Source organism: Ixodes scapularis, unplaced genomic scaffold (genome assembly GCF_016920785.2).
Source record: "Ixodes scapularis isolate PalLabHiFi unplaced genomic scaffold, ASM1692078v2 PGA_scaffold5__190_contigs__length_132052651, whole genome shotgun sequence".
NCBI classification, from domain to species: domain Eukaryota; kingdom Metazoa; phylum Arthropoda; class Arachnida; order Ixodida; family Ixodidae; genus Ixodes; species Ixodes scapularis.
In genome coordinates, this window is record NW_024609880.1 from 76,724,935 (window position 1) to 76,869,113 (window position 144,179).

The 144,179-nt window shown below is 44.4% G+C and overlaps 5 protein-coding genes and 1 long non-coding RNA gene across 6 annotated transcripts in view; 3 read left to right on the forward strand and 3 right to left on the reverse strand.

The window, feature by feature from the left end:
• Positions 1 to 428: 428 nt before the first annotated feature.
• LOC8025958 (solute carrier family 22 member 7) lies at positions 429 to 44,968 on the forward strand. Its single transcript, XM_040205725.3, has 10 exons — positions 429 to 1,399; positions 7,573 to 7,676; positions 8,815 to 8,969; positions 15,081 to 15,249; positions 18,993 to 19,122; positions 34,149 to 34,264; positions 34,985 to 35,199; positions 37,747 to 37,928; positions 41,922 to 42,115; positions 44,904 to 44,968. The coding sequence occupies exons 1-10, from the start codon at positions 1,049 to 1,051 to the stop codon at positions 44,965 to 44,967; spliced, it is 1,680 nt and encodes a 559-aa protein (XP_040061659.1). The 5' UTR covers positions 429 to 1,048; the 3' UTR covers position 44,968.
• On the reverse strand, positions 24,437 to 27,301 carry LOC120836702. The gene is made up of 4 exons (XR_005714723.3): positions 27,263 to 27,301; positions 27,073 to 27,127; positions 26,361 to 26,456; positions 24,437 to 24,613 (listed from the first exon to the last, which is right to left on the reverse strand). It is a non-coding gene; the product is annotated as an uncharacterized LOC120836702 (long non-coding RNA).
• An 8,802-nt stretch (positions 44,969 to 53,770) lies between the features above and the next one.
• On the reverse strand, positions 53,771 to 56,497 carry LOC8041699 (acetylcholinesterase-1). The gene is made up of 2 exons (XM_029966818.4): positions 54,984 to 56,497; positions 53,771 to 53,936 (listed from the first exon to the last, which is right to left on the reverse strand). The coding sequence occupies exons 1-2, from the start codon at positions 56,495 to 56,497 to the stop codon at positions 53,771 to 53,773; spliced, it is 1,680 nt and encodes a 559-aa protein (XP_029822678.4).
• Positions 56,498 to 65,994: 9,497 nt separating this feature from the next.
• Positions 65,995 to 85,311, forward strand: LOC115308756 (solute carrier family 22 member 7). Its single transcript, XM_040205723.2, has 10 exons — positions 65,995 to 66,333; positions 67,971 to 68,074; positions 68,871 to 69,025; positions 70,153 to 70,321; positions 71,496 to 71,631; positions 74,144 to 74,162; positions 81,031 to 81,136; positions 82,255 to 82,469; positions 83,806 to 83,987; positions 84,961 to 85,311. Exons 1-10 carry the CDS (start codon positions 65,995 to 65,997, stop codon positions 85,309 to 85,311), a joined length of 1,776 nt encoding a protein of 591 aa, XP_040061657.1.
• A 5,873-nt stretch (positions 85,312 to 91,184) lies between these two features.
• LOC8036968 (solute carrier family 22 member 8) lies at positions 91,185 to 131,945 on the forward strand. Its single transcript, XM_042293881.1, has 11 exons — positions 91,185 to 91,238; positions 107,604 to 107,968; positions 112,002 to 112,105; positions 115,739 to 115,893; positions 122,849 to 123,017; positions 123,762 to 123,897; positions 123,932 to 123,985; positions 124,907 to 124,983; positions 127,748 to 127,962; positions 130,229 to 130,410; positions 131,592 to 131,945. The coding sequence occupies exons 2-11, from the start codon at positions 107,630 to 107,632 to the stop codon at positions 131,871 to 131,873; spliced, it is 1,713 nt and encodes a 570-aa protein (XP_042149815.1). The 5' UTR covers positions 91,185 to 91,238; positions 107,604 to 107,629; the 3' UTR covers positions 131,874 to 131,945.
• A 6,250-nt stretch (positions 131,946 to 138,195) lies between these two features.
• Positions 138,196 to 144,179, reverse strand: part of LOC115333094 — an 8,564-nt gene continuing 2,580 nt past the window's right edge. The window contains exons 2-4 of the mRNA XM_029995641.4: positions 142,590 to 142,954; positions 140,711 to 140,838; positions 138,196 to 140,363 (exon numbers count right to left, since the gene is read on the reverse strand). Coding sequence (XP_029851501.2) covers positions 138,824 to 140,363; positions 140,711 to 140,838; positions 142,590 to 142,954 — 2,033 coding nt within the window. The 3' untranslated portion in view covers positions 138,196 to 138,823. The remainder of the gene's footprint in view (positions 140,364 to 140,710; positions 140,839 to 142,589; positions 142,955 to 144,179) is intronic.

The window sequence follows — 144,179 nt, forward strand, 5'->3', positions numbered from 1 at the left end:
AAAACATTGAGACGTTTTGTGCTTGTCCCCTTTTTCATCCTACGTCTCCGGTTTTTTCAAATTTGCGTAGCATCAACCAGCTTGCCTGTTTACTTACCCTTCCTTAAGATCTGTTCGAGTAGCGCAAAAAGTATATGAATTCGATGCTAACCGTCAAATCGTATGGAGTAAACACAATGACGAGACCAGTAGTTGCCTCCTCTTGCACCTTACTGCTTCTGCAGCATCTGAGCTTACCCAGGGCGAGGTTACCAATCGAACAACCAGTAGAAGACCTAAATAAATGAGAATGGAAACAAATACCATATGGATCAACGACATGGAGACAATTGTAAAATATTTCTTAAGTGCCACGTCTCCTTGCGCCGACAAACTCTCAGCGAAACAGATAAGCTGAAAGGCTACTTCACCAGGGTATTAACACAGACGGTGACCAGAAACTTGGTGCCCATCATTCGCTCCAGGAGCCATCCTCGATGGCAGTGGCGACGGCAATCACGGCGGGTTCACTCTTCTCCTATTTTTGTTGCTTTTGTTCTTTTGTTTCACAAGTCTGATAAGCCGTGCGTGGAAGATAAGCGACGCTGCAGTCCTACATTTACGACCTCCAGAGTCTGGCGGCCAGGCCGGAAGAGCAGGGGTCAAAACTCCGCAGATACGTGGGAGCTCTCAGCCACTGCGCATCGCCTCCCGCCTTGATGCTGAATCACCTGTCCTATCGGCGGCCCTGCAACCTGTCTCCTCGCTCATCCGGGCCCCCCAAGCATCGGAAACAACTGCTACTTTCTTTAAAGCTAAGCCTTTTCCCTCGATAGACGGTTTAATTCGCTGTATTATTTAAGACAAAGTTTCCGAGCTCTCAAAAGTCTAAGAAACCTCAGGGGTAAACCAGGCCACCAGGAGTTGAGCATCGACTGCTGAATCTTGGGTGGAAGACTTTAACCTAGACGATTTAGACTTACGGAATCGGTCGAGTTCAGAAGAAGAAAGTCTAGCCTGGTTTCAAGTTGCTCTCAGACTTCGTTTTGCAAAACCAGTTCAAACAAAGATGGATTTCGACGGTGCCTTGAACAAGAGCGGAGGCTTTGGGCGCTTCCAGAAGATTCTGGCGCTCGTCTTTCTGACGACAGCCACCGCGCACTTTACTTGCAACCACATGGCTCAGGTGTTCTTGCTCATAGTACCCGAGCACTACTGGTGCCCACTTGTGGTCTCTAATGGGAACGGGAGCTTCGAAGATTCATCCGGTGTCGGGAGCGACGCTCCAGTCTTCGTGAGACAGAGCTGTCTCCTTGAGTTCGGATCCGGAACCAGCGATAGAAACGGCACCACAACTGATTACTGTGAGGGAGGATGGTACTACGAATACAACGACCTGTATCCGACCATGTCCACAGAGGTGCGTTCGAATATATATATATATATATCTATATATATATATATATATATATATATATATATATTTTTTTTTTTTTTTTAATTTACCTTACAATCACGGTATCACCATTGTCACCGAAAACTTAAGAAACGCAGGGCGTAGCGAATTCTGAGAGTTGTTTTATTGCTTTTCCGATAATGCAGCCATTGAGATTGCGGCCTTATATGATAAGAACGTTGAACAACGAAAAACGAAGGAAGAAATACGAGCATTATAAGCAATCCCTTGGGTTTCTTAAACTGCCAGTGACGATAGTATTTGATATTGATTGAGCATTCGTGCAGAGAATTTCCATCGATATTCACTTAACCACAGGATTCTTAACTTCTCGTACAGTGATCTTTGTCTTGCACTCGGAGACATCTTTCTTCCGTGGCAAGGACAGCATGTAATGCAATCTAACGTGCACGGACGGTATACAACAAATATCTGCGATAGCTGTCAAAATAAAAATATATTTTTTAATGTTTTATTTAGTACGATTATTGAACGGTAAGTTTATAAAACATACATTGCTGGCTTTTTACTCAATGGGGCTCGCCATGCAAAGTAACAATACTTGCCTATTGCGCGCCATTGCTGGTGTTTCTTGTATAGTCCCTAATAGCAAGCTTTATCACAATTTCTTATCATCCGGAAAAATAAATTTGTTGTGTCGACCTCAGTTACTATTTCAACGCCTATATGGCTAAGCAAAACACATCAAACATCCAAGATGTAAGGAGTTCGAGTGACGGTATCGCGATAAGTCTTCCTTCCAGACCTTTGATTGCGTGGTGCGTAAAACGCGCAGACGCTGGGTCAGGATCAGAAACCGCGCGATTGGAGACTCAAATATGCGCATAAACTTTTCCCATGGTGGAAAAGTTCCCGAGTCTTGCATGTTGCCATTCTCGAAATACAACGCACCGCAGTCGGCTTCATAGATTTTTTCACTTCCATGAAATGTTCACTCTTTCTGCACAGGAATTAGCGCTCAGGGGCAATCAGTCCCGGTTGACCTCTGAGTTTCGTTTTTCTATTATGGCTTTATTTTCTAGCTTTTTATTTTTATGCAACAGAATTCCCTCTTCTTCCGCTTTTTCCTATCATCCTTCTGACTCTCCTTCTTATATCTTTCCTCTAAGGCTTCTCTCTGTTAACGCTCATTGCTTACAGCAACCTTCTTATTCTTTGCTCTTACGTAGAGAGCCACGTTTTCTTTTTCTCGTCTCTGAAACCATTTGTTGCGCGATCGTAATCCGGTGATGAGTTCGACAGAGGGGAGAATATACCAATCACATGATTGTCTCTGCGCAGATAATAAAATGAAGGGTACATATCCCGATCCTTATCAGTGTCTATGTCGTTACATGGCAGTCAGTAATTGGAAATGCGTCAGTTTCATCTTTCACCCTATATCAGAGATAGTGTCTGTAACACCTTTTTGACCAGACAGTGAAATGCACGCTGATATTCTTTTTAATATATCGAGACGAGGTACTACCTTTACACGCTATGTAGAGATCTGCGTCGCCAAAAAGACAACCAAAAACACTACTGAACTTTGCGATTTGTATACCGTCCTCATATATTTTTCACCGATTATACCGCCCCTTGTTTTACATCTTATATAAAAACATAATACAAATCTTCTTTTAAGGCATTCTGCTCAGAATATTAATTTCCGCATCTGTGTTTATATACACTAATGCAGAAGCAAATACTGTAAAGGACTTAATTTTCGCGAGGACCTAATTTTCGCGAATTTCGCGAATAGCCTACAATTCCCGAAAAATAGGTCCCGCGAACAATTCCGGTAAAATGTAAACACACTACCGCGTCGCGAAAATTAGAACCCGCGAATTATTAAAAAAACTTCAGCTTTGACCAAAATTGCAAGATATTGAGCCCGCGAAAAATATGTCGTTTACAGTATATGTTTGTTTTTACGTGTCTGCTTGTATGTATAACGTAGACATCTTTGCTGAAGAAAGACTCTTGCATGTTTCTGTCCAAATATATATCCGTCTCTAAACTAGCAAATATATCATACATACAAACCTGAACCAGCGCATTCTTTATACTGGGTTGGACCTAGGAAAAAAAATCCTATTTTTCGAACTGCAAAAATAAACTACCCATTTCAGAAAGAAGAAGCTCCGTATAAGCGTGACGCTAGCGGCGATGATAGAACGTGAAAGTTTAAGAGCATGACATTATCTAGGTCAAAAGTTAAAGGAGATAAAAATAAATCTTTTCTATAAGAAGAAGTCCACTTCGGCCTAATATTTATCAAATCAAGAAATAACATTGTTTCACTTATTTCAGTAAAATATCATTGTCAGAAAGAGATAAAACAAGATTGCCTCTCTTGCCGACAAGTTTCTACAACTGGAATACATCCCAGAAGCGCTTACAAGGGCATTTCATGATTTGGCGATATTATGCCTGGATGAAGGTTGGCTCATAAAAGCTATAGTTTTTCTGTTTCACATTTTGATCCAGGTAATATTATGTTCTCAAACTTTCACACGCCATCCCCACCGCAGGCGCCGTCATTCACGCGGAATTCTAGCTTACTGCGACGCGCAGTTAATTTAGGCGAGCCGAAAAAGAGGATTTTATTTTCTCGATACATGCCTGTCTTGATTATCGCGTGTGTTGTATACATGCTGGCATAGGCGTAGACTACCGGGGGGGGGGGGGGGGGGGGGGGGCGGGGGAGGGGGCATCGGGGCTCGTGCCCCTCCACCCCCCTTCCCCCGGGCCATGATCCTTACCGAGACGCTGTTTACGTGCCATGTAACGTCCTTCTAGTAGTGGTATGTAAACAAAATAACGCACACAGTGACTGACACATGGCGATATACATACACTGTAAAACCCGGGAAAATGCAAAGTCTACGGCGCTGCATGCAGGCATTCATGGAACAGGATGCCTGCTCAAGACACGGGCATGTCTAAAACAAACAGTGGCTGATAACATGCAGGCCACAGCAGGCCTCCCAGTGCAGATATAAATGAAAACACAAATACTAGACGGTTTGGCCGTGCACCAGGTATTCTTATAACTCTTGTTGCTAGGCCACGTCGATCTCCAGATTGGGAAGCTCTCGTGATCTGTCGCCACCGATGTGGATGCCCGAAGGGCTGTAATTGCGTAGAACGGGCCACTCCCACACATGATTACGAACAAAGCAATATTAAATAGTGCGTTCTGTACTTAATGTATATATGTCATGTCTCGAAGTTCCTTCACTAACAGTATTAGTTGTGTATTGGATTCACTAACAGTATCACTAACAGTATTAGCAGTATTGGATTAAACCAATACTAACAGTATTAGCTTACATCTTTTAGGTGGAAGTTTTGAGACACTTGTAGAAACATGAGCGCGTCTTCAGAACTTCCAATTTTAGCTGACCAGCAAAAGCGCTGTAGTCCAACATCGCTAGGTGGAACTTTTGCTATGCCGTCATACTGTTGAATAGACTACTTCCATAAAGTCCTGCATGCAACACGGCGCGCTTTGCACCCTGGTAACTGGTTGGCCAGGGAGGAGGATGGCATGGTTTCGGTTTCAATCGACACGTCGACAAGAGATTATACACAGAGCGTTGACTATTAACGGCCGTTATCTCATGTTTCCTGGTCCCGAGAGCGTCGTTTGTGGTCTCTAAACTAACCTAAAGGGCCAGACCTCGAAGCTTTAGCACAAGCCTGAGACGTATAGCTTGTCTTAACACATGCTTGCTGTATTTTGTACTTGAGCCTTCCTGTTAGCGTTCCAATCGAGGTATGTGGACGAGCCAGTGCTGGGAATCTCGACGCTGCGAAGCTCGGGGATCTTGCTTGTGTACGAATCAACAAGCTGTAGCAACCAATAAATATGCATACATCGAGCTCGCACCTTTACATTAGTATTGTTGATCAGGCAGTTTGTTTGTTTCGTGCGTCCATAGATGAAATATTACTTTTTGCGATTACTGTTTTTCTTAATATGCCTGAGTATGCGAGGTAAAACTAGGAGGCGCCAATGAAAAGCTCAATTTTAACACACTTCTTATCTCTTATCTGTACTGACCCGCAGCACTGCACGAAGCGAAGTCCCCACCCGCTTGCATTCCACTAATATTCAACATCGCGTACGCGCATAAAGTTATCCTGCAATCATATAGGCAAATTCGCACATACAGATCGTTTTAAGAAAGCAAAAGTCGAACACTTGCGTGAAGAATGTCGCACCGTTCGCCGGAAGTGCGACGGACAGGTGCGCCAAACGAACGAATTCAAAGCGCGTTTGAATTGCTAATGGCCATAATATTTGTTGTGTGTTTGCTTTCTTCCTACCTGAGTATGCCGAGATAATTTCAGACACACCGTTCAGGCACAGATCTTGGGCGTCAGTAAAAGCTCGTCCAAAAAGGCTCCGTCGTAGCTAGCCGATCTCAGCGTTTGCGAAAAGTTATTCTATCAGCATAAAATTTGATTGGGAGATATATGATGACACGGGGAAGACATCATGGTAACTTCTGTGCAGTAGTGAGGTCGAATTTATTACGTTTCCTTAAAAGTTCATGCGTAAACGCTGGGTTCAACTTTGATACCCTGTGAGGATGCGGCTTGCTTTTCGCCCAATGAAGTAACAAGAAGCGGACGTTTGGCAAACAAAATACGTGTAAGGCTCCAGATGAACAAATTTCAGTTTTAGTTCGCTGGTACTAAACGGGATTATTGAAATTGAGCTCAAACGCGCACTCGTGGGGTGAGGTGACTAAGTCACGATACGTTTGCATACGCATGCACAATATCCGGTGTTTCGGGAACCAAGGAAAGATCCCCGGTCTTCGTTTTGAATCGCTCGAGAATGAGTGTATTGTATGTTCGTGAAAAGTCAGATAATCGAAAACGCAAGCAGCGAGTTCGGTCACGGCGTGATAGCATGAGATGAAGCTGCTCAGTCGAAACCAAAACTGAGTGGCCAACTAGTTCCCAGAGTGCACTGCGTGGTATTTCGCCGCGATGGGGCGCGTCGGTTTTGGAAGAAGTCCATTAGATTGTGGCACGCCAAGGCTGTTGCTTGGATAAATATCTACTAAATGTATACGTGGGCACCATATCGGAACATACAATATATATATATATATATATATATATATATATATATATATATATATATATATATATATATATATATATATATATTTTTTTTTTTATAATTTTTTTTTTGCTGAACAGGGAAGTAGTCACGCCGAACGCTAGAATCTGAGCTAATGACGAAGCTGAAAATACGATTACATAAAAAAATGCGGTTTGCACAGGGAGAAAGGTTGCGTTTACGGGGTGGGACCATAGTGCGTCGAATCGAAATTGGACTGTTTTGATTGGGTGTAAATGGATAGAAGAGAGACGAGTAGGGAAACAGGGCGCGTGTGAATAGTCCCTTCTCGATTCGATACGTTACGACTGCATTTATATGCTTCATGTTTCACCTGCTCATTGTCCTTGTGCACATTTGACTCTTTAATATTTAATCGTACTATGAAGTTCCTTACTCGCTGGGATTCTTCTATTGTTCACTGTGATTGGCTGTCTTCGTGTGCCCCAGAAAAGTGAAGTTACATACTTTTTTATGGTTGATATAAATAAATAAATATATATATATATTATGCGAGTACGTCGAGAGACATGTGCAAATTGCAAATTTCCTCTTCTAATCTTTGCACCAATAAATCGTTCAAGCGTCTTTTAATTATTAAAATATCCGCTGCTTAAATGCGTCACATATACCCGTGAGAACTTCACGCATATAGATGCTTCCGAGGGAGCGCAAGAAATGAATCAACTAAAGTCCCTGACAGCCTAAAAAACGCAAGGCGTGACGTAATATGTGCCCGTTTCTTGTCACGTGATTTGTCCTTCGGCGTTCTGATTGGCTAAAACAGCAATCTCATTGATTGCGGTGCTATAATAAGACGTTCAGGACGAGCCGCGCCCTGACTTTCTGAAGCTATCAATGATTCTAAAAATCATTGTTTTTTTTTTCTTTTTAAATTGAAGCAAAGTTAGACGAAAAAAAAAAAAAGAAAAAAGAAGAGACGCAGCATATAAAGTGAGTGACCCAATAACCTCGGGATGTGCCCTTTTTCCAGAACAACTGGGTCTGCGGAGACGCCTGGAAGCAGTACGTATTGCACACGACATTCTGGATTGGCTCCATGTCCGGATATGTCACTTCGGGATTCCTCGCCGACAAGTGAGTACGAGAAGATAAAAAAAAAAGGAACACGCGGACAATTACGGTTATATAGGAACGTCAAATTTTTGCTTCACGTATGCAGCACATACGTGAAGCTTCACGTATGCAGCATACGCTTCACGTATGCAGCATCTACGTACTGCATATGTGCCGCAGTACTGCGGCACATATGCAGTACGTCGAGTGAATGGTCTTGCTAAAAGAAACATGGCTTGCATTGGCGTTACATAAGTTGTCATTGTATGAATCTTGATACTAAGGGTGTACTTTCTGCAGTATAATGCCTCGCCTTATCGATTTTTTTTTCGGCAACAATAAGTAAGAATGACTTCCAGCATGGTGACAACCACGTTACGTTCAAGCCGCGTATAGGAACAGGCATCGCACTATCAAATCAAATCAAATCAGTTTATTTTCTGCCACAAAAATACATTCGTGACAAAGGCGCTGGAAAAAAAAAGCTGCACGTTAGCAGCTTGGCGAGTCCCAGCGCCTTAATACAAGGCAGGGCGCTGGGACTTGCCAAGCATCATCCGGTCATGTAATTAGTCTGTTGACTACGTGGTGCGTTAACTATTCCAAGTTAGCAGTTCATACTGCATTGGCAAAAGTGCTTATATATAGGGGAAGCACAATGACGCCGTTTTAAGGAATTTGCCCGGTGTTTAAATCCCCACGTACAACTGGTATCACTCTTGACTACCACCGGTTTCGTAATGGGCCGGCAATGTGCAGAAGTGAATCACATGTTCGTGACGTCCCTACTGCATGATGCACGTTTAAGACCTTACAGGTTAGCTACACTGGCAGAATCGTCCATCTGAAGCAGACGCACGAGTCGCCTCAGTTTATTGCAGATTAAAGTCCCATTCACAAAGGAGCGTTTTCTGACGTCTTCTTGTCGAGAATCTTTGATACAGCCATGCTTAGTACGTCCCGTCCACAGCTATACTCCTTGAATTGGTTGCCACGCTTCATACAGAGCACCGATGTCCTGGTGACTCTCTACGGAAGCAGACGTAAACCCTCGTAACATAACGCAAGTTAGCAAGCGGTATGCTATGTGAACGGTCCTTAACTTCTTCCTGCCAAAATACCGACTCTACAACCCCTCCGTTCTGCGTCGCTCGTACAGGTTCGGCCGCAAGGTGGCCATCTGCGTGCTGGCCACCATCAGCGCTCTGGCCAACCTCATTCCTCTGTTCATCAACCAGCACCTGGGCCTCGCCATCGCGAGACTGGTGGCGGGAATGGGCGCAGAGAGTGTCTGCTCCACCATCTTTGTACTGGGTGAGTGAGCGGTTCCAACCAGGTGATTGGATGAAACAGTGGCTGGGGTTTTCTGCCTGCGAAGGAGCGACATCGACTGAACCCGTTCACTCGTCGACCTGTTTCTCTTGTTTTATCTAACCGTTTATGTGTACAGGGTGCTTGATTTTAATTCATATATATTTTTGAAAACAAATAGGTGAGAGTTACATGGGTGCCGCCTTTACTATACATTTACTAAGCTCTGCAGGCATTAAACGAGGAACTAATCAACGCTCTAAGCAAGAAAATTAACTAACATTTGTTAATTAACTTTGTAAATATTGATTTCCTGACGTTACATTGTCACGTGATTTCATGCTGTCACCTGACGTCACAGCGTCGTGTGACGTCAATGTGCCACTGGCCGTACTTCACATGGTGACACCTTGCAAAGAGATACGTGTGAGCACGGACACCAAAATCCCAAGAGCTGGCCCTGTATAAGTGCCACGTATATAAAGGGGTATTCACACGAGGGAGAAATCCCGGGGATTTCTCCCCGGCACGCTCGCATCACGAGATGAAAACGCGAGGCTTTTGCACATCGCAAAGCCTGACGTTTTCGTCGTGGGATGCGCGTGTCAGGGAGAAATCCCCGGGATTTCTCCCTCGTGTGAATACCCCTTATAGAACAAAAGTATATATGAGAGACACATACTTGGCATCCAACGTGTTTCATAATTTTACCAAGTGCTTCAGAACATGCGCAAACTAGGCACACGAAAAAAAGAAGAAAAAAAGAAAAAAGTATTGTCGAGTCGTTTACGGCAAGGCCATAATTCCCTTGGAGCGACTCGAGCGAGAACAAAACATGACCACGAGACCGCTCTGTGACTGGAGTCGATTCCAATTAGGCTCTCTTCCAGAAAAGGAGGAAAAAAAGATAACGACTCCCAGCGTGTAAAAACGATTTCATACGACTTGTCGGAAGGCGTATTGTGTTGCGGCATACAGATCGGCTCCTTGGTCGGAATGTTGAATTTCAGCTTCTGTGTTTTTCTGGAGTTTTTTTTTTTTCTGTTTTGTTTTGTTTGTTACAGCTGGCCTTGATAATTAGGTATCTTGTAAAAGGAGTGCGTTTCCGTCGCGTCCTGTGTGATGGAACGCGGAGGCAACATTGTGACAATGAGAAGTTTATTCAAAGTGTCATACCATCATTGATATCGACGATGTCGCCCTCGATGCTCAGCTTTCTTCTCGATATATTTTTAAAAGAAGAAATAAAGGTAACTGAGACGTTTATTCAGAAGAGGATCAGTTAGCTTCCAGATATGACGTACTACGTTCATTCTAGTGCGTAGAGAAATGCAGTTTTGTCGGTGCGGTATACGACTGCAGCCTGAGATGTTTGTACTCGGGGACAACTTTATCTGGCAATGCAGTCGCATGTACTGCAACGTGCGGCCTTGTACGAGAATGCAGGATTCAATGATCAATTGATTGGCGGCGCAATAAAGTGTCTTTTTGGCACATAACTTCACCTAAATCTCCAAAAGTATGCATTCTGTTTCGGAATATGAATCGTAAAATTTGAACCGAACTTCCACTTCAGTGCATATTTAAAGCAGCCGTGAAATCTCGTTTGTATGAGGAAAGACAACAACCGAACAGTGTCTTTCGTCTTGTAACGTCTTCCGAACTACGCCTTTTTTTTCACTCGTTATATACTACACGCATCTGCCACACATCAAACGCGTGTATACGTGACGTTGACGCAACTCCCTAACAGAATCCGCTTTGCTATTGGTTTCTACAAATTTTGTTTCTTTCAACGCACGAAGGACGTTTTTGGCACAGGCTCGGAAGGCTGAACGCGACCTTGCATAACAGTATTCGGCGTTGGAAGAGCGGCGCGTTGACGTCGAATGCATTCGTCGTGGGCGCGCTTCTTTTTTCCGCGAATTATTTCGAAGGACGTGAAGCGGCTTCGCGCCGCAACTTAGCAATATATTTTTTTTTAAATTTTTTGTTATAGCGGTTTTTCTTTTTTTTTTTTTTTTTCTATTCAATCGCATATTCAGGTCTCTGACGGTGTCGAAGCTGTTGTGTCATACCGGCGTAACAGTAAGTTTAAGCCGAGCCTCCCTCCTGGAATTCGACGACGCGTTCCTTCGGAGCTCTTCGCGCACGTCTAGAGAATTGCAATGTACCATTGTCTGCACTGCGTTCGTGCCTAAGCTGAGAGTACGGTGGAAGCTACGTGCCTCGTCGGACCAGTCGGACGTCTACGTTGCAGCACGTGTTCGCGCTCCGGCCCGTACCCACGCGCAAGACAGCGGGATCAGATGGCGAAGGAAAGGCCGTTGATTGGTCCGACGAGTTCGTAGCTCCCAACTCGAATTGTCAATCTATACAAATGAATTTTTTTTTGAAGTGTCCACTGGGTTGCTTGAGGATACTTCGGTTGAAATCTGGATGACATAACTTTTTTATTGCGTGTCGGAAGCCGGTGTAACTGTAATGCACGCCGTGCTGGATTTCTTACATTTGTCGCTTTTGACGAGGCACGTAGTGCAATGTGGCTTTTGCTTCTTTTTTTTTTTTAACTACGCGTTAAGAGTACTTATTTTTTATATATATATTCTTAGTGGCCTTGGTGTTTTTATTCAACTACAATCACTCTTTCTACAGTGAATGAGACTCCGGTGTTAGCAATATCAACCGCAAACAAAAAAGGAACCAAAAAGCGAGAACGCTCGTGAGACAAATTCACGCCCTGCGTTTCTTAAACTATCAATAACTATAAACTTTTAATGGAGTCGTGTCTCTTTTAAACTTTCGTAAAGGCGTCAGAATGTTTCGTTTTACGCGTGAGCTTGAATAATAATTATAATGTCTATTCGAACTCCAGTGTAACCCTTATGAATGTGAACTCAAACAAGTGACAGTGCCAATGTAGCTTTGCCAGTTATTCGATGTCCTTGTTCTATTTTCACGACCTTTCATACACTTGAAAATGCATGCTAGTTTATTCCGCAGGGTTGTCTTCACCCGCCCATGGTTAATATTGACGAAAGCGTCGTGCACACATGCCACTAAAAAAAGAGATGAATTAACGACAATTAACTGTGTGGAACATACAAAAAAAAATCTAATTTGCATCTAAGCATACATCTTTTATTCTTATTGGTGCCAGTGTGCTAGGGCTAAAATAAAAGAGGCTTTGGAACTTTTCGGGAGAGGGGAACAGGGGGGGAAAGGGGGGGGGGGGGGCGACGATTTTTGTATAGGGGGGGAGCGATTTTCCGCCCCCCCCCCCTATACAATATATTGTTTACAATATATTTTTGAAATGTCTGGAATAAAAAGCGATCCTCTCCCCCCCCCCCCCCCCCCCCCCCCCCATTGCTTTTTATTTTGACGCCACTGTAAAATTACATGAAAGCTCATGAATGCAGTGAACAGGGACATCTTTTTATTTTCGGCCGATTCTACTGAATCTAATAAATTGCGTTACGTCATACCATATAAGGTAGCCTGTCATTCTTAAATTGTGTTAAAAACGCCGTGTTACCCCAGATGGCACAGTGGTACCCTGGCAATTTTCCGTCAAAGGTTTAGATTTGGCACCAAAATATCACCTCGAGTACGGCTAGGCAGGACGATTGATAACATCCTGTATGCGAGTAGGGGATGATAAATTTTTATACGTTCGGACACAATAAGTTGCGGTCCCCGGAGCGAATCAGCTATGCTATTGTCTCACCTGCATTCACCAGGAACAGGAGAATACATATTTAATATTGCGTGTCGACTTTTTATAAAGGGAATATTTTGATTGGTAAGTGGCTTCGGTTTTTCTAAGTCTCGAAACATAGTTCTCTCTTTTCATGCCTCAGCCGTTTACGTTCACTGCATCGCTTTCGCTGTCCCTCTACTTTTTTTTTTTACATTTATCTTTTGATATTGACTGCTGCTGATGCCACCGCTCACAGCTCACCGCCCTCACCAAAGACTCGTGTTCATAACTGTTCGGTGCGTGCGTGAACACATTAAATATCATGGTCGCTTCAGTCAGTAGCAAAGCCAGGGAACTGCTCTGTCTCCTCTCTTGTCCTGCCTTTGTTTCTTTTTTTCTTCTTTTTGTCGCTGGCTCTATCCCTGCATCTACTCGGCATTTATCGCCTGATAACTTGGAAAGGGGCCATCTTTCAACATGTCCGCTTAGGTCTTGAATAAAAATAAAAAAAACACACGTTCATTTGTGAAAAAAAAAGAAGAAAAGAAAAGGCGGTCGCACTATGGCGTTGCCTGACAAGAAAATAAAGATTAAGATGTTTTACTGAGACCGATTTTCTCCAGATTGGAGACTACGGATCTCAGCAGTTAAAGTCTTCTCTCGGAATCGCCTGTAGGCTTTATCATTGCTTTCATATCTTTCGGCTTATCTTGGGTGCTTAGAGTTGCTACTGTTCCATCTCCTTTTTTTTTCTCCGTGGTGTTTACATTCTCCCATAGATGGTGGTCAATGTTGAGTGGCGTCCTTTTTCTGCAGAAGGTAATACTGGTGGTTTTGGCATAAATTCTATATCTTGCATCTTTTTCTTTCCTCTTATTTTTTGAGGGTTGGACGCTGCCAGTCCTTATTCCTCCCGGGGGAACTGTTTGACATCTCCTGAGTTTAGGGGAAATTAAGTCTTGTTCTCCGGGATGTCTGTTTTGTAGTTGCTCATTTAGAGGCCTCTTTGCCTTGTTTGTGGTGGGTTTTGGGCCGCATTCATAACTCCAATTGTATGATTCAATGAGGTATGGGTGATCCTGTTGAGATTGACTCGCGTTGTCGGAAAAGATGAAACGACTACACTCTGTCGGAAAAGATGAAACGACTACACTCTTTGGCGACTTTGTTAGCAAACTCATTTTCCCATATTCCCGCGTGTCCTGGGATACTACGCAGGAGTTATAACGCCAGAGTTACAACACAGGAATGGCTGCGTGTGTTGTCCTCTGTCCCCGTAAGTGTATCCTCATTCGTGCTGTCTATAGTTCATGTCCAACGCGCTCCCTTACACATCATTACAGGAGTATTGTCGTGTTATCGTTCTTGATTATTGCCATCCTCAGTATTTTTTTTTTGTTTTGTTATGCTTGCCACTTGGTTTACCTTACATGCTGTGATGACTCCTTGCGAGTCTGTACAAATTATTTTTTCTTTTTGTGTGAATTTATGCGGCGTGTTCTAATGTAGCTAGAACGGCTTTCGCTTTAGCTTCCTCCGGATTGTCTGCTAATGTTGGGTACATCCACGTGCCTTTGTTTAGCTGATGGAATGCGATTGGCTCGTGGTTGTTTTCCACTGCACCACTGGGGTAGTATAGCGCTGCCTCGGGGTCGTTATTACGAGCTCGATTTCTTCGCTGTGTTTTCCGGTCTTCTTTTCTGATGCACAGGGCCCATGTTCTGGAAAATGGGTGTAGATGGACCTATCGTTATTTGTTCACATGGCGGCACCTGTTCTGAAAAACCTTCTAGTCCGTGCGTGTCTTGGTCTAGAAAATTCATTATTTGTAGCCCTGGTTTAGTGTTCATCATCTTGATTTTGCGTACTCTACCTGTGTATTTCGTAGTTTCTCGAAGCTGGGGAAAGGGACGAATTTCTGTATTTTTTTTTTAAATCTTTACGTAAGGTGGTAGATCTGTGATACACCTTCACGCGTCGTTTAGTAAACTGCATGTTTTTTCTTTTCTGATTATCAATGTTGTAAAATCTTAGCCCGTCTAGGGTGGATGGAAAAAACGTCTATTCAAATCACATTAGTGGGGGTGGTTGCGCTATTGCATAGTCTTTTTAAGGGACGGGTGTAGTTAGACTGCTTTGCTAATACCAGTCTTCACCAAAAAGGACAATACAGATTTCAGCATAGTCAGACGTCAGATTTTATTCTCCGTCACCTTTCGGCAGGCTTCAAGGTTCTAACCCTTCGTCTAATAATGTAAATGCTTCACATCTTTCTTCTTTGAAGAGGTCTCGAAGGTGATTTTCTTGTAGATGTTACTCCTGCCGACAGATATGGAACCACCCACCACCCTTGAGAACGCGACTCCAAGAGAACATATATCTTACGATGCTGGCTTGAAATGTGTGTCCAGTGATGGAGTTCACCATTCCTGAACGGCGTACCCTGATCGGCTTCGTGTGGGCCTTCAGCTGGACCCTGATGGCGTCGGCGTACCCCTGGTACGCGGACCTGATCCAGAGCTGGAGGGGTCTCGTCATCACAAACTCCGCACTTAGCGCCGTCATCCTAGTGCTCCTCTGGTAAGTGTAATCTTGCGCAAGCCTGGCAACCACGTGCTAAAAGATGGTTAAGCTAGGTGGCGCCAGCTGCCGCCCGTTACAAAAGGTATAGCCAATACCATTCATCCATCCATCCATCCATCCACGATTGTGGGACACAAGCTATATGTGGCTTGCACTATGGTGCCTGGAGCGCGTCTTGGACTGGTTTGTTTAGAGTCCTATCTCCCGCCCATACATCAAAAGTTGTACCGAAGTGGCAACAAATAACGTCACAGAAGCCAGCGTCTTCTGCTGGCGGATCTCGCGATCCTGGCGGTTGGTCGTAGAAATGCTGGCGGAAATCACGAGCAAACGCGAGTGTCGCTGTCGTCGCGGCGTTCCAAGGTCTGGCTGCGGAAGCTTCCGTGAACTGCCACACAGGAAGAGCGACCTGCAGCAGGGCAGGCGTCTGCCACATACACTTCCGCTGTTGGGACACCGCCAGGATCGCGACCATCGACAGCATGACACTTCCTTAACGTCATCGGACGGAATTCGAGTGACCACTTTTTTGGGCGATGTAAACAAACCCGTCGGAGCCGCTTTCCAGGCACCATACTTGCACTGACGTCAAATTGGCAGCCATTCTGGTGGCGTTACCACTGGGCGCGTATTTTCGGCAGCATTGATTTCGCATTATGGAACCAGTTCTTTTCTTTTTTTTTGGCAAAAATAAGTAGCAAGTAGGTGACGTCACGCGCAGACCATGTGATCTGCTACAACACAAGAAGTGCAGGAGAGGCCTCATTCACGGGAGATGCAGCGAACCTTTGTTGAAGCTCGAGGTTCGACTCGTTTGGCGAACATTCAAACTTTTGGCGAAATTTGAAAAAAAAAAATATTGACTTTTGAAGAGGGTTGCCTGACTTCCGATACGAGTCCCTAATATGAAAAAATATAATTTTTACAGTTGCTGGTTGTAACTTTTTTTTTTTTTTATAAAATTATTAACAATGTTTGCAGAATGTAAGAGCTGGGCCAACTCTTAAACGTTAGCTTGTAACGTGAAACAGTATACCCCATAAATATTGCACACCTCCTCCGTCAGGTGACGTGGGGTCGTTTTTTATTTTTGCGCTTGCGCAAAATCGCGAAACTCTAGTCGCACTTGTGCCAAATTTTGCACTAAATGCTAAAAAAAAAAAAAAAAAAACTACTTGAATTTGGTTGAAGTTGAACCTCGGCAGGTTCGCGACATCCCTGCCGTCTCAAAAACGTTTTTCTCAATGCCCACTGGACCTGGCGCATTGAAACATTGTTTAAACTAATTTTTATTCAGTTTTGGCTACAACAGAAGCGTCGAAAGAGCTCAATGGCGTGCCTCTCTCTATTACTACGAAGCAGGCGAAACCGCCGTATGCAAGGTGACCCATCTCTCCTGAGCGAAAGAAGATATCTCCTTCCCTTTATCGTTTAAACGTATTACGAAAATGCATCACATATTTACCTCCCACACATGTTGATCTCAAGGGGCAGTGAGGGTACACAGGAAAGCGCCCTTGTCAGCCACAATATTTGCCTTCGAGCGCACGTGATTTGCCGGTACGGCGATGACATCGTCATACACGTCGTGGATGAGAAAGCCTCCCTACACGAAACTTGCAGATTCGTTAGTTCCGCAAGTGTCCACGTGTGTTTGCGCGGGCTTGTGTTTATCTTTGGATGGCGTCATCTTTCCATTGTATGTTGATCAGTGGCCGGTTCGGAGGGGTTTCAGTGCTGCGCGTCGTCTATATGTACAATACCATTGACGGTTGCTTCCGTGGCGATTGCCGCAATCGCACGGAGAAAAATAAAATTGCCGCAGTTGTGCTTGCATTAGCACCGTGGTCAGAGGCCAACAAAATGCTTACAGGCAACCCTGCGTTTGCCCACACTTAAGGTGCAGGGCACTAAACATCTGCGCGTGCGCCTTGTCGACTGCAGCGCCACCGCAGCATCGTGATGCCAAAGCCGTATAGGTTACCACTATGACCCACATACTGTAGAGGATTTCATTTGCTTCTGTGAGGGTAAATAAACAAAAATACAAACAAAAAACTCAGCTCATGTCATCAGCAGCCACTGTTCTTGTTTCACTGCAAATCGGTGCGTTAGAAAAAAAAGAAAAAAAAAAAAGACGGCGGTACAAAGTAAATGTTTTTCATGACAGGAACCTTGTGGATTGCATCGCAGATATATGTTTCTTTTACCAGATTCTTTGTTGAGGAAGATGTAACAATGCAGCTCTTAAAAACTAAAAAAAAAGAGGAAAAAACAAGGTAGATAGATGTTTGTGCCGACTCCATAGAGATGGTGACGTATCGAAAGTATAAAGCAGATTCGACAACGCGAGAAATGCTTCAGTTGAATTGAAGCTTTGTCCGCGATTTTGACTATTTTAATTAGTTTGTACGTGCAAGTTTGCATCTCCTGTTCTGCTGATTCGCTCAATGAGGCTACATAATAGCATAAATTATTGCATTATAAGTGAAACTAAGTGAACCCTGCTTTCTGCTTGAAGCTAGGAGCTGACTCTTCGAAGTCGACAGCGTATAGATGAAAAACGGCACGCGGAAACTTCGCGACAAATGGTCTGTAGACGCCGATACGGTGTTAGGAATTGACGGAACGCAAGGAGGAATTCCTCAAGCGTTTCACGTTCCCTGAAGTCCAAACGTGGTGGAATGTAACGCCCTTCTCCCGTTACAAGTTTCTGAAACCCTGCGATGGTTGTCCTCTAAACGGGTATCACATCTGCTACTACTCTCACGTACGGTAGTACACACCGACCGTGCAATTCAAGTGACAGTACTAACGCAAGTACGCACATTCATAACGTACATCTAATGATACATTTGTACGTTTCAGAACATTGATATGCCACCTGAACGCGCATGAAAAGGGATGGAGAAAAAAAAATTAGGTGACTCTTATAAATTGTATACTTTCCTCGTAGTAAAATCTCGCACTGCGATTGAGATTTCGTCTTATTTTTTTAAGTTGATACATGAAATAGCAATTAGAATTTGAGGTTCATTGTGCTAAACTATCGAAAGACGCTATCTTTGGTCAAAGAAAGCCAGGAATTGCGGCTGTACTCAATCGCTAAACGAACGACATCACACGGTTTCTTTCTCGTTTTCTTGGTAAAGCAGAAGCGGGGGGAGGGGGTGAGGGGGGTAAACATTTTTTTCTTTTTAAGCGGAAAAGTGAAACATCCTCTGTCACTGTTTTTTTAAATCTTTTATGGATACTAAAAACGTGATTTTAGCACAGCTTATGTGAAGACGACCAAGACAGGGCCAGCCTAAATTCAGTGGTGAAAGCCATAATCATATGAAGACCACAGTACCAATTGTTTTAGTGGGGTAAAGCTTACCTAACGCAAATGAATTACCTTTTTATGCAGAAACTGTATCCAAAATTGGGTGTCAATTAAAAAAATAACTATTATCACAAGATTGATGGTAAACACACACAGACACGAACACACACACACACGCACGCACGCACACACACATATATACACACACAACAACCTTGTCGTTTTCAGCCTTGTCTTCTGCAGTTCAGCGCGATTAAGAGAACTTGACAGGCACCTTTTAAATTTTATAGAATAGAAAACCGGAAAAGAAGCCTTTTTTTTTCTAGGCAAAAACATAAGCCAAATTGGCGGGAAATGAAACGGTGTGACAGACGTGTAGTTTATATTTTTAGAAAAATGGCTCTCTTTGTTCAAGGTTTGTTCCCGAGTCTCCCAGCTGGCACCTGACGGCAGGTAGACGGGACAAGGCCGTCGCCATCTTGACGAAGATCGCGAGGGTCAACGGGCTCCGGGACATCAGCGAGGACGACTTCAAGGCGCTTCAGGTGGGGCTCGGAGAAGAGCAGAAACATTTGGCATAGACTTCACCAACGCCTCTTAGATACGTAACAAGGCTACTGTGCTTGGCTGTACACGTCACCTACCGCAGGCCATCGCGGGTACTGATTTGATACGAGCGGTGCGTCAGCTTTCGGTTGGGGCTCGCGCTCTCGCTGATTGGACACGAGTCCGAGCCGAACGGTGGCGCAGCACTCGTGTCCAATGAGTGCACTGCGCCGGCCTCCGATAGGTGACGCCACTGACGTAGACAATCCAGTCCTTCAGCCTGATCGCCTAGAAGCTGTAGGCCTTACTCGCCGAGTTCCGGAATGAGGGAGTAAAAAAGGCAGAAGCTTCTGTGCTTTCTTCACGTCTGAAGGTTGGGTTCATGACTTTGGTTCGCGTACTTTATTACTCGTCATATTTCTCACCTGAAGTATATAAAAGAATAGGGGAACCACTGTCGCGTTTGACGGATTTGGTGCGTTTGAGAGTTTTGGTAGATAACATTCACGCTTTGATAACAATCCCATATAGATATGCTGTATGAGTCCCAGCACGCATGAGCAATGGTCTCGGATGTTTCAGGAGTATTGCTGTCCGATATGCGGATGTTTATCAGGATTTGGCTAACAGCAGATTGCATTTTGCGTGCTTGCATTCATGCAATCATTTTATTTTCTTCTTAAAGATCACTGCTTCGCAGCAGTATTATTTGACATAAGACATTGCTTTCTTTTTGACATAGCCTTTTGAAATTTATGTTAGTTTGCACCCCACATTAGGTTGGGTTCTCAAGATGCCACTACCAGGCATATCTTATCGATCCCGGTAGTGGCGTGCCGATCGTTACGCCACTCCCGGCATCGATATGATCCACTAAACGTGCATTCCGATAGCGTTACCATATCAGAACCGTGTATCCTTACCGGGGTGCAAACACAATCTACCAAAACTTCTAGTGTAGATACGAGAGCTGGCGGAAATAATTTTCGAAATTTGACATAACTAACCTAAAAAAAAAAAAAAAAAAAAAAAAATCTTTGAAAGTTGTAGTGTGAATAAAAAGAGATGATTTTACCTTCTGGTGTATAAGCCAAAAATAGCCAACATCATTACCCAGAGATGAAGCAAAGCCTCTCGGGACAAACAACCAAAGGTTTGTCTCAGTTTCAAATTCATGATTCGCGATGCCTTCCAACTCACGGATCATTGCATCAATGGAAGTAGTGCAGCTCATACCGTATGCAAAACCCTAATTGATGTAATCTTCATCGTGCACGGATATACAGTAACGGTATCTGTGTATTTTAGCGTGTCCAAGAAATGAAATTCGATATGGCTGCGGTTTGCGCTCCGTGTTGCTACTCACGGCACGAAAATTAAGACAGCGCTTTCGACGGAACGCTTGTTTACAAGGGCAGAGTTACGTACATAATCAATTAGATTGCTTTTATGATCTCCCCAACGTTCCCAAACCGACAGTTTTATACGATGTCATAAAACGAGAATTTTGCGTCGATTTGAGTCTAGCAGGTGTCTATACTCGTTTGTTTGTGTGTCGCACTGTTTTGAATATATATTTAAAATGTCCGGAAATTCCTTTAATTTTCAATTGGGGTTTGCAGCAGCAACAGATACCAAACTCAGCGCGCGGCCGCAGCAAAGTTTCGTCTGCAGCCCCTGGCATGCGCACGCTTTCCGCAAAGGAAACAGAACTATTCTTACAATTCATTTCCGCCTTCCTTCAATGAAACAGAAAAGGTGTACAACAAACCAACAAGGAAACAAATATTCGATTCGCTCCCTTTACCCTTTGAACATTTTTTTTTTTTCTTATCTAATATTAGCTTCTGGAGAAACCTCTCGATACCGAGAGCTGAGGCAAAACATTTTCCCGCTTGACTCAAGAAAATAAAAGAGAAAGAAAGAGCCGAACTCCCTTCCCGATAACGCGACCGTCTTTGACGCACCGACTGAATGACGCACCTCTATGACGCGGGGCGTGGGATCCCTGTGGCTTTTCTGCCTCTTGCACGCTCGGAATTCGCGAGAAAAAAAAAAAAAAAAAGAGCGTTAACGTTTTTCTTGTGTTGTGCCATCTTTTTTCTTTTTATATATATATACTTTTCTTCTTCAAGCATTCGTTCTAAACCGGTGTAGCTAATGTTGCCCCTTGAAGCGGCCACACCGCGACAAGTTATGCGCTCAAGTAAATTAGTTCTCGGGATCGTTCATTCGTCGGTGGTGCCCTCTTGGGGCATTCCCCGGGACTGTTCCACTCTCTTTCGCTAGTCTCGTTCTCGCTCGATTACATCCGACGCCAGGGCATACTGTCCGCGCAATGGAACGTCATTGCAGGTGTAAACACAAAACCTTAAAAGATAAAATTTTTTTTTTAAATTATTATTATAAAGTACATTGGGATTTAGCTGCCTTAGCATTCTTTTTCTTTTTATTGTTTCTGATTTGTTTTTATTTCTGTCACTTTCTAAGTAAAAAAAATCTGTTTTCTAAAAAAATGATTCTGCATGACTGCAACGCTTCATCACTCAGTGACGTTGAGTGCAACGATGTGTTTGAGCCTTTGTTTCCTTTTGCGGAAGAATGACCGCTGATTTATACCAACCACCCCCCGAACGTCCCCACAAAAGTTCTCCGCAGCGGTTTTACCCTGCGGAGAACTTTTCGCAAAGCATAATTTTAATCGATAAGTACCTGCCAATTGTATAACGCAGTGGTGTCTGCGGAGTACAATACTTTGCACACCGCCTTCGCGGTGGATATGAGAGCCAATTCATAACCAAGAACGAGTGCCATCATCACGTGCACATGTCGCACTTCAGTCCGTTTGATATTGCCTTTGTGCGTCCGCTTGCGGTCCTAAGAATTCGTTTTGAAAGCAAACGTTTCCCGTTAGTCACTGCGAAATACCAAAGTTTAAGATTAACAGAACAGAGCAGCCTCCGACTAAAGGGTTGAGCATGTACAGTATAACTGCATATGCTCAACCATTCAGTTAGTCAACCGATAGCCGACAACAGGGCGGCAGCGCGCTCCTCGCAGCGTGGACATAGGCGGTATCACCACCCACGAATGAAAGCCGGGAAAGAAGCGAGCGCGGGCGTCCACTCCGGGCGTTCAGTCGCGCAAAACAATTAAATGCACCACCCCTCCAATATTTAGTCCTCTTTCTCGGCTCGTTTTCTTAGCTGCGCTGTCGATGGGTTGTTAAGCGTCTAGGTCTAGTTCTGCGCTTCATTCACAAAACAGTAGTCCCGGTTCTGCAACTTTCCCGAGCAAAAATAGGGCCCCTGAAACCAGACGAGGCGTCAGGCTCTACGTTAAGCTATTAACTTTTCTTTCGTGGGTGTATGTATGTCAAGACAGAGCGATGGAAGCGCGTTATAAACGTACGCGGGAACTACTCTGATAAACCGAGTTATGGTCGGATTCGGACACACGGGACGACCAGACGGGGCTAAACACGATAGGCTCCGTATCATCCGCAGCAATTAAGATTAAGCGGCACTTAGAACCATGACCTGGAAATGGGGCTGATGTTACGGCGCCGTCGCTCTACTCTAGTCAGCTAAGACGATCTTTAACGCGTGGTTCTTCAATGTATCTATAGCATATCACGCTGTAAAAGCGCTCGCAATGTCGTCTTGCAGTGTCGAATTCGCTACGGGAATTCTCGTTTGCCACATACATCAAGAAGCGCAGACTTTTTATTAATGCGTTTGCATCAGAACGCTCGTTCTGACGCAAACCCGGCGGTGTCTTTCATTTGCCAGCGCCGGAGAGGGAGGGAAAAGGAGGGGGAGAGGGTGACGCTTGCGACGCTCCCATTGGTCCGAAGCACTGACGTCAGCACTCGTCAGCCTCTCCCTCTCTCCCCGGCGCTGACAAACTGACAGACACCCCCGGTTTTTCGTCAAAACGATTCCTTTCGTTTTCGCGACCGTCACACACACAGCTGGCGCGGAGCCAGAGGGGAAGAGACGCCGCGCAACACTGCCTAGATAACAAAGCCTTAGTGCTGAATGAGATGGCTTAATTCAAAGAAGGCCAAGGCTGGACACACACTGGAAACGAGTGCTGCGTCAGCGCTCGGCTTCGAGTCAAGTTCGAGGCGAACGTTGACGTAATCGTCGTGTCAAATCTGTGCCCAGGGTTGGCCTTCCATGATGACGCCATCTAATTCAGCACTTCGGCTTTGTTAGCTGGGATGTGCTGCGCTGCGGCGCGTTGGAATGCGGGTGTGCTCATTTGCCGCTCTAGCGTCGCCTGTCATTCTTTGTCTGGGTTTCCGTAGTATAGCGGCGCGTGGGGTGTGATGTGTGTATGTAGTTAAAACGATGGATGGCGGTTCACTGTACAAGTGATATGGATGCGGTTCCTTCCACGAGTGGTATGAACACTCTAAAAAAAAGGGGTGTAGTAAATACACCCAGTGGGGTGTATGTGACTTGTCCCATATACGACACCCCCATGGGTATATATGCGACACCCCAAAAAGGGGTGCATACATGCACCTCATTTTGAGGTGCACATGTGCACCTCAGCGGGTGCATACGACACACCCCACCCCGGGGTGTACATATACTCCGTTTCTCACTTACTGGGAATACTGATACACCCCATTTTGAGGTGTACATATATTCCGTTTCTCACTTGCTGGGAATACTGATACACCCCATTCTTAGGTGTACATATATTCCGTTCCTCACTTACTGGGAATACTGATACACCCCTATTTTAGGTGCACATATATTCCGTTTATCACTTACTGGGAATACTCATACACCCCATTCTTAGGTGTACATATATTCCATTTCTCACTTACTGGGAATACTGATACACCCCATTCTTAGGTGCACAGATATTCCGTTTCTCACTTACTGGGAATGCAGTTACACCCCATTGTTAGGTGTACTTATATACCGTTTTCCACACCCTTCTCACCTACTGGGAACCGATAAACCCCACTCTTAGGTGTACATGTGCGAAGTCAACAAAACTAACACTAGAACATTTTCCATCAAATTGACAGGAAATGTCTTTGCAGCTCTTTTCCAAGCTTTTAACCGTCAAACGACCGTGTTTTGTGTCATTTTCATGTCCCATTTGTCAACCCGAAAACAATTAGGCTGCCAATCCCACATTCTATCGTAATTTCATTATATGGCCTGGCATCATTTTGACGTCCTAACTGTCAACCTGAAATACAATTGAGAGCTTTTGTGTTACTCCTGCGAATATAACATTGTCAGGATCATGCAAAATTTTATAAAATAAGCTACGAAAATTGGTATCTGTTCCTACATATTTATTGCTCATAAACACTGGGTGAAACATATACTGCGAAAATACACATTGAATGCATGCACCAGAAATGTCGCTTGTTTTTTTTTCTCCTTCTTCTTTTTGCATGTCTTGTCTTTTAGTCTTCTGCCTTGGGTGTTGACCACCAAAAAGAGCCATGGAGCATTCCTGAAAATCAAAACCCAGTTGCATACCATGATTAGATACATATAGGACACTGTCAAGGCCCCACACCTTACTTAATGAGCATTAGGAAAAACCAGGAACTCAACCAACTTCATAAATATTTTGCACACCACTGAAGAATAGTGGGGTGGAAAGTTTACCACTTTAGATACAGATGCAAGGCTGAAAAACCGAAAACACAGATAAAAAGCATGTGTTTTCAATATACTTAAACAACTGATTTTGGCGGTTTTCAACAATGCCAGCCTGTTTCTTATTGCAACTGTGTTTATTTTTTACTAATAAAATGCACAATTAGCCGAAAAATGCCATAAGCAACCTTGTACTCAGTGGCGCCTAACCAGATAAACGAATGCCAACATCAGAGATGTCCTAATGCAAGCTTCCTTTAACAAAATTTTGGACCATCTAAAACAGTGCTCTCAAACACATTTGAGTGTAGAGGCCAGATAGCCCACCCCCAAAAGATCGAGGGCTTCTGTAAGGCATGGGGGTCAAGAAATTTGTTAAAGGGACCTTGCGCTCTCCACATTTTGTAACTTGCAATCTTGACAGTGACATTTTTAGCCGTGATTCATTTGTAGTGCTCCCCTTATCCCTTTCCTGGTGCAATCACAAGAATTAAAGTGGTACTGCCGCCAACATACTGCCATTTTGTAAGAGGACAAGAGAAGAAGCACACTGTTGTTGCCGTTGCTTATTTCACTCAGGATATATTCAAGCTCAACATGTCTCGAAAGAATGCCTTTTGCTTTTCTGGGAATTTCTGATAGCACCAGTCTGAGCGAATGCTTGTATTTTAATGGTGATATTTTCTGAGGGCGAGAATCCAGAGCTCATGAATTTATCTTTGGTGGTTGCTTCTGACAAGCAAGAGTTCATGCAGTTGAAGTGCATCCTTGGGCAAAGAGCTCGTGTTTGCAGCCTACCAGCGGAATTGTCGTGCAGGTGCTAAATACAAAAAAAAAAGACGGGAAGGAAAAATAGAGACTAAACACCTAAAAAATAAGAACGAAACTACATTAACTATGTGGATATGTTACAAGAGCATAGCTATGTTTCCAGCGTAAATGAATAGACCGATCCCACCAAGCGTTCCACGCATGCGTGACGCCGCCATAACTGTAATTCGTTGGAGGCAGACGCCAGTTCACGCGACAGCTCATGCTGCCTCGTGGTCTACTCGCGCAAACCTCCAGCAGGGTTGTCGCGCGTGTAGAAAGACTACAGCTCCCACGATGCATATCGGCAGCGGTGGCGTACTCAAACTAGCTGGTGAGATCGGTCTATTAGCGACATATTATAAGGCATGCCATTTGTAATGCTCGTTATGAGAACGGGAGCTTGCAGCTGGTTTCCTGTGGGCCGTGTTCAAGCAAGTCGCGAGCTGCGTCCTCGAGCACTGAGCGGATTAATTTTACCCAGTTATTACCTGCCAGTGCATCATAATCTGTAGAATGGTGAATATATCCCGAGACACTACTTGCTAGCAGCAGAGGCTAAGGCAGTGCCCGAAGAGGGGAAAGGGCAAGCGCTAGAAAGGCGGGTGAGGAGAGTAACCTCCTCTCCTATCTAACATTCGTAGCGCTTTCCCCCTCTCCCCCAGCCCTGCCCTCCCCTCCCATATGCCTTCCTTGCGCTCGCCTTTTCTCTCTTCGCATGGCGTTGCATTCACCTGCACTACACACAACTAGTGACACGGAGTATAATTGAAGGACGGTACACTCACAGATGTCAAAGCACTTGAAGAGTTCGCAACTTCGGTGCCATGCCACTGGTTGCACTTTTGTATTGCACTTCAGATGGGTTGATTTGCCCGAAGTACCTGGAAAATAATAAGAATGATAGAATAAATTAATGTGCAATAAACCAGGGCTGGGCAGACACACTCCAAAAAGTATTCGGGAATACTGAGATACATCCGCTTTAAGGCCAAAAATACAGATACTGAGATACATTGTCTTTTATGCAATGGTATATCCCCGAGACACTTCTGGGAAACTGGTGAAAAAGTATTCAGGAATACAGATACAATGTGTAGTTGTATCTGTATTGTAGAGGGTGTAGTTCGTGGGGAATATGTACGGTCAGTGGCGTTCCAACTTGTTTTCGAGTCAGGAAGGGGGGGGGGGGGGGGGGAGTGCTTTTGGTATCCCTTGGGCGCCGCCGGCCAGTCTTTAACCTGCAATGTGGCGGCTGTTTTAGGGGAGTGGCAGGGGGGGGGGGGACAACACATGCCTCACGCCCTCCTTGCCCCCCCCCCCCCCCCCCCTTCCCGGTTGGTACGCCCATGTGAATGGTATCTATGCTTTGCTCCTTTTTTGTGCCATTTTATATGCGGTCCTTCTTACTTCAAACTCTTTATTTATTATTAATGCCGCTACAGAAAACATGTCGCCCCCGTTGAATCAAATAGTTACAAAATGGTAAAGACTGCGTACCATGCTTGACGAAAGGCGTCTGCCAAAATTAAACCTGTTTTGCCGTGAGGGCAGCCTGTGCATCAGAGATTTGAATCATCAGTACATGTAATCTAACCAAGTACCAAGCCTAATCACACAATATAAGCCTAGCAGTCTGAGAAGTAAAGAAGAAAAGGAAACAGGGTCGACCGGATAGTCAATTGCTCACCTTGCCAGACGGTGCCTCGGGACTATGGCGGCATCTGCTAGGTTCAGAGCTTCTAGTCTGTGCATCAGAGAATAGGCATTAGCAAACATGATCTATCCAAGCACCAAGCCTAGTTTCACAAGATACGCTAACAACCTGAGAAAAAGAAAAACAGTCTACAGCATAGTTGATTGCTTACCTTGCCAGACAGAGCCTCGGGACTATGGTGTCGTCTGTGCTACAAGCAGAGCCTCTCGGCTGTGCATTAGAGATTACTCATTAGTATACGTGATCTAGACAAGCACCTAGCCTAGTCACACAATTTTACTTAGCAGTTTGACAAGTAAAGAAGAAGAAAAAAAGAAAATAGGGTCCGCAGGGTAGTGAATTGCTTACCTTGCCAGAACGTGCCTCGGGACAATGATGGCATCACTGCTAGGTGCAAATAGTCATTAGTAAACGTGACCTAGCTAGGCACCAAGCCCAGTTTCACAATACATGCATTACAAACTAAAAAAAAAAAAAACAGTGCAGGATAGTTGGTTGCTTACCTACCCAGAAAGGGCATCAGGACTATGGTAGCGACTGTGCTACAAGCAGAGCCTCTCGCCTGTGCAGTAGAGATGAAAGTCATTAGTACACGTGATCTAAGCAAGCCCTTAGCCTAATTTCACAATATATGCTTAACAATCTGACAAGAAAACAAAAATCAGCAGGCTAGTTGATCGCTTACCTTGCCAGACGGTGCCTCGAGACTATGGCGACATCTGTGCTAGCAGCAGAGCTTTACTCCTGCGCGTTAGAGATTCGAGTCATTAGTACACGTGATCTAACCAAGCATCTTATGTTATCTCACACTTCACAGGTGCCTGAGATGACTTGCATACTACAAGCAGAAGGAGACACTCGCGTTTTTGAACCATTAACACTGCGACACTTAATTGTTGCTGTAGTGTGACAAAGTGTATGCTTCACAAATGAAAAATGCAATAAAACGTGTAGTCTAATTTTACAAACTTTGCCCAAGAAAGAGTCTGACAAGTAGGGTACCAACATGACAATTCAAAGTTAGCCAAACTCGAGCTTCGCAAAAGTTAGCATCCGCGGGTACAGCCACTACACATGTTTCCGAATAGAGCTCTCAAAGTAACGCCAAACTGAGCACCACACACACCGAAGCTGGTGAATGCTGTCCTAGAGTTCCTGCATAGGCTCTCTACGGGAGTCAGAGTTGCGCGTCTGTTATCCACACGCTGACACGCCGCTATTCGCCTGGATCCGATCATGTGAGGAGCAAAATCCAAATACTGTGCAGGAAAGCCGCCGATACGGCCGTTTCGCCGACGTTGCAATCTCCTCAGCGTACGTTCCCCTGCTTTTGTCTCCTCCTCCTTTCCTGTTTTTCAGGAAAGGAGAAGGAGCACGTTGCTATTCGCCCAATCCAGTGAGATGAGGAGCAGAATTTCGTCCCCTGCAGGAAAGCCGGTGCTGCGGGGTGAACGCGCAGCTCTGGCTCAGGGTTGGCAGGTTGAGCTATAAACAGCCCAATTGGGCTACTCAGTTTTGTAATAGGCAGGAAACTCTGGTGGTTGGCTATTAAGCTATTTCATACCCGATATTCAACAATGTTCAAAGCTTTAAACATGATATTTCTGCGCCGGGTAGAGAAAAACAATCAACTCAAGAGGTTAGGAAAGGAAAATATCCAAATCACAAGCGTGCAAATACAATATGTGGACCCTCATTGGTGTTGGTTGCGGAGGTGCAATATTGTTTTTCCGAAGTTTTTTGACACGATTTAATACCGCAGGCAGGGGTGGAGGCACGTGTTTCTAGAAGGAGGGAGGAAGAGGAGTGGGGGCAGCTTAACAGATGTTTGAGAACCCCTTTCTTTCGCTGCACTAAAATATACATGGGGACGCTTTATCCTCCTATTGCCTTCTTCTGTAAATAATTGTGTTATGTCATGTATCATGTTACCCGTGTTCCAAAGAGATGTAAATACCTTGTATGAAATTTTATGTGTTGGGCTATTTTTATAGCCCGACATTTGGCTATTCTTGGGCACAATATCAGGAAATTTTGACGGGTTAATCTGCAAATACCTGGCAACCCTGCTCTGGCTACCGTAGGGGGCCTACGCAGGAACTCCATGCCGCCCTAGAGTTCCTGCAGAGGCAGCCTACGGGAGTCAGGAGTTGCGCGTTCATCCCAGTAGCTCCGACTTTCCTGCACTTCAAGTCTGCCCCTCACGTTACTGAATTCGGGGAATAGCGGCCGCCGCGCTCTACCTCCTCATTTCCTGGAACGCAGGACAGGAGGAGGCAAAAGCGGGGGTATGCACACCGAGGCGCTTGCACCGTCGGCGAAGCCGCCGTACCGGTGGCTTTCTTGCACGGCATTTGGAGTCTGCTCCTCACGTGATCGGATATCGGCCAATAGCGGCGCGGCGGCACGTGGAAACCAGACGCGCAACTCTGGCTGGAGCCTATAATCTCAATGCTGCACTGGAGTACCAGTAGGCTCCCCACGGGAGCCAGAGTTGCGCGTCTATTTTCTAAGTGCCGCCGCGCCGCTATTTGCCGAGATCCGACCACGTACCGTGCAAGAAAGTAACGTTGCACGCGCCCCGCCGTACGCACCCCTGCTTTTGAGCGCGCCGCGCGCCTCGTCGGTTCGAGAGTCAATGGTTCCAGTACCCTCTCCCTCTTCGTAGTGGCCGAGCAGGAAGGGAATATGGTTTCGTTGTGTCGACCTCGGGGGCGGAAGATTACGCACGATGGGGACAAAGGCGAGTTTGGGGGAGCAGTATCTAGGTCACAGCGCCTCAATGGTTGAACAGGATGTAGCTGACGTTTTGGGTGTGGAACGGGTAAGAGAGACCTTGCGCGCGCGTTGTTTTCTCGACACTTAGCCTAGTGTCGAGGTGGCAGCACATATTCGCCAAGAGGTCCAAAAGTCGCGTGAGGAGCTGGATCAACATGCCGTGCAGGAAAGACGGCGCTACGAAGATGAACGCGCAACTCTGACTCCCGTAGGGAACCTATAAAAGAACTGCCTTGTCCCGAAGCGCCACCTTAGTTCCATCATCCCCACTGAAAATCGCATTGCATAACCATACGTGCGAGCGAAGCCGGTAGCAAGCGCGAGCATGTTGCTCTGCAATCGAACTACGTTTCACCGACAGATCGTTTTACAGATACGTGATGATTCATCGCCAGAATGCTTCATCGACAGCACAAACTACCTTTTTTCTGTAAGGAGCTGCCTCACACTGTTGCCACGAAGCGGATAGTACGTGTAGGATACACCCGCGACGAAATGTCCCTACAACGCTAAATCCGCGTAACGACTGTCGATGGAACGGTAGTGTCGACGAACGAGAGTCTATGTAACATCTGTGCACAAAAAGTGTTTTTTGGCGAAACGATGGAGACCCGTTGCTCTGAATGACGCCAGCTCTACACGCAAGAATAATGTCTCGAAGCTGCGATGTCGTGCTCGTTTGTACACTCAGAGAACCGGGCACCGCCACCGCGCACACATGCCACAAATACAAAAGCGAAGTAACTCTGACATAAACAGGAGAAAAAGAAAAGCACGTCCCCAGCTAGCAGGCCCCATGCCTCGCAAAACGCAGCATCCAAAGCATCCAACGAGTGCATGTAAACGGCAGACTTACCTTTATCGGGCGGGCACATCTTGGTGTGTGACTGCAGCTACGTGCCAAGCATCGCTTCGTGAACACGATCCGCTTTGTCCAACCACCTTCTAAAAAAACACGCAATTCAAAATAGCGCGAATGAACAAAGGCGATGTCACCCGCCAGCCGAAGCAAAAGTATGGCCGCCGAAGCACGCCGAGATGGAATGCAGGAGGTGAGGAGGTCAAGTCTCCTAGCAACACGAAGGCCAGATAACGCGCGAAACGCGATCGCTATCGTGATAGGTTGTCAGTCGGATGACGTGTACCCAGTGACTGCTAATCAGGACGCGCGCTCTACTCTATTACCGCGCGCATTTTGTTTGGTTTTTGCGCTCTCCTGATAGCACTCCCTCTCCCCTTTTTGAAAAAGGAAAGGGGGGGGGGGTGTAATGGTGCACCTGGCAACACCCTCGCCTCGCCCGCCGATTCCTTTGGGAGAGGAGGATTCGCGTGATGGGAGTACGATTACGCTCGCCGGGTGTCTCCAGTCAAAGGGGGGTGTAAGGGTGCGCGATACACCCACATACACCCTTTTTTTCTGAGAGTGAATGTGGTTCTTTCAACAAGTAATTTTGATGACCGTGTCCGGGCGTTGATGCACTCTGACAGGCAGAATACAGAAAAAGGCGAGGGGGGATTACTCTAAGATCCATTGTTGGATTCTTAGGAAGTGCGTTAGCATGACTCTTGGTAAATGCCACACACGTCCCTCTTTGGACAACTATAGCACTGACTTGTAACGAGGCCAAAAAGAGCCAGCAAAAAATAGAGGAAGCAAAAGAGAAAGCCAAAAGAGAAAGCGAAGTGGTCAGCGTTAGCGTTTCCCAAAGGGGGACGTATGCAGCGTTTCCAAGGGTCATGCTAACGTGTTCCCTAATAATTCACCAATGAATTTTCCTGTAATATATTTTTTAATCCTTTATTTTCACGGTTGCATTGGCCCTTGTTCACGTTTTCACGTTGTCACTTTCAGAGTGGCATTAGCCGTTGACAATTGTGTGATTTTATTGTCTCTCCGTAGAAAACTAGACAAAAGCATGCACCTCTGTTCGGGCCACCTACTTCTCGTGTTTTACATCTGTTCTACTCTGAGTCAGTAGTTGAGTGTTTTCTTACAATTACACCCACAGTTAGCGAGACCAGTTGCGAAGGGCTTTTGTGATTTCCTTAGTCGTGGCTGTTTTTCTTTATCTATACACGCACGGCACCCAAGGTGCCAGCAGGTACCATAGGGGTTTCGCAAGCCTTGTCCTGCCCACACATCTAGGAGGAAGACTTATTCAGGACGCAAATATAGTTCGCCAACTTTTGACAGACGACACTACACATGAACATGCCAAGTTTTTTAGCGACTTATACTCCGTTTCACTTTAAGTCTGACCGCAGCTGACGCTACAATCCGACGGAGCTAATAGAGAGTTTTAAGGAACCGTTTTTGCACGTCCGATTAAGTACGATGGGCCCTCCGGTACGAACTGCGGGCCCATCGTACCATATAGGGTGTGCAGAAACGGTTCCCTAAAACTCTCAAATATCTATAGAGAGATTTATACGCAATCAAAGTCGTAGCCTCATTGGAGAAAAAAAAAATCCGAAGTTAATGTTTTAGACGAACGGCACGCGGGACGTTCGAGCCACCAAGCGAGGAGTAATCTTTTCTTTTCGTTATCTGGCGATATTTAACTTTCATCCCGAAACTTCCGTTACACTCCTTTGCATCCTGAATAGTTGTTCGTCAGATTGAGGGTCACTCGAACCGGGGTCGATATCGCCAACTGGGTATTCGTGGGTCATCACTTTGGTCAGGAGGCGCAGCGCGGTATAGAACTATATTTAAGATTGTTTAAAACTTAAAACGTTGTTCTTTTGGGCTATCGCGTACAGAGCAGCGTGGCTTTTATTTAAGGAACTCCTCTGGTTAAGATTTCAGGGCAGAGATGCCTCGAAAGTCTGCGTGACTGTCGAGGAGATACAACCTGTCCTAAAGGAGAAATTACGAAACAAATGAGCAAAAGTTTAAATGACCGGAGTTAACCGTTATTGATTAGCGACTAAACAAAAAGAACGGCAGAGATAGGACTCCCTCCGCCTCGGAGCACGCAATCAGAATTGCACGAGGCTTAGAGCGTTGTTCATCACCGAGCACGGTGGAAGTTGAAGGTTATTTCAAAATACAGCTACAGTGCAGTCCACTTATAACGATATTGAGAAAACCGCAAAATCCAATCGTTATAGCCGATTATCGTTATATCTGGATCAAATCAAATCTAAAAAAATAGCGATCAAATCTAAAAAATTTGATCGCTATAAGCGATATATCGTTATATCTGGTATCGTTATAAGTGGATTACACTGTATATGTTTCGACATGCACTTTGTTTTCACTAGTTGGATACTTTTGGATTCGTTGCGTGAACATGGCAGAGTTCACAAGATTGTTAAAACGAACCGTGATGCTCAACATTCTATCCGTTTCAGTAAGATGTATACGCATCTAGGCAATAGGAAACAACATTTCACTTATTCTCAAACACGCTTAAACATAAAATAATAAAAAAAAGATTTTTGAAAAACCGCATTTGAGGAGGTTAGTTCTAAAGTTATTCAATCACCATGCCTTCGACTATTCCACCGTTTTCAAGGGTGTCACGAACTGAAGCACTCTCATGATATCGTTCTTGGACCGCGTTCCCGACTGGTGTGCATACAGCGTCCTCAAATGTGGTCCTGCGATTTTTATCTCATTTCGTCATAAAAGTGCAATTCTCTTGCCCACCACGATCCTGGTGGTGGGAGGCGGATTTAGCAGACACGTGTTCCGCTCTAACCCTGCTTCCAGCTCAACGGTGCATAGAAGGTCCTGTAGCAAGACGCTGGGACGCCGCAACAACAGTGACACAGCTAGCCGTTCGATTGTCTCTTTGACCCAAACTACGACCAATTACCTGGACCGCGACATCCGATAGCATGATACGCCGGCTCCGGTGTGACGACACGTCTTACCACTTCGGGACAACTTTTGATGCATGGGGGGTATAGGACGCTAGACACACGAGCCAAAGACGCGTTTCTGGCTCCGTTAGTGATATCAGGAGAGTGGAAGAAAGAGAGAGGGTAGGAGACGGAAGAATTGCACTACTAGAAAGTGAGTGGATATCACTTATTCTGGTTCTTTATTTTCTCTCTTTTCGCTGCCGACTAGATCAAGATGACTGTGACCACTTCATCTGGAAAGAAACGCAGCTTCCTGAAGGACACCCTGGCCCTCGTAGCAACACCACGCCTCAGAAGGAACACGCTGGTACTCTTTGCGGGTTGGTAAGTGAGTAAGTCAGTGTAGAATGTATGGAAGGGGTGACGGGATTTGCATGTCTGGAACAGGTTGTCAAACAGGCGAATGCAAGAATGACGAAAGAATTATAAATTGTGCCTCAATAATAAAAAAAAAAAGTTATTTCTGCAAACAAAGAAAAAAAAAAAAGACATGAGCTCATGTTTATCTTTAAACAAACTCACTGACAGTGAATGGTACAATATCGACCTCTTTTTCGATATAAATAGCGCGAAGGTCAAGAACGAACTGACGGTACAAGCGCTATTACCGTCTTGTACCGTCAGTTCGTTCTTGACCTTCGCGCTATTTATTTCGAAAATGCATATCCAACTAGCCCACCTTAATATTTTAGTGCAATATCGACCTCTTCTTTGTAATGTGTAGTTTACTGATATTTTCGCTAGGTATTTCTAGAAACACAACATTACATCTTGTGAGTCGACCTTCCAAGCTAGCGACGACTATCTGGCACAGCTCTATGAAAGACTGCGCATTATTTATACCACTAACCTTCAGCTCAAATCCCAGTTATATGGCATGTTTTCCTCGATAAGCCTTCGTTATATTCCGAATACCTCATCCAAGTTTCTAACTCGCCATATCATCAATGAATCGTGGGTCGCCACTCTGTCTCAAGAAACAATCTGCACAATTAGTGCCATCTCCGACATCTGAAAGACGGGTCGAGTGGCCTTTCTTTGCAGGTTCCTGATATGTTTGTGCTACAACGCCAACACACTAGAGCTAAGCCACCTGGGTCTGAACGTGTACGGGACCTACTCGATCGCGATAGCCTTCGAGCTGCCGGTCAACATCTTCACCATCATGGCCCTGGACAGGCTGGGAAGGCGATGGCCCAACGTGGCCTTCATGTTCGTCGGGGGCGCCGTGTCGCTCGTCATGGCCCTTATCAGAACGGGTGGGTAACATCCGCAATGACCACGTACACTTCTTCGTGATGACGAGGACAACAACCACCATGTTGAGGATAATGATAATGTCGGTTCTGCCGGTGATGATAATGAGAATGGCTATGATAATTATGATTCTGTCGAAGATGCTGATGATGAAGATCACGACGATGACGTAAAATATCATGGTGATGATAATGAAGATGTGAACGACGATTATAATTCTGCGTTATCTTTGGTGTTGCGTCCCAAAGACAATTCACGCCATAGCCAACAAATCGGACGTTGCGAGGAAAAGCAAAAATATAATTTATATTGAAGGCCTCAGACCTGGCGTGACTACGGGGCTAGATCAAGAAAATGAGACGGGTTTTAGGCCCGCATAATTAAACTACGCATCACGAAAAGCTAAAACTCCGCGAGAACCTATCGCTATAGTGGTGGTGATAAAATGCGAAAGTTTAAGTACACGTTATTTCCTGGATCAAGACACACACACACACACAAAAAAGGTATCCATATTCCTAACGAGCGTGTTGGTAAAGTATACTACATAACAGAAAAAATAAAACAGAGAGAACGAAACACAGAGGAGTACTCGTCTGTACTTTGTTCTATGTTTTATTCTTTCTGTTATCTAGTAAAAATTTCTCTATGAGCCGAACGTCCACCTAAGCCTAATATTTATTAAATAAAAATTTGCGATTGCCGGTGCCTGTATACACTCAGTCTCGCGTTACGATGGACCGTGGCGGATGCTACGAGCCATCCCGGCCAATCTAACGCTGGGAACGTTCCACGTGACTAGGCGGTCTTTGCGTTGCCGTGACCTTCGCGAACGTCACGTGACACGCAGACGACATTGGATTGGTTCCGTTGGCTCGTAACGTTCTCTGCGGTCTATTGGAAGGGGGAACGAAGTATAGCATTTTTTAGCTAAAAAATCAACAACAAAAAAGTGTTAGATAGGAAGATGATATTGTTTTCTTTTTTGTTGACAATATTTTTTTATTTTTTTTTTCATTGACGTACTTGCTACAGGCGCTCAGGCGCTCAGAATCTCAATTTTCAGTTTGATGAACAGCTTGTACACGTCGGCTCATAAAGAATTTTTTTTTTTTAATATTTATATGTATGTCACGTTATATGCTCAAACTTTCCTATTTTATCACCACCGCTAGAGTCACGTTCTAACACAGTTTCAGCTTTCTGCGATGCGCATAGCTTATTTAAGCGAGCCAAAAAAAAAAAAAACCCGGTTTGATTTTTTCGATTTGTTATCCCTGTAGTTCAGGAAAATCAGAGAAACACAAGAATGTTCGTTCGTTGTCATCGCTCTTCGAACAGACAGCTAAAACTGGTTCCAGAAATAACAAGAACAACCTTTCGGCAACCCGAAAAAACCTTAGCAGTTTTGCGCCCGTTTCCAAGCGAGGTATTCTATATTTGTTAAATATTCGTAGGAAGACTATAGGCAGTGATACGCCTTTTCAACAAGCTCGCACACTCATACAGACACTCACTTGCTCTATTGTAACCAGCGAACTGCGCTTAATCATTTTTTAGAGCGTAGCTTTTAGGCGCCCGTTTCGGGCTTGAGCGGCGTCGGCATCAGCGTCGCCGTCGGCGTAACCACGCGGTGCAATGTGGGAAACATCGCATAATGCAACGCGCGGGACAGTCGTGAAGTCACTCCTGACTTTACGAGGTTCATTGGTGCGTCGCCAGGGCGACACTTCGGCACCACGCGGTGCATTAAGGAAAACGTCCCATAATGAACCGCGGTGAGGCGCGCGTTGAATTATGGGACGTTTCTCATAACGCATCGTGCGGGAGGGAGGAAGAAGAGGGGGAGAAGGGAGAAGGAGGGGAGGAGGAGAGAGGAGGAAGAGGAAGGAGGAGGAAGAGGGAGGAGGAGGGAGCAGGAGGTAGGAGAAGGAGGATAGGAGGACGAGGAAGAGGGGGAGGACGCGAGGAGAACGGGAGGAATAGATGAGGAGGGAGGAGGATAGGGTACGGATGACGAAAAGGGGCATACCGTCCCCTCCGTACCCTACCCTCGTCCTCCTCAAGAGCTGCGCTCTAATTTGGCATTACAGGGAGTTGTAAGCGTCTTTCATTTTTTGTTTTGTTTTTCTCCGGATACGAACATGGGTTCATGTCGTATCGTCAGTTCACCTTAGGCGGACATAGTTTGGCTACTATATATTAATTTAAGCATGCACATTTTTGTCCATCTCAACTTTTTTATTACTTGAATACAAGTTGAGCTGGTGCTGAACTTTTATTCAAGGTGCATTCCCATTTGTCAATAATTTGTCATATTTTGTTTTTAAATGTGAGCATGACATTTGACTATCTGGTCTAATATTTTACGGGGAAGGACAATGTATTGAGACATTCTCGTAGAAAGATCTGATCCGTTTTTTGATCGCTGATACAATCAATCAAGCAAGTTCAAATTCTAACAACGGTAAACGGAGTACGAAAAGTGAACGTGTTTTAGCAGCCTCTTTGTCCTTGGCGGAACTGTGACGTGCTATTAACACTTTCAGACTCTGCTGGAGCGACGCTGGCCATGGCGGTTATCACGATCGTCTGCTACGCCGGCGGGTACAACATCACCTACCAGCTCGCCTCGGAGATTTTCCCCACGGAAATCAGAGGCCGCGGCGTGTTGCTCAAGAGACTCTTCGGAGATATCGGCAGTTGTCTCGGGGCAGATGTTGCTTATCTGGTATGCCACTGCTCTTTGCTTTCTAGTTCTTCGGGGTCTTTGAACCGACCGCCGCCGACTATTTAAGGCTAACAGAAGCCTTTGGCTTCGATTGGTTATTTCGGTGGGTTCTTAGTTCGTACAGGGCCGAAAGACCATTTCGAGCCATAGCAAAACTGAATCTGGCTTGTCTCGGCTCTGGTCCCACAATGCTAGTTTAATTTTGGTAAATTTAGACTAATAGTGAACTGCGACGTGTCTGAAGGTGGGAGCGTAGAATGGGATTAAAAACCTGTTCAATAAAATCGCCGGATCACAGATCTAGAACTAGTTACCTGCTTGAAATATTAATCTTGGTTTCTCTAAGAGACCACCGTCAGGTGCTCCAATTCGTTAGTGAGTGTAATATGGCCTATACATAACTAAGAAAATGAGAACACTCTCAACTTGGACAAATATGTATGAATGCTTTATGTTTAGGAGGGTATCCCTGTTGACACTACTCAAAAACGAAACATCCCAGAACACATTTGGCTTTGGGATGTCCCCCTTTGAGAATTCTGCGGTCGAGAAAATTCAGGAATATATCTTCTTCCTTTTAGGCACGGGGGCTTGAGATAACAAGGCAAAATATAAATAATTTTGAAAGTGTCCTGATTTGATTCCACTACCATTTTCGCTGCTTTTATAGTTCCAAATAAGGCAACACTTTTTTACGCTTACTTTGACACATTCAATCCTGTATGCACCCCCTACACCCTTTCAGACTTGGGAAGTAATCCGTTACGTTTTCAAGTAATTTTGTAATTGCCAGGTTACTTTTTTGTGTCAGTAATTTGTAATGTCATTTCGTTACGAAATATTGGCAACGAATTACTTTAATTACTCGTTACTTTTTTAAATATGAGCATAATAAAGAAACTGAAGCATTATGAGTAGGCAATTCAGAAGCATAGAAAGAGCAGGTTCAACAAATTTAAATAAAAACTATCGTAAAAAAAATAATAATTGAACAAACAAAAAAAAAAAAAGCACGGTTTCTCGTTTGACGGGTTACTAGAACCACTAGAAAGACGTGAAAATACTACGTGAAAAAAGTGAAAGCCGCTTACAACTCCCTGTAACGCCGAATTGGAGCGCAGCTCTTGAGGAGGAGGGAAGGGCGCTGGGGGGGGGTTAGAGTAACCAGGGGGGGTCACGTGACCTTGGGGGTCACGTGACCCCCAATGCCGATGATGTCATCACTGACGTCACTGATGACGTCATTAGTGACGTCACTGATGACTTCGCCAGTGATGATGACGATGACGATGCGAATGTCGGTGACGTCATCAGTGACGTCGCTGACGACGTCATCAGTGATGATGACGATGACGATGCGGATGCCGGTGACGACATCAGTGACGTCACTGATGACGTCATCAGTGATGATGACGATGACGATGCGGATGTCGGTAACGTCACCGGCATCCACATCGTCATCGTCATCATCACTGATGACGTCACCGGCATCCTCATCGTCATCGTCATCATCACTGATGACGTCACCGGCATCCGCATCGTCATCGTCATCATCACTGATGACGTCACCGGCATCCACATCGTCATCGTCATCATCAGTGATGACGTCACCGGCATCAACATCGTCATCGTCACTGATGACGTCATCATCATTGATGTCATCATCACTGATGACGTCACCGGCATCCACATCGTCATCGTCATCATCACTGATGACGTCACCGGCATCCGCATCGTCATCGTCATCACTGATGATGACATCAGTGATGATGACGATGACGATGTGGATGCCGGTGACGTCATCAGTGTCGATGACGTCATCGGGGGTCACGTGACATCGGCGGGGGTCACGTGACCTCGGGGGGTCACGTGACCTCGAGGAGGGGGTCACGTGACCTCAGGGGAGTCACGTGACCTCGGGGTGGTCACGTGCCTCCCCACGAAGTCACGTGACCCCGGTGGGGGGCTCGCGCGGTGCATTATGGGATATTTCCCATGATGCACCGCGCGGTTACGCCGACGGCGACGGCGACGGCGACGGCGACGCCGACGCCGCTCAAGCCGGAAACGGGCCCCTAAGAGCTGCGCTCTAAAACAAAGACCAGGAAGACAATGCCGAGCAGACTTAGCTTCTTTCCATCGCCTTCCATCGGATTTTAGAGCGCAGCTCTTAGGGGCCCGTTTCCGGCATGAGCGGCGTCGCCGTCGCCGTCGCCGTCGCCGTCGCCGTCGCCGTCGGCGTCGCCGTCGGCGTAACCGCGCGGTGCATCATGGGAAATGTCCCATAATGCACCGCGCGAGCCCCCCACCGGGGTCACATGACCTCGTGGGGGGGTCACGTGACCCCCCGAAGTCACGTGACTCCACTGAGGTCACGTGACCCCCTCCTCGAGGTCACGTGACCACCTCCTCGAGGTCACGTGACCCCCGCCGATGTCGCGTGACCCCCGATGACGTCATCGTCACTGATGACGTCACCGGCATCCACATCGTCATCGTCATCATCACTGATGACGTCACCGGCATCCACATCGTCATCGTCATCATCACTGATGACGTCACCGGCATCCACATCGTCATCGTCATCATCACTGATGACGTCACCGGCATCCGCATCGTCATCGTCATCATCACTGATGACGTCACCGGAATCCACATCGTCATCGTCATCATCACTGATGACGTCACCGGCATCGTCATCGTCATCATCACTGATGACGTCACCGGCATCCGCATCGTCATCGTCATCATCACTGATGACGTCGCCGGCATCCACATCGTCATTGTCATCATCGCGGATGACGTCACCGGCATCCACATCGTCATCGTCATCATCACGGATGACGTCACCGGCATCCACATCGTCATCGTCATCACTGATGACGTCACCGGCATCCACATCGTCATCGTCATCATCACTGATGACGTCACCGGCATCCGCATCGCCATCATCACTGATGACGTTACCGACATCCGCATTGTCATCGTCATCATCACTGATGACGTCATCAGTGACGTCACTGATGTCGTCACCGGCATCCGCATCGTCATCGTCATCATCACTGGTGAAGTCATCAGTGACGTCACTAATGACGTCATCGGTACCCGCATCGTCATCGTCACTGATGACGTCATCAGTGACGTCAGTGATGACATCATCGGCATTGGGGGTCACGTGACCCCCAAGGTCACGTGACCCCCCCCCCCCTGGTTAGTTTAACCCCCCCCCCCCAGTGCCCTTCCCTCCTCCTCCTCAAGAGCTGCGCTCTAATTCGGAGTTACAGGGAGTTGTAAGCGGCTTTCATTTTTTTCTTCTGAGAAACTTCTTCGTGTTTAATTGTGTTTGACTTTTACACCACTTGAAAGGCTCGTTTCCATTGGGAGCTTCCGTAGATCGGTTCCTTATCTCCGCATCGCCTAGCGGAGGTAGATGCTGCTACTGAGCATGCGCACCGCTGGCTTTGTCTGCAGAATTCCAGGGATCATTTCCGGTCGTTGTAAGCTAGCGGGATGGCGGTTGTGGTTGCAGCTTTCGCTGCCTTGTCAGCTTACAGGTGAACCTTGTACCTGCAATCTTTCTCACAAGTAAAATATTGTATTTTTACAAGGACTACCATAATGCGGGTGTATTAGAAATGGAAAGTAGTGTTGCAGAACATTTTTGAAAACATCAAAATTTTTTATATTGTTTTTCTTGATAAGCGTACTGGAGAAGTAACGTGAAAGTGATTTGAAACGTAACGAGTAAAGTAATTTGTTACTTTTCTGCGAAAGTAATTTGTAACGGGAATTCATTACATTTGGGACTCGGTAATTTGTAATTGTAATCCATTACATTTTTGGAGTAACGAGCACACGTATGGCACCTTCGATGCCTTTGCCGGAAATCGCTACATTTTTGTCTAACTTATTTTAGTAAACATTTCTTGAGACAAAGTCATTTGCTGATCAGTGTGAGCGAATGTCTTGTCCTGAAGGTAAGTTGTCCCGTAGGTGGAATATGACCGGTACCTGCCCGTCCTGGTACTGGGTGCGCTGTCCCTCCTGGCATCTGTACTGCTCTTCTTCGTTCCGGACACCGTCCATGAACCGTTGCCACAGACAATAGAAGACGGCGAGAACTTCGCCAAGAACCAAGGACTGTGTTTCTGTCCCATCCTGGTCGAGCGGATAAGTCCGGATGAACCGTGAGTCAGACCTTTCTGTAGCGGCTATGATCCATGTCCGCGACAAATGCTTAAGAGGCCCATGAAATTACCTTTTTACATTTGCCAAATAACTTTTACGTTGAACTTTTAATGTTCACTGAACGCCGAACAAGCATCCGTTTTTGTTTCGGTTTATTAATTTCTACACGAAAAATTAACGAAATATCGAGTTTCTCTTCGTCTCCAACTCACCGCAAAACAATTCGCGGAATAATTTCGACGGTCGTGACGTACTCTGGCACTGAAACCGGAAGTTCTCTCGACAATAGGAGAAGGAGAGCGTTAGCGGCGAGCGGCGATGCGCCGGTAAATTTTACCACAGGGTTTTACTGCGATGGCACCGATGCCACCGACATAATTTCTGAATCGGCGCCTCTCATCACCGCGATAGCCATGGACACATCGCAGCTGTGCGAAACTCAACTAGATATGTTCCGCTGCAGCGACAACATGGGACTGGTCCCATACTCCGGTACGCCTGTTGGAAAGTGCGGCGAGTCTTCCGGTAAAGACTCCTGTTCCTCGTGAGAATCAGACTACAAGCAGTGGCGACTGCACAAACTGTAATTCAGGCACTTGCAACGAGCGCGTTAGCTACGACTGCGCCCGTTCTGACCGGAGCGACCAAAACAACCGCTCTGCGTCGCGCGCACACACTCCTGCAACCACTGCAACAAGCCTAGCAGGTCGTCAGCAGTTTCCCCGCCGTCGCCTGCGTCAGCTGTTTCCGCTGTGCCTTTTGAAAGGAGTGGACAGGCTGCCACTCACTGGCATAGCAGAAAATGGACAGAGTTGTCTATGGTCTCAAGCTTTAATAATTTTTATTGTGTCAGGATTGGTCCGCAAAGCAGGGTGGATGAAAAAAAGAAAAAGATGCAGTACGCCGTCTTGGACGATCACGGCTTTAACACACAACTTTACCGATGGTGCAAATCTTGCCCTACGGCTTTTCTACGATTGTGAAAGACGATGCAATCTTAGCAGCGATATAACAACGTAGAACTATGATTTCGTAATCACATAGACGTTGCGGGAGTTCAGAAATGCAAACACTAATCACTTTTCTCGGGTGACGAAAACGCGTCAAAATTTGCATCTTTCATGCACGCCTTTAAATACAGTACGCACCACTAATACCTTGAACTTGAGCATACGCATGGAACGCACAAAATAAGCAATCTGAGCGGTGTTCGAGGACACAAATGCTAAGAAAGCACCACTGTAATCGAAGCAAACAAACACGACGGCACGAGCGTTTCTGTTGTCTTCAGGGTTCCACCACAACATCGCCGCACGAGTAGATGGATCTTCCCTTCTAGGAAGTGCTGTGTTATCATCACGACACGAGACGAGAATTGAGTCAAGGATAGCGTTTTACGCGGAACGACGAGCTTCCACCACGCCGACCACGTCGGCGGTCACCACCGACGCCAAGCTTTTCAGCAGATAACAGAAACCGCGAGCCCCCCCCCCCCCCCCCCCCCCCCCCCCCCCCCCTTTTCCCCCTTGCTTCGTTTACCACACGATAGATGGCGCATAGCTCCGAGTATTCTTAAAGCCCCTCGATATGTTTGCGCTCGTCTTGCAAGTAGCGTCAAATGCGCGAGTGCACGAGGCCCATGTCTCGAGCGGCCCTTGGAAGCAAATGGCGGCGCAGCACTGAAATGAGCGGGCCTTGGAAGCGAATGGCGGCGGAGCACCCGCTCATGGCACGTGTCTCGAGCGCTTCCACAACAATGGTTGGCGGTACTTGTAAAAAACGCTTTTATCAAGGGGCTTTAAGTATTCTAAAATTCGTCAATTTCCGTCACATCGCAAATTATGCTACAAAATCTGGATCAGAATATTCTTTAACAATACTTTGAAGAAACATTCGCCGGCTATTTATTGTTTATGATCGATGTGCTGGTGAGGTATAGCTCTAATCCAATAAATAGGCAACGTGGATTTGGCTGACGTGCTTTGGCACCGCGGATGCATAGTAGTGAAAAGGAAGAGAGCTTTCGCAGGAAAGAAGACATAAAAGAGACCGCTCTTCTTTTAAAAGTTTTATGGCGAAATCATTTTATGGTTCTCTATTTGTGTGCTTTAGTTTTCTTTTCACACCTTTTATGACTGGCGGTGGATGAAATTCGATTTCAAAATCGTTTCATAGTCCCTTCAAAACTGGATAAAAATTGCAAATGTTTTCAGTAGAGCTACGAAGTCTGCTAAGACAGCATTCCACTCGTTCTGCCTAAAATCAAGCTCGCGGATTAGTTGTTTGCCGCCATATATTGAAGCCACCTGAGCTTGTCGAGATTAAGCTGCTGAAGACAGATCGTACACTACAGTGCGTAATGGCTAATATTCGCATTTATTTCAGTTGATATTTTGTTGTATTTAATAGACGCGTTAGGACCTTCCTTGACAAGCATCGGAATACTTTAATGCCTAAAAGGTGCTTCTTTTGTCAGCCTGTTGTAGGCATACGCTCGGAAGTGGCGTATAATGATATGAATAGAGAAAGTTACCCTCGAGCATTTACTTAAATAAACGTGAAACCATTGAAAGAATTAGTATCCAAGTCTCACAATAGCTCACCTTGTGAGCACCAAGTATTTGCAGAATCATAAGTACAAATTATTTTGAAAAGCTAGCAGACGCCTAAAAGGTAGCGACATTTAATGTTGTTTGACGGGAGTTTTGCAAAAATTTCATTGTCGCAAATTGCACGCAAAAAAAAATTAACTGTAGTGAGCGTAATTGTATGTCTGTTTCCTCGCAGCAAAGCGAATGGCAAGCAAGATGCAGAGGAAGACAAGCCTGGTCGCATTACGTCTCACCTTTAACAAAACCACAAAAAAAAGGACGAAATTATGAATATGCTGCGTGCCAAAGAAAGTATACCCCAAGGTGACAAGGACTTGGGTAACGGGATGGCCCATTGGGTCTTAACTGATGTGGGGACATCATCCATCTGCTAATCACCTAGCCTCGATCATCAATGACAGAAACATGAATCAACTCAATTAAGTGCACGTGCCTGCTGCTACATGGGCGTATACATTTCATTTATGGCGCCCGGAACCAAATATAACCCAGAAGACAAGGCCTGCGCGCGTCGTCATTATTAGTGAAGCCCCGAACCGCCCCAAGCGGAAATCGCCGCAAAGCTCATGGTGCCATAGTTTTGGTGTGGCAGGGTGCCGGCGTTGTGCTCGTTCTGAGACGGAGCAAGACGCGCATGGCGGCAGGCCTTGGCTTCCAGGTGGTGTTTCTTGAACGTGTGTCCGATTGGTGTGTTTTTATCTCGTCCTCCATTTGGCGGTCTTTCAAGTTCCGCCTGATACCGTCATACGAGTACCATGCTGTCGCCCTCCGCCATCCTCCATGGCAGTGGCACAAGACCGGGGGTGGACACGGCAGACGCGCCCGTTCTGCTGCAGGTCCCTATTCAACTCTACAGTCCACGGAAACTTGAGCAGCCACGAACTGGGACGGCACCCGACGAAAGCGACACTTGGCGTTCCCTCGCACACTGTTGCCAGGTCTTACTTGACAAAGAATGTCAACATTTCGAGAGCATAGCACACCGTCTACTGTGACGTAGTTAGTCTGCCTCTTCGAGACCAATTTCAATATATGTGGGTGGAACACGGAACGCCAAAGAAACCGGTCGAAGATGCATTCTATTGGGGAGGAGGACAGACCGTTACGCCCCAAGCGGTTAACTTGTCAACTACACGGATGGGGACAACAAATACAATGACGCCGCGCTCGGCCGACATAACCGAACGCGGCGTCAGCGTTCGACTGGAGTTCATGTTCTCCGGTGAGGGGGAGGAGGGGCTCTTTTGTTTCCACGACGGCCTGCATGAACAATGCAGCATGCACGATCCCAGCTTAGCAGAAAAGCCGAAGTGGGTCAAGCTCGCATTCTCAGAAGACAGATCCGGCACTTACCGCCGAATTCAGAAACCTCACTCGAACTACACTCAAACTGAAGGGCCCCTCCACTTCCTCGAGGAAGTGGAGGGGCCCTTCAGTTTGAGTGTAGTTTGAGTGAGGTTCCTGAATTCGGCGGTTAACGTCGCTTCGTCGATTGTTAGTATTTTTTACATTAAACTGTGCCCCGCGCTCTATTGTAGAAGATGACATGGCCATGCCTATAAGGCCTCTTGGCATGTGTACAGGCCTTGTGTTGAGTAAACACCGAGCGTGGGAAAAACAAACGGGTCAGAGCGCCCCCTATAGTTCGATCTCCTGCCCAATACAGGCACCGAAAGAAGGGGTGGTTTTCGAGCTATTTAAAGTGAATAAAGTAAAAACTGATGCTGTAGGGCCATACTAGGGATAGTATACTTTAATGCGAAGGAGTCAAATTCGCAGTGTGGATGTTTAGACACCAGGGGCTGTTAGTTTGCCTACGGTGGCGTCTAGTATCTGCAAAGTGCAGGAGCAATGCGGCCAAAGCAGTAAGACTGCTGACCTGTGAATTTTTAACAAGCATCCCACACTAGAGTCTACACGAACGCATGCCAGGACGATGCTTATCCAGATCTGAATGGGCAGGGAATCCGACAGCACGAACTTTAACTCATGCTTGATACTGTCACGAAAGGTAACAACCCTGTAAAAGCATTAAAACAAATGTCCGTTTATTTCTTCTAAAATGGTTGACTATGCAAGAGCGCAGGCGATATAACGATTGGAAACTGATCAAAGGAATAGAATGTCAAGGTGGTTGGGTACTATTGTCCTAGTCCAGGTTAGCGTGCCTCAATGCGCAGACGCTATTGTGCCACTATGGCTTGAGTCCACAGTTTTGAGAGCGTTCTTTTTTTGAAATTAGATTGGTGGTCATTTCGATTGCAAGAAACCGGTTCAATGTAAGCAAGCAGTTAAACCGACTTGTGCGTTTGTCTTAATTTGAAGGATGCTTGACCATCTCGTTTTTCTTTGTTGTGGTTAATTGTTTTGTTTATATGTTGTAGTCCGTGGTGTGCACGTTCAGCGGACGTACAATAAGAATGGGAACAATATAGATAAGGGAATTACACTGGTATGCTCTTTCACGGAAGGGGTCAAACAAATAAAGAAAGGAAAGTAACTGCAAAAGAAACAAACGTTATGTGGTAACTCTTCACGAACAAGTAAAATCAGGAGTTGCCAAGAAAGGGTGAGGGATACAAGGTTTACGCCAAAAAGTAAAATAAGGAGTTAAAAAACGACAGGTGAGTGATACAAGGCTGCACCAATAACCAGGAGGAGTTACCAATGAAAGGTGAGTGATATAAGTTACAGAAAACCTGAAGACGCTTTAGGCGCGTTGATTTTCGAAAACTGAAGCACATGCATGTCACGCCTCTCCTTTCCATCCACCACCATTTAATCTTCTGCACACTTTGGTTGTTAATTGAACCCGTACGCCAATCTGTCTCACCTATTTTATGTTTTTTTTTTTTTTTTATCGTGAACTTCTTGGTGCTCCCCACACGTTATCTGACCAAAAGCGTTCGATATACTTTTTTTGCGATCAAACTAGATTTCGGTTGTGAGGGTACTTCTTAACCTTAATCTGATAAATATCAGGACGGCCCCGGCGTCCGTCAAGATATAAGGCACCCAGGGTTACTAAAAATTATATGTGACGAAGAAGTGAAACCGATTTATTCCTAGAGGAACAGACAACCGTCATGGTACGAAAAGACAAGAACCTTCGCAGTTTAGCTCACACATTAAAGATGTCCAATATTGGCGTCATTGGTGACACGGGTGACATCTAGACAGCTGTACAGTGCTATCCAGACCTGACACGTTCTAGCATATCATCGGATGTCGATTCAACTACATAGGACATAGATTGTTTGTGCTGTTTCAGGTCGTTCAGTTGCTGTGGCATTGCTGGAGATAACGACCGCGCACTGTATATGGTACTATAAAGCACGAACAAACGAAAGGGACTAAACCGCTGCCTATTACACTTTATAGACGTTGACCTAGGATTACTACATGTTGTAAAATGCAGCAGAATAACAAATTGAGGGTTTTCGTGGTCGGGCAATAAAGTTTGCGACTCAAGGGACGTAAGAGTAGTTAGCCGATTCAAACTGGTATCTTGGTAAAGCAAATTGCCAGGTCGTTTTGAACGAAAAAAGATGCAATCTTTTTTTTTTTGAGCTTCTACTACGGGCTGATTTTAGTACACAAACTGAAGTTTTAAAGAGAACCCCTCAAAATCGGGTTATATTTTAAAAACGAGCAAAGTCGACATTATTACCACTTATTCGAAGGTTATCCTCCTCGTAAACCCTGCATGAACGTATCAAAAATAATTTCAGCATATCTCGTTTTTTCTAAATAATTTTAGAAAAACGGATTGTCGTTTTTTTATTATTATTAACTGAGTAAGATATTGTTGTTCTTGACTTTATTCGGGCCAGGTACAACGCAAAACGTCCAATACATAACACAGTGTCGCCATCTGGTGATCAACAGCGGATCCTCTCGGGAATGGCGCTCATGATACTACTTTTGAATTGCGATGAAGAGTGAAGTTATAAGATCAACAGATTTAACATGCTTAACTAACAGTTTAATAATTATTTATGAGAAATAGGCATTATTTGTAATCACGGCATACTATATGTCGTGCCAACATGGCAACATAGTTTGTGTATGTTTAATTTGTTCGATGCAGCTGAGTGGAGTGACGATACGTACCATTTTGGTCAGAAAAATGAACTCTTATTTATCCTCAAAAAATTTTCTTATGTCCACCAAATATTATTTTTGCCTTTTGACGAGTATATGATAGGTCTAAATTTCAATAATTCTACCCCTATGATGGCTGAGATAGACGCATGGGAACAGGCCAATGCTACCATGAATTTCTTTTTCGCATGACGTAAGAGTTAACTCCTGTTAAGCGAATTCAAAGATATAGTTTGATCAGAGTCCGTCAGCATAGTTGCAAAAGTTATTCTGGTGGTTCACCACATGGTGCCTTGACTAGGTCAGACACCCGGTCAAGTTGCAACATTTTTTGATTCCCGTGTTGAAACTACCAGAATGAAGGTATTATTGACGGAGTAGTTTGTTAGATATGCGTCTTTAAAAACTCCGTAAAACAACGAGCAACAGATGGCGCAAACAGCTGGCAAACAAACAACCTTCAGCTGTCGGTTGCAAGCTTAGAAAAAACTATTGAAACGTTCGCTCCGCAAGTGATTACTGTTGTGCGGATACTGTTTTAAATAATACAGTGGTGCGTCGGTCTCTAGATTAAACACTGGGAAAAGAGCCGGTATGTTGCGAATTTCCTTAGCACTGTGAAGTCTGTGAATGACGCATTGCAATTTGATTCAAACTCCTATTCGACATTGCGTTTGCCTGTGACCTTTCTCAAGCAGTTAATGCACCCACACGCGTCCAGGGTGATTCATCGTCCATTTTAGATCTTGTCCTTTATAGTAGGTCTCTGTCTGAGGTACAGGTATCAGTGGAGGATGGGTTGTCCGACCATAAGCTTGTTTCTCTCTCCTGCCTCATGGGCAGCTCGGATGATTTTGTGGCCCAGAAGCGCAAAACTATTAAAGACTGTTCTAGGGCGAATGACGAATCTGTTCTAGATTACCTTGAGTTATCCTTAGATACATTTTCTGGGAACGACGTTAATTATTTATGGAATAAATTTAAATCAATCTGTCATTTTTGTCTTCGAAACTTTATTCCTAATAAAAGTAAATATGTGCGCCGCAAAAAACCCTGGATGACACGCGAAATAATTCATCTAGTACGGAAAGTAAGAAGAAACCGTAGAAGTCGAGTTCACAGTTCCTCCCTCCCCTGCCTAAAGCGAGCACTAGCAGCTAAAATTCGCACAAGTAAACAGTTCTATCATTCCAATACACTCGCACGATTCCTTAAGACAGATCCAGCGAAGTTCTGGCGACACCTCAGCTCAAATCAACAAAAAACTGTCGATTATGTCAAAATTGGGGAAATGTTGATTCACGACAAACAACAAATAGCTACGGAGTTTAATCTTTTCTTTCAGTCAGTGTTCTCGAAGTCTTACACTAGACATTCCTCCTTTAACGAAGAAACTGAAATAAGCTCAGAGTTCATCACATTTGAAGGTATCTTTTCTATGCTACTTAACCTCAAACCTAAATCGTCAAATGGTCCTGATGATATACCAAATGCATTTCTTCGTCGTTACGCTGAGTGGATTTCTAGATTCCTTGTTGTTATCTTCCAGATGTCATTTTCATGTGGCGTTGTTCCGTCAGATTGGCGAATTGCTCGGGTTGTACCCGTTTTTAAAAAAGGAGACCGTACAATGTTAACAAATTATCGCCCAATTTCACTCACCAGCTCTTCGTGTAAACTACTAGAGCATATAATTTCTAATTACATCAATGATTTCCTCGATAAACATGAAATAATCTCACCTTTTCAGCATGGGTTCCGAAAGGGACTTTCTACTACTACTCAGCTCATTTCAACTATTCATTCTTTTGCTTCTATAGTAGATAGGCCTGGTCAAGTCGACGTCATCTTCCTTGATTTTAGCAAAGCCTTCGACAGAGTTCCTCATTCCGGTCTTATATACAAACTTAATGAGATTGGCCTTCCCAGCACAGTTGTTCAATGGATTTCATCTTATTTTCAAATGCGAAAACAATTCGTCGATGTAGTCGGTCACCATACTGATCCTCTTCCTGTAATTTCGGGTGTTCCGCAAGGGAGTGTCCTTGGCCCTCTTCTTTTTTCAATTTTTATTAATAACCTCACTTTTTGTATAGATAAAAGCGTGAGTATTCGTTTATTTGCGGACGACTGTCTATTGTTCAAGGATATTAACTCTACTAGGGACTAAGTTGTTCTGAACGAAAGCCTTAATGCAGTATCTAGCTGGTGCGATCGTTGGGAGATGAAGCTTAACCAAGAAAAGTCCTTGTACATGCGCATCACTAACAAAAAGTCCTCTCATCAGTATGAATACTTTATTGGTGATAACTACATCTCTCGGACGATGCGCTTTAAATATCTTGGTATAACGATTTCTAGCAACTTATCTTGGTCCTCACACATTGAACACGTTTGTGCAGCTGCCCGTCGAAAACTAGGTATGATAAGGCACAAGCTTAAGCACGTGCCTTCTCATGTGAAACTTTTAGCCTATAACACATTGATAAGAACAAAAAAGAATACGCCTGTACAGTCTGGGATCCATTCACAAAAAAAGATATCAAGATATTGGAAGATGTTCAAAAGCAAGCAGCTCGTTTTATATTTAGTCGCTACCACCCGCATGACTCACCTGCTGCCTTAATTCAAAGTAACAACATCATCTCTCTTGAATCACGAAGGAAGCTAGCTAGACTAAAATTTCTTTATCAACTCTGGTTTAAAAAACGCCGGCTTGAATCGTCGTCCTTTCTTCACCCATCCTCGACTAGGCGCACGAGGCATGACCATGCGCATAAAATAACTCCAGTATTCGCTCGAACAAATGCATTTAAATACTCCTTCTTTCCCAGAACCATAACAGAATGGAACAACCTACCTCATCACATATTTATATCTGACAATGTTTTGGAGTCGATTGAGTGTTTGTTTGATGTGTAACTCTTTGCATTGTGTTTTATTTTCCTGTTCCCCACTACCGCCACCCCTCCCAACTTTGTTGTGAGCTATTACATGTGCTTTATTACAATTTTTGCATAATTTTCCCCTGTTCCCCTCTTTCATTTTACGGATTACCTGGTGTTGCGTTTTTTTTTTTTTTACTCCACTTTTGTAATTCCAATCCTGCTTGGGCCGCAATTGGCCTGCAGTATTCCTAAATAAATAAAATAAATAAATAAATAAACCCTATTAACAGTGTTCCAGGCTCGAAGTGTATGCCAAAAGCAGGGTCTAATTTATATTCAACAATTCGGTAATATAAATGAAAACGTTCTGCGACAATGTATAGTCAAAGGTACCGCAACCCGTGCGCTTGCGCAGCTTGAGCGGCGATCAAAGCTGTGCATTCGCACTCTTTTCTCCTGAGAAATGCCACGGAAATTTGTCATTGAGTTTTATTCCTATCAGCAAATAAGTACTTATATAAAAAAAGCAAGAAAAAAGAATACTTCGGTGCTCAAGGAGGTCAGTCATATTTTTTCTAGGTGCATGCCTTGCATTCAGCTCGTTCATATAGTCAGAGCATAACGCAAGCTCCACACACTCTCCTGATTCGTGTGATAGTTTCCTAATTGGGTGACAATTAATGTTCAACTTGTCCTACTGCTTTATGAACGGGGCAAGCACGTGTGAGTAGAACACCCATTTATGTAGAATACGGCATGAGTGAAAAGTGATACCGAACCTACAGACGCCGATAGGGTGCGAACGGAGAGGAGGTTCTTCAGTTTGCACGCCTGCGGCATATTGTGTGCTTCGGGCGTGCACGCACAGTGAAAGCACGACGGAGAGAAAAGGTGGTTGCGCTTTGTATAAAAGGAAAGCGGCCTGTGTGAGCTTTGATTTTCCGCAGTTCGCGTGGGCAGTAGGGCAAGCGCACTCAACGGCTTCAAATCATCCGCTCAATGTAACTTGAAAATGATTGGATATTTGGGAAAGCGCTCAAATATGGAAAACCTCCATTCTATTGGACTTTCGATCTAAATGGTGAGTTATCCATACTATACTTATTCGCGACCTTCAAATATCTACCCACCTCGAGTATAACTAATATTGGAGAGATGTGTACAATCAGGATAATTGGTACGTGTGTTCCAAGCGATGAACCAAGTATCCATTGGGTTACTCTATTCGCAATGTGCAAACCCATCCGACACCTTCTTTTCATAGTCAACGTCTCAGGACCTTTTATTTTTTTTTTCCTCTGGCATCTGAAAATCATCGTAACAGTATCGGAAACCATATAGGTCTGACCCACTCAGATAAGTCCCTCGACTTCGAGAGGTAGGTCTCGACCTCAAAATGACACAACTACCAAGCCGCTTCTTGAGTTATTGTAATACTCCCGGATGGTATCTCCGGGTCGACAGAGAAATACAAACTGCAACGTCTAAGAGTGACCTTTATTACTGACGTTTGTTTCTAATCAACTATGCAATCTTAAATTAAGAAGTTTTTTTTAGTACGTTCCCGTATCACGGTACATCGTAAAAGCAAATTTTGCAAATACGAAGCTTGTTAATACGAGCACGGGCTGACTCTAGCACTATAGGTGCCATGTGTAGGTGCAGTAAAAAACTATAGTCACTTATAGAATAAGAACGGCATGGAGGTTTCTGACTTGTCCCGCCTCCGGCGAGTTTTCGACCACGAATGACACTTAAGCGTCTTTTGAGTTTCGAGCATGCATGCGGAGTCAAAGCATGGCGGAGGGCAAGGAGCACGTGTTGGAGGCCGGGCTTCTAAAAGAGACGCCTTGCCGTTCTCGTCCTTTCAGCCACTATAACTATAGTGGGCTCTAACTACGTGCTGTAGTTTCGAACAAGTTGGTTACCCTGAACAATTAGGCAGCAAGCACTGTGTAGCGCTGCACTTTGTGAACTTTTGGTGGCTCTACATAGTAAGTGTCTTCTTGTGATGAGTTGACTGCGGTTAGGGTGATAAGGAATAAGTAATCTAAGGTGTGGGGACGCCGAGCATCTGGTAGATCGATCGGTAGACCTTGCAACCTTCTTCGTGGAACGCAGAACCGACGCTGGTGTTGCGAGCGTTGAGGATCACGTGCATGGGCTGTTCTTTCGTGAACACCGGGTACTCCATGCCGTCCGGCAGTTCGGGCTTCCTGCGGACGTCGAAACATCGTAATGTAAATATGTCACCTTGTGACAAATCGCAGTGACTGACTCAAAATCACAGTTTCGCTCCGCACTTGTAAAGAGTTACAAAAAAAAAAAGTAGCAATGGTTGACTAAATGCGACGAATTTCCACTTAAACAAGGATCATCTTCGGCAGAGCGTTGTTGAGTCGAAGGATCAGTTTGGCTTGGCAGTGACGCGATTTTATACTCAAAACCACCTCCGTTTTTTAAAAGGCTGAGTATGATAGCCGTCGAGTCAGGTGATGCTGGTACAAAAATATTTAGTACAAGATTGGAGAGTCCACCTTCTAATTGCTTAGTGACGCAAAAAAAAAAAAAAAAAATCACACGAAGATAGTATGTGTCCTCAATATAGCCATCTTTTAAAATCAGATGTTAATTAAGTATATTGTTTCGTAGACTATTTCGTAGACGTCCAAGAGATTGTTCCTATTTTACCTCCTTTACATTATTAAGTTTCCATATTTTCCACGCACCATATCAGATTGCAACATCCTCCCTTACAATATATTCACAGCCTCTAATTTTTATAAAGCACTCGATGATCATCCTTTTTAGGTATTGCCATAGTGCTGTTGTGTTGTAAATCTCTTTGAACATATATTGTACAAACGTTTTCTGCCGTTGATTGTTAATTGTGAAAATGTCAATTACTAATAATTATGATAGCCATGTGTAATGATGGTTTGAATGTCTACTGTACCCCACACACGCATGGGCATTTCAAAAGGCCTGCAGTATGTTATAAATAAATAATTAAATAAATAAATAAATAAATAAATAAATAAATAAATAAATAAATAAATAAATAAATAAATGAGAAAAGCTATATGAGGTAAGTTTCAAACATTCTGTTGAAAAAGACTGGGCGTCAGCCCATCATCAATTACTGCCACACCTTATACTTCCCAAGAGTTATATATATAAATTATTATTCCAGCCACCGTTCGTTGTCACGTCAATGTTTCAATATTGCCACAATAAAATAGTTCAGTATAGTATATACTCACCCGTTGCTGACGTATGAGCTGACAATCTTCATTAGATGCATGCTTTGTGCCCGATCTTCTTCCGTGTACCTCTCTGGAAAGCGAAAGGGCATTCCGAACACGAACTGGAGTTCCTCAAAATGCGTTGCCCCAAACCAGGCAGGCCAGGTTTTCGAAGGGTAGTCGATAACGTAAAAGTACACGGGGCGGTTCAACTTGGCGAAGGCTTCAGCGAAGAATTTGGTTGGGCAATTGATGACGAAATCACCGATAGAATCCACAACCGACCGCCAGACGCCGGTCCAATCCGAGCCACTTCGAACTTTCTGCTGGAAGGCGCCGTTGACCATCATTTGGGTCGTGGTAGGCAGAAAGTTGAGGTAGTGTTTTCCCACAAACTGGGACGCTTGCGTCCTGGTAAACTTGGGAGCATTTTGGGACCCTAGAAGCACGGGATCTTTGAAGTAGGCGAAGACGCTTCCTTCTTCTGTCATGAGACCTGTCATCAAGCTCTCCAGCGGTATTATCAGTCCTTTGTTGATGGCCGTCAACTCCGGGATGGGAAGGAAGTCATCTCCGTGGGCGGGCGAGAAGGGCACGAGCTGATCCATGAACTCTGTATCCTCCGCATGCATAAGGTCTTCGACGGAAACGAACCGGAGACAGTTTACAACTTCAGCCGGATGGCTTTTTGACGATGGGTAGGAACGAGTCAGACAGCCTACCGCTTTCGCCACCCTGTCCACGAAAGCAGGTCCCACTTTGTTCTGCGGCGGCTGTAGCCAGTGATTGCTTCCGCTCGCCATTATGGCACGATGAATCAGTCCCGTGTTTCTTGGCGACAGGAGCAGCGAACTGATGCCTATGGACCCCGCACTTTCACCGTAAACGGTGACTCTGCCGGGGTCGCCTCCGAAACGGGCGATGTTGTCTTGAATCCAACGGAGACACAGATGTTGGTCCCACAGCAGGTAGTTCCCCGTTGACGTTCCTGGACCGGTATAAAGGAAACCTAAAAATCCTAACCTGAAGTTCACCGTGACGACCACGATGTTGCCAACAGCGGCTAGCTTCTTGGAGTTGTAAAGTGGTGAGGATGCTGTTCCTGTTCTAAATCCCCCTCCATGGAACCACACAAGAACACCGAGGTCCACGGTTCTTTCCATCGGAGTCCAGATGTTGAGGTAGAGACAATCCTCCCGGATCTTCTCTCTTTCCACGAGCCACGGTGCTGGAGGCATAGAACCGTTGGCCTGAGCGCAGGGACTCGCAAACTCAAGGGCATCTAGGGTTGTTGGGTACCAAGGTTTGGATGGCACAGGCTTGCGGAAACGGAGCTCTCCCACTGGCGGTTCTGCGTAGGGAATTCCAAGAAACTGGTCTATCATAACTCCGTCCACGTCTTCGGTGAACCCTCTGACATGTCCACTTGAGGTTTCAACCGTGACATACCCAGTGCCGGAATTCAGTCTGGCAAGAGAGCACGCGGGTGCTAAAAATGCAGCCAAGAAAACGGATGGGATCGACAGTGCCATTTCTTCTGCTACTCTGACCGCCGAAAGAATTCTTGAAACGTTTATATGAGCGAAGAAGACAGGAAACCATTAATTATTTTAAGACCGCTGATTGCTTTGTAGCGTTACAGGAATGGAGATGAATGAGTGCAATAAATTCTCTTTAGGCCGATTGTCGTTGGTTGCCGTTCATTGCGCACAGTCATGCCTCAGAGAAGCTGGTAGCAATTTTCGTTGTTCTCATTTTATCTTAAATGCTCATTGTAAACGTAGGTAGGTTTCTGAAAAAATACGCTGAAAGGATTCCATAGGCTAATCGCTCCTCAAAATCAAACGGCCTCGAATTGAAAATGTCACAGCAATTACAGCTTTGAGCAAAGAAGATAGCGAAGCCCTTTTAAAGCGCAGTTCTTAGGCGCCCTTTTCCTGGATGAGCGGCGTCGGCGTTGCCGTCGGCGTCGGCATGACAGCGCTAAATTTAGCGTGAAAATTGACGTCACGTAACCTTAACACCAATTATATTCTCCGCTACTTGGCCTCAACACCAATTCAATTCAAGCGGGGAAATTCAGTTTCTCCTCTAGATTTAGCGGGGAATCGAATTGGTGTTGAGGTCACGTGACGTCAATTTTCCCGCTAAATCTAGCGGAAGAACTGAATTTGTTCTTAGTTGACGTGACACCAAGTCATGTGACGTCATTTTCCCCGCAAGATTTAGAGGGAAAACCGAATCGGAGGAGAAGGAGTAGAAGACGAGGAGGGGAGGAGGAGAGGGTGCGGAGAGAAGGAGGGGCATATCCTCCCCTTTGTCCCTCCTCTCCTCCTCTTCAAGAGCTACGCTCGATTTTCGCATTACAGAGATTTGTAAGTCTTTCACTTTTTTACTTTTGACACTGCAGGAGGAAAAGATATACTGGAATAAAGATAACGTATAGGCGTCTCGAAACTATACTGCAGTCTTGATAGTTCTACGTGGGTAGCCAAGACAAATTTCACAACAGTCGAACGCAGAATGTGCTTTGAAATATACCCCGGTAACAAGCTATTCAGAAAAAAAAAAAAAAATAGAGCGTAGCTTTTAACCGTTTGTTTCTGGCTTGAGCGGCGTCGCCGTCGACGTCGGCGTAACAGCGCGTTGCATTATCGGACGTCTCCCATAACGATGTCATACGTGACGTCACGTGTGACGTCACTGGCGTAAAAATTTCCCGCTAAATTTAGCGGGAAACGTTTCCCGCTAGATTTGGTGGGGAAATTTGCCCGCTAGATTTGGCGGAAAATTATTCCGCTAAATTTTGCGAAGAAATTTTCCCGCAAAATTTAGCGGAAAATTTTTCTCGCAAAATTTAGCGGAACAATTTCTCACCAAATTTAGCGGGAAGTTTTCTCTAAAATTAGCGGAAAAATTTCTTGACAAACTTAGCGGGAAAATTTTACCCTTGTGACGTCACACGTGACCCTCCCCTCCTTTCCCTCCCCTCTTCCTCCTCAAGAGCTGCGCTCTATTTCGGCATTACAGAGAATTGTAAATGTCCTTCATTTTTCATTACCAATCTTAAAAAAAAAGTTCTGCTCTTCTTTTTTTAAAAATTTGTTCTTCCTCTGTCCTTCTATTAAAGCGCAATCATGTTTTCTGTACAATACCAACTCGTTCAACAATCAGCACTTTTCATTATATGGCAACACTGATGCCCATGAGTTAACAAGAGATCCTCTTCCATATGCGAGAAGCTAACTCCTGCATGCACTTAAAAAAATTTGGAGCATCTGCTTCCCCGAAAATCACGTATTTATTTATTTATTTATCTATTTATTGTACATACCCTCATGCGCCGAAGCACTGTAGAGGAGAGCGGTAAAGCAAACAAAAACAAAAATAAAATGACAAAACAAAAAAGATGCTGCAAGAAATTCAAACATCAAAAATACACTCCGAGTGGCAAAAGCTGAAAGCAACATCTGTTACAAACAAAATAAACAAAATAAAATGTCTCATGTCGGCTCATCAAACCGAAATGTAAACAAAGATTAGCGAAAAAGAAAATAATCAGGAATAGTTGCGATATCTGGTGGAAGGTGGCTCCAGTCATTTGATGTATGCGGGATAAATTAATAAAAACAACTGTTCGTTTGGCAACGTGTTAATCCAACTTTATTGTGATGGTCCAGACGGGAAGAGCAATAGTTAGGCAATGTAAAAAAAAATGGTATCGCAGCGACCGATGATGATACACTTTATGAAACAGGCAAAGTCGAAAAAACTTTTTACACAATGACAAAGGGGGTAACAACAAACTGAACTTCATTGATGATATGCTGGCTGTTCGATCACAATTAGACAGAATGAAACGAACGGCGTTATTTTCAACTAGTTCGAGAGCTTTATGTAGAAAGGCGTGGTTAGGATCCCAAATAGAGGCTGCGTATTTTAATTTTGACCTTACAAGAGTGTTATAAAGAAGAAGTTTTAAGTTAATTGGGGCCGTTCTGAAGTTCCGTCGTAGGTATCCTAACATGCGGTAAGCGTTGGCGATAATTATATCTATATGAGGTTTCCAGGTTAAAGTCGATGATACAGTAACACCCAGATAACGATATGAGTTTACAGATTCAAGTTGAATGTCGGTTAGTGTATATGCTGAAGGGCGCGCGCCTTGCCGGGAAACCAGCATTGGTTTGCATCTGTTAGGGTTTAGTTCCATACGCCATTTTTTTTTTGCACCAAAGAGTAATATTATTTAAATCAGATTGCAAAAGGCATTCATCGTCATCATCATGAACTTCCCGATAAATTACACAGCCATCCGCGTATCAATGCATAGAGGAAGAAACACAACTTGGTAAATCATTAATGAATATTAGAAAAATAAGCTGGCCTAAAACCGAACTTTGGTGTAAGCTCGATACCACATCAGTCAGGGATGAATTAATTCCATTTAGAGTTCCATATTTTGAGCAATTGGTAAGAAAGCATCCCAGCCAGGTTGACAAATTAGGGTCTAGGTTTAATGAAGAAATGTTAAGCATTAGTAACTTATGATTAATCTTGTCGTATGCTTTAGAAAAATCGAGAAAAATAAGTCAGCCTGGTGGTTTTTGTCCAGTATAGCGTGCAAAGAATGGGTGAAATGAAGCAGCTGCGTTTCACAAAAAAAAAAATGGGCGACAGAAATCATGTTGAGCAGGAGCGAAAAATGAATTTGATTCAAGGTAATTAAAAATATGAGAGTACAGTGTGTGCTCCATGATTTTACAGGAAATACTTGTTAGTGAAATGGGTCGATAATTTAATGGAGAATGCTTGCTACCGGACTGATGCAGTGGAACCACCTTCGCAGTTTTCCAAGGATGAGTACATTTTAGTTTGTCTTAGAAATTTTGAGGTAATATCTTAGCGTCCACATGACGATGCTACTTTCAAAAATTCAATTAACTTTACAATTCCAGTAGGCTCCATGGCAATGGGAAACTTTGGGCTAAACTCACAACGTGGAACTTCATAAAATACATTTCCATCACCTACTGAAAAAACTATATGAAAAAATAAAAATAATAAACACTGATGAATATTCTGCCGGAGGGATTAACGCACCAGACCATCGCTAAGAGAAATTAAGCCGTCTTCATTCATATTAACAGTCTTCCGGAACTTGTTGGGGTGATTTACGACACATTCGGTAAACTGGTCTTAAGGAGATTTTCTTTGACGTCAGATACAGCTTGGGAATATTCGGCCTCAGCCGCAAAGTATGCTTCCCACCGACCAGTCGTGTTACATAATTTAGCTGAACGAAAAAGTCGCGGTTTTTTATTGGAAATACGTTTTAGGGTATCAATATACCAAGGTGCTTTAGCATCAGATTGAATAAACCCGACGGGCACATGCGCATCAATCAGTTCGTTCACTTAAAAAAAAAAAATCCAACTTTCCTGCACGCTTCGTTGATAAAATCGTGGCAGATATATGTCCAGGTAGCTGCACTGTTTTTGGTTAATAAGATCAAAATTGGCTTTATTGAAGTCAGAAATAAGCTTCACTTTTTCAATATTGATTGGGGGAGAACCTGAGATCAAAATTTAACAATGAGTGATCGCTTAAGCTTGAAAGATACGTAAGGGAAGATGGAAGTTCAGGGTGTGCCGACAAAATTAAATCAAGTATGTTCGCTGTATCATTGGCATACCTTGTTGGTTTGGTTACCAGCTGTGTCAAATGAAAACACTCACACAGATGCAAAAATTGCTGACTCTGAGCTGAAACAGGTTGAAAAGGAGGTGGGCCAGACCACATAATATCACGGAAATTAAAATATCCTAATAAAAATATGAGGACTAGGATACTGAAAAATAACAAAATTCATAACGGCATGTAAATCATCAATAAATGTCGCGGCGCTGTTTGGGGGGCGGTAGCAGACACCCAGTAAAATTCTTGCGTTGTTTAAAGTGATACAATCCCACACCATTTCTAGATCGGAAGCAACATCTACGCAAAAGGCAGGTATGCTCTGTGATACGGCTATGAGTGTGCCACCCCCGTGTCTCCCGTCGCTGTCAAAGCGATATACATTATATGTTTTATCGCCTTGGAAATTTCAGAGCTGCAGACATGTTTACTGGGCCATGTTTCCGCAATAAAAATTAGGCCTGCGTTCGTTGAGCTTTCAACAGAGTGAAGCTGATCTGGTTTTTCATAACACTTCTTATGTTAGTAAACGTAACTGAAACATATGGCAAAAAAAGTAACATGTTCATCAATTGGGGAATGGAATCGGAACAATCTAACGATCTACGAGCTAGGCGAATGAAGATGCTGAAAATATGTTTAGACCTACAAAAAACAAGCCTGTACTCTGGCACTGAGCATGCAAGTGTTGGCGGCAGTGTTGTGCCCGTTACCGAAAATAAGTAACGAAATAGCGTTATTCGTTAGCTTGAAAAAAGTTAACGCGTTACAGAGCTCCGTTACCATTTTGCAAATGTAACGAAATAGCGGTGCCGTGACTTGCCATGACAAAGGGACGTTACTTTTACGTTAGTTTGTCTTTACTTTGTGTCTCAATGTTAGTATATGACAGCTGTTTATAATAAACCGCATCCATAAACTTTGGCAGCAGGTTATTTATTTGTACTCTACAGAGCCGGAGCATTACAGCAGAGGAGTGAAGTACAGATCACATTTATACGTTGGAAACTCACACAAACAGCACAAGCAGGCAGGGATTCTGAAAGAATGTGACGTCTTTCTGGTCACGGTCGCGGTTCAAGGCTGCGATAACCTTGTCATTTGTTAACTGGGCCAGTTTGTTTGTCTGGCCTCGGCAGGATGTGTAATGAAATCCTCGAACACGTGACGCTTCGCGAGCGGAATTCGGAGAATGAAACCTTGCCCATAGCACCTGCCTGGGAAGAAGAAACCGCTCTGAAAAGAACGACCGGATATACGCCACGTAACGGACGCAAGATAGGCCTCTTAATGCAATCAAAGTTAATCCGCTAAAATAAACGTTATTTTATTCCTTCACAAACCACCGTCGCATTTCCAATAACTACATGTCAGCACCCGGCCACCGCTGAAACACTTGTTTTGGTTTAAAGCGTGGGAAAGTCAACGCTTCCAAACTTAGAGTCTGTCCTTCCTGTTGTTGACAGACCGAGAATTTATTTGTTGTGAAGACAAGGATGTGACCAGCTGGAGTAGCTAGGGACGCTGAGCGAAAATCCCTCGAGCGGCGGCAACTGTTGCCTTCTGAACGGATGACTCTTTCTAGCGAAACGACTGCTCCTTCAGGGTACGGCGACGGTGATCTCAACCGCTGACATACAAAGACTGCACGAAGGACGCTTAGGGTTTAGGGATAATCTCGCGTTGGGTCTGGTCGTGGGAACATTAAAAGTGTCTTGCGAAGGGGTTTGAAGTCCGTTAGTGTTTAGCTTTGCTGGGGTTTCTTTGCCACTTTTTTGTAGTGTACACAATAAAAATTATTTTCTTTTCAAACAATCATGCGCCATTTTTAATCAAGCGTAACGAGTAACGGGTAACGTTATTTGATAGAAAACATCGTGAAATAATAACAAAATTACTTTATTCGTTAGTCATTTAAGTTTCTAACTAGTGCGTTAGTAAAAAAAAACAAAAAACTAACGCGTTACCAGTAACGTCGCTAGTTTCAACACTGGTTGGCGGTAACGCGTTACAAGTAGAGGTGTTAGAGGTACCGTGTAACATTTTCCGGTAACGCAGTATCGTACTCCTTACGTTTTTAAAATAGTAACGGGTAACGCACTTACGTTACTTATTTCGAGTAACCTGTAACGTAGTAATGTTATTTGTTACGATTCTTCCCGAATCTTGAAAAATAAATTGCACTTTCATCATTTTCGCGTATTTAGGTGTCTGGTCATAAATTCTTGCACTCATCTCACGCACCTTCCGTAAAAAAAAAGAAAAAAAGAACCTTGTAAAAAAGGTGACTATGTCAAGTTTCTGAATGGACTTAATATTTCTTAAAATATGGCGCTTAGGCATACCTAGAATATCAGAACAGCAGAAAGTTTTATTTTACAAATAAATAAAAAAAGCAGAGCAAATGTAGCCTTGTCCCGAGTTTGATTCTTTCTGTTCCAGTCAATGTTACCTACATGCTCTTCAGTTAATGCAAATGTAGCGTTCGTTACTTCTTTATAGGTAACGGTAATGGTAACGCGTTCTTTTTATTTGCAAGTAACGGTTAACGTATTTCGTTACTTTTTTGTTGGGTAACGCCGAAGACACCGAGCACGATGTTTGTTCACCACGCTCATTGCCACAGAGCATACTGATTTCATAAGTCCATACTCGTTTTCGTACGAAAAAAAAAAGGACGTTTTGCGTATTGTTCATGCGCCTCGCGAAGCAGTCCTTACAAGATTTGGTTGTCGGAGGAAGATGCGATGCTTTTGGCGTTCGAAACGTGTACGTCTTGATAAGATAAGGCATATCTAATCTAAAATGCACCTAGATATATCTCAATTCTCCACATGAAGACGGAAATTAGAAATGCTCCGCGGAGAGTCCGATTTTTTTTTTGGCTACTGTCCTTGATATGAAAACAAGTATAGCAATCTTTTCAGTCTCGTGATGGACGAGTTCCGACCGTAGGTTGATGCGATTGGCTATCCCTAAGTGCTGTGCGGAGAAGAAGCTTCAGATCTCTTAGAGAGTATGGGAGGGGCACAATTTGCGGCATTTGTTGAATGTTTCGAGATACAAATAACAAGAAAAAATAAATAAATAAAAGAGGAATCGGCAACACTGAAAAAAAGATAACGGTGTCTTTATCTTTTTATCTATTATAATACATCATCTGCAATCGTCTGCCGGCGCACTACAAGTCGAGTTCAAACTTTACAGCCTAAGAAAACTGAATGGTGTCGTGGGTCTTAAGATTGCCTGTCCTGGAACGTATCCTTCAAAATGCCCACGCATTTACATTTCGCACCAGAAATGAAAAAAAAAAAAGTTCTATCGAGTCATTTTTGAGATGTCGAAACCAAATGAATGCATTTGTCTTGACATATTGTATTCAAGTGTACCTGCCTGTATTTTTTTCCAGTCAGTGGTTTTTATTAAATTTCTCGGATTGCCCCGAATTCGGCGGTATCAACGAAAATTTCGCCTCGCCGTACGTCACCGATAAGGGAAAGATACCCATTGAATAGGAAGCGATACGGCTGAATTGTTAATTGGTATGTTAGCTATTTCAACGTACTATGTTTTCTGGCCACGACATATGACGAAAGCGCGATCCGGTATTCAAAGCGCTAGGACGACGTTATTTGTACTATAATGCAAAAAGAAAGAAAACAGCAAGCGGCATTCCCATGCAATTCGAAACTCAGTCACAATGGAAGGACGATGCGGGACGGAAAAGGTGTCTAGGCTTTTTTCGTGTTTCTTTCTTTCTTTCGGGTGCGAGTATTAGGTTTCGAACGTGATCAGAAGACAACACCTCGCCGGCTTTGACCGCGTACATCCTCAATTCTACCTGCAGTTTGTGCACGGACGATTGCTCCGCAGCTCCTTTGGTGTGCTTGTATTCCGACAATCCTATACTCGCCCACTATCAGTGTTCTCGCTCGTTATCAGTATCCTCAACTGTCTCTTACGAGGAAAACGCTATCCAAAACCGACGCTCCCACCTAGCGTTGCTCCGTCTCCTGCCAGCGAACAAGGTAAGCCGTAAACTCGGGGGTCCTCATCTCGCAAAATAACTTCCTTATTTAGACTCAAAATGGCAACCGACTTTGTGTTATGAGGAGCGCAAGTTCGTCTGCTTCTTTTGCAGATGCTGTGGTGACGTCAGAGCGACGAGCTCTGATTAGTTTCGATTGGAAGGATAGTGGGTAGACCTCAGATCATTCTGTTTTGAGGTCTACCCACTATCCTTCAATCAGACCCAATCAAAGCTCGACATTCTAACGTCACCACAACCCCTGCAAAAAAAAAAAAAAAAAAAAAAGCATACGAACTTGCGTTCTGTACAGTCCAAGCTATACGATCCGACGGAAGCAATCCAGGATCGCCAAAAGTGCATCGTCACGGCTTTCCTCGTTTTTGTGCGTTTGCTATTTTAACCCGTTAAGCCAATCACACGCAAATAATGGACCGCGATCCCGCGCTTTTTGTTTTTCTGATTTTTTTTCCCTCGCGTGATTGGTTTATCCGATGATAGCAAATGCACAAAGACGAGAACCGCGCCATGACGATACTAATTTCTCGCTGCTTGATTGGCTCGGACAGATTGTAGCGCTAGCTGCGCTCAGACGTGATGTGGAACGGAGTGTAAACGGAAAAGACAGAGCGCGAAAGGCGATTATTGGAAGGTTTATGTATTCTTCGATTTGGGGTTTGAGCCGATAAAATATGCGTTTCTATATAACGACACACGGAGAGATAGCAGCCGGCTTCAGCAAGGCCGTAATTTGAATATGCTAGGGATAGCATACAAAATGACCAATTATTAAAATGACAGTGTATATGTAGATGCCAGTGTTTTTTTCACTTGTATAACCTTACTTGACCTGCTCTTAAAGCAAGAAAATTACGAAAATGGCTGTGTTAATGCAGCATTCTATCCCCAGAATTATTCAAATGCGCAAGTTGTCTTTCAGACAGTGTAGACGGTGGACAAACGCTATCTTTCTACTGTCTAAGAATTGAGCAATGTTTCCGTCAAAGGTTTGTGCTTTTATACCTAAACGAACGCTTAAAACTATGTAGAAAGTTTAATGATGAAAAGCCAGAACGCTGCCACAGTGTTAGCTCCACTTACACAAAGAAAGGTTCTTGGTGACAGTCTTTCGAGTGACAGACAGGCATGTGCATAAACCATAGGCCTTATACTAATCCTAACGGTAGTGAATTTATTTATTAGTCTTTTTTAGCTTTTCTTCAGTTCTTCAGTCTTCGATGAATCAACTATACCCCTGTCTCAAAAAAGTTTCTTTCAGGGTAACCGACAAACTGGACGGTCACGATGGAATTCGAACAGATCCTACACAAGATCGGAGGATTCGGTTTCTTCAACAAGACCATCATGATGACGGTTCTGGTTCTCGGAACCTGGCATACCTCGCTCATTTTCCTCAGTCACTTCTTTATCCTGATTCCTCCGCCTAACCAGTGGTGCTTCCTTAACCACACTTGGTCCGGATTTCCTAACCTGACCACATTGGTCAAAGGCAAGTGCCAGATGGTTACCTCGCTGCTTGATGACGATTACGCAAACGCAAGCTTCTTGCGGAGGGACGATGTCAAATGTCCCTCCGAATGGATATACGACAAAACAGAGTTCTTCACTACAATAACCATGGAGGTAAGAACGTGGGAAAGGAGGGTTAAGAATTATATTTTGGTGTGTGTTACCCAAAGGGTTACTTTTGCCACAACGTGTGGTTGCTTGTATGTTTAAAAAAAGTTTTTTACAGTTTAATATCGCTTGTTATTTGTTATTATACTGAATACAGAAAAGAGCAGTCTGCTGTTTTCGGTGTACAGCGCCGCACTGGTGCGTTTTATCTTTCGGTTTTGAAACACCCGGCGGCACTAATTATAGTTTGAGTTGTTTTACAGTAGGAAACTTTTATTAGCCTAATATATTAATTAATTAAGTAGCGTTACCTTTCATTATTTTTTTTATTTTTGTGAACTTGTGAACGACCAGAGCACTGGTAATGATTAACGGAAAGGATAGTCCACCGCCGTGAACTCTGAAAGAATTGCGTCCGCGCATATAATTACACGGACGATAAAAAATGACTCATGAGCTCATTCAAATTATTCTCAATAACTGATGAAACACCGTGTCATTTAGGACATTCGATAAAATGCATATGCGAACAAATTTAAAAGCACTAAAGTCAATCTAGCTTGTAAGCGATTGTAGCTCGTTTCCCGCTTGAACAGTTCTCCAATCCCAAAATGTCATGCGCTGTTTCTTTCAAGTGTGAAAACCCCCTTCGCTAAAACCCCAGTTGTACCTTCTCCGACTATTCAAAATTTTGTATTGTCGGGTCCCTACTTCCTCCAACTCTATAAGGAAAATGGGACGGTTCAGACTGTCTGGGTCAAGAGATGCCTCCCTGCCCTACCCAAGCGATACTGGCATACGCTGCTCAGAAATCTTGTTATCTCGTTCATGGCTAACCTGATATTTTCCACCAGGACCGTCGCGCAGACTTGTTCAATCCTGCTACATCGTTTTCTAATCAAGACGCACTGTTGGCCGGCGGTGATTCTGAGCCGGCACGAGGATCGTGTAATGCACACATTTGTGCACGATTCGTTAAAACCATGTCTTACTTAGAGTCCCCAGAATCGCTCCATCAACTTCAGAAACTGCCGCTCCGTCGGTGTTGTTCGTTCGCTGGAAAACAATATTTGCATTTATCAATACGTATTGCGTCTCTTTTCTTTTCCTTTTTTTTTTTCCCTTTTAAGAATTTTACGTTCATCTCTGGTAGCAGAGACTCATAGGGAAACATTACCTGATTACTTAATTAAGAAATGTATTTAAAGACATTTCTTAATCAAGTGCAAACTTAACTCGTGTGTTGAACCGTGACCCCTTGATCAAACTGCCGTGATCGAACAATCTGACCGTTGTATCCGAAGAATGCATAGGAAGAGACACAGGTGTGTTGGACGTGGGGATAAATTGGGCGATTGGTAACAGAATATGTGCGCAAGGGGAGTTAGAAGATAGGGTGTTTGAAGAGGGGGAGATAATGCGGGGCTTTCAGCCAAAATTCCTGGAATGGATTTTTTTTTCTTTGTTCCTGCACTATTTTCTTGAACATGTGTACAAAATATAAAGCCAACACCCAACTGGAAAGAAAAATAAAAAGAAACCTGGAACCCGGCTTATTATTTCCGAATTGTATGGTATCATTCAGTGCCACTGTAACACGAGAATATATTCTTTTCCTCGTGTTGGCGTGTGCTTTGTTGCAGAACCAGTGGATGTGCAGCGATAGCTGGAAGATGTACGCCGTGCACAGCATCTACTGGTTGGGCTCCATGTCCGGTTATCTTATTTCAGGATTTCTGGCCGACAGGTGAGTGTCTCAAGCGATTCCCGACCGCGGAACACAGTTTGACGAAGCATCCTAAATATAGATCGGCGGTTATGCACTTAAGCGAACTCGTATAGTTCCTTTCGTCACGGGTCGGGGTGCATTCAGAGGCTCCGCAAGACCGAAAATGACACGCCAAAAGAATTAGTGTTTTCGTGAGAAAGAGTGACCATGTTGTTACGCTGACTTCTCCCGACTCTAAAACACAACGTATACAGTCAAAGCCGCTAGAAAGAACTTGATAACGAACTTGCCAATGTCAGAATGGCGCCCAGCATTTCCCCGGCAGTGTTTGCAACACCTATTTTAGTACAACGTTAGTTGCTACTGCCGGTATGACTAAAACAAATAAACAAACAGCTTGCGCGGCGACAGCAATACTTCCTAAGAAGATAAGCCTAATTAGCGCCGGGATGTGGCGGTGACGCCCTCTTATGGTTTCTGTTCGTGACGTCACGACCAGGATTTGCCTCGCTGTAATCGGCAGGATCTGCCTCGTCATGAACCGGCGATTGGCCAGGCAATATCAGTACTCAGGAGTAAGCAGAGGTTTGGCCAATCACGAATGATGCCGATCACAGGGACCGCTTTTGGTCGCGCACCTCACTAATGCGCGCCACGACTCCCCCAGCATCTTGTTGTTACTCAGCGCCCAATCAAATTGCGGGTTTATCAGAAAATGAAAATTAAATGACGAATCACGAAGCCATGAGCGTGAATATAATGAGGCGCGCTTTCCGTTACTGTACATAAAACGATCGTAACCACGGTTGTGCAGAATTGGACGAAAGAAGATGATCCTGATCTTGACCGTGATCGGCGGATGCGCCAACTTGGCGGGAACTTTCTTCACCGAGCTTGTCGGATTCATGGTGACTCGCTACTTCACCGGCATGGGCTCCTGCACGGTGTGCACCGCTGTCTTTGTAGTCGGTAAGCCGATCGAATTCCCGGAGACACGGCCGCACAAACGTGGTCGTGAAGGCTTTTCTTTGTCTTCTGTTCCTGGTTAGAAACACAAGTGTGTGCTGAAACGCTTATAGGTGTTCACAAGTGCGTATGTCTAAAAAAAGATGTAGATATATGGTGATACATTGTTATTTTTACTGCCGGTCACATTTCATTGTGTTGAACTTATCTTCTAGCGACAAAGAACAAAAAGGGGGTTAGGGAAAATACAAGAATCGAAAAGAATAAAAAGACTTAGGGACAAGGAAAGACAGCAAAGTTCTGTCACGAAAGAACTGTGCTGTCTGTCCTTGTCCCTAAGTGTTTTTATTCCTTCTTTGAATCCTCTATTAGCGTTCTAAATGCGCGTTTTCGGACATTTTATGCCAAACGTAACGCGGCGCTTTTAACGTGTTGGCCTTGGAAACTCTTCTTCGCCACAACAATATCATTGCTGGGACGGATGATGTCGTAAAGAAATCGCAAGGTTTTCTAAACGTGCCACTGCAATGTTACCGCTAAAGCCTTTCGATTTATTTTAGCGATGATGGCAAGTTTCCATCTTAACCAGTTTTATTGTTTTTTTCAAAATTTCTAGGCAGAATATTAAAAAAAGAAAACTATTATTACATTTTTTTTTTGCATATAGAGATTAGCCGCTTTACGAAACTTTGTAGAATGCAACGTCAATTCCGCTTAGAGGAAGAAAAAGAAAAACACTTGGAACGTTATGGAGCTCAACATGACCAGGGATGTGAATGTCTACTCTTTAAAAGTTGTCGTATAATACAAGATGGAACAACTCGAACCGCATGCGTGAGTTGTCGCGTGGTGTGGAGGATAACGGGGGGGGGGGGGGGGGGGGGGGGTGGAAGGGATGCCGAGTCGAACTTGGAGAAGCCTGCAGGCGATCGACACTTCTGCACCCTCCTCGCAGCTTGCACTGCATGCAAATGCGGCCCATAAACCACGTGACCCCAAACGAGCAACGGGAAATATTCTGAAATCTAGGCACCCTACATACAATACACAAGGACTGGTGTTCCCAGCTCTACTGGAACAACGAATAGTTTATCCTCGGCCGCTCCTTCCTTCTCTCGTGCATCCCGCAGTGATGGAGTACACGATACCTGAAAGACGGACCCTGATTCCTTTCGTCTGGGCGTCTTCTTGGGCCATCCTCTCCTGCGTGTACCCCTGGTACGCGTACCTGCTGCAGAGCTGGAGAGGCCTGCTGCTAACCAACGCCTGCATGGACGTCGCTCTGCTCTTCGTCTTGTAGTGCGTTCCGGCCACTCACGCTCCCCTTTTTTGCCGTGCGGTACACTGTAAAAAAAGTTTGTGCGTCTACTTTCACGCACAACCCTCGGAGAGCCGATCACCGCAACTTACGGATGCAGCTCAGCGAATGACAATGCCGAAACATATGTTTAGACCAAAAAACGCAGTCTGAGTTGTGACATTAAGCAATGCAAAATGTCACGCTTGCATTGCTTAATGTCACAACTCAGACTGCGTTTTTTGGTCTAAACATATGTTTCGGCATTGTCATTCACTGAGCTGCATCCGTAAGCTGTGGTGATTGGCTCTCTGGGTGTTGTGCGTGAAAGCAGACGCACGGGCTTTTTTTTAGAGTGTATATCAATCGTGGAACGTGCGAAGTATTTAGTCTGTCTGTGATAAAATCGCGGTAGGCAGGAGGTAAACAAGAATGATTTTTCAAAAGTGCGATCCTCTATGGTCACTGATAGCTGAAGAATCGCAGGCCGTGGTTCAGTCAATATGTTCCCGTTTCTTGCTTAGTGTTTTTTTTCTTTTCGGATAATTATTGTTGTAGAGGGTCTATCTTCAGGCTTCATGCCCTGCGTTTCATAATCTGTCAGTAGCCATAGAGATAATTTAATCACGCATAACGTTCTTATTTCTATTAATATACAAAAGCGTACGGTTTTTAGAATAGCTATAGTTAGTTGACAAAACAACAATTGAAGAAAGGCTCCTGTTATAGCGTTTGTTTTAAATATAAAAAAAAGATTACACACTGCGTGCCGTCATCTGAAGCTCTTTTTTTTTGCACAAAACAAAAGAAAAAAAAACAATTATTATATATAAGCAAATACAAACACCGGGTCACTTTTTGTTAACGAATTGCCATTTATGTTTATTACACTGCCGTGGAATCAAATAATCTGGCAAAAATATTAAAGCTAAAGTTTCAGTGTACGTTCAAAGTTACAAGAAACTTTAGGCATCGGCTGTTGTGGTCATTTCTAATTTACATTCTAGGTGTAAACAGTTATAATAAGGATTGGCTGTGTTCTGACATATTAGGTTGTCATTGACCATAGAAGTATCTGTCGGTTGTAAGTCATCCTCTGTTTCATCACACGCTAAGTATTCCGCTCGGAATCTCCGTTCCTAAATATGGTGTCTCGGTCCCCATTTCCTCCCAAAGCTGGGTTCCAGAATCCTCTCGTTGGTTAGTGTCGGTCGGCCGCAACAAAGAGGCAGTCGCCATTCTTGTGCGAGTTTCACGAATCAACGGCAAGGCTGTCGACAAAGACTGCATTACCGAGCTCTTGCAGGTGAGCGCACTTCTTGTAGACCCTCGCGCTCTTCACAAACGATCCCAGGTCTGCCCACCAGGTGTGAGTGTCTGCACATGCACAGAGCCGACCGCAGCGCCACCTCAGTGGCGTGACGTGAGAGGGTGGAGTTGGTGCTTGCACAAAAACGTTCCCAGCCACTGACTTTGATGCAAACATTGATAACAAGCTGTGGAAACAAGTTCGCTCCCGAGGACAACTGTTCTCTTTATTTATTCGTATTATATTTTAAGGCACGCTGATTTTGTTTTCACTGAAGTACAGAGTTCGCTGCATTCGCAGCAATTTTGAAGACCCGATTAAATAGTAGAAGAAATGCTTTCGAGTTGAGAGGTACTTTGAGACAGAATGTTGCCGCATACAGTTAGGCACGTTGACACCAACTGCGTAGCAATTTTGAATGAGGGGAATTTTCTTGTTCCTCCCGTTAATGCCCAGGAGTTTGGTTGTAAAGCATTGGCGTACAATTTTTTTTTGTTCAGCATTAAGCTGTTTTTATGGTTTATAATCCTTTAACAAGACAATTTTGAGAAGCTTTTGCCTACCGTGCTTTGTTTCTTCATTGTAGTAAAGTGGAAAGCTGGGCGAGTTGGTAAACATTGAACATGATGAAAGATCGCGCACAAAGAGACGTGGAGAAAAGAGAAAGGAACACAAAGCACACGCAGGTGCGTACTCACAATTCTAATATATTAGGCGGAGAAAAGAAAGATGAAGCAAGATTTAGTCATCTTTCCTTTGTTCCCCTAATATACCAGAGTTGTGAGTACGGGCCTTTCTCTGTTTTGTGTTCCTTCTTCTTTTGCCCTTGTTTCTTTGAGCGCGATGTTTCTCATGTTCATTGTTTCTCCATTACAAATTTGTTTGTCATTTTTCACTTTTATTATGACACTTAGCTTCCCTCGGGGCACAGAGCTGAAATGAAATATGTATGCACAGGCCTGACCCGCAAGACGACTGTCTCCAACATAGAGTTAATTAAATAATCTAGAGGGAAAGGTTATGCATTTTGGCGGTTCAGAACGGCGGGTCACAGACACGGACATCGATGGTCCCGATGGGACTATGTTCTGGCCACGCTTTGATATCTATTTATGTATTTATATATTTATTCATTCTATTTCTTTCAAAATACTGCGACCTTAAAGTAGGTCATTGCAGGAGTAGAAAAGAATACATATATCGCATGCCAATACAACACAAAAATGTATAAAGTACGCCCCCTATATAAAAAAAAAAACAACGTTGCCAACGTTTAAGCATCGGCTCAAAAACAACGCATACAAATAATAACTCAGTTTACTTCTAATATAAACTTCTCAAGTTCATGTGAACGAATAGCTCCATTAATGCTGTTTCGAGAATCGATAGTTCTCTGAAAGAAATAGTTAAAACTATTGATGTGACATTGTTTACGGTACAATATTTAGAGGAAGGAGCTACGAGTGCGTGATGGAGTAATGAAAGCAACATATTTTCCCAAATAGCTACAGTTTATTTACTATTTCTTGCAGCAGCTTTAGTCGTTCCACAACACGTCTCGAACAAAAAAAAAAACACGCCTCGAGCAAAAACAAAAGTGGGCAGACGTTGGCCCAACGTCCGGCATTGACGATAAGGGGAAAATGGACTATCATATCGACTAAAATAAATCTGGTTGCCTTAGCTTGTTTTGCGTCAATCAGCTTGATATCTTCCTTTAAATACGGGTTCCAGACCACACAGACATAGTCTAAGATCGGTCTAATTAGAGCCTTTACACAGTTATTTTAACTTCCCTAGTCTTCGCAGAGATTTGAAAGTTTTTTTAAGCCAACCCTGTCTTCGCAAAGCGCGAGATCAGATAAAAGTAATGTGCCTGTCGCATTTAAGACTTGGAGTAAATAGAATTCCCCAAAACTTATATCCACACACCTGCGCAGAATTGTAGTACTTGTACCATAACTAAAAGCATGCGGTGTCTTCTTGTTAGTGAACGTTATGAACACAGATTTTTGCAAGTTAATTTTCATCTCATCTCTGGATCCAATTAAGAAATGATAAAAATGAGTAATTTAGCGTGGCGTGATCATCTACGGAACTGATTGCGATGCATAGAACGCAATCCTCAGCACAAAGAAATATCAGAAATATGGTCAAGGACGTCATTAACATGAAGCAAAAACAAAAGTGGTCCTAAAACTGAACCCTGCTTGGCACCACAGCCAACCGAGACTTTGCTAGAATAAACATCCTAATGTGAAACAAACTGAGATCTATCTTTTAGGTAATCAGTGATCAATTAATTAGTGATGCGGTTTTTATTATCATTTCCAGTTTTGGAAGAAGCTTAGGATATGGCAATTTATAAAAGCCTTTGAATAGTCAATAATCATAACATCTAGTTGTCCTCTCTTATCTAAGAAAAAAGCAATGTTGTGGGAAAATTCTAATAGCTGGGTAGAGGTAGAGTAGCCAAGACGAAACCCAAGTTGTTGGGGAAAGAGAATCGAATTAGCCTCCAGGTACTCAGATATGTGTTGATGGTGTTTCAAGAAGCTTGCAAGAACATGATGTCAATGAAATTTGTCTAAAATTAGTAACCACTTGCTTGCTACCGGATTTAAATACGGGGGTAGTTTTAGCTGATTTTCATAGTCGAGGAACGGTCGCACTAGAAATAAAGTTTTCAAAAATTACTGATAGGCACTGTGAAGTCCAAAGCGAATAACGATGAAGAAAATAATTGGTGATCCCATCATGGCCAGGGCTCTTCTTACAATCAAAATTAAGGAGTAGATTAAGAACATCAATTACACTAATGTTAACTTCCGATAATGCCAATTATGTACCGTCAAAGCAGAAATCTCGAACGTAATCATTATCGCAACTAAATACCTATTTAAACTTTTCGTTAAAACAGTTAGCAATCACCGCTAGTTCACTAACACATTCACCATGAATAATAAAGCTTTGGGACCCATTACATTTTTGGCGGATATACCTCCAGAATTTTGCAGGATTTGATTTCATATGCTCAGACAGAGTTACATTAAAATACTTGCTTTTAGCTGCTAATATCTTTTCATTCAAAGTCGTCTTTTGACCCCCAAACAAAACGTTATCATCCGGGGCTACAATGCGTCTTGTAGAACGTTTCCTTTTTGTTTTCCGCATCAACTGCAAAACATCTTTAGTAATACAGGTAGGATATTTTTCTTCTTTGTAACAGGTACAAATTATTAATAATTTTATCTACAAGAAAGTTGACATGACTAAGGAGCACATTGACATCTGCGACTGGACTCTATAGCACAAAATTTATCAAAAAAAGAACTAAGTTCATCAATAATAGTTACATCATGATTCCTGTTAAAATCAAAGACCGTGACAACTTCAGGGTTTATATGGTTGACACAAAGGTCGAGGGTAACTAGAACTGCTTTGTGATCGAAAATTCATTCAATCACTTCGCAATCGTAACCTAGGTTTTTGTAATGTTGTGACAAAAAACAACAACAACAACAACAAGTACAAGGATATAATTATCTGTGGTGTGCACTTTAACAACCTGATCTAAGTAAAATGACATAGCCAAATCTACCAGAGTATCACAAATAACCGTTTATCGGGAACATATCAAAAGTAACATAAGGCAAGTATTAAAAATAACGCAACACCCCACCTCTGGAAGACCTATCACGTCGTATACATTGTAATTAGGAGGGGTGAATTCACAGTCAAGAATGGCATCATGCAACCAGGTATCTGTTACACATATTATATGTGGTGAATATGCAGACGCAATAGAGGAAAACTGAGTGGCTTTGGGGATAGAAGCTTCTAGCGTTAATATTTATTACAGAGAACGGTTCATTCCGTACGTGTCAGTGTGAACGTCCAGTTTGAGTCAAAGGAATAACTCTTACAAGTCTGTAATTTGTTGCATCCCACGAGTATCGAACGTTGCCAACAAGTACATGGTCCTAACGCAGATAAACTTTGGCACCATTCTTTCTGAATTGAGCAGCACCGAACCGAAGCTTCTTACGAATATTGCGAACACGCGGTGAGAATCCCCTCTTAACAAAGATCCGAGTGCCCTTCAGTTCGTAGTCATTTTTGAGGACGCGATCTTTATCTCGAAGATCAATCGCCTTAAAGATTACAGATCTGGTTTTACCTTCTACAAACGAACCGAGGTGATTGCAGCGCTCTATTGCATTGTAAGTTACAGATAAATTCGAAGACAGCAGATTAGATATATCACATAACAACGCAGGGGATTCATTCGTAGGTTCCAGCAGCCCGAATACAACCAAATTATTTATGCGAGAACAATTTTCGAAACTGCCATTCTTATCTGTAAGCTGAGAGACTCGAGGGCGGCACGTTTTTCTTCCGATGATTGAGTTCGCCTGACCAGAACAGATATTTTGGACAAACGCGACTCGATTGGAACCAGACGGGTTTCGTCCCAGGCAGCAGACAGTATTGCGCCAATATTGGCGGTGGATCCAAGAAATCGGGCCAATATCATTCTGATACTGCCGATATTGGCGCTGCATCGTAAAAATCGGGCCAGTATTGCCGTGATGTGGCCTATGTCGGCGGAACATCACTTAGGTCGGCCAACGCCACGCTGATATACAGTATCCAGCGCCGTTTTCTGCTAATTTGTTGGGTGTGAACCGGCTATATCGGCCGGTATTAGGAATTCTTGACCGTTTCTAAAACGATACTGAATTGCGGTCAATCGCGCCGGCCAATCGCGGCGGCCGCCGCCGTTGCCACGGGCCGCGCCGAGGGCGAGCCGGGCAATCAGCGGCTGGAACTGGGTTTTTCAGTACAAACAAACGGAAAAAAACTCTTTTTTTAGTAACTTTTATTGGAGATAAGTACAAAATGGGGGGCGCGTGATGTTTTCTAAAATCTTTAGTTTACAATATTTGCGGCACAATCAATATTGTTCTTATACAACCATGTCTCAGCGGTGATTTCAGGTAGTGCGTCCCAACCTAGGCGCATCCTAACTTTGGCAGTAATTCGCGGCGCATCCGCTTGGGAGTCGGGGGTGGCACCCTTGAAGCCCCTTTTACCATATTTGTTTTGGAGCCAAAATGGCCGATTAAAGTCATAATAGAAGGCACGTGCAGTTCCTCGAGTGGCCGGTGCGAGAGAAAAGGCGGCGTTGCGATCTCTTTTAGCTCGGTTCTTGAGTACGGATCGGTGCCACTTTTTCAGAGCAGGCTCTATGGCAGTTTTCCAACTGATCAGTTAATTCTATAGTAACGTCGGCTTGGCCCAAGTCCGCTGACACCGCAGCGGCCGCGGCTATGTTAACCGATATTCGCCCATCTCTGCCCAGAACTCGAATGATATCGCCGATTCTGGCCCATGTTTAGGACGATCGTCAACCAATATTGGCCCAACAATGGACCGGTATTGTGAGCAATATTCACCCGACGCTGGCCCAGTGTCGGCGTGATGCCAGGGGTAGCCATCAAACCTAGCATCTAAGGACTATTGTCTGCTTTGATAAGGTTAGCATCCTCCGATATTTCTGTTTATCCAGCAAAAATTCGCTGATGAAAAACCTGTCTATCAGGGCCAGGGTTAGACTCAACATCGCCGCCACACAGTAGGACAGATAAACAGATTTTATACCAAGACAGCAAAGCAGAAAAAAATACTAACCAGTGGGCCCGGCAGCAGCAAATGACAGCAATAATCAAACTTACAGGATCATATAAAAAAGAAAATATTTACCCGTAGGGTGATGTAGAATTTATGCGGAATGTTCTTACAGTTGCCACCTAGCCCACTGAAGGGAAATAGTCCCGCCGATAGATTTATGCCATCTTTGCCGGATGTAGGTGGCGCTTTAGTGCCTCCGTGCATGGCCGTTCTTAGTTGGTGGAGCGATTTGTCTGGTTAATTCCGATAACGAACGAGACTCTAGCCTATTAAATAGGTGCGTTTATAAAGAGAAGTAAATGCTGAAACTAGACAACATAATTCAAAGCAAACTTTCTGCAGCGACAAAGAGTTGGAAATAGTTGTTGAAAGAATAGAGGCAGCAGTTTCAGGGCAACGGCATACAGATTGGACCTATGAGAGCCTAACTAGGCTTTTTGCTCTAGAACTAGACAAAGTTAAGAGTAAACGAAAGGAGAAGCAAGGACATAGACCAAAAAGCTGGTGGGACAAAGAAGTGAAGCAAGCGATACAAAAACGTCAGGAAGCCTCTAGAGAACACAGGTATTCCAAGCGTAGTGGGGAGTCCGAAACGGAAGTAAAAAGAAAATGGGACAATTTTATAACATGTCGCCGAGAGGCATCCAGTTTGATCAATGCGAAAATTCAGAGAAAGGGTGAGGAATGGATGAGTAATGTAAGTAAGAAAGATAGAAACGCTGCCAAGAAGTTTTGGGAGCACTTGAACTCACTCGGTGAAACAACGCAAGCTAGACAGAGGTTCATACTCTCGCATCAGGGAGATCAATTAGAGGGAGATGATGCGATACAATATATAGGAGCAGTGATGGAGGAGAAATTTCGGGAACGGTTACATGTGGAAGATAGAAGAACCGAAGGAAGTAGCAGTCCAGTTTGTGACATCGCGGATTTTGGACAAAGAGAATGGGAAAAGGCGGAACGAAGAGTCCCTAGTGGCACGTCGACAGGCACAGACGGTATCCCTATCAAGCTGGTGAAGAATTTGGGTCCTAAATCTAAGGCAAAACTAAGGGAGGTAGTGAGTACCATGATAACAAAAGGAAATATTCCAGATGAATGGAGGCTTAGTAGGATGAGTATGATATATAAGGGAAAGGGAGATAAGTCTGATATTAGGAATTATCGTCCTATAACCGTGACACCAGTTATTTACAGGTTGGTAATGCAGATTATAAAGAACAGACTGGAGGAATGGGTAGATTGCGAGGGCATACTGGGCGAATTACAGAACGGGTTTCGAAAACAAAGAAGGTTGGAGGACAATTTATTTTCTCTAACACAGTGTATAGAAATAGCGCAAAAAGAAAACAGACAGCTCTGGCTGGCATTTCTGGATATCAAGGGTGCCTATGACAATGTGAACCAAAGAAACCTGTGGGACATAATGGAGAACTTAAACCTAGATGAAGGACTAACAGCACTATTAAGGAACATTTACAAAGATAACAAGGTGATTATAACATGGGAAGGAAAGGCGACAGGGAAAATAGAGATAAGACGAGGCCTTAGGCAGGGGTGCCCGTTATCGCCTTTGCTGTTTATGTTGTATCTGAGAGGATTGGAGGATAGACTAGAGAAGAGTGGGCTTGGGTTCAACCTTTCTTACAGTAAGCTAGGCCAAAAAATTCAGCAATCCTTACCGGGATTGATGTATGCGGATGATATTGTACTAATGGCTAACAACAGGACAGAGTTGCAGGAATTAATGAGCATCTGTGGTAGGGAAGGAGAGGAATTAGGTTTAGAATTCAGTAGCGAAAAATCGGCAGTCATGATTTTTAACGAGGATGAAGTTGAGAGGCTGAAGATACAGAATATTACAGTTGAGAGAGCTAGTAAATACAAGTATCTAGGAGTATGGATATGTGATGGTGCAGAATATCTCAGAGACCATGAAAAGTATATAATAGGTAAGGGCAACAGAAATGCAGCTGTAAGGAAAAATAGAGCACTTTGGAATTACAACAGGTATGAGGTGGTGAGAGAGATTTGGAAAGGGGTCATGGTGCCTGGCTTGACTTTTGGAAACGCAGTGCTATGCATGAAATCCGAAGTGCATGCGAGACTAGAAATAAAACAGCGCGGAGTAGGTAGACTGGCTTTGGGGGCACATTGCAAAACGCCAAACCAGGGAGTACAAGGAGACATGGGATGGGCATCATTTGAGAGCAGGGAAGCGGTGAGCAAGGTAGAATTTGAGGATAGGTTGAGGTAAATGGACGGGGAGCAGTGGGCACGAAAGGTTTTCAGCTATTTATACATGAGGAGTGTAGACACAAAGTGGAGACAGCGCACTAGGAAATTAAGAGGAAAGTTTTTGGGCTATAGCGAAGATACGGAAGAGCAAGTCTCAGTTAAGAAGAAAGTTAAGGCCACAGAAAGAGATTGGTGGCTAGAGGGAATGCCGACAAAGACGGCTCTGGAAAGCTATAGATTAAACAAAAGAGTTATTGCCAAAGAAAGCATTTATGACAATTCTAGGGGAAGCTCATTGCTGTTTGAGGCAAGAACGGGTGTTCTGCGAACCAGAACATACAGAGTGAAGCACCAGGAAATTGATACAGTGTGCACTGCTTGTGGAGAGGAGGACGAGACGGCTGAACACTTGATACTCTACTGTAAAGGGCTTCACCCTATGCCTACCGAAGACAACATAGATTTAATAAAGTCATTGGGTTTTAGAGACAGCGAAGGGAGAGTGGATTTCAAATCTGTAGAGATTACCAAGCAAAGATTAAGTGAATGGTGGCAGAAATCGAGAGAAAACTAGGTATTTTCTTATCCACTGATGGCAAGGGGGTTTCATAGCCTCACTTTCTTTGCACTGCGGTGTGAATATAGATTTCACATTTAAATATTCTAAGCTTAAATGGTAAAACAAAATGGCTAGGTGGCGTAAGCTACCGCCCGATCCAAAGGGCTCAGCCGTATTCATCCATCCATCCATCCATCCGGAAGGGCTGATCCAGTGTTGGCAGATGAGGCACGAGCCGGTCGTGAGAAGGCTTCCAATCATCCCGCGGTGACGAGGGATCATTCACGTGAAAGTAGGAGTCGAACGCACACGGCAAAGAAGTCGCGTTGACTTGGCAAAAAAGGTACCGGGGATGACCAAGCAGAACCCAAGGCAGCGATCTGTAGGGTGAAGTAGAATTTAAGCGGCATGTTCATCCAGCAGGTATGCACTACTTCGAGGTTTTCATCTAGTTTTTTATAGCTTTATATTGCATGAAAACACCGGCGTCGCGCATTGTATAAAAAGAAGTCAAGAAGCACTCGAGTTACTCAACGTGTCGCAGAAAAACGAACATGCTTAACCTATCGTCTAATTTCTTTCCCCGCTTTTTTTTTTGTCACTCTCTTTTTATTTATTTTTTTTTGGGGGGGGGGGGGGGGGGGGGGGGGGAGGGGGGACACCGATGTCCGTGCTTAACATTTGCCGCTCTCTGCTCTAGGTTTTACCCATTTGATCTCTGTTTTATTTGAACGATCGTTGGTAAAGATCTTCGACAGAGCAAGATTTCTTTAGATTACGATGGGAAATGAATACGCGCAGTACCTCTGTATAGCATGTTTAGCTAGCATAAAAAGGTAATTTTTTCTTGCTTTCAACCGTGCATTTTTTTTTTTTTTTTTTACATTTGCAGAGTTGCGCAATTGACAGAGTCTCAACATCAAAGGAGCAGGATGTGTCCGGTTTCTTCAAGGCCACGCTTGCCATCATGAGGTCTCGCCGTATCAGAAAATTCACCTTTCTGATCTACACGGCTTGGTTTGTTACGTCGCACTTTCTTTGGTGATTTATTTTGTTGGCGGCTGTGCCGAAAATACCCATCCTTCGTTTCATCTTAAATACGGACGAAGCGGACACACGGGCTAATGGGCCAATCAAGCACTAAGCCTTCCCTGTACATGATTGGGCCAACGATGAGAGAACATGTACATAAACATCACAAAACTCCATTATGGTGCGCTTTTGATTGGTCCATTCAGCTTCTAGCGTCGGCTGCGTCTGAACTTAAGGTTAAACCAAGTATAGCGAACATTGATTACGCAAGTTTGACCTATCAGCTTTCACTTAAAGTCCAAAATATTATCAGACTTCAGAGATGTCTAGAGACTTGAACGGCGCCTTCTGAGTGGATGCATCACTGTTTTTCTCATGTGGTCTGCCTTTCAAATCCCTTCCTAGAAGCTTCCTTTCACATAGTCTGCTGTAACTGGAAAGACAAGTGTTCTGCAAATCCCCCCCCCCCCCCCCCCAACCCTCCAATTAAAAAAAAATGTGTAAAGCTATCGAAATTGGCTTGAAAGGGCGCTGGTAATTTGTACAGGAAAGGTGCTGCGTTTTTTATTTTTCTCACGGGGTCTCGTGGCGTTCTGAATTTGGAATTCTGAATCGGGGTCCTTTACGAATGCGCTTCATTAAAAAATGCCCTGTTGCGAGACATTCTCACTTGTGGCCCTCTGCAATCGCCAACGCAACTACTACTGAAAGTTTTCTGCTCTTAAGGCGACATGCGTGAATAGTTTTAGGATAGCCTTCCTCTTTCTATTTTTCTTCTCAGTACAAGTAACATATGGACAATGACCGCACTGAAAGAAACAGTCTGTCTCTGGGTAGTGCAGTTCGCTCGTGACTGTGTCACAAATTTATATCCCCTGATGATCAGAGTGTGAAGCATGGAAAGTCGACCCGAGAAAGTTTCGCTAAAACGGCCCATAGCCATAAACTTTACCTTTTACTCTCGCTGTCTGAACCGGCGTTTCACAACCTTTCCGGAGTCTGTTCTTTGAAGGCAGGTTTGGCAATGAATGCTTCACATGCGTCTACCTCCTCGAACGTTCGCCAATCCGTTGCGTCTTTTCTTCCCTTTCATTGTTGCGCAGGTTCGCTATCAGTCTTTGTTACAACGCGGGCACGCTGGAGCTGGGCAGACTAGGCTTGAACATCTACACGACCTTCTCAATCGCTGTGGCCTTCGAATTTCCGGTCTACATCGTTTGCATCCTGGCAGTGGACACGCTAGGCCGCCGCTGGCCCAACGTCTTCTTCATGTTCACGGGAGGCGTGGTGTGCCTCGCCATGTCCCTTTTACGCACAGGTTGGCTATCTAATAGGACGCACCGGTTCGGTGCATAGAAGATTGACACCAGTGTGGCATTAGTTCTCAAGCTTCTATACACCAACCTGCGGCTCTGACGTCACTCGACTACGGTGTCGCTGCTGTCGGCACGACCCATGCGCAAACGCTTCATGAGAATCTGGTTTCTGCGCATGCGCAGTGCCCGTACCTGGTGTGGGCAAACGCCGAATTCTTTGTAAACAACCTGTCGGTCTATAAAGAACATGCAACGGGATGGATGAAGCGAGATTAGCTAGATGAGAGACCGCTAAATATTGTGGGTGAGCGTACTTTATGCCGTTGCACTTGTGCGGGAAAGAAGAAGGGGGAAGGGGGAGAGTTTTTTAAGATAGTGATCTAAACCACTTTCGTAAACTTTTTTTTTAATTTTCGAATACTGACCATTGTGCAAACGATTCCTGAAAAAATTGCATTTTTTGCACTAGTACCCTGTTTCCGGCTAAGAAAAGCAAGGGCAAGCTCCTGAAGCAAAGCCCTTAACTGTTTCCACTTTAGCAGAGCGAACGCTGGAGAGGAGGCGAAAGGAAGTGAGGAGAGACTCGCCTCCGCTCCAGTGTTCGGTCTGCTAAAGCGGCAAGAGTGAATGGCTTTGCGGGAAGAGCTTGTCCTGAGCCTTTTCGTCGATTGGCTAGATCTTGTTAGCTTGAGAAGTGGTAGCAACCGGACCACGGGGGAGCGAGTGTAAGTGAATCAGCCCGCACCCACCACTTACGGCCGTCGGAGCAGGGTTTGTATACAGTATAGACAGACCCTTTACCGGCACGGCGATAAATCCTGTGGCAATAAAAATAAAATGAAACATAACAAGAAAAAATGGAGACCTCCACCAGAGGATCAATGTCCCGAATAACAAACCATGGCAGGCATACACCAGACATTCTGGGAATGCCCTGAAAATTGCCGGTACAGTTGCGAGCATTCAAACAAAATCCCCAGTGCGCCACGACCAACAAGATGGTCTGAATGAGTGACCCCAACTGGTGAAGCGGAGCACCGTAAGAAAATCATCGACTCCATTCTGGACTTCATCAGGAGGCGGCAGGTCTAAGCACCTTCATCTAAACCAGCCTCAGAGCCCTACCCAATCCCACCATTCCCCGACCCATATTACTTAAGTCAAGAGGGCTCGCTGTACTTTTATGTATTCAACATTTATTCATTAATTTATTCAATCAAATTGTACTGCTTTTCTTTACCTGCAACCGTGCATGTAGCTAGCTTTCAAATGTATATAATTTATTACTGGTCGGTAGAGGTTCCTCTGCTTACCACCTTGTCTCACTCTGTGTCATAGAATCTGACCTCTGGACCTTAGTGATGGCCGTGATGTCCATCATGTCGTTCGCCGGAGGCTGCAGCATCACCTACCAATTGGCTTCCGAAATCTTCCCCACGGTCATCCGCGCTCGCTCGGTGCTCCTCCTGAGGCTTGTCGGGGACATTGGAGGCCTTCTCGGGGCGCAAGTTACGTCGCTGGTGAGGATCCGTTCTTCTCTCCGTGTCAGTGATTTCCCTACACACCACCTAGGGGGAGAGGGGTGTACACACCTCTTGTTTTTCTGAAGACACTCCCTTACTTCGCAACTCCTCTATTCTCAACGTATCCCCCATACCTAAGCCCCCCCCCCCCCCCCCCCCCCCCCTGATTTCAATTCCTGGGGAAACCGCTGCTCCATGTAACTCAGGAGTGATTGATGCTTGTACTGTATGGTGAATCGAGGGCCTTTCAGCGATCAGTATTAACTACAGTGTGTCACTTGTTCCAAGTTGTTCTAAAATTTACTTCGAAACGCTTGTGATAATTATTTCCACTTTTGGTCATGCGACTGTAACTAGATAGCGCTATCTCCAGTTTTGATTACGCATCACAATTTGTCTGAAATATCCAGCATTTTTTTTCTTCTAATTTAATAATAAACAACGATACTCACATGCTATTTTACTGTTCAAATATTTCATCTATACAGCCTTTTTGCTTAAAACATTCCCTAGTATAAACGTAATTATTTCTTATATACACGTACCGGTTATCATAATTCGTTCAACGCTAGGCTGACAGAAGGGCAGAAGCTACGTAATCAACCGTCCGGTCTTGAACCACGTGATCCTGCTCTACCTTCGAGAACAAGGTGAGGACAGGCAGTAAGATACCGGTAATTTATTTGTATGGTACGCTCGTATAGTTTCCACAGCGCCATCAGCGGAGTATAGCTTACATCACTGCCAGTTTCAGAAGCGCAGGACATGGAGAATCCTGAACATCTTTTTATCGCTGACCAGCCGATAAGCACATTGAAGCAGATCAGAACTAAATTAACCGGGAAGAACGTCAAAGAACGAATTCGGAAGCAAGCAGCGTGAACATAATGAGCCACCCTTTGCGTGTCTTAAGTTGTCAGTGATTTTAGTCACCATAAGCTTTTTTTAAAAATTTACCTATACTTTTCAGGCGGAGCATGACAAGTATCTCCCGATCCTGGTGATGGGAGCGGTTTCCTTGATGGCCTCGCTACTGCTATTTTTCCTTCCGGACACAGTGAACCATCCGATGCCCCAAACAATGGAAGACGGCGAGAACTTGGCGCGGGATCAGTCGCTCTGGTTCTGCCCTGCCCTTGCAAAACGAACTTCAAAGAAGCCGCTACATTTATACCAACTATGTGAAGGCCCTCCAACCTGTTTAGGTGTGCCATTCGCTAGCTCAGTTCATGAAGATGGTATTTCTGGGAACCTCGACAAACAGGAGAGCTATTTGAAACTCAGTGACAAGGCTGATACGGACACCGAGCATACGAGCTAAGCTTCGATTTCGATCTTAGCACGGTCTCTATCCCTGTGAATTGGCCATTTAGATTTTTTGTTACACTTCTGCGAAAAACAACAACGACAATTCATTTATCTAGCAGGACGTGTTCTGATCACGACCTTTAATGTCTGGAAGACATATCAAAGTAGCAATAACTAGATAATTAAAACGGAATATTGGGACTTTTTTTATTTTTGGTTTAATTCGGCTTGAAACCGCTCTTGCTCTAAAATAAGTAAGTCAGGAAGTCATTCACAGTATAGTTGTTAAAATCATCAATCTGAAATGTTATATTAAGACAAAGTGTAACACATCCGTTTGATACAAAGAAATATAATTCAAGTTTAAAATTACGCAGACCACAAATGCTAAGGTATCATAACTCAGTTCCTTCCCGCTTAATACAAATAAGCTTTTGAATTACGAATGACGATGTTGAGACTTTTTGCATACAGAGATTTTACCACTTGCTAAAAATGTGAGAAAAATAATATGTATTGTCAATTAATGTATTGTCATTTCTTGCCGTCGTAATGTAGTGAAGTGTTTATACAATAAAACTAAAAATGAGAGCGTTTCTGCCCCAGAAAAAAAAGAAGGGGAGGGGGGGGGTGGATATGTCAGTCTACAGATTGATCTTAGTTCATATGCTAAAATCCGCGAGGAAAGCATATCCTGCATGTGTCGGCATCAAGTCATTCATAAGCGTATAGAGGGCGTAGATATGCATTGCAATCCTCTAAACTAAAGTTTACAGGTGTAACCCATTATCAAGAATGATACCTCATTCGCCCACGTAACATTCCCTTACCCCTCTTGGGCAGTGCCAGAGAGAAAAGACACGAAGTTGGGAAAGCTTGTTCGCTCTCTCCAGCTTCTAAACTCTCAAGTGATTGTACCATAATAAATTCACCAACACTTCTTCTCAAAATAAAGAATCACTATTCACTACGTAAAAAATGGTCTCAGTTCATGCATCTGTTCTGTAGGCAGGTAGGAAATGTTGCCCTAATTTATTCACACCGCATGATGAGCGCGAGAAACTCACACGAGATTGACAGGAGAATATGGTTGGTGAATTAAGTTTCCTTGAAATTATGTATAACCGGTCCTTGGCAGGACCGAATTATCTACTCGAGCGGTGTGCGTCGCAGTGCAAACGCAGTAAAACACGAAGCATAAAAAAGGCAGATTTAGAACAAGAATCCGCAGTCAATTGTTGAATTAAAACGACGTAATTTTGTTGAAAACGCCCGCAGCTTTTTACTCATGGTATGCGTCGAGAATCTTCCACATTTTGAAACGGAACGAAGGAAGATTTACTTTTAAAAACGCTCGCTGCGTCCTTCCAGACCAGCTGGACCGAGTCAGCTGACGACGACGGGACTAACCCGTTGAACCTCAACCCCACAATAACCTATTTGCGCTTCGTCTCCAAGCAACGCAAGCACAGACCACGAACATTTCAACTCTTTGTCGCATCGCCGTGTTGCACACACCAAACAGAACAAGATCGCCGAAGTCAACGCAGCGCTGTCGTGAACCTTGGCTTGTGGTTGCGCACTCGAGGACTCTGTGGCTCTCTTCGTTTTCAAAGCACTCACGACGATTACGAATGATACTTTCCGTCGTCCGGGAACATCACAGGGGCACCCCTCCGGTCACGTCTTCGCTACATGTGCTCGCAAACCGCGGAGCTTCTCGCGTCCCGAAAAACCAAAACAATACCGGCGCCATGTTGAACGTGCGTTGTTGCTAGATTTTTTCCGACCAAACAAAAACAACGAAAGCAAACCGGCTCTAGCTTCCAGCGTATATCGGCGTTGCACCGTGGCCAGATTTTCTCCATCAGCTCTAGCTCAAAGATGACCCACAGTTGCAGCAACACTGGTATCAAGTTTTAATATGGCGGCGCCCACGAAGCGCCGTAAATTCTGAGGAGGTTGCATGGGAAGCGGCGACATCTTCCCCCACCCCCTGTATCCATTTTCAGAAGTTGGTACGCGACAAACCTTTTGTCCTTTGGTTCCCACTTGATTATATTCGCAAATAGCAGGAACGAAAGAAAGCAGAGAAGTGACAACTCTATTACGTAATTATTTATGTTTAGTTTTTGTGATTATGTTGTCATCAGGTTATTGCAATTTTGACAATTAGGAGCGACGAGTAGCATGCAGCGATCCCTGCGCAAGAAAAATCGGCATCGTTATACAATCCAGGAGGCTCACCAAGGTCAAGTCCTTTATGTTGCTTTCCGTTTATTATTTCCGTTGGAGAGCGGCATATTTCCAACTTACAGCTGCCAACCGCTGCGAGTTTAAAAGGTGTCTCGCCCCGCACGTCTTTGCAACATGTGTTGCTCTCCGTTTATTCTTTTAACATTATCAGCACGTTCTACTGACCGAATTTGATATTCAAGGCAATCTATTTCCTTCAGAATATTTTTTAATCTTGACTTTTTTATATTTATTTTGGTCATCATAAAAGATGCACACTTCAAGCTCTGTCACCTAGGGTGAATTATAGAAGGTAAGAGCTAGAAAATAAAATCCGGTGTTTTGACCCGCATAGGTAAACCATGCATTGCAGAAAACTGACACTCCGTGAGAAAGTGACTCTAGTGGTGGTGATGAAATGCGAGAGTTTAAGAACATGACTTTAGCTGCATCAAAAGATGCAAAAAAAAAAGACTAAAATTATTTATGAGCCGACGTCCACCTAGCCCAATTTGCGTCATACCGATGTCTGAGACTGTGGGCGCCTGTAGCGTTTATTTCATCGGAAAAAGACTTTTCAGAAGGACAATATTGTTTTTTTTTTCTTGCTAGCAAGTTTGTTTCACTGACATTATCGGTACACGCGCGCACAATTTTAAGTTTCAGTTTATGAATATTAGGCTTAGGTGGACATTGCTTTCTAGATAATTTTTGTTTTTCTTTTGTGCCCTCTGATCCGCTTAATGTTATGTACTAAAGCTTTCCCAGTTTATCACTCCCGCTAGTGTCGCATTCTCACAGAGTTTCAGCTCTCCGTGATGCGCAGTTTATTTATGCCGACCGAGAAGGTATCCGGTTTGGTTTCCTCGGTCTCCCACTGTACTTCGGAAAGCCTCCGTCTATACAAACACGTTTTGAAGCAAAAAAAAAAAAAATCTGCATGTGTATTTGGTATATTGCAAGGGCACCCTAAATGCATTGCATTTACAGATCATCTGTGATGTCACGGTTCATGTGACGTCATGTTGTCACGTGCTAACCTGCACCCTGATGACGTCACATAAACACCATGACGTGATTAGCGTGTCCTCACCATCAAGGCTACATACCACGGGCACGAACGCGCTAAGAGCTAGTCTCAAAAATGCTATGCATCTAAAAGAGCGAGAAAATATTTATCGCAACAGGGATTATATTCCATCTCACAAGATCTGTGGTGTGCTACGGTTCCTGGATCATGAACCGTTTACCATACGGAAGACGCGCGCAAGCTGACTTACCTTTGCAACATTATTTTTATATTTATAAGCGCAATCTAAAGCCACAAGTTTACGTCCGTTCGATCCAGAACGCTGGAAATAACTCGGGCTCACGCGGGGAACGTAAGTCACAAAACAACATAAGTAAAAAAAAAAAAAAAAAAGAGAAAAGATGCTTGAAGTAGGGGCTGGTTTTGACCGCGTCTTGGCAGGTGCCCTAAGGCTCCGTACCAGAGCAAGTAACTTGAATGGCTACGAAACTGTTTTTACTTTATTCAGTGAAACGTAAAAACAAATATCTAAAAGTAGCCCCTAACACAACTATTTTGTTTCAGGACATTCGAAGCTAAACTATGTTAGTGAAAACAAGATTAACCCATTAAATGCCAATGGGGTATTAAATTTCACCTCTAATATTCATGTTTGAAGTGTAATAATTTTAGATTGCGTATTTGATGCTATAAAAAAGGAACACACTTTCTTAGTTCTGTTTTTTTTTAATAAAACGTTTTGTAGGATAAATTATTAATATTTTTAAACGTACTTTCACGCATGACTTTTTTAAAACGACTTCGTTCTTTTCTTTAATATAGCATTAAGTATGCGATGCAAATTATTCACGCTTCTAACTTTACTGATTAAGGAGAAAAATTAAAACCTCCTGGCAATATTTCCTCGTTCTAACTAAATAATTTAATGATGACTATATTACCTTTCTCCAGAATCCCCAAGAACGCAGGGAATATTTTGGGAAAACCACATTTGAGTATGCAGTTTTGCGCTGCTTTTAATAAATTAAACCCACTTTGTATCCGTTCAAGATGGCCGCCGTGGAACCCCAGAGCCTTAGATGTTGGGTGAAATGTTGCCGTCAGTCATTCACCTAGAACAAACAGATAATAATAAAAAAGTAATCAACGAGGAAATCTAACTAAGAGAATTTAGAGTATTTTAAAGTTCTCGACATCTACTCGGTTTTAATGTCGTAACGTCCGTTCATCTGCCAAGTAGAATACGATGGCCTTTTCTTTAGGAATCATTCTGAGGAATGCACGTGCAACTTTGACAAGTATGTTGGCAACACGGGTGGTCACGCCTTTTTCTACCCAAAAAACAATTCCTTCAATGAGCGCTGTAGTTTAGTGTAACACTTTTTTTAAAGCTTCTAACGTTGTCTGTATTCTGAAAATTTCATTTTATTTACAAGATAAAAAAATAAACTGTAGGGTGCATTTGTTAAAACAAAGTATTTTACAAAGTGTGTGTGTGTATGCTTGTGTGTCCGCGTGTGCGTGTGCGTGCGTGTGTGTGTATGTGTGTGCATGCGTGTTTGTGCATGTCCCCAATCTCAATGTTCCATTTGTTACGTTTATTCTTCAAAAACTCGTTCGTGCTCTTTCGTCGTTTTTTTTCTTCTTTTTTTTTTCACTTTCACATTATTTTCGAAGCCTTGTCAGAACTAAGACACACATATATTCGTAAATAAAAATAAAAGAGAACTCTCGTCATAACAGTCACTAGCGACTAGAATGTGATGCGCTTCCTTGGCGCATTATGCCGTTTACATGACAGCATTGAACCTGACAACTCGATTCGATGCGACTAAGTCGTATTCTTGTAAACGCGGCTGGAGGTTGCATCAATCTGTGTTGTGTCTAACGGCTGCAGAATGCGAAAGAGCGGAAACCATATCGGGACATCTGATCAATACTACGTAGAGAACAAGGTCCGCTCTTTTCCTCCTCTGACGTCTAGAGTAACTAATATCCAGTTACTCAACTGTCGACATCCAGTTTCAGCGTATCTGCTGCTTGATTCGTGTCGGGGAGCCACCAACGATGACGTCGATGCGCAAGCCTTGTCGTCTAGGTATTGGCCTAATGCCATCTCTCGATCGGTTTTCCGACAGTTTCTTCTCCCCCGGTTCTGCCGCGTCGCACCAGAGCGCGCGTGTGTTTCCCGCGTCGAAAAAAAGTGGTCTCTCGATTTCCACCTGGTGACGTCATACAAGTGTCACGCTACCGCCGGTCGCGATCCAAGCGGTGTCCCAGCAGCGGGAATGGATGTGGCAGACGCCTGTTCTGCTGCAGCAGGTCGTTCTCTTGTGTGGCAGTCCACGCAAGCTTCGACAGCCAGAAGTTGGGACGTCGCGACGACAGCGACACTCGCGCATTCGCTCCTGCTTTTCGCCAGAATTTCTACGACCAACCGCCAGGATCGCGACATCAGGCACAAAGACATTCCGGCTTTTGTGACGTCATCTGTTGCCACTTCGGGACCATAGAGGGGTTGGAACTTGGCAGTCTGCCTGGTCTGCCTCTGAAAGGAACCCTTCAGAGAAGAAGCCGCCAGAATTCCGTATGTTCTGGAAACAGTGCTTCATGAAGGGAGGTGCGAAGTGGGAACACGAGCAGTCGACTGCGCTGTTGGAACATCTAGCAAGCAGGTAAGAAGTTTGTATTGTTGTTTTTTTTTGTTTCTTTTACAATAAGCCTTTAACGGATATGTGTTATACGATGCTGTCGGAGTACAGTAGGCATATTGCTTTCGCACCCAAAGATAGCGGCAGTTGCGGGGTCTTGAAAAGGCTACGAAAGTCGACCAAAGTCGTTGCATGAGTGACACCATTGTCACTGACAACTCGAGAAAAGCAAGGCGTGGTTTATTACCTTTACGGCCGGGTCTTGCTCTTTGATTGGTTCTTCAGCGCTCTTATCGGCTAACGCCGCAATCTGACTGGTTGCGGAGCGATAATAAGACGATTGGGACTCGCCACGCAAATACTACACTCTAAAAAAAAGCCCGTGCGTATACTTTCCCGCACAGCATTCGGAGAGCCAATCATCGCAACTCACGGAAGCAGCTCAGCGAATGACGATGCGGAAACATATGTTTAAACCAAAAAACGCAGTCTGTGTTGTAACATTCAGCATTGCAAGCGTGACGTTTTGCATTGCTTAATGTCACAACTCGGACTGCTTTTTTTGTTTTTTGTTTTTTGTTTAGACCAGGGGTGGGCAAGCTGCGGCTCGCGAGCCGCATGCGGCTCTTCGCGTGTTAAAGGGACACCGACAGGGTATTTATGCTCGCCGAGGTTTTTAGTTGTACGTGACATATGAGAGCTCAACTACCCAGAACAGAATTTGCGGCTCGAAATTCGGTTTCTTTCCGCCCGAAAACCGCCGATCAAGAACTGGCCGGTTCGAGTCTCGCTCACTCTCTTTTCCGCGGTCACGGGCCGTTTTCTAAGGTATCGATGCGACCACCAAATTTAATCAAAGTCGTGGGTCACTGAAGGCACACACTCAATATTAAAAATAGAAAAAAATATGAAACCCATTTTTTGTGGCTTCTAAAAAGCTGCAAATACGTTGATTGAAAAAAAAGTTTCACAGACAACCGGAAGCATTCTGTGCGTGCGTCGTTTCGCGTATCGTGGGACTCGCAGGGACGCGATGGCAGCGGACGACGGGCGTGAGACCTCTATTTCAGAACTGTCGTTCGCAATACCGGAGAATTTTGTCTGCCATTAAAAGAGAAATTTGGGACTGATCAAAAGAATTGGTCTTCATCCCGTACGACACGCCCGACCACCAAGCCGATTTGCACGAAGACGTCGCCGAGCCGTCGCTCCCTTCTCGTGGCTGAAGACATCGCTCGCGCAAACGTCAAGCACGACGTGTCTACTTCGAGTTGAATATGCACGCGTACGATTTCTTTACAAGGCGAGAATGTCGCCAATGCGGGGTGCATCCCGACTTCGACCCGGGAGTGCTTTTGCTAAAGGAAGATCGGTAGCAAACTTCCCAACTTACAGTTTATTGGCTGAATTATTACTAAGGAAAGAGATCCCCCTGTTTCGATATGCCCCAGTAGCTTAACCGTACGATCAATGTTGGAGATATGCCAACGTACACAAGACTCTGCAGCTATATTGCAACTTGACCTCGCAGAAGCGTTCGACAGAGTGGACCACTATTTTCTTTTTGCGCTCTTAAAGCACCTAAATATTGGCGAAATTATTGAAAAAGGCGTAAACCTTTGTTACAAGGACATATCGACGAGATTACTTCTAAACGGATCTCTGACAAAATCTATACTAGTTCGAAGGTCGGTACGCCAAGGTTGTCCACTCTCGCCGCTACTCTTCAATATCTACCTAGAGCCTCTCTGCAGAAACATCATCAATGACAAAGACATACAAGGGTTTCGCCTTCATGCGTGCGAAGTCAAACTCCTGGCTTACGCGGACGACTTGGTCCTGATTTGCTCCAACAAACCAAGCATCGTAACAGCGATGTCACATGTCGACGACTACTGCCCAGTGTCTGGTGCTTTGGTGAATAAGGATAAAAGTAGTGGTTCGTGGTGCGGGGAGTGGGGTACAACACCTGCCAAGTTCGTCGACATCGAGTGGACAACGAGCAAGCCGCAGCTTTTAGGTGTGCCACTGAATGTCATGGACAATCCGAAACCCATGTGGGATTCTTTAGAAACCAAAGTCAAGTCGGCCGTTCGTATATGGAAGCTAAGATACCTTTCCACCTTTGGCAAAGTTGCCGTTTGCAATATATTTCTTTTGTCAAAATTAACATACATACTTCAGGTCATGCACTGTTCTAGACTTACAGTTAACAGGTTTAACAGGATTTTTGCAATGTTTATTTGGAATTCAACGTACGAGCCCATGCGGAGATCAAACCTCTTCCGACGAACGGAGGACGGCGGCCTAGGTCTTGGGCATATCTTTGTTAGGCAGCTAATGGCGAGATGGAAATTTTATCGAACACCACAGCACCCGTTTCTAGAAACGTGTAAAACATATTTCTTATCAAAGTTCACAGGAACAGCAGTAAATACAGAGTCATCGAGCAAAACGATCACTTTACGCGGCTTCTACAAAGAGGTAGTAGACACCATTGATTTCCTGAGAGCACGGTTTACCGGTGACTTCTTAGAGACATGTTCCAAGAAGAAGTTACTTAAATGTCTACTAACTTCTTTGTTTCCAGATCCACTGTACCGATTGGGTGTATTTGCTGCTCCCCCTAACTGCGAAACTGATGTTTTAAAAAGAGTCAAACGCTTGCCCATTCCACCGAAGTGCAAGTCGTTCTTTTTTCGCTTTCACTCGCGGACAATACCTGTAAAGGAGTGGCGAGAGTCACGGGGTTTTGACGTATTTTGGAGCACAAACTGCAGGCTCTGCAAAACAACTGAGACATCCACCCATGCATTTGTGCTCTGTGTTGATGCAGTCTTCTTCTGGGACGTTTTCAAGAGGACAGTGAAAAAAGACTTTGAAGTCGAAGAAAGTAATTTCCGTTACCTACATTTTGGAGACCAGTTAGATACGGTTCTCGACACATTAGTTGTGATAGGTTTATATAGCCTGTGGAAGACACGGAAAGTTGATACGGACGGAGGGGTTGCCAAACCGTCTTGGGTGAACTTTAAGAATATTGCCACATTCGTTTGTCAGAGCATGCTAGCGTGCTGCGAAGATAATGAAGAATGGAAACAAGCCATAGAAGGCATCAGTCGTTCACCTGACGTCATATGAGTCTGTGTCACGAGACCGGGATTTTAACACTTTAGGGCCTCTTTGCCAACTCCCTGTAGAGGAAAACTGAAGTGTGCTGTACATCCTTTGTTTCCAACTATTTCCGAGCTTTCTAATATTTCTAGTAACACTCTCCTTGTATAGGTCGACAACCGTTCAATTCTTCTGTGTCTTTGACGCTTTGTACATAATGTAAATTGTATATAGTGTTCTCGTGTATATACCCATGTAAATAAACACTTTTGAAAGAAAAAAAAAAACATGCCCCAGTAGCTTAGTGGGAAAGACGTCGGCTTTATACGTCGTAGGATCGGGTTCGATCCCCCGTGAAACTTCTTTTTTTTCATATGTTTTTTGTAGTCTACATTTCTTTTCTTTTTTTTACAATTATCACTGAAGAAACACACACAAAAAAAGAAACAAATGTTGTGGACGACACGTCGCTGAATTAAATGGAATGGGATTTCCTTTTTGACACCTGCGAACTCAATGTAATCACTTTCCACAAAATGCAAGGAGCATATAAATCAGGTAGCGTCCGCTTTCTGAGGTGCCCGTAAATGGTCTACAGGAATTGCAGCCAGCCATTGGTCCCGATCCCGTTGATCTTTCGGAAACTCTGTCGCACAATGCCACTTCTGTTTCGGACGCAGGACATGTGAGCCAGCTCTTCACGCAACATCTCAGGTGTATTCTTTTCGGAGCCGATCAAAATTCACCACGGGCACTCACTACTCATCTCCAACTCCTCAATAAACAAAACAACTCATCTTGGAGTACAGAACAACGGGCGGAACATACATAACTGCAAAAGAATCCCACGGCGAACAGTTCCCGTACGCCGCATGTCGTCTGCTACCGGGAAGAAGAAAAAAAAAAACACACGGTCGGGTGTAGCCACGTGACTTCCGCCACTTGCTCTCTTCTCTCCCCTTCTCCGACCTCCGTCGGGTTTCGGTTTCGGTTTCGAGCAGTTGCGTCTTTTGGCTTTATTAAAAAAATGCGCTACTCTGTTGCAAAATATTAATTGGGTAGTCCTCCGACATCATAACAAAGCGCCTGGCAAAAAATTAAAAAATTTTTTTGGGGGGTGTCAGTGTCCCTCTAAAGTGCGGCTGCGGCTCTCTCCTTTCTAAAAGACTCGGATCAGGCCTGATACCTTCTTTGCTCACTACATCCCCAAGGAAAATTACTTCTGGAATTCCAAACTGGCATTTCTCTGAGTTTAGCGTCAGGCCTGCGCTGTGTGCAGCCTGCACAGCTGATCGCGGCCGATCATCGTGCTCCTGTTGCGTAGCTCCCCAGACCAGCACGTCATCAATGTAAACACGTACCCCCTTCAGTCCTTCAAAAATTTCAAACATCGCACGCTGGAATACCTCTGGCGCAAAAGCCAATCCAAAAGGCAACCTCAAAAATCGGTATCGTCCAGAAGGGGTGCCAAATGTGCAAACTCGCGATGTTTTCGTCAGTCAACAAGATTTGGTGAAAGCCTGCCCGCGCACCAAGCTTCGAAAACACTGTGGCGCTAGCAAGTTCAGCTTGTATATCTTCCCTTCTCGGCATTTCGAAATGCTCACGTCTCAGACACTCATTGATTCTTCGTGGGTCCATGCATACCCTTAAACTGCCGTTCTTCTTTTTCACCAAGACTAGGGGGCCTACCCAGTCTGGGGGCTCCTTCATTCTTGTGATAATTCCTGCCTGCTCCATGCGGCTCAGTTCTTACTTCAGCGGCTCCATGAGGGCTTGAGGTACCCCACGGGTGGGTTGAACGACAGGCACTGTGGCTTCCTTGAAAGAGATGCTATATAGACGTTGGATTTTCCCTATGCCTTCAAACAGTGCTGGAAATTCTCGCTGAACTTGGGATTGAGTATCGGTGGCGGTGGCGATCTCCTGCACATGGTTCACCAAGCCTAACTCTTCATACGTAGGCGATCCTAGAAGTGCACGCCTGTTCTTCTTGACGACAAAAAACTCGGCAGAAGCAACTTTTTCTTTGAACTTGAGCAGGAGTCTGGCTTTTCCAAGGTGGCCGATAGCGCTGCCGTTGTAGCTTTGTAACACCGCCGGACTTGGTATCATGTGCTGCCTGGAGTTGGCGCTTCGGAAGAGTGACAGTGGGAGAAGATTGACTTGGGAGCCGGTGTCTACCTTGAACTGTACAGGCACCTTTTCAATCATTACCTTGATCAACCAGTCTTTCTCGGCGATTTTCCCAGACTCGCCGACCTGGAGTATCTCAAAGTTATCTTCTGACGGTATTTCTACTTCCTCCACTCGCCGTCTGCTTTGCTCATCTTGAGGCTTTGCGTCACAACATATCGCGATATGGTGTTTCTTTCAGCACAAATGGCATATTTTACCGAAAGCTAGGCATCGGCGTGGTGCGTAAAATCGGTTACACTTTCGACATCGCAGACGTGACGGAATTTTTTATCTCTTTAGCATGGCGTGTACTTGTTCTACTGGTGTTGGGTGCTGATCCATCCACATCCTCGCTTGTTGCGACGAATTCTCTGCAGCTTTGCAGATTCTCGTTGCTTTCTCAAGGGTCAGGTCATCCTCCCTCAGCAGACGTTCCCGCAGTTTGTGATCTTTGACGCCATCGACAATCTGATCTCTCACAAGAGAATCTGTCAGGTCGCCGAAATTACACGAGCGCACTTTGAGTTTAGCGTCTCTCAAAACGTTTTAAAATGACTAACCTTCCATCTGGATCGTCTTGCGAAAAACGTGATGTTCGAATGTCTCGTTAGCTTTCGGAGCACAATAATCTTGGAACTTGTGAACTACCGCCTCGAAGCTTTCCCCAAATACCGTTGAGAATAATACAGGAAACTCCGGGCTAAAATGGGAGACGGAAGTAGAAAGCGATCCTGGCGGTGTGGAGTGGACAACTTGCCACTTTCCCCGGAAATGAATCAAGTGGGTCTGACTCACTAGAGAAATTGATAGTCTATGAAATATACCAATTTTTTGATGGAGCATAGGCAGCATAAGCTCGTGATATTGGACCTCTTGGTATTTTGATGTCAAAATGCAGTGTGTTGTATAGACCAGTCAGGATTTGTATAGCGATTTTGTACAATCTAAATAATTATTAACCTTTTTCTGAGCTCGTTGGTTTATTTGTTTTATTCGTACCGAAACATGTCTTATTAGATGCCCTTGGCTCAAAGTGACCATAATTGGCAATATGCATAAATTTTTTACGAGACCGACTTGAAATGGACTCCAAGTGACTATAGTCGGTTACAAGTCAAGAAGGTAGGAGAAGCTCCTCCCACAAGCTTGATGCGCCCGTTTCAAGTCCCTCCGCAGTCGAAAGAAGAGTTCACTGGAAACGCTCCTTGTTCCGCTTCAATGGATTCCCACTTGTCTCCGATCCCACTTTTTAAGAAAGCGACCTTTGTATTTATCAGAGAGGGAACCGAGCCCCTGAAAGCAGCCTTTGTATCCATCGGGGGGGAAGCTAATCCCCGAAAGTCGTATTTGTTTCCGTCGGTGGGGGAGAACTCTAATCTCCCTCTCGTGGCTTCCACAATGCTAAGTCAAAGTCGAAAGATAAAGCAAATATGTACAGAAAGGCAAGCCCTTCCTCGCGCGTTGGCCGCGACGTCACGGAAACGGTGGAACGCTATTGGATGCGGAGGTGGCGGAGGGATATCTGATTCCCTTTGAGGGGCATTTGCCGCTACCTTCTTGACCTGTAACTGACTATAGAATTGATAATTATGTGATTTCTTTGTGTGCTTACTATTATGAACGGCTTCAAGTAGCTTTTGTTGGCTATTAGCATCTGCTTTGACCAGATTGACCTTAAATGGCTGCCAATATCTATTAATGAGATAATTGACAATTACCCATTTCGGCGTTGGATAATGCACATGGTTTCAACTGGCTATTATTGGCCATCAGCCTTTACTTTTATGTATATTTGATAGATATGGCTACAAATATTAATGAGTAATGAAAACTGAGCTATGATTGATTGATAAACTGGAATGACTTCAGGTGGCCATTGTTGGCGATTAGAATGTATTTCTGACCAGATTGGCTCAATAGCTACTAATGGCTGTTAGTCAGTATAATAGCAATTATCTGCTGTCTGAGTGTTTACGAATGAGAATGGCTTCAAGTGGCTATTATAGGCTATAAGCACCTATTTTCGAATAGATTGGCCCCAAATAGCCACAAACCGCTATTAGTAGATAACTATTGCTTGAGCTATTTTTATATTTACGAAATTGAATGGCTTGAAGTGGATAATGTTGGCTATTTGTAATTATTTTTGACCAGATTGAATTGAAATGGCTACTGATGGATATTGATGAGATCATTAAACAATTACGTGCTAATTCAGTACCTAAAAATGAGTATGGCTTCAAGCGGCTATTATTGGCTTATGCATCAAATTTTAGATAAATTTGATTGAAATGGCTACAAATGGCTATTAGTGACGAGTGTTGATATTTATGGGTGTTTTAGTGTTTACTAACTGGATGGCCTTAAGTGGCTAATGTTGGCTTTTATCATCTATTTCTGACGAGATTGGCTTCAAATGGCTAGCAATGGCTATTAGTGAGTATAATTGACAATTATGTGCTATTTCAGTATTTTTGGATGAAACTGGCTACAAGTGGCTATTACTGGCTATAAGCAGTTAGATTGGCTTAAAATTGCTACAAATGGCTAGTAGTGACTAGTGTTGATATTTATAAGCAGGTTTTATGTTTACTAACTGGAATGGCTTTTAGTGGCTATTGTTGGCTATTACCATCTATTTCTGGTCAGATTCGCCTCAAATGGCTTGCAATGGCTATTAGTGAGTATAATTGACAATTATGTGCTATTTCAGTGGTTTTGGATAAAACTGGCTACAAGTGGCTATTACTGGCTATAAGCATTTAGATTGGCTTAAAATTGCTACAAATGGCTAGTAGTGACTAGTGTTCATATTTATAAGCAGGTTTTATGTTTACTAACTGGAATGGCTTTTAGTGGCTATTGTTGGCTATTAGCATCCATTTCTGGCCAGATTTGCCTCAAATGGCTTGCAATGGCTATTAGTGAGTATAATTGACAATTATGTGCTACTTCAGTGTTTTTGAATGAAACTGGCTACAAGTGGCTATTACTGGCTATAAGCATTTAGATTGGCTTAAAATTGCTACAAATGGCTTGTAGTGACTTGTGTTGATATTTATAAGCAGGTTTCATGTTTACTCACTGGAATGGCTTTTATTGGCTATTGTTGGCTATTAGCATCTATTTCTGGCCAGATTTGCCTCAAATGGCTTGCAATGGCTATTAGTGAGTATAATTGACAATTATGTGCTACTTCAGTGTTTTTGAATGAAACTGGCTACAAGTGGCTATTACTGGCTATACGCAATTAGATTGGCTTAAAATTGCTACAAATGGCTTGTAGTGACTTGTGTTGATATTTATAAGCAGGTTTCATGCTTACTCACTGGAATGGCTTTTATTGTCTATTGTTGGCTATTAGCATCTATTTCTGGCCAGATTTGCCTCAAATGGCTTGCAATGGCTATTAGTAAGTATAATTGACGATTCTGTGGTATTTCAGTGGTTTTGGATAAAACTGGCTACAAGTGGTTATTACTGGCTATAAGCATTTAGATTGGCTTAAAATTGCTACAAATGGCTTGTAGTGACTTGTGTTGATATTTATAAGCAGGTTTTATGTTTACTCACTGGAATGGCTTTTATTGGCTATTGTTGGCTATTAGCATCTATTTCTGGCCAGATTTGCCTCAAATGGCTTGCAATGGCTATTAGTGAGTATAATTGACAATTATGTGCTATTTCAGTAGTTTTGGATAAAACTGGCTACAAGGGGCTATTACTGGCTATACACAATTAGGTTGGCTTAAAATTGCTACAAATGGCTTGTAGTGACTTGTGTTGATATTTATAAGCAGGTTTCATGTTTACTCACTGGAATGGCTTTTATTGGCTATTGTTGGCTATTAGCATCTATTTCTGGCCAGATTTGCCTCAAATGGCTTGCAATGGCTATTAGTAAGTATAATTTACGATTCTGTGGTATTCCACTGTTTATGGACGAAACTGGCTTCAAGTGGCTATTATTGACTATAAGCATCTATTCTTGATCAAATTGGCTTGAAATAGCTACAAATTGCTATTAGTGGCTAGTCTTGATAGTTATGAGCAATTTTAGTGTTTTCTAACCGGACTTGCTTTTAGTATCTGTTGTTGTCTATTATCATTCATTTTTAACCAGATTGGCTTCAATGGGCTAGCAATGGCTCTAGCAAGTATAATTGTGGATATTCATGAATAGCCATTCATAGCCATTCAATGGATATTCATGAATAGCCATGCATAGCCATTCAATAGATATTCACGAATAGCCATTCATAGCCATTCGAAGTCATTCTGGTAAAAAATAGATGGCAATAGCCAAAACTAGCCACATGAAGCCATTTCAGTTTGTAGACAAAGAAATAGCTGCTAATTATAAATACTAGTCACTTTAAGCCATTTGTAGCCAATTCAAGCCGCCCAGGTTAGGAACAGATGACTATAGCCAATAATAGCCAATCCAAGCCAACCAAGTTAAGAATAGATGCCTATAGCCAATAATATCCAGTTGAAGTCATTCGAATCTATATAGACTCCAATTGCATAAATTGTAAATAATAGTTGCTGTAGCCATGAAAAGTCAAATTTGGGGGTTTTACGTGCCAAACCTACGACGGGCATCTGGCACGCCCCAGCGGAGGACTGAGGATTACTTTCGACCACCTGGAGATCTTTTGACGTGCAACCGAAAGCTCGGTTACACGGCGCCTTCTCCGCAATAAGCCTCCGTCATACTGCGGGCACCTCGGCCGGGATTCCAACCCGCAACACTGTAGCCATGCATAGCCATTTTAAGCCGATCTAACAAAAATACAAGCTAATAGCCAATAATAGCCATTTGAAGTCATTTTCAGTCATAATCACCGAAATAGCATAGAATTGTCAACTATATCCTCGAATAGCCATTCATAGCCATTTGAAGCCAGTCTGGTAAAAAATACATGGTACTAGCCAAAACTAGCCACATGAAGCCATTTTAGTTTGCAGACAAAGAAATAGCTGCTAATTATAAATACTAGTCACTTTAAGCCATTTGTAGCCACTTCAACCCACCCAAGTCAGGAACAGATAATTATAGCCAATAATAGCCAATCCAAGCCAACCAAGTCAAGAACAGATGCCTATAGCCAATACTATCCAGTTGAAGTGATTCAAATCTATACACACTCCAATTGCATAAATTGCCAATAATAGTCGCTGATAGACATATATAGCCATTTCAAGCCGATTTGGCCAAGAACTGACCATAGCCAATAATAGTAGACACTTGAATCCATTCATATTCAAAACATCATGAATACCATGTCACTAAATGTCACTAATGTTCATTCTGAAGCGATTTAAGATGATATTGCTAAGATGATATGCAATTGCTAACAATAGCCTCTTGAAGCCATTTTCATTTATAAGTATAGAATAGCAGATTATTGCAACCAATAAGCACTAATAGCCATTGTTTGTCAATTCGAGCCAACCAGGTCAATAACAGATCCAAATAGCCAATAATAGCCATTGGAAGCCAATTCAGCCTGCAAAATATCAAATAAGTCGAAATAGTGACTGATCATCATTGATAGTCACTAGAAGTCATTTGGACCCCAAATCCGCCATATAATTTATAAACACGATAATATAGCCAATAATAGCCATATAAAGCCAAATCAGTCTGCACACGATCAGGTAAGTCGAAATAGTGACTAATAGCCATTGAAAGTCTCTAGAAGTCATTTGAACCCCAAATCTGCCATATAAATAAAAAAAATATGATTGTATAGCTAATAGTAGCCATTGGAAGCCAACTGAGCCTGCATAAAATAAATAAGTCGCATTAGTGACTGATAGTGATTGATAGTCACTACAAGTCATTTGGACCACAAGCCCACCTTATAATTTATAAACATAATCATATAGCCAATAATAGCCATATTAGGCCAACTCAGTCTGCACACAATCAGGTAAGTCGAAATAGTGACTAATAGCCAATGATAGTCACTAGAAGTTATTTGAACCACGAATCTGCCATACAAATAAAAAAATATTGTATAGCCAATAATAGCCATTGGAAGCCAACTCAGCCCGCACACAATTAAATAACTCAAAATTGTGACCAATAGTCATTAATAGTAAATATAAGTCATTTGAACTCCGAATCCGCCACATAAGTTATAAATATAATCATATAGTCAATAATAGCCATATGAAGCCAATCAGTCTTCACACAAGCAAATAACTCGAAATAGGGACTGATAATCATGGACAATCACTAGAAGTCATTTGGACCCTAAATCTGCCATATAATTATAAATATGAATGTTTAGCCAATATTATCCATTGGAAGCCAATTACACAACAAATAAGTCGAAAAAGTGACCGATAGTGATTGATAGTCACTGAAGTAATTTGGACCCCAAATCTGCCATATAATTTATAAACATGATCACATAGCCAATAATAGCCATATGAAGCCAGCTCAGTCTGCACACCATCAAATAACTCAAAATAGTGGCCAAAAGTCATTAAAAGTAAATAGAAGTCACTTGAACTACATATCTATCATGTCAAATTTTGATCAAAAAGCCAAAATTAGCCGTTGAAAGCCAACTCAGGCCGCGTGCAATCAAATAACTCAAAATAGTTACAAATAGTCATTGATTGTCATTAAAAGTCATTTGGAACCGAAATCCGCCATATAATTAGGAAATAACATCAAATATCAAATAATAGCCATTCAAATCCAATCTGAGACATAACATTACAAATATCCCGAAATTGTCACGAATGGTCATTAAAGTCTATTACAAATGGAACTACCTAATAAACAGCTGCTTGGTCTATATGCCCCGAAATAGCTTAGGATATTGGCCCAGAGCCATTAATAGCCCTTGGAAGGCAATCTAGTTTACGCTCGTTCTAATAACTCAGAAATATAATCCAATAGTAATTGCAGTCATTATAGGCTAACCAGGCCCCCAAAACGACAGGTAAAACTGAACCGAACACTATGACTCTTCGTTATCAACCAGTGTAGCATTTACTGGCTGGAATTACTACGTCGTGTAGCATTTCCAGACTCATTGGAAGTGAATCTCATGCAATTTAAAATAATGACCCATGGAGCAATTACATATTTGAATTGCTGTGCTTTATTTCTAACTGCAGAGTCAGTGGTCCATGAACTGTCAATTTACTAGAAAGTCACTAATTGCCAGTAGGTCATTTGTACCCGGTGTAATACATAGGTCTATATAATCTAAATACTTAGTGCTAATATGAAGCGCACCTCACTATCAGAAATACCGTGTATCAGCTCTTGCTCAATTGAAATCGGCACACCGATTTGCCATATGTTCACAATTCCTGATAGTGTGAAGAGAAGAAATAGTGTAGTGAATGACTGTTTTCCTTTTAATTTCGAGCGCATAGTTTACCATCCCACACCGAGAGATGGCAGCACTTCTGTGTCTCCCGACAACCCCATGTATTTTGGCTCGAGTTTCCAGTATTGGTAGTCAATGGTATTTGCTTTCCCTTTGGTCTTCCGTGAGAGCGAATGTGTTGAAGACGTCGACAGCTTCAGGTCCCGCGACGTGCAGCAAGATAGCTATCTCCTGCCTGTCTGTTCGAACCTCTGGATCAGACCCGGTCGCTTCAAGGAAGAGCTACACTCGTTCAAGGAAACGTTTCCAGTTGTCTGCGACGTTCCCTGAGAACGATAAACCTTCCGGTGGTCTCAGCATCTCTATATTGGACTTCAAGGTTCGCCCGGTCAGATATCAGTAGGGTTTCAACACCATGTATTGATTGTGGGTCCACACAGCTCGGTACCAGAAGGGAACTGACTGTCGTGCTTTATGTCATGAGCCCGCGCCAGGCTCCGAGCTGCTGCTCGAGCGCCCGCGCAACACCGATACATCTCTTCTGCCGTGTTTGTAAACGCAGCACGCCGCGCGTCGGTGTATGGGTAGGAGTTACGGTGACGTCAGAAGGACGCCGAGCTGTGATTGGCTCCCATCGAAGGACAGTGGGTAGACCTCAAGGAAACTGCCTTGAGGTCTACCCACTATCCTTCATTCAGGATGAATCAGAGCTCAGCGTTCTGACGTCAGCACAACCACCGCTGGAGCACGACGGCAGTGTCGAGCCAGGGCACCGTCGGTATCGGTACTCGTCCTATTATTCTCCGCAGCTGGTGCCCAACGTGACCAGGAGAACGTGTACATATATGTTTACTGGTTGCCATAATAGGTCAAGGTAAAAGTGTAGCCATTAGCTCATTCTCTGGTACTGATGTTCAGCGGGAACAACGTGCAATAGTTTTGGAGCAGTTTCCTTGTATGTTTACCGAGATTTCTGGGAAGACTGCTGTTCTTAAACATGTCATCGATACTGGAGACGCTCGGCCTATACGATTGAACACACGTCCCTTGAGTGTTCATAAGCGAGCGCTCCTCGACCATGCGTTAGAAAAAATGATCAAGACCGATACGGTGCGCCCCTCAAACAACCCATGGGCCTTCCCTATCGTCATAGCACCTAAGAAAGATGGGACAGCACGTCCGTGTGTAGATTACCGTCCTCTCACCGCTATAACAAGAAAAGATGCGTACCTATTCCCGTCAGTTTCGTCTCTAATGTATGCATCGGGATCGGAACGCACCTTCACCACTCTCGATTGTAGCAGAATATTTTTGCAGATCGCTGATGCCAAAAAAGATGCCCCTAGGACGGCTTTAATTTGTCAAAGAGGCTGATTTGAATTCGATCGACTTCAATCCGGCCTCTAATTCTCCTGCACTGAGTTTTTAAAGGCTCATGGACACCGTCTTGGGGGACACAAAGTTTCATTGCGCAATGGCGTACACGGACGACGTGGTGGTGTTCTCAGAGACCTTCGACGAACACCTCCTCCATCTGCAGATTGTTCTACAGCGCATGAGTGACTCAGGCCTGACAATCAACCCGCGCAAAGTGTAGATCGTCTAGTAAGACAGAGCTTCTCTGGTTCGTAGTTGAGCAATGATTCGGTTAGCAATCATAGAGTTTCCTACACCGCAAAAGAAAAAAATAATAAAGAAGTTTGGAACAATATCTTGCCATGGTGAGGTTCTACCGATGATTTATCTCAAACTGTGCTGACCTAGCCCCACCTCTTCATTAGCTGCTGCGTCAGGATGTTCCGTGGGAGTGGACCACGGTTTATGAAGAGGCATTTAAAACCTTGGCACTCACTATTCTGGACACCGCGTCTCTCGGGCTCTTTAATCTGAATGCCCCATTTATACTCCACAGATGCCAGCGAGAATGGAGTGGGAGCGATGCTTCTACAAGAACGTAATGGGGCCTTACAACCCGTCGCATTTGCAAATACAGCAAGACGCCTAGCTGGATTGGCGCTCACTTTACAACGATAGAATTTTTCTATTGAATGCAGGACAGGCAAGTCAATCATAGCAGCGGATGTCCTGTCCCGGGCTCCCCTCTCCTCTCAACAGGTGAGGGGAGCCACTGATACGAGTGAGGAACTTTCCTGGGGAGTAGTGGTAAACCGGGAGCAGCTGCTCAGGAACCAGCGAGCAGACGATTTTTGCCAGCAAATATCTGCACCCTTAAACCAACCCAATACCCGGGAACACAACGGGACGGCACACTAATGGTGGCCTTTTGTTTTGGTATATGCGCCACACTGACATCGGTTGGCATGGAGGCGGCCCATAACTTTGTTTCGCGACCATGCCCGAGAGGCTGAGGGCGCCAAACTCGCCAAACCCAGCATCGCCCTCGCTCCAGGACGTCGACCTAGACGACGTGTAGTGCGCGCCTCTCTCCCACCTTGGTTCTGATTACGTCCTTAATTCGATTTCGATGCCATGATCAAAAACCATATCACGAAATTAAGGAGAATTCCGAGATCGCCTGTCTTCCATCCGAAAGATCCAACCACCCCGTGCCTTGGCACACCATCTGGTCACAGGCAAAGAAGAGGAGGTGCCAGCCGTCACCCGTCTGACACCGGGATTACCTGGATTCCGGTGTGAGCCGGCCGAACACGACCATGAGAGCCATGAGCAACCGGAATACTTCGCCGGCAAACGTCATGGGCGCCCATGAACCTCAGAGATTCTTCGTGCCGCATTATTTGGCGTTACTCTCACCTTTACTTTCACCCGGGACGACCGCAAATTTGAACCACCATCAACAGACAAACAACAGTGCCAACAAGACCCACCCCAGGGGGGGGGGGGGGGGGGGGATGTGTGGCCAATAAAAGAGAAGAATTAATATGGCTCGGGGGCGCGTGAGCAGCGGGAGGACGAGGGCAGTTCGAGCCAGGGCACCGTCGAAATCGCTACTTGTCTCGTCCTTCTAAAAAAAAAAAACAAAAAAAAAAAAAAAAACACTATGATTGTGCGCTATTGACGCTGTCAAATTGGCCTCATTAGCTTGCAGCATCGGCTGCGTCTGAACTTAAGCTCAAACGAAGTATAGGGCGAGCCGCATCCGTAGATTTCAGCGTAAGACTCTCACAGACGCCCACCGGGCAAGCAGACGCACCAGGCGCTTAGAGTGATAGCAAGTTGCAGCAAAGCATGTACGTGGTTTTGAGATATTCTACACCGCTGGCGATAGCGCTCGCTCCCAGCTTTTTTTTTTTTTCTGCTTATAATTTTGCGTCTCTGGTATTTCCTATCAAAAACGATAGCACACACACACACACACGGAATCTTTCAAGCTGCCAAGATTCTACGAACTGGAGTCGAGTTACACTTCGGGAGAAACGATAGCCACGATAGAAGCGATTCGCACATCATTCAAGTGCCACGAGGGCAAGGGACAAGGAGAAATTAAGAGCTACATTTTGTACGTTTTTTATTCTGGTCCAGCTTTGATGCACATTACAGGAAATGTTTATAAATTTCCCTCTATTAAACGTCCTATCGCATTTGGATGAGTGTAATTGATCAATATTATTTCACCATCTTAGCATTGTACTTAGCTACCCAATCTCAAAATTCTTCTGTATCAAATAATCGTAAAAGGCTTAGAAGAGTAGCTCAACAGGCGCGTATCTTAAACTGACTGTCTAATTGTGTTTTTCAATTTTACTAAACGCAGATCGGAGACGACGTCGGTAGACCGCGATGGAGTTCGAAGAAGTCCTGAAGAGCACCGGAGGGTTCGGCTCTTTCAATAAGACTGTGATGATGGCGGTACTGGTGCTGGCAACCTTCAGGACATCGCTGGCCTACCTTGGCCACTTGTTTGTGCTCGTGACTCCGTCCAGTCAGTGGTGCTTCGCCGAAGACAGTTCTTCAGGTTTGCCAGAGACCACGTCTCTACCCACGGGCAAGTGTCAGATGATGCTGCCCTCGAGTGACGGCTACGGATCAAACGCAAGCTTTGTGAGGGAAGATGTGCGGGAGTGCCTCACGGGATGGGTTTTCGACAGCGACGAATTCTTTACCACGATCACCATGGAGGTAAGCGAGAGCTCTGGAGAACAAAGCGCGACAACTTGTGTACACCAGGACGCGCTTATGACGCCATACCGCTGCGGTAGCGTTGTTGTCGGTCCGGCGCATGGACATGTGCTGATCAGTTCACGCGAATCGGCTTTCTGCGCACGCACAGTCCCCTCATCTGGTGTGAGCAAACGCTGACCTGTTTGTGAACGGTGTGTCGGTCTAGACTCTATACGGTCAAACTTCGCATTTAGCGACGGAATTGAAATGCACGAGGTGTTATCAAGGTCTCGTCCACGGTGGAATTAGAGAGAGGTGTCTGAACACGGCCAGCCACGGCGGCCAAAGTTCGCCCAGGCTTCGCGCATTTCCCGGGCAGGGGCGCTGTCGGTATAAGGGCCTTCGCGCAAGCGCGGTCACACTCCGCGCGGCCTTGAAAATGTGCGCGCGAATAAGGACCTTTTTTCAATCCCATAGTCTTGTTGCGCCTCTCATGGAGTTTGCCGGATATGCGAGCGAGTTTTCGACACACTTGTTGCATGGCGAAGTGGCGCAGACAGACGCCTTTCCTTCCCTTCATCGTGGTCCTGTTTCTTGCGGTAGACTGTTAAATAAACACACACACACACACACACACACACACACACACACACACACACACACACACACACGCACAAACGCACGCGCGCGCGCGCACACAGACGCACACGCACGCACACACAAACATATATATAGAGAGAGAAAGAGAGGGAGAGAGAGGGAAAACGTAGCGCAGGATGCCGAAAAGTATAAACGGCAGAGAAACGTACTTGAGACGGTTGTTTGAAGTTTATAGCATGTTATTCGTAAAGTAAGTCGACGTTTCGGCCTGAGACAGGCCTTTTTCAAGACTGGTTACATATGATGAAATATTGACATACCTTTGCTGCATCACGTATCCCGTGACGTCAAGAGATTATGCTAATTAAAAATCCTTGCCTTCTTCAAGAGCCCCATGATAGACTCGACTCATGGCGAACTCCACTGGGCGTTTTGGAGCGTGCCGGGATTAGTTGACCAGATTCGGAATGGAGCACACTGTCTGAACGGGATCGCTCCGCCTACGGATCTCGATCTGGAGCTCCTACTCCAGATTGAGATCTGGAGCGGGAGCTAATCTAAAACAACCAGTGGAACACGTCCGTCTGGATCCCGATCGCCCAGTGAAATAGGATCGCTACAGAAAAGTCGATCCCGGCGCGCACAACAACGACCAGTGGAATTCGCCATCAGTTATCGCCACCAAAGTCGATCATTTTGGCCTAACCCAAAAGATAAGCCCCCCCCCCCCCCCCCCCCCCTCGTAGACCTTGCCGGGGAGAAAGAGAAGCCACACGTTCAACACTGGAAAATCTGACTGTACGAAAGCGGAGAGGCAGCCACGAACACAGCAGGCGCCAAATGCTCGGCAAAAACCAAATACAGTAAACGAAAAAAAAATCATAATAATAAAAGAAATTGTTCGAGAAATCACGTTACGATCTTCCTCTTCCGTTTAAAATATTAGAACGACCTTTACATATATATAAAAGGCAGCTCGTTTCGTGTGTTCTCGGAATTTGTAGCTTTTTTAGAGCGCAGCTCTTAAGCGCCCGTTTCTGGCTTGAACGGTGCCGCCGTCGCCGTCGGCGTAACCGCGCGTTGCATTATGGGACGTTTCCCATAATGGCGTCACGAAGAGAAAATTTTCCCGCTATATTTAGCGGGAAAAGTTTTCCGCTAACTATAACGGAAAAGTTTCCCACGAAATTTAGCGGAAAATTTTTCCGCAAGATTTAGCGGCAAAAGTTTACCCTCGTGACGTCACACGCGTCGTCACGAGTCACCACGTGGCGTCATATATATATATATATATATATATATACCGGGTGTTTGTGCGAAGACTTTCAAAAATCCTAAAACTTAAAGCGTAAAAAAAAGAAAAAACTTTCTTCGGGAACAAACTACCAGCCACGGCGGACGTCAGGAATTGCCAAAAACATAGTAATTAGCCAAATAATTAATTAAAATTTGTTAATTAACTTTTTAATTAGTGGAAATAGACATATGGTTCTAATTAGAAAGTTGCTGAGCGTTATCGAAAACCACTAAATCAGTCACTTTCAAAAAGAATTTCGGCGAGTGAGAAGCGTAGTAGTGCACTAAAGTTACCGCTCTTTGAGCAGGTACAAGGCTGGGGCTAGATAAGAGACGGAAAAATCGCGCGGGCGCCTTATCGCAACCGCTAGCTTTGTACCTGCTCAAAGAGCGGTAACTTTAGTGCACTACTACGCTTCTCACGCGCCGAAATTCTTTTTGAAAGTGAGTGATTTAGTGGTTTTCGATAACGCTCAGCAACTTTGTAATTAGAACCATATGTCTATTTCCACTAATTAAAGAGTTAATTAACAAATTTTAATTAATTATTTGGCTAATTACTATGTTTTTGGCAATTCCTGACGTCCGCCGTGGCTGGTAGTTTGTTCCCGAAGAAAGTTTTTTTCTTTTTTTTTACGCTTTAAGTTTTAGGATTTTTGAAAGTCTTCGCACAAACACCCGGTATATATATATATATATATATGCTGGAGGGGGGGGGGGGGGGGGGGTCTGTGCCTGCTGGGCTGTCCTCGCGCAACGCAGCAGAGGCTAGTTGCACTATTTCTCCGCGGGGTGCGGTGAGGTCGGTGCCGAGAAGAGCTCCGACTGCAAACCGAAACTTAAAAACCTGTCGAAATTTTAGGTTTTTTTTCAGAAAGCCGTAAACACCGCGCGTGCCTTCTATCGTTCTGCAGTTTGTTGATTTAGTGTTTTTCGACGATGCTCAGCAAGATTCTAATTAAAACCATGCCCTTAAACTCCATCTTTAAAAACTAATTACGCGAAAATAATTAGCAACTTAATTATCCCGAACTTTAATAATTTTCCTATATAGGCCCCTGGTTTAAAACCAAAATGACACCAGCCTTTTTTTTTTTTTTTTTTTTTTTTGATGCGTAGTTTTTGCGATATTGAATTCGTCCACTTCTTGTGAAACACACTCTCTCTCTCTCTCTCTATATATATATATATATATAACTGTGACGTAAATAAGCTTTCACACATCAATTGAAAACACTCTGTGAAGTATTACTATGATAAACTTCCACTGCGCACAGGTGTATTTCCGACTTCGTAATGTTTTCTCGTTTTGTCCCCCCCCCCCCCCCCCCCCCCCCCACGACTAAAAAGCTTACAAGAGGACAGATTTTGGGCCCGTTTACAGTCGTGTAATCCGCGTGATGCAAAAGGTTACAAATTAGGCAGCTAAAAACCTTAAACTAGCAGTCACAAAAAAAAAAAAAGAAAAGAAGCCAATTGAGGGCATGCGCACGCACAAAGTCTAAAATGCCACAGTACCCTTAATATAGTCTCATTATACTTTTATCGTGGTAATGCCTATTTCTAAATTATTGTGACAGCGTATTTTTCCTTGTGAATGAAGGTGGAATCTGGTATTTCCAAACGAATGTATTAAAGTTTTATATTTTAGTGCGTAGTGTTTCAATAACCCGAGTTGAAAATGAATGAACTCCATCACATATTAGACTGGAGCATACATTGTTATATTCAAAGTGAATTTCGGTCGTTGAGCATGCCGCTTTAATATTCGTGCAGAATGAATAGTGAATTTCGCGAAAACATACTTGATATTTAATTCTTTGTGTGATTATGATGCCATTTAAGCCACGCTCGGTGGCACTAAGACTCAAGAATAAGTGTCTCGCGTCTCGGAATGTGCACACTTTCTATCGACGCTCCAGGTTCCTTTTTTCATCCGGCTTCATAGCAAAGAGCGACGTGGATGTGATCTACGTAAATTCCTTCCGGCAGGTGATCACTACTAAAGTGTGTCAATTTATAAACGATTATCAGTCGAATGCAAACAAAGGCAGTTTAATACGGCGTTGTATTCAAAGTTAAATGTCTTAGAGAGCAAAAAACTTTTTGGAACAGACATCGAAGGTTAGAGCTTGAATGTCTGACTTTTATTTAGAATCAATGGCTTTGCAGTGAAAGCTGGAAAATGTACGCCGTACACACCTCATTTTGGGTGGGCTCTATGCTTGGCTACCTGCTCTCCGCTCTTCTGGCTGACAGGTAAGCGAACTCTGCGTTAAATCGCGAAGCGAATGCGCTCAACTAGGCAGGTTGTGAGTCTTCGGGAATAAAAACAGCGCGAAAAGACGAAAAACCAGACGAAGAAGTAACACGGACGCAGTGCTGACAGCCCAAGTAATGCATCACCAATAAAAAAAAATATCAAAAAGACGCCATGACACAGCCGTACAGAGCACGCGTTAAAAAACAAGCAAGTCAAGGAACTAAAAAAAATTCGAGCATAATTGTAAACCTGAGACTGGAGCAGAAAAGAGAACACAACAGAAGGTAGTAAAAGAGGAGGCAACGTCTCAAATACAGCTGCAAAGTTTATTTCGAACACGCTTTATATACCCCATCTCCAACGCCGTCTCTACAAAAAAAAAAAAAAAAAAAAAAAAATACACACATGACAACAGGACAATGACACTTGGGTAAACCTTCTCTTATCTCCCTTGACCTCGGCCGTGGGACACTCACACAAAGGGTCACATTCTAGCATAACCACCGCAACCCGGCGAACGTAGGTGAAATCACTACTGAACACAAAGAAAGGGTTTGACCTTCAAACGTGCGTTTCCTCTAACAAATCACTCAGTCCGAAGAGACAATACTATACACCGCTAACAGCCGGAACTGGGGCCATCTCCAAAAATGAGAACGACATTGCCCTCCTACCGCGAACCACAAATGAATAACACAGCGACTTTCTCGTCAAGTCTCATTTTTGGAGATGGCCCCAGTTCCGGCTGTTAGCGGTGTATAGTATTGTCTCTTCGGACTGAGTGATTTGTTAGAGGAAACGCACCTTTGAAGGTCAAACCCTTTCTTTGTGTTCAGTAGTGATTTCACCTACGTTTACCGGGTGGCGGTGGTTATGCTAGAATGTGACCCTTTGTGTGATTGTCCCACGGCCGAGGTTAAGGGAGAGATAAGAGAAGGTTTACCCAAGTGTCATTATCCTCTTGTCATGTGTGTATTTTTTTTTTTGTAGAGACGGCGTTGGAGATGGGGTATATAAAGCGTGTTCGAAATAAACTTTGCAGATGAGTTTGAGACGTTGCCTCCTCTTTTACTACCTTCTGTTGTGTTCTCTTTTCTGCCCCAGTCTCAGGTTTACAATCATGTTCAACTCACACCAGCTCGCCTGCACTATGACTATTTTTTCATTAAAAAAAATCATTTCTTTGCTTAATGGGCCAGGGAAGGACCGCTCCTTTCTGTTCGTGACAACTCATGTATATATTGCGATTTTGCGATGAATCAACTCAGCTGTAAGTCAGCGCTGCGTATGTGTCGCTTCTTCGTCTGGCCCTTCACCTTTTGCGCTGTTTTTAATCCGGAAGTATGTACCAACTCGCCCAAGCCTCAACTTTAGCCGGTTATGAGAGTAAATAAATGAGATAATTTGCGTGCATTTCTACTGAGCGCAAGATGAGGACCCATTAGTGACTAATCACAAGCGCCACTCGTGTTTCCAACGAGCAGAACATCCGATCACAAATCTGGCTCGTGTTTCGGTTTCGGAGCATAGTTTGGGCACACTCGGGCATGCGGCAGTGCTACCACTATCGCTCTGCACACTTCAAGGCATTTTGTTGTCTGTTTCTAATTCTTTTTTTTTCTTATTTTTTATCTAGAGAGAAATGCGACATTGCTTCAACACCGCCTTGGGTATAGTAACGTGTTGCTGCAACTTCGTTACTTTTTTTTTTTAATTCGACAGTAACGAGCCGCATTTTCGTAATCTTACTTATAACAGAAATTCTATTACTTTTCCTGGAGTAACGAAATTACTTCCGGTTTACTTCACAGTTTTTTTACACTAAAATGTCATTGAACGAGTACAATCTAGCCATTTTTTTGTACTTTTCAAATTATGTGTTCTGATATTTTGAGTGTCATGTTCGTGTTGTGTTAATTTGCTCCAACTTTACTTGCACTTTCTGTAATAAACTTGAGGGAAGAATTTTGCACGTTTTTTTGTAAGTTGTTGTCTTATGTAAAAAGCAACTTAAAAGTAGCACCATTACTTTTTAAAAGTAATCGTAACTCTAACGAATTATTTTCTTCGTTGAGTTAACTGTAACGGTAACTTCGCAACTTTTTTCTAAACTTTTATCTAATGCATTACATTTTTAAAGGAACTTACCCAAGATTGCTCCAACCCGAATGTCCGCTTTAGCGAATGAACAAATCCGGTAACTTGTGTTTGAAAGTTACCAGCGCATCTACCCTTTCCGATCACGAGTTGTACCACCGCTCCAATGGTTCCCAAACTCTAATGAAAATCGCCAGTTTTCACAGAAACTACAGAGATATTTTTTGGGCACTGAAATGCTCCTTGCTTCCTCTTCTCCACCTTCCTGAATGTTTCTAATAGTACCATACAGTGAAAAACGACTGGGTGGATTCATCAGAGGGCCAGGAGCCGAGTTCTGTTGCCCCCGCCGCTCTCTCGTCTCTTCCTCATCTTCAGTTTCTGGGATTATAACTGGAATCACACTGATCACGTGAGATACGAACTCCGTCTCCACACGTCGGTCGCGAGTTCAAAACGCGAACTCGGTACCCGAAATCTTCCTTTTCTTTACCGTAATTGTTTTTTTTTTCCCCGATTCGCAGAGAAGGATATACCTTAACTGATGGTCAATATTACTGAACATTCCGAAAATTCTTGAGCAGTAAAAAGCATTGATAGAAATAATTATATTTTAATATAAATACATTGTTGTGAGCCCTGCGCTGATATAAGAATATTACGGTTCTTCGTTACGATTGGCAGAAACTCAAGATAATGCAAAAACGGTGACCCGATATGAAAAATTGTTCCTACAATCGAGAAAACAAAAGAAAAAAAGTTAGAGCGCAAAATTGTCTGCTGTTTGCGCTGGGGTTGCAGTGACGTCAAAAAGCCGAGCTGTGATTGGCTCTGATTAAAAGGGTAGTGGGTGGACCTCAAAGCTAACTGCCTTGAGGTCTACCCACTGTCCGCTCAGTCGGAGCCAAGCAGAGCTCGTCGTTCTGGCGTAACTGGAACCCCAGCTCAAAAACCAGACGAACTCGCGCTTCGCGTAGTCACTGACAGCTGAAGCAAAGCAGAGCGAGGCACATCATCTTTTCGCTTCTTGCTTCGTGATTGGTTCTTCGACGTCCCTATCGACCGAGGCCGCAATCTGATTGGCTGCGCAGCGATGGTGCTCGCCACGCCAAGTGGGATATTTTAATATTGAATTTCATCCGCCTGTAATCTTTCTGGCCTACATAAAGATTTCTAGAGTTGAGCGGTTGAAATATTCTTTTTTTTTTAAAGCTTTTTACCGAGCACAATTAAGAGAGGGTGGGAGGAGTAGTTCCAGTTTAAAAAATGAAAACAGCGCAAGAAGACGACGGACCGGATGAAGGAAGACACGGACCGAGCGACACGGAGAGCGCTCTGTCTGTGTCGTCCTTTATCCGGTCCGCCAACTTTTCGCGCTGTTTTCACCTTTTAAAGTATGTCGTACAAACGCGCCCAAGCTTTAACTTTAACGTTGCCCCTGAATCTTGCAAATGTTTAGCGTTCTTTTCCTTTTCTATTGGTATTCACGTATTTGACATTTCTAGCGCGACACTTCCCTTTGATTAACGCAGGATTGGAAGGAAGAAGACTCTTCAAATTCTGATTGTGATTTGCTCAAGCGCGAGCTTGGCGGGCACCTTGCTCACGGACCTGGTCGGATTCACGGTTCTCAGATGCCTCGCCGGCATGGGGGCCTACACAGTGTGCAGTACTGTCTACGTGCTCGGTAAGCCGAATCAAACCGTGTGTCCGTTACATCGGAACGCTTGAGTAAAGTAACTATTGATCATTACTGTTGCGGAGCGTATACTTTTACACCAATCCCGCTGGAGCGAGGGGGGGGTAGTGATGCGAGGGCTCGGAAAAAAACCGGAAATTTTGGAAAAAAAACTGTTTTTTCTGGTTTTTTCCCCGACATAGTATTAGGGAAAAAAACCGAAACCCAAGTTTTTGAAGTATTAACAAATCTATTAAGCAAATTTCTGCAGCGAACGTTATAATTGATATCGCTGACCTCATCGAAAGGGAAAATGGCCATCACGCTCCTCTGAATTGAGTTTTGCCGGCAGAGCAGGCGGAAACTTAATCACGCTATACTAAACATAATACATCTTTCAGCCCCTAAGAAAACAAAACAGCACGACGGCGGGGCAAGTGAGGAAACACAATCACCTCGGGTTGTCTGCCGCCTCGCCCCGTCGTTGCACCGTTTGCGTTGTCTAAAAACTATGCAGCAACCATCCCGAATGACCGTTGCTTTACTGTTCAGTGTGAACGCCTTATACGGAGGAGAAATGACAGTGCTGTCCGAGGCTTGTTGGTAGTGTGTACGGATGTGATGAAGCCGTGTTTCTAAGTCCTCTATGGCGTTTGTCTCGGTCAATAAATTAATATACGAGACTCTTAATTTACAGCCGGATCTCCACTACCGCACCAGCATGAACATAGCTTTAAATAACATAACAGCAGAGTGGCGAAATATAGTCGCATATGTCAACCATTGAAGAAATTAATTGCTTTATGTACTATCATGAAGGTAGTGCCATGTTTTAATGCCACGTTAAATAATCATATTCAAAGGGGAGTGAAGTTTAACAACATTGATGTATTTTGTCATGACCCTTTTCCCTTCTAAGGGTACAACTAGTTCTGCATTAAAGAGTAAAGGATCAAACTTCAAAACCAACATTGGATGAGGTAGATATGCACGCCTTGACTAGATATCTTTTGTAAATTAAGACGGATGTTCCAAAGCAGTGTGTTAGTTAGGGCTACTCTGACTCCACGCTTGAGTCATCTCCGTCGTGGTATTTCAGATCAGGGCTCCTGAGCTCGAGATTGGAGCGAACAAACACCAACTTCTGCACTCTGTGTCCTTTGAGTCGGTTCCTACTTTTGGTGTGGACACCGCTGAACTTCGACCAGTTTCGTTCGCACGCAGCGGAGGAGGGCGGGACTTGGAGAAGGCGACAAGCTATTGGTGCCAGGGGTTCAGAGGCACACAGCCCTTGCCACCACGTGGACGGTGGAATATGCTTCGCAGAGTCCTCCAATGCCTTCCTCGACCAAGCACCTGACTGGACCCGGTATTCGGCGAGATTTGACAACACTTTTCCCACATCGAGACACATCCGTTCTGCTGTCTCTGTGATGTAGTCCATTGCGTGGCATACCTCTTCGTCACTTAAGCACCGCCCTTTGAACTTCGGGTCGAGCAAATTTGCGGCAGCATGCGCTGGACGGCAAATAAAGTTGCATCGCTTTCGCAGGATTTCTGCTACTCTTTCCTTTTCGCCAGTTGTCAAGGCAGAGTTTGGAAGGGCCTCTTCGACTTGTCTTGTTACTTTGAACAGGATCTCATCGACGTCTGAGAGGACAGCAGTGTCTGACTCAGCCTCGGAAATAGCACGGGCAACTGGCTGCAACACGTGGAAGGTGCTTTGCACATCTCACCAAAAGTATCGTTGATCTTATTTCCCTGCTCACTTGAAGCTCCGCAGCGATCACAGTTTTCTGTAAAGCTTCTTTGTTCTTCAGTAAGCCTTCTAGTGACATCAAAATGCCCGCCCAGCGAGTTTCAGCTGGTAGTTTTAATGTGGTCTGGTTTCCAGCATAGCACTCTTCTTGCCTCCTAGCAAAGTGAGCCGCAACCACGTGAGAGTTTCTGACATACTTGATTACAGTCTTGGACCTCTTGCAAACTTCTTGCAATGTCACCAGTTTGAGCATGTCCGACAGCAACAAGTTTAGTCCATGAGCACAGCATCCAAGAGTAGTGATGCTAGGGTAGCGCAGACTGACGATTGTCCACGCGGCCTTCATATTGCTTGCATTGTCGGTAACAAGAGCGAAAACCTTGTCGGTTCCAATTTTCTCCACAACCTTCACAATCTCTCCCGCGATGTAGTCTCCTGTGTGCCTGTGATCTTCCGTCTCCACGGCGCTGTAGAAAATAGGCTTCGGTGTAGCCAACACAAAGTTCAAGATGCTCTCGCCCCGTACATTGGTCCAGCTGTCCGTGAGTACAGTGATGCACAGAGCGGCGTTGACTTTCTCTTCCACCTGCGTCATCACTCGGGCATACTCGGCCTCCAAGAGTCGTGCACCTAAAGAATGCCTGGAAGGCGGCACGAATGCGGGCCTGAGGAGCTTGAACGCTTCTTGCCAGTATCTGTTTTCCGTAACTGATAAAGGCGTTCCACTGGCATATATCGCTCGAGCCAGCGCCTCATCAAGCTTGCTTTGACACCCTTGCGTCATTCTGTCAACGAACGCTTCTATAGAAGTTCGCTGCTTGACATACCTGTCGGCCTCATTTTGAGAGCTTGTGCTTTCATTTTCCACAGGTGCACGCTCTGACCGTAAAACTTCCACAGATGGGCTCCTGGACCGACATGCCCCAGACTCTGATCTTGTCGGGTCGTCCGATGCTGCAGACCTGATGTCCGGGGGGCACTTCGAGCACCTTTCGATGTGCTGCCGCAAGCGAGTTGCGTTGGGAAATACGTATTTGGCACAGCAAAATCTGCACACCGCTGGCCCCTTACCACTGTTTAGCACGTCAAAGTTCCTCCAAACGTTGGAGCGCGGCCTCACCATAGCGAACAGCGCACAGTTTTCAGGGATCCACGGCGAAAGTCCATACCCGAGAACGATGCGCGCGAGGTTTCGGAAACGGCGCTGTTCAAGCTAAAGCGTTATAGCTGCCCTGGCTGACCTCTCCACGGCGCACAGCACACAGTTTTGACAGCTCCACGGTCCACGGCAAGTGTCCACACCAGAGTAAGATGCTCAGAACTTTCACTAAGGGGCTGGGAAAGCTAAAGTGATATGGCTCCTCCGACTGCCCGTCGAGAGCGCGAACGGCACCGGCGGGAACGAAGAACTGCGTGGGTGCTATCGGTTCTTGCCAGATGAGTAGTCAAAGCTCAGCTAAATTGACAAAAGTTGCCGTAAACGTTAAAAAAGGTGATATAATATAATAGTTCACCGTAAAATTGGCGGAAATATCTTGCGGTTGTTGACCTCTGTCGATATATTTCGAATCATTACTGAATTATAGCTGTTGAGAATATTTTTCGAATGTTTCCAAAATTTCCGGAAAAAAACTTGTTTTTTTCGTCGTTTTTTTCCGGCCTTCAAAATTTCCGGAAATTTTACATCTCTAGGGGGGAGACGCGGGAGAAGACCGCGGCCAATCGCAGCCGCTCACATCGCTGGTCCTGAGAGAAAACGAGAAACGGGCAACAGAAGAGCGGAGAAAGAAAGCAGACGATGGGTTAGGCGTGTTCGGCCTGCCGTGGTGACTTAAAGTTATTTGAGCGACCGTCAACATTCATTAAGTTCTCTCAACCGGGTGCCCCAAGTAGCGGCCAGTCTCTTTAAACCTACCGCCCAAAACTCAGTTTCTGAACCTATCACTCTAGGATTTTGTGCACCGTTGCCCACAGATGGTGCATTGTTTCGTAAAATTTGCAAAGAGCGAACTTACCTGAGGAAATAGTTATAAAAGAAAAAGGCTTAGCTCCCATGGAATCGCAACGAAGCCACCGGTCTTCAAACAATACGGCGCCGTTTCGCACGGGAGACAAGAGATGGCGCAAGCGGTCGCGGCGCCAACTGCCGCCAACGAACAAGCATACGGCGCCGAGAGCCGGCGTCTTTAACAGACAATCTTTTCGACTCAAAAGCGGCGCGAGATTTTTTTATATCAGTTGCCAATGCATTATTTTATCATCCTTACTAATAACACTCATTGAATGGACATATAATCGATTAAAAAATGGTTTGTCGGGTTATTTTAACAGATTTTTTCGTGGTACTTATGGCGTCTGCTTTGCAGTTCCTTGTTGTTACCCCGCCTCTTTTTGTTTCTGTGACTGTCGCCGCCTGTGGAACACGCGCGAGTGGAAAAGATCGTCTGCTAAAGACTCCGGCTCTCGGCGCCGTATGTTCGTTCGTCTGCAGCAGTTGGGCTCGCGACCGCTTGCGCCATCTCTTGTATCCAGTGCGAAACGGCGCCCGCCGTATTGTGTGAAGACCGGTGGCTTCGCTGCGACTTCATAGGAGCTAAGCCTTTTTTTTTTGTTTACCTTTTTCTCAGCTAAATTCGCTCTTTGCAAATTTTACAAAAAAAAAAAAAAAAAAAAAGAAATGCATTATTTGTGGGCAACGCTGCCCAAAATCGTAGCGAGATGGGTTATGAAAACGAATTTTACGGTCGGTTTAAACAGTCTGGCCACTACTTGGGACACCCGGTACAATGTGCAATGGCCGTGCTTTCCAGTCAATGTAGGTTGCAGGTTATGTTTTCCTGCTACGTTGTGTATATTAAGGCATCGCCAGCAATATGGGCCCACCAGAACCGCCCACTGGTACCACCGATGCCGTTCCAAAGCTGACAGACTGCATGGGACTTCTTTCCTTTAGATTATTATATTGACTATAGGCTTGGGAGAACCAATTTCTGCAGTTCACGGGTGTAGTTCGGCGAATGACGATGCCGAAGTGCGTGCAGTCCTAAAGAAAAAAAAAAAAAAAAATGCCTGCGTTTTGACACTTTGAGCATGATGTTTCACGTGTTGTCATTCTCAATGTCGCAACGCAGATGTTTAGATTTTTTTCAGGTTTAAATAGGTTTTAGTTTCATCATGAACTCCTCCCATAAACTGCAGCAATCGGCTGTCCCAAGTGCATTGCAGGAAAGTAGACATACCGCACAGTTACTGACGGTGAGCGCGTAAACGCGAGCATATTTAAACTACCGCTGAATCGACAACCCACAAAGATCTATCTGTGTCATTTATTTGTCACAAACAAGTCAAAGCAAAACGTTTAAAACATTGCCGACGCTAAAGGCACGTACCCATACTGTGGAAGTTTGCTTTCTAAAGAGTTGATCATTTGGTGTCTTTTTTTCCCCTCTTTACGTAAAACGTGTATTAATCTAGAATTTCACGAGAAAGAAAAAGAGACAATCATTTAAAAAAAATGTACTACAAAAGGTGTAACTGAAAGGCCTAGCGTGCTAAATTTCGTGGATTTACGTCTTACCAGATTTAGCGGGGAATTATATCCCCGCGACGTTTAACAGAGAAATTTAATTTGTTAAGAAATTTACACCACTTCGGCTTTACCGCTGTAATTTATTCGGGGAAAGCTAAACGTGCGTCGCTAAATTTCGCCAAATTCTGCCTAATTTAGCCTGACTCTTAAGCTCAGAATAGCTCAGAAATTATCACCGAACTCAACTCAAAACACAATGCATACCTGTATTATGCGTAGGTGTAAGGTCAATGCATATCATTTGTTTTTAATGCGGTTTATTTATTTGGTTGTTTGGACCGCGTGCTCACGAAAACTTTGTTAAAGGCTGCACACATAATGCTTCCAAACACCATTCGGGAGTTAAAAAAATATAATAAATTTATATTAAATAATTAATTAAATTGAAACATGGCGCGGAGGTGTCTTTAGGTGATGCATTTTTTTTCTACTCAAACTTTATAAGCGTAAAGCTAACAGAAAAACAAATGAAGCGGAAGATTCTTTTTTTTTTTTTCTTCTTATGCGCACGGGAGGAAAACGCTAGAAACCGTCTTTTTGACGCTATTAGTGTAATGGATAGTACCCCACACGCTCGAATCTGCTGGATCCACTTTCTGGTGTTCATTTCTGAACAGCTTTTACGTTTTTTGCTTGATGTTGTGCCATATGTGAGTAGCTGCGTTAACCAGACGGTTTTTATTGTTTTCCTCCCTGTGCATAATAATAAAAAAAATATTTCTTAGGCTTCAATAGTCTTCCTGTAATCTACACTCACTAAATTTGAGTACTATAAATGCCGCCCTCCAAGGACACCCTTGTAAAAAGTTTCATTGCATTCCCTTAGTTGATTTTTATACGTATTTGTTTTTACGCCCGAATACCGCTCAAAACACCCTGTGTATTAGCGTTTGCCAGAAATCACACCTCAAAAGGCTAGTCTGGCCACGCTGAGTTGACAAATATTTTTATTTGGTCCCCATTATAGCAACCATGGGCTCGCATTAGCAAGGTTGCGACGATATGGGCACGCCAGCGGAAAGATGGCGCGGTCCAAGTGCCGTACGCGCACTTGCAAACGTCTATACGGGTAGAAACGAGGGAAAAAAAAGAGATGATCGCGTGTATGAACGTGAGAGCACAAAGCTTTGTTTGGAATGATTAAGTGAGTAGATGCAAAGCCTTTGCCTCTACTTACCATTCCAAAAGGAAAACACCGAGCGTCGGATGCCGGCGTTCAGCGTTCGAACGCGTTCGAACAGAGAGCAGAGACGAAGGCAGCTATGCGGAGAGAAAGTCGTCTGCTCCTTGCTCACGGGTTGTGGTGACGTCAGAACGGTACCGAATTCTAATTGGCTCTGATTTAAGGAGAGTAGCTAGGCCTCAAAGCAAGCCGCCTTGAGGTCTACCCACTGTCCTTGATTCAGAACCAATCAGAGCTCGGCGTTCTGAGTCACCACAACCCCTGACAAAAGAAGGGGACGAACTTGCCCTCCGCATAGCTTTTCGTCTGCCCACTTAAGCATTCCAAACAGAGCTTTGTGCTCTGACGTCCCTACGCTCTTTCGTCTCCTCTTTCTCTCCCGGTTCCTACCCGTATTCCGGTTGGTTTATTTCTTAGCCTTTGTTTCTCGCAGTTGTCGAATACACGGTGTCGAGGAAGCGAACTTTCATCGCTTTCACGTGGGCTTCGACGTGGACGGTGATAGGCTCGCTGTACCCCTGGTATGCCTACTTCCTCCAGAGCTGGAGGGGTCTGCTCGTCACCAACGGATGCGTCGACCTCCTGCTGCTGCTCACATTGTGGTACGGCTGATTTTGAAAGGGAGTAACGTTTATAGATGTTTAAAACGTATAGACGCCTCGAAAACGAGGACCGGGACAATGTAAGACAACATTGATGGCTTCAGCATGCTGTCATGCCACGACGTTGCGTGCAAGAGGTGTCTTCAAATTTGGTCAGCTTGAGATAGCCGAGGACGGATGGCGATACGCCTCAGCTATCTCAAGCTATCTAAATGGGAAGCCTTGATGATGTGCTGCATGATGCAATTTAACCGCGCCTACTTTCTTGATCTCTACCTTTTCTACAATGACAAGAAATGTTTGAGCGACAATTCAGAAGTCATGTTTTTGTCCGCAGCTTAAACAAGCATCTAATCAATTTCGTAGCACCTCCATTACCGATAAATTGCAATGAATCATGGCAGAAAAATATTTACTTATATTTTGTTATTGGTATCAAAGTTAGTTCAAGTGCAGTACCATGACCTGAAAAAAAAAAAAAAAGATATTCAGAAGCCCGAATGCTTCTGAATGCCATCTTTTGGCATTCAGAACCGACAAGGACGGCGAAGAACGAATCACTGAATGCAATCAGTGATTCGTTCTTCGACTTTCTTGCCGGCTAATAACCCAATCTCAATTGCTGCTGAGCTCCAATAAAATACCCGGAAGTCGGCGCGGCCTTTTAAACTGCAAGTGATTATTAATATTTTTCACATTGAGTGACATTGACATTAAAAAAAAGAGAAAGATGCTTTTTTTCAGCTGGGTTCCGGAGTCCTCAAGTTGGCTGATGTCTGCGGGTCGCACCAAGGAAGCGCTCGACACGCTCGAGAAGGTGGCCCGCTTGAACGGAAGTGCGACAACACGACGAGAACTTCAAGTGCTCTTAAGTGTAAGTGCAGACCAACCGCCGCCCTAACAAGACCACGTAGCCAAATACTCCTATCATACAAATCCCACTAACAAAATTAGATAAAAAAAATATCGTTTTTTATTTGTTGTTATGCGCTGAGCATCTTAGGGTATCTCCGCGGCCAATGAGATTGTGACATCAGTCAATAAGAACACCCAAGAAAGAATTACGAAGCAAATATTGTGAATATGACCGGTCACACTTCGCGTTCTTTGAACGTATGTGACAATTTGAATCTGCTTATTTTGACCAGTTTCGTAGTAAAGGCAGTTTTCCTTTTGTATTCTAAAATAAAAATAAAGATTTTTCGTTGTTTGGTGAAGTAGACCAATGGAAATTTTTTCATCCTGCCAATATAGAAGAAGGGCTTGTAATAAAGGAAAATTCATTGGTGGATCCTTATGGAATCTCATAGCAACACCCTTGGGAAACACCACACCGTCCCCCCTTGGGACACGCTAAAGTTGACCTCTTCACTATTCTGTCCTGGCTTTCGTTTTTGCTTCCTCTATATTTTGCTGCTCCTTTTTGGCTTCATTATGGAGTCAGCGTTAGCGTTTCTCAAAAGCGGACGTGTGTGGCGTTTTCCAAGGGTCATGCTTACGCACTCCCCAAAGATCCACCGATGAATCTTCCTTTACTTTGTTTGCGGTCTACTTGAACCAGCGCTAGTACTTGGCTCATACTCCACTTTGTAACACAAACCAAGCCATACCCGCCCCGCAAACACGCAAGTTCAGAGTCTTCAGACTCGCCCCGGCATCCGCGCGCGGATTGGCTTCCGCCCCGTGACGTCGTCTCCCTCTCGCCTTTGTCCTTCGCTACTCTCCTCCTCTCTTTGCGGCGTGCTTCCCTTTCGACTACTTGCGTCCACAGACGGACGCCGTCAGCATCTCGCTGTCGTGTAAGCACTACTGCTAATGTATTAAAAAAAATTGTGCAGGACAGCATCTGTGGAAAAGTTGGCTCATCCAGCGGTGTCAAGAAACTCCAGTCTTTCTCCGAGACGACAGTGGCCATTTGGAAAATGCCTCGGATTCGAAAATTCACCTTGCTGATCTACGCGGCGTGGTAAGGTTACTTTGTGTCCTTGTTCTCCTTCTTACGCGAAGGCGTTCAAATAAGAATGTGCTATGCCCCTTTCCATGTTCGATATTAACTTCCTCAATGCTTCTCCTACTTAACTGTTTACCGCGCCTTCGAGTGTGACCTTTTGATTTCCGTCCGATGGCCTCGTTGATGTGTCACGGTGTTGCCTGCCCCCGGTCCTGGTGGGCACCGCAGAGGAGGTGGAAGATGGTTGTTCTGCTGCACGTCGCTCTGTGACTTGACAGTCCCCGGAAATTTCTGCAGCTAGGAGTTGGGATAATGCCGCCGCCGACGACGGCGACACTCGCGTTCTATTGTCCCTTTTTGCCGGAACTTCTACGACTGACCGCCAGAATCGCGACATCCCACACCATGGCAAGACGTCGTTTGTTGCCACTTTCGGGCAACATTCATTGGCTGGGTGGTATAGGGCGCTATACACACAAGTCGAAGTAGCGTTCTAGATACCGTATATCCATGAGGCGTATAACGGCTGCTGTTTACCACTCAACTTGACTTTTTAGGATAGTGCGAAGCTAAGCTAAAAATGCATTATTAAAAATAAAATAATAATAACTGCATCTGCACCGCCGTTGATTTATCGAGGGTAAACATAAATCGAGTACTTTGCTTCAACCATTAAAACGAAAGTGTTGAAGTTTCTGATAGTGTCACTCGAGGATATTGTCGACAGGTGTCTATCTGCGCTCTAAAGAAGTATGAGTTCACTTTCCAGAAGAACGCGAAGACAGCCAATTGCGGCGAGTAATACAAGAATTCTAGTAATGAAATGACAATGTTCAGAATACAATTGGACCCAATAATTGCGATCTGCGTGGTGACAATGATCAAGTGAATCGTCATGCGCACTGTTACTAATAACATCAGCTTTCTTTTTTTGTTTCGTTTACTCGTATGGCTAGCTTTTTATTCTTCATTCAAAGATTGACCGCCGGGCCCGAGGGCGTTAAAGCAAGAGGCTGCAAATAATATCAATCAATCCATCAATCAATAAGTGTTTATTAAAATGTTGAAGAACAACCAATTTGTCTTAGTGCTGGCACCCTTAAAGAAAAAAAAAAACGAGCCAAAACACAGATACAAGCACACACACAGACGAGTGCAGAAGAAGAACGTAGTTCACCAGTCTGAGAATAAAAATATTAGCCAGTACGAAAGACACTCAAATTAACAAAGGAAATCAAAAGCACAAAAGAGAGACATCCTCAAGTGTGAGAGCAAAAAGCAAATACTTGGATATCGTACTGAAAATATCAACGCTTCGACTGACGAGCCCTTTTCTTGCAAGAAGTTTCGAACAGCGTTTCCGAACTTGCTCCCTTATGAGTTAAAAATTGTATCAGAGTAGCGGTTATAACATTCAGCCGATCTTTGGATCGGGTTTATCTGGCTAAAATGTCGAGCTATATAAAAAGATGATGGGAGCCGTGTAGGCACACGGGGAATCATAAGGCTCACATCGGACCGAATATAATAATAATAATAATAAAAATAATAAAACATGTTTACGTTAGGACACAATACACGTACACTTGTGACAGCCGGTTCCACTCTACAACAGTTTTAGTGAACAGAAAATAAGAATTGGAACACATGTTTGTCCTAGCGTGGTACACTCCTAATAAAAAAAGAAAAGAAAACGTGGTTACTTTTTGTAGAACCATAATACGGTTCCTTTAAGTAGATCTCACTGTTAATTACAGTTTCATTTTTTTCAATATTCATTGAAATGGTACAAAGGCGTCTGATACGCATAATCTACGCATTTTAACAGGAGGCTCTATTTCGAGTATGATTTTGTAGTTAAAGTTTTAAAACCTCAGAACCTTAATTGACCGCAGGCATTACCTAGATGTGGTACTTTTACAGAAACTCATACAAGGTCGTTTCGATGTACTTGATCTCTTAAGTGGTACAAGCTTATGTGTGCCAGCTAAACATACGTGTCTCTGCGATACGTTTTATCCTGACAAGCAGATTGAAGGGTCACCAATGCATAGAATTTAACTTTTTTTGTAATAGCCTTGCGCAGCATGATTTCTTTTCCATGCCTTATTTTACTTTGAATACCGAGTTGTGTCCGTAATTTGTTTTACTATGACTGATGTGCCACTCCTGTATGTCTTTGCATGTTCAATTCAATGTGACTTTTATGTGCACCAATATCAAACCTTCGCGCTGTTTTGGGCACGAATAAATACCAATACCAATAGCATAAAAAATAATCCCATTTTCTTTCGGCAAGTTTAGTTTAATGTTTCTGCCAGTACAGATATCTTTTCGGTCATACCTTGCAAGAATTAACCTAGCAGCCCTATTTTGAATTGTTTCAAGTTTGAAAATCAAGGTTATTTTAGCAGGATCAGACCACTCATATGTATTTTTCGAAATTCTCTAGGAGTTTTTCTGTATTGTTCGCCGTGATTGGCTGTTTTTACGATTTGTAGGCAAATAAATTCATGGATGTGTTTTAGTGTGTATGGAATAAGGTATTGACCAGATACTCCAACGATATCTAATCAGAATGCACAGCACTTGAGGTGACTTTAGATGGCATAAACTCCAGGCGGTGAAACCTATTTTAGTGATCTTTGAAAATACAGGGATCACTTCCTTTTCTTTTAAACGTTCCTCGAAAATAAAACACATTTTTAGTCAGTGAAATACCCTGTAATTCTCTGGCGTCTAAGGCATACATGTTCCATCTTTTTCTTTCATGTTTCAGGTTTGCTATCAGTCTCTGCTACAATGGCGGCACTTTGGAGTTGGGCAGGCTGGGCCTCAACATTTACTCCACTTACTCCACCGCCATCGCATTTGAGCTCCCCGTGAACGTTCTTTGCATCCTGACGCTGGACAACTTGGGACGCCGGTGGCCCAATGTGGCCTTCATGTTGCTCGGAGGCGTCGCGTGCTTGGTGGTGGCTCTCGTGCGCACAGGTATTCACCATAGCCTCCTCCATACTGACAAAGCCTGGCAGATCGCCACGACACGCGGCCGCCGAAAGCGAAAAGGTAAAGCGGCAGCCAACGGATGAGAGGAGATTCATGTAACGGGCGCCCTGCTGCGGCGAGACGCCGAAACACACTTCTCCCATGCGATGGAATGTCCGCTTGTGCTCCTCGCGTTTCTGGCTCTACCGCTTTTTTTTTCTTTCGTCAATTTTGAAAAACAAATATTTTGGGCCCTTGCCGCTGAAAAAGCTGTGCGCTGACGTTCAGGTTCCTTGAGAAATGCTCTGTGCTATCAGATCGTCGCACTTCACGTCTGCGACCGGGCACCCCATGGCTCCGTCATCAAACTGCCAGGCTTTGGGAGTATAGAGGCGGCTATGTATTCACATACCAGGCTTTATTCTAAGGTAGTGCGACAGTTCGTTGACACTCTGCTACGGGCACCGTAAACACACAGAGCGTGGCTTATTCTGCCCTCGCACCCATGCTTCGTGATTCGTCTTTCAGCGCTCCTATCCGCTAATGCAGCAAGCTGACTGTCTGCGTAGCGATAACAGAAGGTTCCGAACTCGCCACGTCCTCCCCCCCCCCCACACAGACACACACACACACACACGGAGCTTTTTTTTTTGTGACAGTCGATTTTTTTATGGTGTCAGAAGAAATCAATACTTTGCTACAGCGGCACGTATAGCTTTAATAAAAAAAGAAATACAACGCAACTGCTCGAAACGGAAATCGAAGCTAGACTGGGGAGCAAGGAGAAATATAGGAAAGGAGAGTTTTGCCGGAAGTCACGTGACTGTGCAACTTTTTTTAATCAGCGTATTTGCAGCTTTGTAGAAGCCACAAAAGTGGGTATCTCTCATATATATATATATATATATATATATTTTTTTTTTTTAATATTAAGTGCGTCCTTTTGATGATTCCCGACCCGACTTGGATTATATATAGTGGTTGTGTCTGAACCATGAAGGAACGGCCAATTGTGTTCTGGGAGGTTGGGCTCTCATGTCATGTACAAATAAAAACCTTGGCGAGCATAAATACCCTGGCAGTGTTCCTTTAAGCTGTCAGTCACCTTAGACCTTGCTTATAGTGACTACTATAGACCAGGTCTATAGTTACCTGGTATATACTGCCCAGGCCTGGGCACCTCCTCCCCTCCTAATGGGGGGAAGGAGGGGATTAAGGCTGAGCAGAAATCAGAAATACCCCGAAAAAGTATTCCGCAATACAAATACTGCGACACATGTACTACAAGTCCAAAATACAAATACTGAGATAGATTTGTCTTTTATATGTAACGAAATATCTCTAAAATGCAATCTTTTAAGGGGGGGGGGAACGCTCCCCCCCCCCCAAAAAAAAAAATAAAAAACACGACAGAAGGGTATTTTCGATAAGAGACGCATAGACTCTTTACCAAATGGTGGTGGGCAGGGAAGGGTGCAGTTCGTGGCGATTGCAAATGGTACAGCTTGTGTTCCTCCCTTTGTGTTAGTTTAATGCACCTCCCCTTACCTCGAACTCTTTATCTATTCACAGCTACCACCCCGATTGCCGCTAAAATAGTAAAATCGCCCCCAGTGAACAACATAAGTATACTGGAAGCCCACGACAGCTTGCCATGCTTGATAAATGACGTCTTCCCAAAATTCCCTGTTCTGAGTGAGGGTGCGTTTCAAACGGTCGTCTTCCCTGCCACAAGTTATTTGATGTCCATCATCGGTGATTTACTTCTCGTCACTCGCTTCTTCGCAGCTCTCACTCTGCTAAAGTGTAATGAGTCGAGCGCCTTGAGGGAGAAGCTTGTTGTGCTATCCTTTCTGGTGACCTTTCCGGAAACCAGCTTTATTTGTTATTTTTTAAATTCGTCAATTTCATTGATTCTTTGTGATATCAGCCAGGCTTTCCCCAAGTAAAGAGGGTTATGGGTCGGGTTCACATTATAACGTTTCGGACCCCTCTTGTTTAAAAGCTGGTTCCCGTTTGTCCTTAAAAAAAACGGATGGTTAATTTTTGACAATGAATGCAACAAGATGCAAGCCTGGCAAAGTATTGACATACAAGCTATACATCGTAAATGTAAATCATTACTAAGATACGAATACATTTCTCAAATGTATTTCTCTACAAAGATACAAATACTCCTATGTATCTTTAAGATACTATCGCGATACATTTGTATCACGATACTGCCTAGCCCTGGAGGCGACTACAGCCCAGCCGTCTCCATCCGTCTCAGATTCCGAGCTTGCTGTCTTGGTGATGGCCGTGGTGTCCATCATGTCGTTCAGCGGGGGATACACGGTCACGTACCAGCTGGCGGGAGAGCTCTTCCCAACGGTGATCCGCGGCCGTGCCATTCTGATTCAGAGGTTCATCGGGGACGTCGGCGGCCTACTGGGCACACGGGTGGCTTCCTTGGTACACGCACACTTTTCCTTCTTTCTTCGACCGACCTTTGTTGTCGTGGATACGGTCTGTTGCTAATGGGTGTCTTTGAATTTTTGAGTATAAAAGGCCGCGAAACATGTCAACAAGATCATGATTACTCAATCGCGCGTGATTCATTGCATCTGTATTTGCCTCCTTTGTGCATCTGAGAACTGAAGATGGTGCTTGCTACTTGTAAACTTGTTACTCGTATAAATATGTCCCTAGGAGGCTGCTAAGCTCGCAAGCATCCTAAGAGTGCTGTTTTAACATATTTAGGTTCTAAAACCCTAAGGCAAAGGGCGGCGGAGAAAAGCTTACTGGAGAAAAACTCATCGCAAAACCTTCCGATGCGGAGAAAAGCACACCGTCTTTTTGACGGATGCGGAGAAAAGCTCACCTGAGAATCTGTGAACAGAGCATTGGCATGCCACACGTGAGTGTGGTCAATCTGCATTTCCCTAACAAATAATATACTTTTAAACATACCTTAATTATAAAAAAATGGATGCAGCATAGCCGAGGGAAAATATAACCTGTGTTGTAAGCTCCAGCTTGAGTAGTTCCTTCGTTATTTGTTATATGTTAAGTTACCTTTCATGTACTAATAGGGGATTCTACATTTTCAAAACCACCGTTCGACATTTAAGAACCTACGCTTTCAATACTCTAAGCTGTTCCAATAAACAACTAAATAAAATTGGTATTGCCTGGATCTCAACTATGTCACAATTGAATATGGCAAAACTCACGTTGAAACGTTCTACATAAATGTGGAACGAGGGCTGCAGCAAAGCTCCTTGCTTTAAAATGTATATCACCAGCATTGGACACGCCTGTAAATCTAATTCTACTACTGCTCCTAAATTGTTCAACCCGGTCCAAGAATACAGGAACAAATGAGTCACTTTATGAAATAAACATTAAATGGATAAAGACCACCTGTCATAAAAAAAATTTAATTTCAAGTGAGCTTTTCCTTAGGCCTGTCTAAAGACTGGTGAGCTTTTCTCCGTGCCCGCACGAAAGTAGGCGAGCTTTTTTCCTGTGAGCCTATCTTCGGTGAGCTTTTCTCCTGAATTCTCAGGCCAACACCATTAAAAAAACAGCAAAGTACGAAGCTTGAGGCACTGAGTCGTTAAAACTCGTATGCTTACTTTCTTTTCTTTCAGGCCGAAAGCGACAAGTACATTCCCATGCTGGTGATGGGTGTCGTGGCGTTGACTGCCTCCTTTATACTGTTCTTTTTACCGGACACGGTGAACGAGGCACTACCACAAACGTTGGAAGACGGCGACAACGTTGGCCGGGGCCAGGGACTCTGTTTTTGCCCTGTTTTTGCTTCAAAACCGGCGTCGCCAAAGAAGCGGCCGGAGGTCGAGGCATACGTGACAACTACGCGTGAAACCAACACAGTGTTCACAAAGAAAGTGAACACTAGTGTAGCGATATAGCAATTCGATCTGTCACAGACGGGCGATAAAAGTGAATCTATTAATAAAATTTAGCTTGTCGGTTTTTTTCAATATGACGGCTGCCTGAAATAATAGGAGACAACTTTTGGGGAGAGGCACTTGACTGATTTTTGAGGGACTTGGTTGCATTCGAGACATATCCTGTTTGATTAGCAACTCTGCACAATACACCTGGTGATCATGCAACTGCTACGTGATCATGATCTCAGACCGCAAATTTGAGGCACTCGGAATCTCGGATAATGTTGTTTAAGACTTTAAAGGTACTGCGACTATCAAATGAGGTTTAGATATCGCTAATTCAATATGAATAAATTGAAATTTCAAGTCAGTTTTTTTTCTGAGTCACAAAAATAAACCGACTTCGGGGGTGCGTTTATTGAATGCACGGTGACATGTTATAACGTCCATAAAAGTCGCGTTAGTTTAGTGTTATTAATTAAATATATGCTAGCTTTGTATAACGTAAGCAACTCAGCGTCAACTTTCCCGCGAGGCACTCAGGAGAGCCAATCACAGAGGTTCCCGTCCACTTAACGTTTTCACCGGCACTTTGACAAACCACCAGGGCCGCGACAATCGACAAGATACACCGGTTCTCGTGACACTATGTTGCCGCTCGGAAACCACTTTTGATGCATGGATGGCATAGGACGTGAAACACACAGGTTAAACAAACCATTCAAAGACACGTTCCAAGCACGTTCGAGACCTTTACTTCATTTCAGCTTAAATCCAGAGGCAGCCGACGCTACGAGCTGATAGGACCAATCAGACACCGTGAAAAGCGGACCATCATGGTGTTCGTCAGTTTACTGTACCCGTTCTATCATCGCTGGACCAATCATTTATAGGAAAGACCCGGTTACTTGCACTTTTAACGCCGATTGATTGGCCCCATTAGCTCGTTGCGTCGGCTGCGTCAGCACTTAAGCTGAAACGAAGTGTAGAAATAGTGCGTGTAGTAACCAGAATATCTAATCGATCTCCCAAACGGTGCCTTCAGAGTCAGTGGTTCGTTGTTGATACTCTGCTTTTTTTTATTTTTTTCGATCCATGAACCTCGGAAGGAAAAGACAAATATTTCTTTTTGTCAGAATTACCCAGTTTAATTTTTATCCTGAGACGCATACTGAAAGCTTAGTGCCATACAAAGCTCGATGAGTTCACGCGGCCTAAAACATGTTAGAGAATCTGTGCACATGTGCAACTGCATATTCATTGACTTCACGCAAATACTTCCGCCTTGTCACGAGCTAACGGCAAGTGCAAAGTGAAAAGTCTAAAAAGAAGGAACTTGAAATATATATATAAACGGCTGTTTTCCAGAACTCGAGCATCTGCTTACACAATAAACCGGAAGAACGAAAAAAAAAAAGAAGGGGAACGACACATGAAGTTGTTTCTATAATTACCAAATACTGCTGCAAGCGGTATGTCTGTTCAAGCATCCGCAAAGGCATAACCGACAGCTTTGACAGCTTACAAATGGCAGATTCAATTTCACATTTGCTTTGGCGGATGTCTTCTATCAAGGGGAAATCTGCTCGCCTAGTGTTCCACCGTATGCACACAATTCTTAGTAAGTCTCAAAGAAACGATCACGTTCTCTTTTTTACATATGAAAATGATTTTGAATGACAAATTACTAATATCACCGCTACTGAGTATAACGCTCCAGTCGAGTGTTGGCAATATCTTTGGTCTCGCGTCAGCCAAAAGCGACGTTCAAAACCGAGAAAATCTTTGAACATTCGAGGATCTGGCATAGAACACGTATCCGTTCCACATAATCCAAAGTTACGTAAGCAAAATTTTCCGATCTTAAGTACACGGTGCTGCCAGAGCTTATTTGCTTTCTTAACGGGATATTTATTTGTTTAAAGGACAACCGCTTATTAGCAACGTTTATTAAGCCAATAAAGATTACAGGCATCATTGCGCTTTCTGTTTCCCAATGATATATCTTTATCAAAGCGATGATCGATAGGAATAGCTGCATATGGGAGAGCAGAATTTTGACGACTACTTGACTATATTCATGTGCCGTTGGTTAATGCTTCGGATGAAGCGAACGATTTACGTTTACGTGAGCCTGGTCTCATGCACCCAGTATACACTCCAGTTCTGGTAATGGGCGTTGCTTCGTTTGCGGCGTTCGTTCTGCCCCGCTTTGTACCGCGGGCAAGGTGAACGAGGCACCACCGCCGACTTTAGAATGACGGCGACAAGGCTGCTAGTGGAAGAGACTTTGTTTTGCCCTCTCTTTTCGTCGAAAAATGACGTGGCCCAAAAAGAACCGGCCAGATGTCGACATACTATCATGTGAACTACTAAAAGAACCAACATTGTTAACTCTGACACATTACTGAAGAAACAAAATAAACACTGCGTAGCATAAATAGTCACTGACAACTTGAGAGGCGCTGAGTGTGGCGAGTTCCGTGCATCTCATTATCGGTTCGCAGTCGATGCGATAGCAAAATTATCCGATAGGAAGGCAGATGAACGAAGCAAGACTTATTAAATAAACGCCTTGCCTTTTCTTAAGCTGTCAGTGCTCTAAAGACTACTATAATTTATCGTCATAGTGCTCTACAGAGCACTATTATTTATTATGAGCCGGTCGTAAAACTTGCGTGATTAATCAAACGCATCCTCTCGTCCCTTTTTGAAAAACAGATGAAAATGTCTCTTACCGGCGTTTCCGGAAAAAATAAAAATATAAAAAAATTGTTACAAAAAAATAATTTAGCGAATTTTGTGCAATTTGTTTTATTTGAGGGGAAAGCGCGCGTGATTTATTCATTTAACGATCAACGCAACCCCGGACAGGCGCTCGCCATGACACTGGCGAGCATATGCTCGCCAGTGTACCGAGCTGTGGCGCACTCAAACGCCTCGGCGCCCCGACATGTTGTTGAGCAAGGAGGATAGAAGGGTAGGAGAGGGCATGACGTCGGCCGCGTAGCCTCCACAAGCCATGCTCCCTTGACGCCTCGCCTCTTTCTCATTTTCCTCATTACTCTCCTTACTTACCATGCCAACGTGACCAGATCACGTGACCGTAGCTAGCCTTCGTCTTGCTATGGGGTACTAGAACACACCACAGTCTAGCCTTCGATCTGATAAAACCTACCGGACGGAGCGCGCGCAAGCCTGCAAGGAGTCCTTCTACAAGCAACCATCCATCTAACACGTGACATGTCACGCGCACCAATCGCCAGAGAGATCTGCGGTCACGCTGGGCGCAAAATCGTTTAAACTTTTATGACTAGGCTTCACCAATACTGCAACTTGCCCCCTCCTAGTACTTCTAACCTCCTAGTTGTTGAGAGTTTTGTCCAGATTTGTTTAACACGCCCGCTTCATCGCTCAAATAATATATTAATGCAATCAGATCGAAAATTTGATGGCTTAATAATAGAAACTTCTGAAAAGTCCACCCAGCAACATTAGCGGTCGCCATCGCTTGGATACGAAGCGCGTGATTGGATCCGAGTCCTCGCCGAAAGCTGACGTCACACTCGTATCCAATACAAGCTGAGCCGAAATCACGCCGAACGCTGACGCAGCCCTCGGGACCAATACATTCTCAGAGTGTGTATGCTTGACCAAGCAATGGCAAACAGGCATTGGCGCCAACTTTCGAAAAAGGGACTATTGGATTAACATTACATCACTCCTCTAACCTTAATCTTTGTGAGAAAAAAGAACCCACACGCATTATAATCGCTTTTAGTGATTGAATTGTAGTAATCCACAGCAAAGCTGTGTGGTGTAACTTATTAATTACACTGTACGCGCGCTTTATACGTGATGCGTGGAACGCGTCTCTGGCTGGTGCGTGTCTAACGCATCTGCATTTTTGGTCTCTCGAGTTTAGCTTCGTGACATTACAGCTATATCTTGCGCCGTAACAGACACTGACAGCTAGCGCAGAGTACTGTGTTCGAGCTTTTCGCTCCGCGATTCGCGCTTATGGCATGTTTACACTTGTGGATTCGCGGGCGGATTCGTGCTGGCGGCGAGCGAAATTCGAACCGGACGGCGAAATCGACTGGTTGATGCCAGAAAATCTGGATGTCGGTCCCGGACTCATCCAGAATTTCTACCAGCGGCAAGCGGATCGCGCAACCCGGCTCCAGAATCCGCTCGTCCCCGGTGCGGATCCGCCCGCGAATTCGCAAGTGTAAACGCACCACTAGGCGTTACCTTCTAATGCGACGATCCCATTGGCCTCGCGCTTCGTAGACTGTCAGCGACCAAGTGTGCCTGGATATCAGAGTGTTTCCAACTGCCCGATAGAGGTCACATGGTTTACGGGCCGGGTTCGCAATCCAAGGTGTGGGCTGAAAACAAAAGCTTTGATCGTCTGCGAGCGGCTTCGCTCATTCTCTTCATCGGCTGTTCTCCTCGCCACTCGGCGACGCACACATGAGGATTAGCGTCCAACCTGCGGAGGAGGTGTCAGCCATTAGATGACAAACGCTCTGTATGCATTGAGTTGCTCCCTCTCTTATACCTGGGCTCTCTATTTTACGCTGCCGGTGACAGCGATCCTGGCGGTAACACTGCAGCGGAGGATGGTTCGGTCAGGCGTTGGTCTGGCAGGCGCCTCTTCTTCTAGATTTCACTCTCAGCCTTTCAGTTGACGAAAGCTGTAGCAGGAGCAGGTTCGGACGACCGCTATGCTTGTATCCGCTCTCGCGAGCACTTCTATGCGCCGAGCGATTGAGGGAGACGTCAGAACGCTTCCCGGGGACGTTACAACGCCGAGCTCTGGTTCGAATGATTAGTAAATAGACGCGAAGCTAGATGGTTTTTGTCTCTACTGTACTTGTCAAATGGGAAAGCCGAATTCCGAAAGCCTGCGTTCTACGTTCTAACGCGCTCTAAGAGTGCAGTGGCATAGCCTCGTATATACTGACAAAGCCTGGCAGATCGCCACGAGAAGCGGCCTGCGAAATGGAAAAGGTGGAGCGGCAGACAACGGATGAGAGGAGAGCCACGTGACTGGCACACCGCTGCGGCGAAACGCCAAAACACATATCTCCCGAACGAACAAGCGTGTTTCGGGTCCTCACCGCTGCAAAAGCTGCGCGCTAACATCCAGGTTCCCCGAGAAATGGCGCTTTGATGCTCTGTGCTACCAGACCCTCGCGCTCCAAATCCAAGTCGAACAGCCAGGCTTTGTAAGTATAGAGTAGGCTATGGCAGTGGAGACAAAGGCCCCTTTTGTTTCCATTGCACTCTAAGAACGCTTTAGAACGGGAACGCCGGCGTCCGGTGTTTGGCGCTCACCTTCAAACGCGTTCGACGAGTGCTGTGGAGACAGAAGCAGCTATAGCTTTAGGTCTACCCACTAGTCGTTCCAACCAAAGCTCGGCGTTCTGACGTCCCCCGGCGCTCCCGTCTCCTCCTCTCCCTCAGTTTCTGCCCGCAATGGTTTGTCGTGGCTGCCGACGACACGGTGCCATTTGCGAGCGCGTTCCTATTGGTCGGCAGTGGCTTCCGGCTACGTGCCACCGGTGAGGCACTACATTTGCGGTGACGTTTTGACATTCTGGCTTAAGCGAATCGCAGAAAGAACAACCTCGGCGGTTGTTATATACTCAGTGCAATTCATCCAGCGCCCTAAAGTCGAAAACTTCATCTTCTTCAACGTTTATTGCTGCCACTTTTACCACTCTATAGTCAAGGACAGCTTGAGAAGCACTAGCCGTGGCGAGGCCAAGCATCTAATCGCCTCACAGCCAATGAAATTTTCCTATAAGTTAATAAGACAGCAAAATAAAAAAATCTTGGGGCCAGAAGCGTGAGCACATTAGTCCATGCCTTGCGTTTCTTAATGCTGGCATCGACTATTGATGCAGAACGGGTATGCAGACCGCAAGTTCGTCTTCGTCTTGCGCAGGGGTTGCGGTGACCTCAGAACGCCGAGTTCCGGTTAGCTCTGATTGAAAGGATAGGGGGTAGACGTCAATGCTAGCAGCCTTGAGGTCTACCCACCATCCTTTTGATCGAGGTACCACAACTCGGCGTTCTGACGTTACCGCAACCCCTGCGGAAGAAGCAGACTAACTTGCGCTCCGTATAGGACGCAAGACAGAAATTCGGCAGAGGCAGGCAGTGTAAGTTTCTAATTACCGGCAACCAAACTTTACAAATATATAGCAGATATGTCCCTGGAAACACCGCCATTTCATCGACATCTTTTGCTTGAAAGTTACGTATGTTATTGTAGGACTGCTAGCAAGGCGTATGCGGTTGTTAAGAAGTGCACGTTCAATTCGCTTGACTGCTGCTAAATGTTCATTGAAAATGTGTTTATTGATCTGTGGCTGTTACGACCGTGACTTTTGCCCAAGGTCATCGTGGCGAAAGGAGAGGAGGTTAAAAGGAAGCGTCATGGTGTCTCAACATGTACGGTCTCAGGCTGGCTTGATGGATGAATATGACCAAGCCTCGCCTTGATGACATTCATCCGTCTCTCCGCAGCGGACACATTGTGCACTTTCTGCACATAAAAACAAAATTGTCCAATAACCCCCCATCCCCTCCCAAAAGAGACCTGCTCATTACGTAATTCTTAGTGGATCCCTGACCTGCAACATGATGGAGACACGCTGAAGCTCCACGTAGCAGCACGTGTGAGACATTGCAAACTGCGCTCGTGGCGACCTGGACACAAGATAGCTGACGCTATATAGATTCATTAGTGATGACGTTACAAAATGAAAGCGCGGGCCTTCCCTTCTACTAGCTGGCGTTGCTCTTACCTTACCAGGGTCTGGAAGTTCTATATCCGCCACGTTGCGCCACCCTGGGCTTCAATATGGCAATGTTAGCGCTGAATATTTTACAAGACAAAATTATTAGAGGCCTAAAACATGTTCAGAGTACTCTACATATTCACACACTGACGGTTAAAAAGTTGTACTTATGTTAGAAACGCAGAAGCAGAACTTTTTCAAACTGGCACTTCCTACACAGTCGGCTTTTCCCTTGTAGAGGTTCAGCCTAGAGATGTCGCCTAGTACCCTTGGCGCCCTTTCGTCATCGTACACCCTCACTGTCGCTTCGAACACAGAATTCCCGGGATTGGTTTCCAAGGTCACAGAATAGTCTAAAGCTCCGAGGTTTTGAGGGTCAGCCGTGTAGACCCTCGCACTCCTTATCGATCTGATGCTGTGTTCGGCACAAATATTCCTGTGGGAAACCAACTGGCCATTGATGTGCTTCAGGAGACTCAGTGCTGCAATCTTCACTGTTCTGTTTTCGGGCTCTTCAGCGATGCTAGGTCTGCAAACGCACCACTGCTCGTCGATTCCGGCGTCCCTGCAAGTACGGTTTACGGATACCTCGCCAAAAAGACTAACAGCGCGCTCTCGTGCCACGTCTTGGAGATTGTCTGGTAGGTCATCTACATCTAACTGTCTTGACGTGCCTTTGAACTTGACTAGGTTTCTGAGCGTCGCGTGCAGATCGAAGGGGGTGATAAGGCGTCTCGAGTTTATGTGAATGTTGCGCATGATGTTAGGATGATGGCGTCTGAACGTAGGAGGAAGCCGAATAAAAAGCATGGGTAGTCTGTCTTCGAGCATTCCGACGTACGTGTTTCTGATGCGCCCCCATCTTTGACCATGATCACTCATGAACACTACGATCGTGTTGTCGATGTAAATCCCTCGCACAAGAGACTGGAAGAACGATTTGTACAGGTGGTCCACCCTCGATCCGCCGTTCACGTCATCGTGAGTGAGGCTGTTTATCCACGAGAACGCGAAAGATGGCCTCTGTAGCGAGTGCTCGACGAAAGATCGTAGCCAGTCGAGCACAACTCCCGTTTCAGACTCGGGTCCAACGCACTCGTAACAGTTCAATGGTCGTACGCGGCCCAAAGATTTCTCGTACTCTGCAATGAACGGGTGAAAGTAGTAGTCGGTCGGTTGGACTAAGAATCCTGGTTTTAGATAGTTAAACGTCGATATAACCGGTGCGTCTTCAGCGTAAAGCGTGCAAAATCCGCTCTTGGCAAGCGGCTTCCAGACAAAAGGCAATTTGTCCAAAAACTCTCCTTCGTTCCAGATGCCGTTGCTGAGTTCTTCTTGCCTGAGCCCCGTTAAAAGAGGCACTAAGTTTGGAAACGTATTGTCTCCAACCTTCGTGTAGCCGTACATTTCGATGGCCGACATCTCTTCCTTGAGGTACTGAATTGTTTTGGGAAATTGTCGATGGGCATTGAGTCGTGACATACCGTCGACGCCGACTATTAGCACGCTATATTGGAAGTGAGGTTGCTTGGGGTCAAATGCTTCTTGAAATCGGCGCTCATATAGTCTCTTCCCGTGAACGAATGCGTGGTAGTTTGTGTAAACCAGGATATCCTTATTGTAACATTCGACTTTGACGAACTCGAAGTGCACGTCGGATCCGTTCTCAAGAGGTATGCATTCGACCTGGAACCTGCATAGATAACAAAGTACACCCTTTAAATTGTTGGAGTAGCATGCCATGGGTTCAGTGTGAAGCGTTATCTGCTAAATTTACGTATAAATATTTCCTTGGCGAAACAGTCACTTTCGAACTTGGTTCGCTAGGTCATGTCTTTGTGTTGCACAATACAAAGTATTAGCGAGTTCAGGAGGTCAGACGTGAAGGTATGCTGACGAACGAACAGTTCAGAGTTCATCGTCAAATGACGACGCTCTGAAGCTGATATTAAGCGCTAATACACGTGCATTTCATGAACTTCACACAGAAATAGAGACTGTAAGTTTCTAAGGAAAAAAAAAATATGACGAAGCTCTTACACATTATCCGTGTCGCTCTGCGGGTGTTGATTTCTGAAGAACGGCCTGTAGCAGCAGAAGAATCGGATTGCAGGAGCACCACGCAGTACCTTTGGCAGGAGCTGATGATCGATGAAGATCCGGCGCTCCTAAAGTTATCATAACAGAAACGACGAACGTCTACCTTCAGGATAATAACTTCGTTATAGAAAGCGCAAAGCATAGAACGGTCTGCTGAATAGAACCGATCTGTAAAAATCAATCAGTGACAGCTTAAGAAACCCAGGCCGTGGTGATACGTCAAGATATGTCCGCTCAGGCGTCCCAGCTGACTCACGCTGACGTTTTACCCGTACAAAGCATAACAAATATATTCAGTAATATCCGTATTTTACCGACACCTTTAAATCTTCATTCTTCCCAGGATGTATAGACGATTGGAATAAACATGAGTAAGATGTCGTAAATGCCCCTACGATAACGAGCTTCATAAGCACTATGGCACCATTAAAACTGTAATAGCAAGGTGTCACACAGTTTCTAACTGGTGTGACACGTGGCTGACGAAAATAAATACACATAAAACAAAAGCGATGACCTTCACCTCAAAACGACATCTCACACCCCCCCACGTACTTCATTGGTAGTGACGCCGTTAAAAATGTCACATCCTTTAAATATCTTAGCGTTCATCTCCCATCGGAGTTAACGTAGAACCTTCACATTGAACACAATGCTAACAAGGCGTCGCGAACTCTTGGCTTTCTCAAACGAACGCTGTTCCAAGCAAACTCTGATACAAAACTTCTTGCCTACACTGCCCTTGTCAGATCTCAACTTGAGTGTGCATTAGTCATTTGGCACCTTCATCAAACATATCTGGCAGATAAGATTGAATCTATTCAAAACAAAACTGCTAGATTTATAACTTGCGACTACTTCCGATTAACAAGTGTAAGCAGTTTAAAACTTCGAGTTAACTTGTCACCTCTTCATACAAGAAGGCACCTCGCACGCTTATTGTTTATTCATAACGTTTTTTACAGTCCCTCGCCTCTTAGGGACTCTTTCCTACCACCGGCTCACAGTATATCGTCTTGCTTAGATCACCCTTTCAAAATTAAGCCCATATTTGCACGAACCAAATATTTAAAAACTTTCCACTACTCCTTGCTATATTGGAGTAGAACAGCCTCTCCAGAGAAATTGCCTCCATCACTGACCATCAGTCTTTTGTCTCCGCTTTAAGCTGCTTTTGTTTTGCGCCATCTGTTTTATATCTTATGTTTGAAGGCCAAAATTGCGCCAAATGCTTTGTACCTTCAGTTTATGCTTTTAGAGCGCAGCTCTTAGGTGCCCGTTTCCGGCTTGAGTGGCGTCGGCGTCGCCGTCAGCGTAACCGCGACCCCCCCCCCCCCCCCCCTCCCCTCGAGGACCTCCGGAGGACCTCGGGTTCCTTCGAGAGGACCTCGGGAGGACGTCGGGTACCTTCGGTGACCTCGGGGAGGGGGCGCGGTCACGTGACCCCCCCAAGGACACATGACCCCCCCCCCCCCCACCCGAGGTCACATGACTCCCCCCCCCCCCTAGTACCATTCCCTACTCCTCAAGAGCTGCGCTCTAATTCGGCGTTACAGGGAGTTGTAAACGTTTTTTTACCTTTATTTTTTTTTATCTTTGTCTCTTTTTGTTGCCACTTGGCTTAGTTGTAAAAAAATCTTTGTATCCCGTTCCCCTTATGTAAGGCCCGAATAGGCTTTTAGGGCTAAAACAAATAAATAAATAAAATTAAACGTAGAAACACTAAATTAGCTTGTTCGCTCTCATTGGCACGTTGATGACAGAAGTCCAACGTGCAAGTAATGGAGAACGATAAAATAAATGGAAGAATAATGATTACCTTTGAGTAGGTAAACTTCGGGAACTCGGTCGAGCAGTCAATGGGCGGCAGCTTCTCTATCATTGCCGACACAGAAGCGTCATAAGGGTCCACATTGGGAATCTGGCATTGCTTCGTGTTCACGATGTACCTGGCATATGCCATTGTGGGGTCATCCGTCGTTGTTGGTGACGTTGATGTTGACTCCTCCGTCTTAGCTGACGCCTGAGCCGAGGCTGCCGCCATCTTTCCGCTTCGTTGAATTGGTCGACCTTTTCCAACACTCTCTCCAAGACGCTGTGGCCATTGCGCCTTGAAGATGTCCGGGTATGTGTTGAGCAGGAGCGCGATCGTGGAAAGAGCCCCGATTAATGCAATCAGCTGCACTGAAACATAATATAGGTTCCATTTAATTACAAACTATATTGTCACTCAAAGCATAAGTGTCACAGGGCGTGGCGAGTAACTAACATTTTTTATCACTCAGTAGCTACCGAGACTGTGGCATAGCCGATAACAACGCAGAAGAACGATTCCTTGAAGTAAGAAGCATAAACTTAATAAAGCAAACCCAGCGTTTTTTTTGTTTTTTTTTTTCAAATCTCAGTTATTTTAGACACATTATCAGAAGCAAAGACCAAGTATAAGTCTGTTCGGTAATCTTCTACCTGATGATAATGCAAATAATGCAAAGGTGCAAGCAAGCTGGACAAGAATAGCGATAATTATTCCTGGAGAAGGGGAACGAAAGAGACAGAGGACAAGCACAATTCTCCAAGCACAGCCAGGCGACTGGTGCAGGACCGAAAAAATCCGCCTGGTCATGGTATCGAACCAGTGCCAGGCCGTGCTCGACGAGTGATAACTTTAGTGCATTACTACGCTTCTCAGGCACTCAGAGTCTTTCTGAAAATTACTAATTTAGTGGTTCTCGATGACGCTCAGTAAGTTTTTAATAGAAATCATATGTCTATTTTCATTTATTAGAAAGTTAATAACGACTTTTAATTAATTAACCGACTTATCGCAGAGATCTGCCCCCTACATAATGTCCCCCTGGCGGTATAACTCACCTGCACGAACCGCATAACTGGAACTTGCACGGCTTTTTTAAAAACAAATTTGTAAATCTTAAAACACACAGACACACACACACACACACGAATCCCGGAGAAAAGCTCACCGGAGAAAAGCTTACTGCAAAACCGGCGGATGCGGAGAAAAGCTCACCGGCCATCAAGCGTACGCGGAGGAAAGCTCACCGATTTTTTTCTTCTTTTTCATAGGGGCTGTTGGATCATGCGTAACATGTATCAATTTATTATCATCAAAATTCGTCAGCTTTGTAAAGAAAGAAAGTGTCATTTTTTGTATTATTTGTTCAGCTTATTGGGTATATTGCACCCAAATTAATAATTGCAGGCGTGTGTTTTCTGTGGCGTATACTCTCTAGGGCAACGAAAGTCTAACTGAAAACTTTATGAACTTGAAGAACAGGAAAAAGTTCGAAAGCTTACTAATGTCTGCCTAAAACCCAAACCCGAAACTGTAAATGCCGAAAATCCGAAAGTGCATGCGCAACAACGCGGTGCCTGAAAATTTCTTTAAAGC

Coding starts and splice junctions, on each gene's coding strand:
- LOC8025958 (XM_040205725.3), top strand. CDS start 1,049: ATGGATTTCGACGGTGCCTTGAACAAGAGCGGAGGCTTTGGGCGCTTC. Junction 7,677..8,814: donor TCGGGATTCCTCGCCGACAA/GTGAGTACGAGA, acceptor TCGCTCGTACAG/GTTCGGCCGCAAGGTGGCCA. Junction 34,265..34,984: donor CTGGTACTCTTTGCGGGTTG/GTAAGTGAGTAA, acceptor CTTTCTTTGCAG/GTTCCTGATATGTTTGTGCT.
- LOC8041699 (XM_029966818.4), bottom strand. CDS start 56,497: ATGGCACTGTCGATCCCATCCGTTTTCTTGGCTGCATTTTTAGCACCC. Junction 53,937..54,983: donor AGCTCATACGTCAGCAACGG/GTGAGTATATAC, acceptor CGACGTCCGCAG/GAAGCCCGAACTGCCGGACG.
- LOC115308756 (XM_040205723.2), top strand. CDS start 65,995: ATGGAATTCGAACAGATCCTACACAAGATCGGAGGATTCGGTTTCTTC. Junction 66,334..67,970: donor TCACTACAATAACCATGGAG/GTAAGAACGTGG, acceptor GCTTTGTTGCAG/AACCAGTGGATGTGCAGCGA. Junction 82,470..83,805: donor CATGTCCCTTTTACGCACAG/GTTGGCTATCTA, acceptor TCTGTGTCATAG/AATCTGACCTCTGGACCTTA.
- LOC8036968 (XM_042293881.1), top strand. CDS start 107,630: ATGGAGTTCGAAGAAGTCCTGAAGAGCACCGGAGGGTTCGGCTCTTTC. Junction 123,986..124,906: donor AATTAGATAAAAAAAATATC/GTTTTTTATTTG, acceptor AAGAAACTCCAG/TCTTTCTCCGAGACGACAGT. Junction 124,984..127,747: donor TTGCTGATCTACGCGGCGTG/GTAAGGTTACTT, acceptor TTCATGTTTCAG/GTTTGCTATCAGTCTCTGCT.